Source organism: Sander lucioperca, chromosome 4, assembly GCF_008315115.2.
Source record: "Sander lucioperca isolate FBNREF2018 chromosome 4, SLUC_FBN_1.2, whole genome shotgun sequence".
Lineage (NCBI taxonomy): Eukaryota > Metazoa > Chordata > Actinopteri > Perciformes > Percidae > Sander > Sander lucioperca.
Window position 1 is genome coordinate 15,050,043 of NC_050176.1, and position 143,384 is coordinate 15,193,426.

At 41.1% G+C, this 143,384-nt stretch overlaps 8 protein-coding genes across 15 annotated transcripts in view; 3 read left to right on the forward strand and 5 right to left on the reverse strand.

Annotated features, from left to right (window-relative positions):
* Positions 1–269: 269 nt before the first annotated feature.
* On the reverse strand, positions 270–26,410 carry LOC116042700 (noelin-2-like). 3 transcript variants are annotated; one of them, XR_004897179.1, is made up of 9 exons: positions 22,907–23,463; positions 17,995–18,144; positions 15,396–15,551; positions 11,210–11,429; positions 8,945–9,051; positions 3,496–3,672; positions 3,228–3,401; positions 767–1,144; positions 270–728 (listed from the first exon to the last, which is right to left on the reverse strand). XR_004897179.1 is itself a non-coding variant. In XM_036000850.1 (8 exons), the coding sequence occupies exons 1-8, from the start codon at positions 26,145–26,147 to the stop codon at positions 824–826; spliced, it is 1,374 nt and encodes a 457-aa protein (XP_035856743.1). In that variant the 5' UTR covers positions 26,148–26,410; the 3' UTR covers positions 270–823. The 3 variants fall into 3 exon arrangements, 2 of the variants coding, with proteins under 2 accessions (XP_035856743.1, XP_031144867.1); XM_036000850.1 differs by lacking the exon at positions 22,907–23,463 and adding an exon at positions 26,079–26,410 and having other exon boundaries at positions 270–1,144; XM_031289007.2 differs by having other exon boundaries at positions 270–1,144.
* A 2,544-nt stretch (positions 26,411–28,954) lies between these two features.
* On the reverse strand, positions 28,955–82,563 carry LOC116042715 (collagen alpha-1(XI) chain-like). Of its 2 annotated transcripts, none has more exons than XM_031289031.2 (66): positions 82,356–82,563; positions 66,435–66,602; positions 66,229–66,320; positions 65,433–65,554; positions 62,646–62,808; positions 60,671–60,793; positions 57,443–57,562; positions 57,218–57,346; positions 57,037–57,084; positions 55,336–55,377; positions 55,067–55,129; positions 54,910–54,984; positions 54,200–54,283; positions 54,030–54,086; positions 53,068–53,121; positions 52,903–52,956; positions 52,754–52,807; positions 52,619–52,672; positions 52,486–52,539; positions 52,344–52,388; positions 49,751–49,804; positions 48,832–48,876; positions 48,695–48,748; positions 48,564–48,608; positions 48,435–48,488; positions 48,253–48,297; positions 47,720–47,773; positions 47,265–47,309; positions 46,909–47,070; positions 46,365–46,418; positions 46,200–46,253; positions 46,065–46,109; positions 43,575–43,628; positions 43,388–43,432; positions 43,254–43,307; positions 42,285–42,338; positions 41,573–41,626; positions 41,361–41,468; positions 40,632–40,721; positions 40,457–40,510; positions 39,993–40,100; positions 39,640–39,747; positions 39,484–39,537; positions 39,268–39,321; positions 38,477–38,584; positions 37,860–37,913; positions 37,688–37,741; positions 37,536–37,589; positions 37,381–37,434; positions 37,142–37,249; positions 36,927–36,980; positions 35,141–35,194; positions 34,965–35,018; positions 34,740–34,793; positions 34,548–34,655; positions 34,402–34,455; positions 33,514–33,567; positions 33,324–33,431; positions 32,790–32,843; positions 32,622–32,657; positions 32,457–32,510; positions 32,021–32,330; positions 31,670–31,782; positions 31,427–31,495; positions 30,016–30,249; positions 28,955–29,935 (listed from the first exon to the last, which is right to left on the reverse strand). In XM_031289031.2, the coding sequence occupies exons 2-66, from the start codon at positions 66,556–66,558 to the stop codon at positions 29,789–29,791; spliced, it is 5,094 nt and encodes a 1,697-aa protein (XP_031144891.1). In that variant the 5' UTR covers positions 66,559–66,602; positions 82,356–82,563; the 3' UTR covers positions 28,955–29,788. The 2 variants fall into 2 exon arrangements, with proteins under 2 accessions (XP_031144891.1, XP_031144890.1); XM_031289030.2 differs by lacking the exon at positions 82,356–82,563 and adding an exon at positions 79,634–80,048.
* Positions 82,284–88,951, forward strand: LOC116042716 (retinol dehydrogenase 8-like). Its single transcript, XM_031289032.2, has 6 exons — positions 82,284–82,541; positions 86,309–86,470; positions 86,580–86,759; positions 87,029–87,122; positions 88,267–88,450; positions 88,567–88,951. Exons 1-6 carry the CDS (start codon positions 82,436–82,438, stop codon positions 88,792–88,794), a joined length of 954 nt encoding a protein of 317 aa, XP_031144892.1. The 5' UTR covers positions 82,284–82,435; the 3' UTR covers positions 88,795–88,951.
* A 4,556-nt stretch (positions 88,952–93,507) lies between these two features.
* palb2 (partner and localizer of BRCA2) lies at positions 93,508–104,311 on the forward strand. The gene is made up of 13 exons (XM_031289029.2): positions 93,508–93,704; positions 94,040–94,148; positions 94,259–94,318; positions 94,434–94,614; positions 95,203–96,672; positions 97,478–98,973; positions 99,079–99,231; positions 99,779–99,861; positions 100,092–100,241; positions 100,851–100,967; positions 102,229–102,316; positions 102,471–102,655; positions 103,648–104,311. Exons 1-13 carry the CDS (start codon positions 93,682–93,684, stop codon positions 103,883–103,885), a joined length of 4,353 nt encoding a protein of 1,450 aa, XP_031144889.2. The 5' UTR covers positions 93,508–93,681; the 3' UTR covers positions 103,886–104,311.
* A 2,452-nt stretch (positions 104,312–106,763) lies between these two features.
* plk1 (polo-like kinase 1 (Drosophila)) lies at positions 106,764–115,172 on the reverse strand. Of its 2 annotated transcripts, none has more exons than XM_036000851.1 (11): positions 114,430–115,172; positions 113,838–114,006; positions 113,351–113,495; positions 112,698–112,791; positions 112,364–112,589; positions 112,188–112,227; positions 111,200–111,297; positions 110,990–111,067; positions 109,038–109,192; positions 108,681–108,863; positions 106,764–107,638 (listed from the first exon to the last, which is right to left on the reverse strand). In XM_036000851.1, exons 1-11 carry the CDS (start codon positions 114,790–114,792, stop codon positions 107,444–107,446), a joined length of 1,746 nt encoding a protein of 581 aa, XP_035856744.1. In that variant the 5' UTR covers positions 114,793–115,172; the 3' UTR covers positions 106,764–107,443. The 2 variants fall into 2 exon arrangements, with proteins under 2 accessions (XP_035856744.1, XP_031145352.1); XM_031289492.2 differs by having other exon boundaries at positions 112,188–112,230; positions 114,430–115,170.
* A 3,848-nt stretch (positions 115,173–119,020) lies between these two features.
* rasd3 (RASD family member 3) lies at positions 119,021–120,088 on the reverse strand. The gene has a single exon (XM_031289154.2). The coding sequence runs from the start codon at positions 120,006–120,008 to the stop codon at positions 119,373–119,375; it is 636 nt and encodes a 211-aa protein (XP_031145014.1). The 5' UTR covers positions 120,009–120,088; the 3' UTR covers positions 119,021–119,372.
* Positions 120,089–125,163: 5,075 nt separating this feature from the next.
* LOC116042699 (fascin-like) lies at positions 125,164–133,518 on the reverse strand. 2 transcript variants are annotated; one of them, XR_004897181.1, is made up of 6 exons: positions 132,587–133,518; positions 129,082–129,238; positions 128,799–128,920; positions 128,316–128,486; positions 126,409–126,669; positions 125,164–126,370 (listed from the first exon to the last, which is right to left on the reverse strand). XR_004897181.1 is itself a non-coding variant. In XM_031289006.2 (5 exons), the coding sequence occupies exons 1-5, from the start codon at positions 133,419–133,421 to the stop codon at positions 126,464–126,466; spliced, it is 1,491 nt and encodes a 496-aa protein (XP_031144866.1). In that variant the 5' UTR covers positions 133,422–133,518; the 3' UTR covers positions 125,164–126,463. The 2 variants fall into 2 exon arrangements, 1 of the variants encoding a protein (XP_031144866.1); XM_031289006.2 differs by having other exon boundaries at positions 125,164–126,669.
* Positions 133,519–142,418: 8,900 nt separating this feature from the next.
* The window catches only part of iqce (IQ motif containing E), a 17,191-nt gene continuing 16,225 nt past the window's right edge, over positions 142,419–143,384 (forward strand). For 2 of the 3 annotated variants that reach the window (XR_004897180.1, XM_031289005.2), the window contains exon 1: positions 142,420–142,858. Coding sequence is in view for 2 of the 3 variants with exons in the window: in XM_031289005.2 (XP_031144865.1) it covers positions 142,787–142,858 (72 nt within the window). In the remaining variant the exon portion in view is untranslated. Of the gene's footprint in view, positions 142,859–143,384 lie in introns of all 3 variants that reach the window. The other variant, XM_036000852.1, reaches the window with a different exon arrangement.

Here is a 143,384-nt window from a genome sequence, read left to right on the forward strand (position 1 = left end):
AAAGGCCTTCTGTATAGTTGGTCCAGTGGATTTTCCCTTCCTATTTTGAGGTTTGATTCCCTTTGTGTGATTTAAAAGTTACTGGCTCTTACATGTTATATTCTCTGTTTGAGCCAATGTTGTGTAAAAGGTCGTAAAAAAAAAAGAGAATCTAACCTACATTTTGTCCAGACAAACAGGTTTGTATTAAAAACGAGGTAAAAACTGATTTCAATGATTTCACCTCTATACTCTCTGTGCTCCAAAACAGATATGACAAAAGTCTTGGCAAAGTTTGACAGTAATGTTTATTGAATGAACAACCATGCTGACTGAACACGTCCACGATCACATCACAAACCCAGAATATCTCCATAAGGTCCGGTCGCCAGAGCTCGAGGTTTAAAGCCATATTTTATTTTTGCGGACAATTCAACCTCAACATCCAAAATAACTTCTTGAGACACAAGAGTAATGAAACGCAACAGAATAACAATGAGCTCAAAGTGTCTGACATCTTTCTATCAGCGTCCCTGTAGCAGGAGCAGTTAATTTTCTTCTTTGCCGTGATGAATGACTCGTCTGTGACCTTTATGCATGTGTTCGACAGCTGTGTTTTGTGTCTAGTTATTAGCTCAGTGAGCTCTCGCAGTCTAAAAGTCATTCAGATTCAGAGACGCAGACAGTACTCATTTTCCAACTGACTGTAAATGGCCATTATGTTTGTGAGTGCATGTGTATGTGTGTGTCGTAAGTTGCAGTGTCTTTAAAAGACCCATCGCCTCCAACTCTACAATATTTCCCTCTCTTTTTTTTTTTTTTTCACCATTTCCTACATGTCGATCTATCCGTCACTCCTGATGACGTGAAACAGTGTGACGTTGTAGAGCACCTGGTGTCCATTGTTCCAAGTGTACAGCGCTCTCTCCCTGGGGTTGTAGTCCATCATGCTGATGTGGGAGTACTGGTTGTGGAAGGGGATGTCGGTGTACTCGTACGTGGAGGAGTTGGTGTGGTAAGCAAAGTGTACCTTGGCCCCAGCCAGGTGGGAGTTGGTGACATACAAGGTGCCGCAGATCATGAAGGCCTCCCCTGCGCTGCGCTTAGGAAACCCTGTGTCCCAGCTCCGGAGGACTTCCAGCGAGCGAGAGTCCAGACGACTCACCTGCGTACAGGGAGGGATACAGTTCACTTCACTATAGTTTAAAAAGAAATCCATCAAAAACTGATTGCAAAGGTGAACTTCTGTTGTGCAACACAACAGAAGTTTTTGTAATCCTGTTTGTTGAATTGAAAGAGAAGAGGCTTTTTGTGTGTCCAGCTATTTGTTGCCTCCATTGATGGACAGTAACTAAGTGTACTTAATCACATAATGACAAATAACAATTCCAATATGTTATTTCCACAGCCTAGGAAAGTTCAACTATAATTTGTGAACATGACAAAGCCAGAAACCAGAGAAGTCTCAAACTTGTGATGTCATCAAGTATAAAGTCTGGAGCTGCTCCAGAGACAATGAATAGGAGAATGATTTTGTAGACCCACAGAATGTTTGATTTCTTTGTTATACCCAAATGAGCTTCATTCTATTGTGTTGTCATTTCTGAAACAGAAAATGTTCCCATATACTTCGAACATTCCCCTGGGTGCTCTCAGTGTCATCTATAACATCTTCCCCAAGTCATTGTCTATGGAGCAGTTCCAGACATATACTTGCTGACATCACAAATTTGAGTTTTAGCACTTTAGTTTTGGGATTTGAGAGAGTTGTTCATGTTTACTAATATTTTGGACTGTCTTAGACCATAGAAATAACATGTATGAATTTTAAAAATGGGTGTATAGTTCCCCTTTAACTACAATTATTTTTAAATGAAGCAGGCAGATATATTGGCTGATATTAGCTCACTGTGTATATATCTGTATCTGCATACATGCCAGCCTATAAGTTACAAGCTATTGCCAATGTGCAGAGATAGATATATAGAGATAGATAGAAAGATATTTGAAAAAATGCTTTCATTACATACTGTACAAAGATTTTTTGTCATTTGTTTATGTGAAAAACAGGCTTTAAAAGCTTGACAGATCTGCTGTGCCTAGTTACAGTTACTAAGCTATACGTGCATTTCCATCCATCTGTTTTATGCACATTTTAAATTTGCACATAAAAAATGTGGAAAGCCTGGAAATAAAAATATAAAAAGTCAAAATATCATAAACAAGTTTCATACTTAGCTTAGATGCCAAATGTGACAAAATGCAAACAGACCTAGTGAATGACTCATGATGTACATGACATGTACATGAACACGCAATTTAATTTCATCCTGCATTAACCCCCCCCCTTTCTTGTTCGCTAGGTATGAGCAGGGTAATAGAGAAAATTAGCTGTATACTGAATATTAAAGTGCTTATATTATGCAAATTTTCAGGTTCATAATTGTATTTAGAGGTTGTACCAGAATAGGTTTACATGGTTTAATTTTTAAAAAACACCATCTTTTTGTCATACTGCACATTGCTGCAGCTCCTCTTTTCTCCCTGTGTGTTGAGCTCTCTGTTTTAGCTACAGAGTGAGACATCTCACTTCTGTTCCATCTTTGTTGAGAGTCACGAGTGCACATGTGCAGTAGCTAGGTAAGCACTGCTAGCTAGACAGTTGCAGAGTATGAGGGAGTGCCACGCTAGCAGCTAGGCCAGCATTATAATGTGTTACAAAGTGATGCACATTCGTCACGGAAGTAAAGGCTGGACTACAATAGGGCTGTTTGGAGCAGTTTGTGAACAGTGTTTTCTGTTGGAGATGGTAAGTGCCTTTGGGGTGGACTTTGGGCTTTTTCACTTTGTAAACCTATAACATGCACAAAAATATATATAACACAATAAAGGAAAGGGAAAAAGCCAAAAGGCATAATATGAGCTCTTTAAAATCATGTTAGGTAAAACTGCAATACACTTGTTCTTCATTACAGTAAATTTCATTATTCAATGAGGCAATCTGTCTCAGCAGTTTTAATGGAATTTCAAAATCCGTGGGGGTTTATGACTTCTGAAAAGTAGCAGCAAACCTGCTGACAGCAGTAACTTCTGACTGGAACAAATACATCAGTGGGTTTAGATTTAGTTTTTAGTCATTTAATGTTCAATGTATTTTTTTCAGATAGAGTGAAAACATATCTTCTGTTTCTTTGCTTGTTATTTTGTTAAATTAATTGCAAGAGTGTAGGAACACACACAGCCCGTACCATAATGTTTCCAGCATTTGGGATGGAGGTGTATACGGCCCAGAGTCCCATCTCATCAGCCATGAGGTCGATGTCAGAGGATCCTCCCCAGCTGTAGGGGAAGGTGTTGTTGTAGCCGGCTCCACTCAGGCTGCGCAGGAGCAACACACTGCGAGAGCGGAAATGGTACTGAACCTGGAAACACAGACACGTGAATCTCTCACTCTGCTCATCTGATTATCAAACTGTTACTTCTCCCCCCATGTTTCCTTTCCAGCCAGTCTCCTACCAGGATGTTGCTCTGGTGTTTGTTGTAGTAGAGTGACCCGTTGTAAACCACATGGCCGGTTCCTGCCCAGGGGTGGGGCAACAGATGCTGCACAAAGTTCTGCCCCTTTGTGAAATCCCCCATGGTTCTGTACTCCAACACACGCCTGCCCTTATAGTAGCCATCCATCGACCACACCTGATGGAGGAAGAAAGAAAAACAGAAGGTTTACCTTTGAGCTTCTGTATGCAGGATGCAAAATGAACAAACACCAAGCATTAAATCCTGTTAAATCTACAGAGAGATCCATACTAGTGACCTGCCACGCTCACCAGTAACTTGATTGGATAAAGACATGGTTTGGCTGGTACTTAATCTGCACACCTTAAGCCAATGAAATCAGTGACAGCAAACCATAGACATTTAACTGACCGTACACTAAACACATTAACCGAACAGCGGTTGTCTAATCATAGCTTAACAACCGTAACTAGGAACAGCAGGTCTGTGAAGCTTTTGAAATCTCCACATGCAGAAGAGGCATGCATCGGGCTGTAGTGAGAGTTACTCGAAATACAAAAAGTTTAGAAGGTTGCGCTTTTATTTGTAAACCAAAAATACAACAAACAAAAGTGTATGTTTCGGACATTAAAGTAACCTAACCTGCAACGCTACTTCCAACCATCATTAGCCAACCACATTTGATGTTGGATTAGAAATATCATAACAGCGTAACGCTGAGAAAACAGAGCTGAAAATGCTCTTGTTAACATTGATAATTGTAGTGGATGAACATATCATTGTAACCCTGATCGCTGGAATGGCCACTGGGCCAACGCCAATACATGAGCACAGCCGTGATCCGTCAGCCCCAATGATCACCAACCCCCGCAAACTAGACCAGCAAGCCGCGGCGTTATATGCACCACTTATTAATGTCATGATTCATGAACATGATTCAACGACCAGTCAACATTAGGAACGACTTGACAATTCTGAGTCGGGACACCTCTAAAGTCCATATTTGTGAAAATCAACACTTTTTTCACATTTTTTTGACACATTTTTCTATGCTTTTTTCAACATTTTTAACCGTTTTTGTCTCTTTTTTAAACACTGTTATTGCCTTGTTTGACGCTTTTTTCAAAGCTTTATTCTGCTGTTTTCGCGGCCTTCAATGACTTTAGTCACTTTTTTCAATGTTATGGGGGCTTTTGTCACTCTTTTGTCAGTGTTTTTAAACATTTTTATTGTAATTTTAATTTAATTGAACCATCCATGTTATTTTTGTTGAAAGAAACCCAAATTTCTGATATAGAAAACTTTGAAAAGGGGTCGGGCTTAACCCGAGGATAACAGGAGTTAAAACGAGTCAGTATTCAAGCCCTTACAGAGTTAACAATAATTAGATAACACTTGCTGGCGTCCAAACCCATTAGAGATCCCTGGAGAAACAAACAGACAGAGAACGAGAGAAGACAAAGGGGAGAAAAAGAAACAAGATGGGGAAAAAAATTGAGCATTGACAGCATGGAGGATTAATTACCCAAAAGGGATGAGAGGTGAACTAGATGAAAGAAAAGAGCAGAGGCACTGGCAAGAGAGAGCATTATTGGTGAAAAAGATGATCTTAATTCCCTCTGCAAACAAAGAAAACTAGAGGGCAGAAAGAGGGAGCAGATGAAAAGGATAATTTCAGAAAATCTATCCTTGGATAGCTCAGTTGGTGGAGCACGCGCCCATATATAGAGGTTTGCTCCTCGACGTAGCGGGCCCGGGTTCAACTCCGACCTGCAGCCCTTTGCTGCGTGTCATTCCCCCCTCTCTTTCCCCTTTCATTTCTTCAGCTGTCCTGTCAATGAAGGCCTAAAAATGCCCAAAAAATAATCTTTAAAAAAAAGAAAATCTATCCCTCAATGGCAGCACCATTTTTTCTTTTAAATTACAGTTAATTTGTAGTTGCAATATTTAAAATGTACATTGAATTAGCGACAAAGGCAACTGATTGCAGTGATTCTGAGGGCCTTTGATTACAGTCTTTATCTGAGACTTAGCTTGAGGTTTGTAAAGACAAGGAAACGGACTGATTGCTCTCACTCTACCACTAACACTCTCTTCTCTCCTCTAAATACATCTCGTTCCAAACCTATTTTTCTCCCTGCTTCACCAGCTCATCTGATGAAGCTTTCTCTGTTTTAATTCCCTTTAAAACTGTGTTTCAAAGGAACTGGAGTCCCTTTGTTTTCTGGCAGCTGTTACCGTCTCGCATTTGAATGCACCATTTGCTTTATATAAACAAGCCCCAGACACTGATTACACAACGAATGGTGCGTGCTGTTTCTTTAACTTACTTAGTTTTACAGATTTTTGCACCATTTTCTTTTTGCGTGTTCCCATTTGGCCTACTCCCATACTTCCCTAGAGGATGGGTTTGGATATTTTCAAGTTTATCCTAACACAATACTCGCATGCTGTAAAGTGTTTTTTTCGTAGTGAAAGCATACTGTAAAAGATAGAGAACAAAATCTCTCGTTCTGTGCCAATATTTAGTCTTAAATTTAGCATGTTAAACAAATCAAGTGTGTATTGTAGTGTATTGTCTGTGTTATGTTGTCTGTTTTCTCTTACATTAGGTCACTTTCACACAAGATGGTCCAGAACAAAGACAAAAAAAAAAACGTTGTTGCTTTTTAGTTCTGGTCCAGTTTGTGTTCACATGTTTTGGTCATACTGCATCATCAGAGCTACATGGACCAACGTAGGGAAATCATATTACGATGACCTGCAGTACAGTAATGAACCTTATGTATTAATTTATGTTCTCTGGAGTCCATTAAGAAATAATCAATAATGAGCGTTATCGGTTGAGACCATAGACTGTCAAAATAGACTGCATCTTGACTGACACACAGGTAAAAACAGGTCGACAAAGAGGCATCCCTTTAGTGTTATATTATGAGGTTACTCACTTTACAATGCGGAACTGCTGAAATACACGAAGTAGGACACAAGCTCAACATACATCTGGTTTAACTCTTTTTTTTCACTCTCTGATATAACGGAGAAGAGGAATGATTACAGCGACCCTTTATAAAACCAAACCTGTCTTTAAAGTCTACTGCAACATGTCTTGACCTCCTTTTCCCCTCTTCCTCTCTGTTGATTTTTCCTTTTCATCGCCTCCCATGCTCCCTATACCATCCTGCTTGTCTGTTCCAACTGTTGCTCTTTTGATCAACCTTCTCCCGCTTCCCCCTTTACTCTCTTTGTTTCTTCTTCTGTCCACCCACTTTCACTTTATTTTCTCCCGTACCTGCTTAACACCTCTTCACCAACAGGCCCCATTCTCTCGCTTTGTTTCTCTGTCTTTCTCTCTCCTTCTTTTATGCTGTGTGTTCCTCTCATCTTCTCTGTCCCTCTCACACTATCAGCAGACACTCCATGACAGATCAGGGGATATCCACACCTTAGCAGCTGTTCTCAAATACAGCGACAGGTGTGTGCATATGTGTGTGTGTGTGTGTGTGTGTGTGTGTGTGTGTGTGTGTGTGTGTGTGCGTGCATGCGTGCGTGAGGGAGTGTGTAAAGTACAATGTGTGCGCACACATTCTCACACTGATGAGCTAATGAAGAATTCATAAATGCCAAACTGGGACCCTGTGCAGACATTGTAGTCATGGATACCAAAGGATGTATGAGAATGACTTTACTGACAGTGTGTGTGTGTGTGTGTGTGTGTGTGTGTGTGTGTGTGTGTGTGTGTGTGTGTGTGTGTGTGTGTGCCTGCGTGGCACCTGTTCCACATAGCTTTAACTGATAAGATACAGGTGGAAATTCACTAATGGATTTATATCAGGGGTGGCCAACCAGTTAGGTATAAAGAGCCACAAAAAAAACCGCACCATAGCAAAAAGCCACACAACACATGCACGTCCACACTACAACAGCAACAGTGTCTTCCAGATCTAATGACATGTCATAATACATAGCAGTTTTCATATTTTTTTTTTCTCACTTAGATTGACTCAGTGGGAAACCTGACAGTCTTTGTTATCCACAATCCTTTTCAGGTCTTGCTTGAACTCGGTTGTGGCCACTTGAAGCAACTCTCTCACTCATTTGTCACTAAAGGGGCTTTCAAACAGTCGGATTCAGCAGTGAAAGGGTTAACGAGGAAGGTGATCTGTGGCCGCTGTTTTTCCTCAGGTTGCAGAATCTGTCCTCAAAACTCTACTGCATTATTTTCCATTTTAAAATAATTGGCAAATGTATTGGCAGATGCATTCAAATGTGTTTTTTTTTTTTTACTTATCTGAAATACTGTATGTTTCAGAAAAGTTAAAAACAACAATCAACCAATGACACAGCCCCCAGCCACACAGTAAGAGCCTCACAGGAGCAGGCAAAGAGCCGCATACGGCTCAAGAGCCACAGGTTCGCCACCCCTGATTTATATGATTATATATGATATTTATTTTATTAAATACAATTTTAAAACAAAATACAATACATTTTTTGCCAGTTGGTAGGTGATGATGAGGAAGGAAGTGCATCCAAAACATTTGATTGGCTTCAAGGAAACTGAATTGCCCCTTGGGGACTAATAAAGTTATCTGAATCTGAATCTGAATCTGAATCTGAATCTGAATCTGAATCTTGGTAAGAAATAATAAATGTTAACATAACAGGTTTGTTTACCATAGAACTCCACAGGGTTTCTTTAAGCTTGAAGAAAAGCTAGATAAAAGTGATTTCAGCAGATTACAGCTTTTTATAATTTCACTTGCTCATTTATAATACAAATCCAGAAAGAATGTTTACTGCATTTGCCTAGCAAACAACATTAACAGACAAAGACAGAAAAAGCTTCCTATTCTTGGGACAGATATACAAACAGACACTGGGACCAGGAAGGAGCCCCAACACGTAACTGTTACAGTCACACTGGTAGCTGGGAAGCAGAAGGCAATAACTGGGATACTGCTGCTGTGTATAGCTCCTTCTCATCACAAGGGAGAAGCTCTAATAGGGAACAGGCAAGGGTCACCATGGCGATATAAATCACACCTGGCAACTGGGAGGCAGTAGCCTTAACAACTATCTTATTATACGCTCGCTGGACAGAGTGTGTGTGTGTGTGTGTGTGTGTGTGTGTGTGTGTGTGTGTGTGTGTGTGTGTGTGTGTGTGTGTGTGTGTGTGTGTGTGTGTGTGTATGTGTATGTGTGTGTGAAATGGGTGAAGCTTGTTGCGAGTGAAGACAAAGTGCACACAGGAGTCATGTTAGAAGTAAGGCAGAAAGATAGAAAAAATAAACAAAGGAAAATATAGAGCTTAGCTATGACCACATTAACAACACCTGCTTTACTTGTCATGTACACACACACACACACGCAGAGAGACAGACAGACACACACACACACACACACACACACACACACACACACACACACACACACACAGTACACCTACCCTGCTGTCAGAGCTAGGAATCATAGCATCAGTCATCCAGGAACCAAAGCGGGACCCCGAGGCTCTCACGGTGATCGGGCTACTAACTGCAGTCAGACGACCACAACCTGTAAACAGCAGATGGACATAAGATGTTTAAACTGAAATTAAGATTTAAAAAAATAATAAGCAAATAGCGAAGATTATGGAAGTAACAATAAGTGTTCATATTTTCTCAGTTTGGAGTGAGTGATGTTTGTTGTTTATTAGCAGCCATTGCCTGCCACCAGTCTCTATTCAATTTACCAACATTTTATGAAGTCTATTCAAATAAAATATGTTTGTGTCGCATGAACTGTGAAAGAAATGTGTTTCCTTAACACAAAATCCTAATGTAGAAAAGACATGACTGGAGAGAGGTGAAAGCTTTAGTTAAAGGGCAACTTTCAAGAAACACGTTTAAAAAGGAACGCTCAAAATTGGTATAGCAGACGACAAGAACATCCTGCCTGGTAAATGTCCACACATTACAAACAGCACTGCCCTCGTTCATAACCCTGGTTTTCTGTTAACAATTTCGAGGCTCAGGTCCAATCTGAGAAAATAACCCTGAAGCTCCCTCCAGAGCTAATAAATGGATTATACATACAACTATTTTTACAGGCTGAGTACTCCTCGTGAAAATAAACTCATATAATCTGTGGCGTGCCCCCTTTGAACCACTTGAACACCAGACATTTTATGTACTTGTGTAGCCCTGTACAAAATTCCTATAAGTTACAGAGTATAAAAGATCATTAACAGTGTAACACAAAAAAAAATAAGGTGTGCTGGTTAAAAGTATAAATATAATATGTAGAGTTTAATAAATAAGACTATTTACAGTTAAAGATAAATTCATATAAAAGTCTTTAAGTTTCATCTGCGAGAAAAGTAGAGAAGAAGAAGCTGTGTTTATCTGTGTAACCTAACCTGTTACCTGGCACATGTCAATCATTTAATTCCTGTTTTGCTTTTGGTTGTGTTAATACTTGAGCCAATCAGAGTAATATCACCGTGTAAGGGGCGGGACTAGTGGGACAGGTTTGTGTGAGGAGTAGTGAGCACGCATGAGGAGAGAGAACAGACGCTAATGATGAGAGAGCTAATGAAGGAGGCATCGTGGTGTGGGAAGCATTAATGTTTTGTTATGAAGGTCGACTACTCGTGGTCCTGACAAAAACTTTGGTGTGACCTGCAAGAGGTGAATATGATTGTGTATGCCTGTAATTTTGTGCTATATCGAACTGTTATAGTTAAGAGACTGGATGTATAACGTGGTTAGCGACATGCTAGCTAGCGGTAGCATTCTGTGCCAATGTGCTCATATGTTGTAGTTTTAGCATTGTGATATCTCTGAAGTTAAAGCAAAGCTAACGCTAACGCTAATTCAATAAGAGATAGTGTTTGATAATGTGGCTCAAATCAGATAATATGCTCTAAGGAGACGGACGTTGGTGAGAGAGAGAAAGAGAGAGAGACGGGTTTCCAACCGAAGGCCCTGCTGTTTCTGCCCTGCTGTTCTGCGTGCCCTGTTGCCTGCCCGTGACTTTTGGTGCTGTGTTTCTTCCTTTGCCATCACCATCGCCATTACCTGTCCCATTACCATCGCCATTACCATTGCCTTTGCTGTACGGACTAAACCTGGATTCGTGAGTACTAACATTCACATTCACGTGCTTTTTGTTTATGCTCAGTTCTGAGTGAAGCGGCCATTCCAGTTTTTAGGCCCCACCGCACACAAAGTGTCATCGAACAGGCCTGCAACGGGTGTGGACATTTTCAGAGGGAATAAATAATTATTTAATTTCAATATAACCACAGAAAGGTTTTTTCCTTTTGGGAAAGTGAAGCTTTATTGGCTTGTACGTTTTATTTTCACTTCTTTTTCCATACCCCTGTGATTTGTTTTATTTTATTCTAAGATACATTTTTTTTTATTTTTTTTTATATTTCATGTAGTAAATAAATACTTTTGAATATTTTTGCATCTAAAATACAGTTGTGGTGGTCATTATAAGAACAGCAAAGAGTATTACAAATATACATTTATTAAGTAACATACAAAACAAGTTGTATTTCCCTACAACGAGCCCAGGCCCAGTCTCATTGTATTAACCACTCCAGCTTTATTTTCTAACTACATGGGACCTGGGTTACACTTGACTTTCCTATATAAACCTAATGAGTTATTTTGAAGGCAGCCTAAGTAATACATTTGTTGTTGAGTTATTACTGTCCACGTACCGAGTTTGTTCATGCAGCTGTGCAGCCTGGTCTCCAACAGTAAAACCCTCTGCTGAAGCTCCTCATAGTCGTATGCTCCTATCTCTTCCTGAATGGCTGTCAGGATGAAAGACAGGTTGAGGAGCTCCAGTCGCAGGGTGGCCAGCGTCTGCAGGTCCAATCTGTACTGCTCCACCACTGACAGAAGGGGCCGGAGCTGAGACATCTGGCCCTTTAACTCCTGTGGCCGCATGAAAGACAGGACGGGAAATAAGCTAGAGAGAAGATGGGGTCCACACTACTGTGGGTAAATCTGATACAGGATCTATTTTTCGCTCTCTTTTTTGGTGAGGTAGCTCTAAGTAAAGCCACTGCTCCTTCACAGCTAGCTGAGGTAGCTTATGGTTAGGACGCCCTCTGAGTGCGACTTCTTCACTGCGGATGAAAAGACCCCAGAATAAATTCCTGGTGCTTTTCATTCAGCTAATTATGCTTCTTCCTGTTCTCGCGCCTCCATCCTGCAGCCTGTGACCCGGCAATCGATCTAGTGAGGAGAGAGGAGGCTTCCACAGGAACCACAGGTGTATTTTATGCAGACATCTATTTATTGTTTTACCAGAAAGCAACACCCCTTCAATGTGAATCTGTTCAGTAGGTCTTATCTGACAGTGAACATTTGGTCTGTTGTGGAAACAGCATTACTCTAAAATGAATGTTACTGCATCATTTAAATACAGTAGATGGACGAACTACTTGTGGAAACAGGAATAAAAGCACCTGAATCAGAAAAAGGTTTCAGGATCAGAAAAGATTTAATGCCACAGTTAGTTACAATGAAGAGGCATTTGCCACCAACGGTAGCTCTAATGATATTCATTATTCATACAATAAAAAAATTTATTTTAGATTAGTGTGTATAATCTGAATGATGAATGAATCATAAAAAATATTTTGCAACTTCTCAATCCTTTATCTCCTTTTTCTTCATCAGTTCATTTTATTTTTCTTCCACTTTTCCATTTAAAGAGCATTTTGGCTCATTCAGGAAAAAAGATACAGTCATACAGTCCGTTACAGCCGCACTGTCACAGTCATTATTGTCATACCAGACTTATTGTAGCTGTGGTCTTTTAAAGACGTTTCACAAGCTAATTGTTGTTATGGGGGAGGGAAGTGAGGAGCCACGTTAGCCAAATGGAAAGCGCCCCAAGAAAATGCTGGAGAGACGACACATCCCATCTGGCCTGGGAACGCCTCGCAATCCCACAGGAGGAGATAGAAGATGAGGCTGGAGGAAAGTACCATTGGGCTACTCTGCAGTTTGCTGGCACTGCGACCCAGATAAGCAGCAGAAAAATGGAGTGATGACTCTTTTTATTGCATTTTGGCCTCTGAGCTGAAGCTGAAGACAGCTTTTTCTATTACTGAAAATTTTCGGGCAAATCTTTGAGCCAGTGTTGATAGCAAAAACAGGACTTTAATGCAATCAGCTTGAGGGAAGACCAATATTTAGCTTAAGCGTTATATGTATGACCAGTGTTGTAATGTAACGAAGTACAAATACGTAGTTACTGTACTTAAGTACAATTTTCATGTATCTGTACTTTACGTCGTTATTTAAATTGAAAACTTTCACTTTTACTCCAGTACTTTTCCTAAGTAAAATGTATACTTTTACTCCACTACTCTACTACACTACCCTCACCGTCTTCGTTACTCGTCACTTACAAGAAATGTTTTTGTATGTTGGAGTGAACAAAAACTTAAAATTCAGTTTGTTTTTCTCTTTGTTGATGTCAGACTTTGAATATGATGTTTAAGAAGGTGTGGAAACCCTGAATATTATGCTTTGCTATAAGGAAGCCACAATAAAGTTCATTATCTTTCAAGTACTTTATACAAGACTGTGTATGACACATGAGTCTGTGTGGCAGCAAGGGGACAAAGGTTTTCTTCCTAATATACCCCTTTTATTTCTCTATTTTAGTCTCAACACTTTTCACCCTCAACCCGCCCCCAAAAAAACTGTTTGCTGTGTTTCGAGAGGAGTTTGATTTGATATGGGGGAAAAAAGAGAAGGATTAAGAGAAGTGTCAAAAGTGAAGACAAAAGCCTTATCATCACGTCAGAACATCTCACACCCCCGCACACAAACACAACAACACATCCAGGAAACAGGCTTGGCAGTCAGTCAAACACTTGATGTGTCTAATCCCTCAGCTGCTTTCTTCAAATGAGGACGTAAATACTTTCCCGACATCACTTCATAACATTTTCCGAAGCTTTTTTGGCATCAATTTTTCCATGTCATAATAGAATAGTGTGAAGATTCTGTGATTGCTTAGGTTGACCCTAAATTTGGCCACTTCATCCTCACTGACTGATACTGGCATCATTATTTGCATATAATTGTAAGTTCATTAATATGCCCTAAAATCAATCTTGAAAAAATTCTGAAAATGTCATGGCCTGTTAGATAAATATATATACCTGGCTAATTCCTCCCCTGCCATGTGTCTTCCTTCTTCTTAAATTCTCTCTAATCTCTTCCCTCCTGTTTCACTCTTTTATCTCTCCCCCTCTCTCTGCCTAACCTTTGCCTCCCCCTCTTACTTAACTTTGCTCATTCCTCTCATCCCTCCCTCCCACAGGGGAAAATGGTAATATGCAATAAGCCATCTTTCTCCTTCTATTTCCTTCTTCATCTCTCTCATACCCTCCATCTATCAGTCCGTCTTAATCTCTCTGTTTGACCTCCCTTTCTCCATCTACCCTGTTCCCTTCCCCCAAGGGATAAAAATACTGTTTAGTTATTGATTAAATTACTGTAGCTGCTCACATAAATATTTACCAGTTCTACCTCTGAGTGCAAAGGCAAAAGCTTATGACTGAGAAAACCCTTAAGGAGCAACAAGCGTACACACACACACACATAAAAACTTAAAAACAGACCCCAGAGCCTTGTGATGTTGTTAAGAAGATGCTCGGCAAAAGTTGAAAGGCCGAACGGATTTATGGGGAGGTGGAAATGCTCTTTCTCTAAAGGAAGTAAGGGGTAGTGTGTGTGTGTGTGTGTGTTTGTGGACCTCCTATGGAGCCTCTGTCTGGTTCATATAGCATCTCAAGCTTTTAAATATTGGATATATTATTCTATAATGTTAATGTTTTTTTTGTTTTGTGTTATGTTTAGCGTTTGGTATGTTGTTGGAATAGTTTGAGATTTTGAGAAATACGCTTACTCGCTATCTTGCTTCTTGAGGATTAAAGAACATGATGGACTCTTCAGAAGAGGTAATTATCTTCACTCGAGTCCGGGAAAGTCACCGGACGGCACAATCTTCTGAACATAGCGATATGAAATACAGACGGATTTGTGTGGAGCTGATAGTCTTAATTAGCTCTGTAGCAACTCATTTGGCAATGGCTTGATGTAACAGACGTTTATTAATATCAAAAAGTTACGCACTAAAGCTGCAGTGCCAGTGCAGCGTCACAAGGAGTCCTGACCTGCTAATGGCAGACATTACACCAGGAGTGTCACAGCTGATTTAACGGTTTAAATCATTCGTCCCTCATTCTCTATAGCTCTTGAGATAATCTTCTACTTGCCTGCTGGTTTGTTGTTGCCACAGCAGCATTGTGGCAGAAAACACACAGTGATGAGATTAGTACTCCTAATTTAAGAGATACAATACATTTAGATTTCCTTCATTAAAAGACAATACTGAACCAGCCAGGTTATCTTATCTTCTCTCCTGCAAATTTAAAACACAGACACCAAACTGAAAAAAGCTGTACGTTGTACATTAAGTCCCTTATGTAAATTAATATTAAAATGTGAGACTCATTCCAGACAGATTCTTTCTTTTTTTTTTTTGGACAGCTCGAAGTCTTAATGTGTGCAGTGAGGCTGCAGTTTTGCTGGCACCTTCTGTACAAAGCTGTGTGACACTTTTACACTGCAGACATGAAGCCAGTGAATTGACAGCTTGAAGACAAATTTTGTCCCTTTCATGAAAGATGCTTGCATGTTTGAGTGCAGGCAGGAAACTTCAGCTTGGCTTGCGTGAAATCAATGTTTTCACACCAAAGGTTATGTGTTCCCTACAGCGGCCATCTTACACTGTGTGTGTCTGGGTGTCTTACCGTGTGTGTGTCTGGCTGTCTGACTGTGTGTGTGTGTGTGTGTGTGTGTGTGTGTGTTTACCTGCAGGCCCTTAGCCGTCAGAGTGCGGGGGTTGGCGACGTAAGTGTGTAAACGTCCATCCACTCCTCTAAGCAGCGGCTCAGAGTCTCGGACATACTGCAGGTCTCTGGATGTCCGCAGGTCTACCACTTCCATGGACTGACTCACATTCTGAACCTGACACACACACACACACACACACACACACATGATGAGTGATTATTGTTAGTATCTTGCATCACCAAAAAAAGCTTATGACTGATTTTGGCTGTTGTTTGATTTCTGCCACCTGTTATTTGTTTCCATACACCTGTTGTTGTTCAATATGGCTGTCTGTTCATGTAATGGAATATTTAAAGGGTGGCTCCACCCAAATTGCAAAAAGACACATGTTCTTACGTATCTCTCGTGGCATCAAGTTGTGCAGATTGTATTATCTGCCCATGAGATATCCATCTGTGAGATTTCTGCTTCCGCCCCATTACAATAAAGATGAAAATGGAAATTCATGAGTGCTACGCAAACGTTGTATCTACCCAGAAACACTGTCCCAGTTTCTTTAGTTACTGTAATCCACAGATCACAGCAGGACTATATTTTCTTCAGATATTTCGTTTCAGTTTTAGATCATTTCTAACATTCTCTGTGTGTGTGTGTGTGTGTGTGTGTGTGTGTGTGTGTGTGTGTGTGTGTCTAAGAAGTGCTGTTTGACACGCTGTGAGTTTGATTACTGCGTGTCACTGTGACAATATTGACTTAATTATTTAATCAACAAGATTACAGTACGAGTCTACAGCCTACCTAGCTTCTCTGTGAGGCTGTACTTCATTACAGCAGTGCTTTGAGCTGCTAAGATTCTGATATTTAGCAGGTCCAATGGTAACAATGTTCACCATCTTAGTTTAGCCTGTTGCATTTCAAACATTTGCTAATTAGCACTAAACCCAAAGTACAACTGAGGCTGATGGGAATGTCATCAGATTTGCAGCTATTTGGTCATAAACCAAAGTATTACTACAAATTACTTTTTTGACATAATGGTGGAGCTGGGTGAAAATTGAAGAGACCATGAATCTTTGTTGCAAATTTCACAGCAATCCATCCAATAGTTAAAATATGTATCTATGGTAACCTATTGAGGAAAGAAGAAAAGTTAAGGTATTACCAAAGCCATTAGGGTTCATCCTCTGGGGAACACAAGTATCTCTTCAAAATGTCATGGTAATTTGATTCTGGAAAGACGCATTGTCCTGAATTATGATGAAATTTTGTAAAGCTGTGAGCACCACATGCAAAATTCCTTCCATCTTAATTTCAAAGGTGGAGGCGGCAGGAATATCAGGGACAGATGACTCATAAATGACAAATAAAACCAAAAGAAGTGTGATAAAATGTAGTTTTGGGGTTATGCGCAGTCTGTTTGGGTTGAACCGACACTTTAATATTCCAACCACCTTGGCTCATCAACATGATCCAAAGTCACACAGATCACATTTCTCTTTGAAGAAGCTTCTCATTAGATCCATTTAACACAGGATATTCTCACCTAGAGTCTGTTCTGCTCTAAAGAAACACACACACACCCACACTTCTTCTCCTTAACCACACTGAAATGCTATCAGATAGTTCAAATCTCTTTTTATATTGAATGGCACAACAAGCATAAAAAAGGAAATCCATAAAAAAAAATGACCCACATATCCAGAAGTGATATGCAAACAAACAAACAAACACTTACAAAAACCCACCCATACATCTAGCTAGGTAGGCTGGAGACAAGCGGATACATTTGAGCAAAACACACATAAACACACATGCATACACACACATTCACACTCCCAGCAGGATCTAGGTGTGACTTCCAGAGACATGCTGAGCTAATTAAGATTCATAAATACAGAAGCCTCCCAACAGGAGGCAAAGTTATTTCAGATAGTCTTCATCTTTTTTTTTTTCGTTTTTTGCGTGTGAGGGGAGTACAGGATGCAACACCAGCAGTGAATGAAAATAATCCTCCTATCCTTAGTGTGCTGTGGTTCACTTTTACTCTGGCGAGAATGCTGGATGTATATATCCTGATGTGTGAGCCTTGCAGTAGTGTATGCCTTGGGAAATGTTTTCTGGCCTGAGGTGTTCAATAATTCATCAACTTCTGTCACAAATCACTTTTATTTCTCTCTCAGGAAACACATATACATTGAGAGAAATATGCTTACGCAGCCAGATGCATATCCTCACATAAACACACATATCTATGAACACATATACATTCATGCCTACAAATACTCAAGAACTACACCCTGCAATATAGAACAGTGTTTCTTTTACACCAATCTGTCAGTGTTTCTTCTGAGTTTAATCTCTTTTGGCATCATGAATGACTGGGAGTCTTTAGAGAATACAGCTACTGATGTATCAGGGATACATCTGTCATTGAAACCTCAGTGTGTGTCTGTTCATGTGTGTTTCTGCAAGTGTCAAAACAAAGAGACAGTCCAGTGAATATTTAATTCCAGTACGCTGCCTTTGCCCTGTTCTGCATCGCAATGCTGACCACTGAACCATGCAGGGATGCATTCAAAGTCAACAGACAAACACAAACAAAAACACACGCACACACCTGTTCAGTCAGCAGGCGTAGTTGTCGACTCCGAGGGTCTCGTTTGCAGAGGTTTCGTGCCGGAGCGACCACCGTGCAAACACACCTGCCGTCAGGATCTGAAGCCGTGCTGTACACCTGCCAGCCCTCCTCTGAGCCCGGGTACAACCCCTGCACACAAACAAGCTCCACATTAATAGGGTCACTGCAGGAATACCATGGTAGCAATACATTCAACAGAGGAGAAGGTCAAGAAATTCAATTTAAATTATGGGATTTAATTGTTTTGTGTTTATTGTCAATAGGTGTTAAATAGATATTGACGTTATTTCTATTGAATAAAAAAAAAACCTTTTTCTAAATGCATTTCGGTCTGAGTTTTACATTCTACCTGATTTAAGTTTTAAATTATAAGACAACCTTATTGAAACTCATCTACAATTCTACCAGTAACCACTTGCGCATTTTCTTGTAACATGTTCTGTTATAGTGCTAAAACAATAAGTCAATGAATAGATCTGGAAAAATAGTTAACAATGTTGATGAGCGAATCATCGTTTAAGTCATTTGTCAAGCAAAAATAGCAATATGTCACTGGCTCCATTACTTGTTTAAAATATACCTTGTAGCTTGTAATTTCCACTGGTGATCACTTTCCGAAACTAATCCCCCCCCACCCCCGTTCTCTCAAACAAATTGGAGCTTGATCTAAAATGTGTCCCCTTCCATTGAGTCATTGTGACCAAAATAAGACAATGCACTCCGATATTATATACGTTCATCCAAAGTGAATCTACCATGTGCAAATACTACAAGCTCCATGAGCACTGGCAAAGGGTGTTATGGAACATTTTGCCCTGAATCACATCCCTTAGGATCAGCTTCCCTTCAGGCTGCACACAACTCACATATAGTATGTGTTCAAAAAGCACATACAGTCGCAGTATAGGAGTACAGTATATAGGAGACGTGCAGGAATCATTTTATAAATGTCTTTATTTTAATATGAGGGTGACTATGTAAAATACATAACAATTTAAAGGTGCTGTAGGTAGGATTGTGAAGATCCAGGACTTAGCCAAAGAATTTGAACATCGACAACTTCTCAGTCCCTCCCTCCCTTTCTGCTAAAGCCCAAACGGCCTCCTAAGCCCCTCCCCCCACAAGGGAGAATGAATGCGGGTGCATGAGCAGTGATTGACACGCAGTTAGACACCCCCCCCCCCGGCCCTGATTGGTGCATCTCAACAGGGAGCTTTTTGCAAATCGCACTACAGGCTGTAGGTGGTGCTGGGCTTCTTTACAGCCAATATACAGTAAAGTGAGTGCATAGAAGTTTTATTTTTTGGGTTATTTTGTGTTATCTGTTTTTTTGTGCAAAAGTGTTTTTCAAAAGGACCCAATGAGTCATACTACTGAAGCAGTTTCTTTTGTGCATTTTCTAACACACATTTGTTCAGCATCTCCACATGTTATTCAGGTCAGGCTTTTTTTAGAAGTGTGGACAAATATTTTCCTTTAAAAATGTTTCTGTCTAATTCTATCTTGCTGGTAAATCTCAGCAGGATTTCAGGAGCTCTTGAGTGGAAATATACTGTGATTTAAGTGTCCGCTAATGTTAAAAAGGAGAGTGCATGCTCTTTGCACTTCATTGTACTGAGTGCATCACAGACAGCTGTGTCTAAATTAGATATTTCGCGTTTGCAGCTAAAATCAGCTGTGACGTCTCCCACATGCCTGTGTCCAGGAAAGCTAGCAGCAGAACTGGACAGTTTCCATCCTCTGCATCCACAGCCGGCGCTGCTGTTCTCTCTGGCAGAAAGTCACCAGCTCCCCAGAGCTCCCAGAAATCTGAACAAAAAAATGATTTCTACCCTACTCACAGTCCATTCTAATGCACAACTTTGCTTCTATATTTTCTGGTACCGTTTCATTCACATATGAGATGCACATTTCATCAACATAGGCTACTGTATGTTTTCTTGTGACAACTGAATATAGGCAACTTTTTTAAGATTAACAATTTAAATTTTAATACAAAACATACAATTTGCAACATGAACATACCCCCCCCACCCCCTCTTCTTCATCACCACCCAGCCAGACAAAAATCAAGAAAAGATGACACCACAATATTCAAGACCATACAACAAAATAATAACAAAATAGACAAACCGTAAACCAAATGAACATATGTATAAATGACAACACCATAAATCATACACATCTCTCCCCAGCACAAAGGTTACTAGGAGCCCTCCAGAAAGCTCAGGTAATTTCCCCATTTTCAAGTGTAGACATCCAATCTGGCAAACCGTTTGTATGACATCTTTTCAAATGCCGCCATCTCATGCCCATCTCACGAGCACTCTTGAATTGACAGCACCCCTTCATTCCTCCATCCTCTCTGTCTGGCTTTCATCAAACTAGTTTGGACTCAACTTCTTATGTGCTTATCTGTTTGAAAGAGCTGAATTTGGGCAACTTAAAAAATGGACACTTTAATCTGGATTTATGAACCTAAAAAAAACAACTGGAGGATGTGTCAATAAGCTAACAAGTTGATAGAGTTGATAGAAACCAAAAACCGAGCTTAAAGAGAGTGAATATTTGACTTAATTCTACATATGTAAATGCAGTGGTATTTGAATTTCACAATGAAGTATTCAGTTGCAAGAATAGTGCAAATATTTTTTTATGTTCACAACATGCTTTAGTTCTAAAAAAAAAAAGTTACATAATGACGTGTTTCTTTTTTTAAATTGTTTTTGGGTTATTTGGGACCTCATTAGGTAGTGCTGAGGTGACAGCAATTGCTCCCTGAGGTCTAAACATTGGACCCAATTCACAACACATTACATTAGGGAACACGTGAAATCATCCTTTTGGTGAGATGTAACTAGGTCTTCAGTTTGACCTACTTTCAGCAGTGTTAACATTTAAGAACAATGTAAAGGCACGGCTGAGCTCAACCTGACATACACCAGTCTGTCACAGTAATCCGGCTGAGAAGCTGCCCTACAAACCCTAAAAAAGAATAATGACAGAGGAGGAAGCTGGGAGGATGGAGACACGAGTGGAGGTATGGGAGGGGGAGACGGAGGCCTGGAGGGAAACATCTGATAAATCAATCAGCTGGGTTTGGTGAGCTAACCTTGAAGTCCCATTTACAATGGAGCTGGTGGGAGTGGGGGGGTTTCAAACAGGAGGATGTGGATGGGATGAGAATATAAGCATTGTTTGTGCCTACTGCTCGATGTAATTAAATAGAGCAGGACATACGGCACCTCAGGGCTCATTTCACACAAGGGAAAAATGATAAAAATCTACTTAGGCAGCTCCGCTGATTGTGATCACTGCAAATACAGAGAGAGGGAGTAGAGAGCTAACAGAGCTAAAACCCTGCAAGAATTCAACAGATTGAGACAGAGGTAGAACAGCATACAATACTCAAAAGTGTAACAGCTTATTTTACACATAAGTCTAAATGTGTACCTGTTGTCATCGTCAACCAAGGGTACTTGTACCCAAGGGGGTAAAATATTTACCCAAAGTAGTTAGCTACCAGTATATTATGGATACACTTGGCCAAACCAACCTTAATAGATGAAAAATGCATGAAAAATTACTGTAACCATATCCACTTTTATATAATTTATAGTGTTAATAACCTCTAGTTTTGAACATGACAGGTGGTGCCAATGAATGAGTGTAGCTCCTCTGATACGGCTATGAGGTGACATCAGACAAAAAAAGGTAGAGAACTACTGATGAAGCTCACAATTTATTGTATACTACAATATATATATATATATATATATATATATATATATATATATATATATTCACGCTCGTCAAACTGATTTACAGTAACACAACAGCGTAAGATTTTTCCTGAGTAGTAAGTACCATCTGTTCTCAGCCAGTTCTTGTGTGTTTCTGTTTTTGTGTGTAGGTGTCTACTTGCATGAGACGGCATGCACTTTGCTGAACTTGCAAAGTACAGCCACATGGCAGCTGTGAGGTGCCTCTCCAGCCAGAAAGCTAAATCATGCAAAGCCCAAACACACACATCATGCAAAGCCCAAACACACACACACACACACACACACACACACACACACACACACACACACAACCCTGTATGTGCAGTGGTCCAGCATCTAGGTATCTAGGCTTGCCAGGACGTTGCTAGGGCAACAAATCGCTGGCTGTCCCACCCTTTCCCAGGAGAAATATCACCCCAGAAAGAGAGCCATTCTAATAGCCTTCCTTGTGTGTGTGTGTGTGTGTGTGTGTGTGTGTGTGTGTGTGTGTGTGTAGCAGTGGGTGGATACTGAACATGTGTTCTTTATGACTCAAACAGAAAATATGATTTATTTATTAGTGCTATTTATTCTTCATATTGTCAACACGTTGTGCTCTTTTTAATTTCAAATGTTTGTTCAAAATCTGTTTCTCCAAGCATCTTTTTTTTGGGTTCTTTTTCTTCTTTGCTCTTTTCTCTGCACCACTGAACAGATCAAATATCTGCTGCACGTAGGCTAAATGTTCCTAAATGTGTTAATCCCTAAATTTGACTCGTTTTCCGATTAGATTAGATGCAATTCAAAAGCAGCAATTTCACTAATCAAATGCAAAGCATGTCACATTAGAGAGCTTATGCAATTATACTGTATGTACAGAGAGTGGATGATGTGTTTATAACAGCTGATTGAAGCATGTGAGTGTACACTAAAAGAACTAAAGATAACTTCAGCTGCTGGTCCACTGAAAAATCTGCACTGTCAAACTGGCTGAGACATATTTTAGAGAAAGCGAAACATGAACTTCTGGTGACCAAAACAACAGATTTTTCTCATTGGAAAAATAACTAGTCATACAGTGTGTGTGTGTGTGTGTGTGTGTGTGTGTGTGTATACAGAATACATACACTGACGATCCGCTCATGTGTGCCCTCAGAGGAAATGACGGTTCCATTGAGTCCGACAAGCGACGGCAGGGTCTGGGACATCCAGTTAGTTACCATGGCCATGGTGCTGAGCACCGCGCCAATCTTCAACATAGGAACACTCATTCTGACACACACACATTCACGCACCACACACAAACAGAACCTGGCTGGCTTTCACACACAGTCCAAACTGTTAACAGCAGTCATGCTAAAAACAGCGGGTACACAACATGATGCTACAGGTAAAACGTTGTTTACACGCTCTAGAATCCAAAAACCCCTGCCGGGATTGTCCCACTGCTGAAGTCTCCGCTCCTACACTGCCACAGGTTAGGGAATAAATCCTGGATCACAAGCCACTCCAGATGCCTCCATGTGAAGATGCATCAAGTGCAAACATCCAACGCTCGGCTCAGGCTGCAAGAGATGCTCCTGGAAACAGCTGGTTAGGTCCTACTGATCTGTGTCTGTGTTTCCTGGACTCCTTCCTTTGCCTGGCAGTAAGACGCTGTGGCTGAGCCAGCGTTGCTCTCTCATTTATCCGTTAACTCTCTGCCTCTCCCTCCCTCCACCCTCCCTCTCTCTTTCCCTCTCTCAGACACACTCCATCTCTCCAGGCTCTCACTCATGCTCCCATCTATTTTCTCAACTTATTCATCAAATGAGCACATTCTCTTCTTGAACAATATTTCCTAAATGAACAAGCGGATAATATATAATATTATGTAAGGTAACAAAAAACGGCTACACATTTATCCTCCTCCTTGTTGTCTCCTTTTCTACCCATACTCATGTTCTCCTTATTTTCCTGTCCTCTATTCTTTCATCTTCATATTTACTGCAGTGAAAAAATACTTTCTTTTCTTCTCTGTCCAATGCTCTAAATTGACCTGTCCCGGTCTGTGTGTGTGTGTGTGTGTGTGTGTGTGTGTTCTTGTTTAACTATATTCATGGGGTCCAAAAACCGGGAGTCCAGTATACTTGTGGGGTCTGGACAGCTTTGTGGGGCCAAAATGCTGGACCCCACATGTTTAAAGGGCTGTTTGATGGTTAATACTTGTTTTTAGGATTAGGGTTAGAATTAGGTTATGGTTAGGATGAGGGTAAGGGTTAAGGTTAGGCATTTAGTTGTGATGGTTAAGGTTAGGGTAAGGGGCTAGGGAATGCACTATTTCAATGACGGGTCCCCACAAAGATAGTGAAACGCACTGTGTGTGTGTGTGTGTGTGTGTGTGTGTGCGTGTGTGTGCGTGTGTGTGTGTGTGTGTGTGTCATTGAGTGTTTGTATTTGTGCTTGATTTGAATTGCAAACTGATGCAACACTGCCCCCATGTGGCAGAGCGGTTCCATGTCCCAAGCTCAAACCTTGTATGCTTCACTCTAGATTTGATCAAACCTTGAGAGGTTTGGAAGTACAAGATGATCTACAAGATGTTCAGAGGATGTTTTATTTGATCAGTGTTGGCAGCGTTTCCATGGATGCAACAAACTCCCAAAATAAAACCCAGCCAATGTGTGAGTATTTTGTAATGTTTATACCGACCTTCCCAGGGACTGCATATTAAAAGGAGCTTGAAAATCTGCTGAAGTATGGCCCAATTCCACAAAATATGGAAATTAACTTAAAGCATGGTTAATACACCAGATAAGGAAATATAAATAGCTGTATATGCTTGATATGGGCTATGCATAAACAAATAATGCATATATTCCTTTTATCTGATAAAAAGTAATTCACAAAGAACAGAGAAATATACAGTACATAGTGATGTTACTTATGTTTAGGATCAAGTAGACCCCAGAGACCTCTCTTATATACAAACTCTAATAAAACTCCAATAACAGAAACTGAAATAGACTTATTGGGGATTTTTAAAGAGGTGGTGCTGCATAAAATCATTGTATTTAACCATGTTTTACAGCTACTGACACCTAACAGAAATAATGAATTATTTCTGTAGCATTTCTCTTAAAAGGAAATGTCATGAAGTACCAAGCTCATGACACAATGTTAAGTATGTTTTCCGAGTTGTTAAGTATGTGTTGAAGAGGGTTTGTGGCGTCCGTGCCCCCCTCTAGAACATTAGTGTTAATAGCTGATATGTGAGAGCGCTTCTCATGGTACTGTAACAAGACTACTACATATCTGCAACTCAACTACAAAAAGAACACGGCTGCTCTGTGGTGCACGCCTGGAGCAATTATGTGTCGACAATTTAACTAACCAACATTAAATGTTTTATCGTGCCTTTGTTCTAATCAGCAGTTACATGCTCCTGCTTCCTTGTCTCAGTAAATAACCCACAGGACACACATGGATTATACATAAAAAGCCCTTCGGCGAATACGCTGAAATAACATGAATATTTCAATCAGCAGCACTTACACAGTTGTCAAGAGATGGAGGGCCGCAATAGAGCCGAAATGACAACTGAACACTGTGAAACAAATAAAAAATAATAATAATAATAATAATAATAATAATAATAATATAATAATAATAATGTGTTTTTCATACAGCAAAAGAGCAAAGCAAGGTTGCAAAATACATCACAGAACCCAAACTAGAAAAGATAGATGGATAGAAGATAAAGATGATTGTGATTTCTCGGAGTGTAAAACCCAGAAAAATACATTCACATTAATGTGATTTTATGTGTAAGTGGAAGGAGGACTCTGAAGATGCTGGCAAATTTCAAAAGCAAATATTATGTTTATCTCCTTTTTATGCTGCCAATGCATAACGCATTTCATTTCTTTGGACACAGTGTAGAAAAAGGCTCAGAAAGACCCAGGGTGAACACAAATGGGAAATGTGCTATTTGGGAGATATAAATACATTCCCCATGCAAACAAATGCATGCTTTAAATATGGAAATTGAAAGAAGCAACAAAAAAGTGCTTTGCCAAAGTGTGTATTACTACCCTGAACTTTTTCAATATTTTGAAGTCCAGGACAAATTGTCAGAGTTAAAAATTATCCAATGACAAAAAAAGACTTAGATTTATCCTTCCATATGACAAGATTATAAACTAGCCTCCATCGACTTCATCCCTGGACATCTGATGTAAAGTTGGAAAACTGCAATCATTGTGGATTGTGATGTTTCCTTCACGGAGATTAAGAGTTGGAGTGGGGGCATCTTCTTACCTTACACGAGCAGACAGTTAACAGCAGCTTCAGCACCCAAAAGCCTTCAGGTGGACCCATCCCCTTCATTTTCTCTCCTTCAGGTCTCCTGAGTCTTGACCCAGGTTTGGCTCACCGCAGGCATAAAAACCAAAAGACACGCTGTGACCCTGCAGAGCACTTAGGAGAGACTCCAGCTTCTACTTAAGGTACCAGTGGGGACTGTACACCTTAGTTAGCCTCGGGGTTATGGGCTACTGTGGCTGGACTGGAAGTGAGTGAATCCCCTCTGGCTGTGGAAGAAGACTAAGTCCTGGTGTTGGCTGCATGCTGAAGAGAGCCACTCAGGCGCCAACTGGAGAGGACAAGAAGGTGAAAGAGGGGTGTAGGGGAGGAGGAGTTGAAGAAAAGGATGATTATCTGTTACGTCAACACAGGCAGTGGATATACAGTTAATGGATGTGTGGGTGCACTTGTGAGTGACAGATTGCATGTAACACTGTTGGTTTTGGCCTCATGAAGTTATGTTACAGAACTAGTGTGAAAAATAATGCCACTTTTGTTTGTGTGCTGTCCAATGTTGTACCATTAGATACGGCTGGGTATCATTGGAAAATGTCTTATTAAAGGTGAAACAGTTAGTAGTTGATAGTTTGATTAGTCAACTGGCAGAAATGAATTGGACTCTATAATTGTTTTTTTCAATTCTTTGGGGATTATAAACATCCTTTTTCTACAAAACCACCCGTATTTTACACAAGATGCCATTTTTTTCAAATGTTAACTTAAATGTTTTCTGAACACAGGCACTCATACAAGAACTTTATCTAACGTTAAAGTTAATAACAACTAGCAAAATTATGTTTTTAATGAAGAACTGTCTCATCAATTTGAGTATTTTACAACATTTGCCATATTACCAAAATGATGTAATATTACAGTCAATATCAGTATCAGAGTGGGCCTAAGTTAGTTCCGCTAGGTTAATGCTAGCATTCTTAGTTAGCTAGATTACATGCTAATCTTAAGAATGAACAGCATGGAACATTTAGCTTTTAACATTACATGTTAGCATTAATGTTTGATCCACTGTTGGCGCCTGGTTTAAGAGAAGAAAATCTTCAAAATTATTATTTTAACCTTCAAGGACCATAAATGTCCGAGCCACGTTTTCCCATCCAATATTTGTAGCAATAAAACTAATACAATTTTGGACCAAGCAAAAAAAGTATACATCTTGGGATGGACGGACTATCATAGCCACACACCGCTAACTTAACTATTAACGTTAGTGGTTTGAAACAAATAAGAAGATAAAACGTTAACCGTTTTTCTTGTCCATATCTGTGGATACTCATTTATCTTCAGTACACAAACTGAAAATGAATAAAACAGTGTTGAACCTTCCCTGGGTTGAAGCTCAAAGAGTATAAATTATGCACATTCCCATGGTTGCTCCCACTGATGCTCGCAGTTACCTATGATGTTACTGACTTTCATGTCACGCCATCTATATTTAATTGCTAAAAATGTGGCTAAACACTCCTGGTGATGTTCATCTGCTTCCTCTCATTAAAGTTTCAGCAGCATTGTTTTCAATGTTGTATGTACCGCAGATGTCGATAGACAGATAAGGGTCACCGCCAAAAAGAGTGAATAAGCAAAGACAGAAAAAAAGAGAGAATATGAATGATGTATCCTCAAGCTGTAGCCACAATGAATACTAGCACGCACGCATGCATGCCTGGCGCATGCACGCACACACACACATACACACACAAATTAATGAAAAAGCTGGTTTAATGCCAACCCATAGTCAGCTCCCTGCCAGAAAAATATGAATAATCTTTGACTCAAATTTGACATTTGAAAAGCAAGTACATAAGGTCTGTGGGCTGCTGCCCTAAACAAACTTATTTATGCCTTTATTTTAATTTAAACTCACCATTTCTGCACTTACAAAAAAACACTGGACTTGGTTCAAAATGTAGTTGCTGGACTTTTAACTAGAACTCCAATTAGAGCGTACATTTTATCATCCCTCCACTGGCTTCCAGATGTTTTAAAAATAAAATCTTTTAGTGAGGCATTAAATGGCTTGGCCCCAGTCTATTTTTCTGACCTTTCAGGATAAAGGTGCTTAAGCAGCCATTTGGTGCATTGTCATGTACTTTGTTTAATCAATATGCTTTATATGTGTTTATCAAGTACCCCATAACCATCTAAAAAATGTTATATGAATAGTAAAAACAATAGAAATGCAGATCTAACTAGTCAAGTCGACAGCCATAGTGGCTCTATGAGTCTGTACGTGGGCAAAGCTGCACTGGATCCGTTTTTACTATTCATCCTTAAGCGAACATGAAGGTTTGTACCAAATTTCAGGGCAATCTATCAAATAGTTTTCGAGACATTTTACTTACAACCACAAATATCAGCTAAACGAAAAGTCAGGGAAAGTCATTAGGTTAAAATTATCTCTGCACCATGAACATTTGTACCAAAGTTAATGAAGATCACCATGCAATAGCTGAAGAGACATTTAACTAAAACAATAAAAAAAATGTCAACCTCATATTTATGCTTAAGAAAAAGGGCATCACTTAAGGCTTCATCCCCTGGGGACCATGAATGTCTCTACCAAAAATCATAACAATCCTTCCAATAGTTGTTGAGCTATTTCAGTCAACTAGTGTACTGACTGAAGGACTGACATTGCCATCCCTAAAACTAGCTTTTAATTGACATGCATTATACCGTACGCAGTCATTAAGCACCATGTAACCATGGTAAGAGAAGTGCAGTCTGAATATTATATTTAAAAAAAAAAAACAGATCAAAGTGCAGAACTAAAAAACACTGGTTGGAGAACATCAATAAAACTAAATCTCACCATATTAACTTAAATGTACATTATGTACTTTTATTAAAATATGTTACTCAGTCACTTCCCCACACAACTATGCATAGAAAGACCTTGAGGCAATCATGTACCACAGTTTGTTTCTTATGTTGAAAAAATATAAAACACAGCTTCACAATATAAAAAAATGCACTGCCCCAGTTCCCTTTTACAAAGAAATGTACTCTGTTAGGAGCCACATACTAGCACTGTGATGAATTACACTCCAATATCCATCACATAACAGATAATTATAACAACAAAGTGGCAACAACAAACAAATACAACACAGCAAATTGAGGTTTGATGATATTACGGAACAACATGGTGGGTGAATGTTGCTCACATATGGTGTTTTTATATTTTTAAAGATGATTCACTGATCATAATGTTTTTAGACTTGTGTATGATTATGTATAGGTGGGAAATGAGTGCATAGATCAATACACATATTAACAGACAAGGATGAAACAGTGAGAGCACCACTCACTCCTTCCAAGAGGAATGATAAAATGAAAATGTGAAATGAAAAATAAAAGGTGTGTAACTGAGGATGTGGTTGTCAATACATTTATGCACTGCTCATGAAAACACAATATGCGAGTCAGTTGTGAGAATGTATGAGATGAATAAAATGAAATTAAGGAGAGCGAATGAATGTCTGTATCACAGATGAATGTGTAGTAGAAGGAACACTGTTGTAGGTAAATCAACTTATAAATATGTGGCACCAGGTAAGTCTTGAATGTAGTTTTCTCCCTGCATGTAAAAAGTGTCCATGGCTCTTTTTCCTATTAAATTACTCCTGTTGTAATCTTCCCCCACTTGGTTAACCGTTGTAGCAGACTGGGCCGACTTGAAAACCAAATTTCTGGTTCCCCTTCCCAAAATCAGCCACAGCCACATCGATGATGGGGAGCGTGTTGGACAGCGGAGCGTCAAATTCCAACACCGTCCTCTCTTGCCCCGAGCGCGTCTACAGCAGAGAAACACATCATATCGGATCAAAAAACAAATGTACGTGTTTACAATTGCATACATATCTGTGTTACTCACCTGACACCCGTCGTACAGCGCACTAATGTAATGTGTGTTCTCATGTGTCAGCTCCTCCCCGTTGGCGCCTCTGAAGCGCAGTGCGTGTTCGTGGCTGTAAGTGGCGGCGTGCAGCCAGGCGGCGGAGTTGAGGCAGTGGTAAGTAAAGGTCTGCTTGGCCGTCGCGCTCAACAGCTGCAGGAAGGTCAACTGGACCACGTGGACTGGAACGTCGTCCGACCCGGAGTAGGAAATCTGGGTTAGAACACCAGAATCACACACATAAAGTACACAGAAAGTTAGTTGTGTACCATGGGCACAACATTGATGACATCATCCCAAAATCATGGTTAACCAATACAGTCCCTCCAGAAAAACGCGATTATGCGATCGCATAATTCAATGCATAATCAGCAAAAGTCTGCATTTTTTCAAATATGCCGCACTTTTCGCCACGTAAATTTCCGTGCAAAATATGGGTCACATATATCTTAGCAGAAAGTTGAAAACTGTCGCATTGTCCATTTTCCCCTGTTGCCATGGGAACGTTATGAAGTGACGTAATTACGCAACGTGAACATCATCGAAAAGCTGCAAACCCTGCGATGAAGCCATGATGAAACCTCAGTTTTTGCAAGTTCCCGCAATTTCATCGCATAAAATTGCATAAATATCCCGCATATTTCATTGCATTTTTTAAGAAAACGTGCCGCATAATCAAGGATTTTTGCCCGCAACAATCACAAAAAAACTCTGCATTCTTCCGGAAGGACTGAACAATAAAGCAACACAATGTACCTGGAGTGCACCGGTTTATAATGCTGATGATGATGCTCATGACTAACTTTTTTAAGATAATTTTTATGGACTTTTTAGGATTTTTTTTAGATAGTACAGATAGACAGGAAAGGGAGAGAAGAGTGCGAGAGGATGACACAAATGACAGCAAAGAGTCAAGGAGTCGGCCTACATTGGTGGCAACATTTTAGCAATTGATCCTGAAGGGTACATGAATGCTTGTACCATATTAATCCAATCGTTGTTAAGATATTTCACAAAAAGACAAATATGCCGACCTGCGGCAGGAAAATCGGCATTAGAAAATTAGCTGAAGCTTGTTAACCAATCAGAAAACTTAACTCCCTGCAGCCGCTCCTGCACTTCTGGTCGGCTCATCCCTGATGTGATCTGATTGCTGCCGAATGTCTAACTTCAGTTGATCTGATGTGTTTTGTCTGCTTTCAATACCCACTTAATTAAATGCTGAGTGCCTTTCTATAGCCGACATGTGCTGCTGATCAGCATTCAACCACATATGCCCCACATTCGCAGCAGTGATTGCACTATTTCACATTTGAAGTCCTTTTCCATTAAGTCTTGTATAAACACACACTGACATGCATTGATATCATGTAAAAACATCAAACTATACCTGTTTTCCTTTCCTGAATTTACTATACCAGGTGCCGGACATCTCCCCTTTCCAGGCTGCCAACTTCACCTGATGGCAAACAAACCAAACACTGAGTCAATACACAGACAACGACAAAATAATGTTTTAACTTTTTCTGAGAAGTTATTCAGCTTCTGGCAAAGGCTCCTGTTAGCTCTGAGCAGTTTATCAAATGCTCAAAAAAATGCAAGTGAGTGTGTGTGTTTCTGCATGTGAACTAACCGACTGGAACTTCTTGTCAGGTTGCAGACACGTCTCTCCCTGTGCAGTGAAGTTACAAAACACTTTGAAGGAGTCTCTATGGCAACCCTGGTTGGGATCTATCCAGTACTCACCTGGAGAGAGAGAGAGAGAGAGAGAGAGAGAGAGAGAAAAAGGAAGAGGAGGGCAGAGGGGTCAAATAAACTCAACTACTGTCAACAACAAGAAAACCAAACAGAGGAAAATCCTACAGATAATATCAGATGGAGAAGCAGAAACGCAGACAGCTAGGAAGAAATACAGATAAAATGAGTTTAGACATGCAGGCAGACAGCTGTGACTAATGGCCAGAGACACAAACTGATAAAGTACCGTTGGGGAGATCTGGGTGGAGGAGCCAGAGCTCCTTGCAGGTGCGGGCGGGGCTGTGGTACGTCCCTTGTGGGTTACGCAGATCCTCCACCTCTACTTTCATAGAGGACAGAGACGCAAATACTTCTTCCATGCCTTGGCCCTCCTCCTTCATCTGAACGTCCTGCTCCGCCTGGTCCCTCTGCATCCATTCCTCCTCTCCTCCATCTATCGCCTCCTCCTCTTCAAGTGCAGCACCATCCACCAAGGTGTGGGTTCTCCTTCTCCGTCCTCGCTCTGGCAGAGGGGCTATGCCAGCTGCTGGCATTCCCTGAGGAGAAGGGAGGAGGGACACAGGAACAGCGCAGGAAAAACAGATGTTGTGTTTCTGTTAATTGTCAGTTAATGAGAGTTGCATGGTTGTTGGTTGCACTACATTTCTGTAAGCAGAACTCACTGGTGGCCCTGGAGGTCCTACAGGTCCAGTGTCTCCTCTGGGACCAATTGGACCCTAAATCCACACAGAGCAAAGGGATGACTTCAGGGTGGTAGAGAGGTATGCAGCTCCAACGTGATAGTACTGACTAATTTAATCCAATAAAACAATGCGCATCACAGTTACCTGATTTCCCTTGGAGCCCTTTGTACCAATAGCACCCTGTGAGAGAAGTAAAGAGTTAAAGCTAAAGACACACAGAGGGAAGATGAACAATGTCCCAGTAAACCTAATGATAACAATGGTGATGTATATTTTTTGGCATTTGCTGTCAGTATTATCTTGAATACTCACAGACAGACCCGTGGGGCCAGGGGGGCCGGGGGGACCATGTGGACCAAGTAGACCCTGATATTAAACACAAAAGAAACAAAACTGTTAAATAAAGAGAACAAGTAGATATGCTGGAGGTAACCACTACGAATGCATTGTTGTTTGTGATGACATCTAGAAAAAATATAGAATAATCGCCAGCTTTATATCCTTTGAAGATGGATCAACCTGTTGGGGCTCCCCGTGAAAAATAAAGTGCTCTATGAGTGAATGAGTTTACAATTTTTATCTTTCTCTGTCTTTGTTTAAGCAAATTCCAATCAATCATGTTGATTTGACAATAAAGTATTGAATCTGGATTATTACAGCAAGAATTATGGCTTATAAAAAATCATACTGAACCATGAGTGTAAAACCATGGCATGTATCAAACAGAATTTTACACACCTAACAATCTGTTATGGCGAGGCCCATGAACCTGCGTACAGATTGCCTACTTTGCCAGGTTGGTAATCCAGGCTTGTGTGTACAGTGTTTTGTGTATATTTTTAGCACCTCATCTCCTTTTGGACCCGTTAGGCCCTGGTTTCCTGGCAGTCCTCTGTCGCCCTTCTCTCCGATGTCTCCTGGTGGCCCTATCAGACCTATCAGACCGCCGTGGCCCTGCACAGATGTCACAAATGAGAACAGGCTCAAAGTCGAGTCAAGCTCGGAGTGAATGTTTGTGTGTGAAGTATGCACGCACCTTGTCTCCCTTCTTGCCATGGTCTCCCTTTAGTCCTAGTAATCCCGGTGGACCCTGACAAGATGAAGTTATGAGTCAAATGTACACGTTTTTATCACGATACGATATATTTATTCTTTGGACAACGATACAATATTTACTGATATCAAAAACAACTATCATCACTGAGCTCTTCCAGCCATTTAAATCAAAACTCTTTTTAGTGAAAAGAATAGATATAAAGTGTGAATTTCAAAATAAAGGCACATCTTAAAGATGACAATATGTACTGGGGGGTGGCAGTAGCTCAGCCCATAGGGAGTTTGGTTGGAAACCGGCGGGTCGCTGGTTCAAGTCCCAGTACGGAAAGAGGTACGGAGTGTGGACTGGTAGCTGGAGAGATGCCAGTTCACCTTGCTCAGGGCGCCTGTTCGGCAGTCACAGCCCACTCACTTGGACATCTCATGTAAAGGACCTGAGCGTGTGTGTGTGTACTTCAGGCCTGTGTGTAGTGTGTAATAACAACAGAGTGTCAATTGTAATTTTCCTTTCGGGAATCAATAAAGAGTATAAATTATGTATCTATATTTTCACTTTGTATCGATAATATTGGATCATTGAGGACTGAATCGATATATCGATCCAGATTGATGTATCGTTACACCCCTAGTCAAATGCAAGTTGAAATGAAGCAAGTGCGTATAAAACCTCATTCACGTATCACTCGGACAGAGAATATATGTGATGGTAAAGGGTCATCCTGCTTCACCTCCATCTATTTTAACAGCTAAGGATGTGATATCATTGTTTTGATCAAACTGTCAATACAATCTTTTTCTTTTCTCTTAATGTCATTTGGAATAGTATTCTTTACTCTGTCATGTTCTGAAATTTGATGAGTCATCTTACCATGGGACCTGGGGGTCCTGTCTGGCCAGGTGGTCCATTTAAACCCTGCTCACCCTGAGAGAGAGACACACAAACAGAAACAACTGAACCTCCATCTTTTTTTTACGCTCCACATCCACTGCTTCATTCTTCACCGTCTGACTTACTCCAGGGCCGGGGATCCCTCTTAAGCCTTGAGGGCCAGGCTTCCCAGGGTGTCCCTGGGCACCTACAGGCCCTGTCTTCCCTATGGGACCTTCCAAACCGGGTGCACCCTGAAACAGACGCAGAACAAGGTGACTTTCAGAAGCTGTCAGAATTCAGATGTTATTGTTCAAATAGTTGTTTTGAACTCTCACCTTTCCTCCTTTTAGACCAGCCTTTCCTTCCTTCCCTGGTTTTCCCAAGTGGCCCTGAAGAACATTTTAAAACATTTTAAGCTGAATCCGTAGCACAGATGCATTGTACACACACACACACACACACACACACACACACACACACACACACAGGGTTTAATATTATACTTAATCAAACAGGAAATAGAAAAGGAGGATTCTGGGTGAACACAAAAACACACAAACCCTTCGCCCAGGAGGTCCAGATGGTCCAGATTCTCCTGCCGCTCCTGGTGGCCCCTGAGAAATATAAAGAAACTATTATATACAGTCATTGCATTGGATGATGACAGCATCTTTCATGTTTTTTTTTTATGAATTAAAGAACATCATGGTGTGTGATGTAGAAGGGAGGAGCTCACAGAGTTCCCAGGGTCTCCTATGTCTCCTTTAGAACCGGGCAGACCATCCACACCCTGATGAGGAAAGAAAAATAGTGGGCAGGTGAAAACTACACTTCTTTTGCACGAGAAAGTAAAGTTGAAGATGTCTTTATGGCAACATGAAAGCTTTTATTGTGATGTTACAATTATGAGACATATTAAAGAGGAGTAATAAAACAGGCAGACAATGGGTTGTTTGATTTATTTTTAAAACAAATTCAAAAAGAAAACGTTTCAAAAGACCCATCGCAAAAAAGAAACATCCTGTCCTAAAGGGTTCTCTGTCTTAGCTGCCATGACTTTTCCATAAGTCTTGCCAAAATACAAAATACAAAATCATTACCTCCCAAAACAAATCAGGATTCTTTAACTACACTTTTCACTTCGGGGAGTTGAAATGCTAAATAATATTTATGCTTCAATTGCCAGAGGTAAAGGTACATGAGGAAGTTTGTATTCTCTTCAAATTATGCTTTTTGTGTGTTTTTTTAAAGAAAATGTTTTGGGCATTTTAAGCCTTTATTTTTTTATAGGACAGTTGAAGACATGAAAGGGGAGAGAGAAGGGGAATGACATGCAGCAAAGGGTCACAGGTCAGAGTTGAACCTGCGGCTGCTGCGTCAAGGAGTGAACCTCTATATATGGGCGCACGCTCTCATGTGAGCTACCCAGCCGGCCCTCTTAGAACTATGTTTCCTTTAATTTATGATTCTGTCTGTTGATCTTCGATTTGAATAGCTCTGATTTAAAAGTTTGGCTTATTTCACATTTCCTCCTCCATTTTTGTTGTAAGGGCTGTCAAAATAACGCATTAATTTCGATTAATTAATCTGAGAAAAAAATAACTTAATTTAATTAATTAATCCATTCCATATTGATGTTTGACCCGGAGCCGTTCTAGCCACCATTCGACTGTAAAATGAAGGAGGGAGACGAGAATGTGCTGCCTGGATCATTAACTGGAACATTTACTTGTAAAAATCTTCTTCCTGCCAACCCTGGCTACCGAAATCTGGTGCCACTGATATGTCTGCACTCATCTCTGGTGCTCTGAAGACGATACAGGCAACACAAACACCGCTGCACGTGACGCTAGTTAACACTATACTCGACAGCAGCTAACGTTAGCCTACCGCTAGCTAGTAGCTGGATTAAACACGGTTAAAATGCTGACAGCTAACACTAAACGGTGTAAAGTGTGACTGTGTTTTAGCCGTCGGAAAAACAACACAGACGGTGCGTTCAATGAAACTGGTAAACTACAGACTCGTGGTGCATCTGAAGTTCAACAGCAATTTACTAGTGAAATAAGTTATTGTTATTGTTATACATTATTATTAAATCATTTCATTTTGACCATATGGCCTTAGCAATAAACAAGCCGTTCTTTAATGTCACCAACTGTTGTTTAGTACCCTTTTTTTTTCTTTTCTTTTTTTACTTTCTTAAAAAGTATCGGTTCAGACACGGTTAATTATGTATGCGATTAATTTCGATTAATTAATTACAGAGTATGTAATTAATTAGATTAATTTTTTTAATCGACTGACAGCCCTAATATATATATATATATATATATATATATATATATATATATATATGTGTGTGTGTGTGTGTGTGTGTGTGTGTGTGTGTGCACATGGGGCGCACGCTCCACCAGGTGAGCTACCCACAATGTTTCTAAAACTGCCAAAATAATTGGAATTAAAGATGAAGAAGAAGAAAAAGGGAAAGAGCAAGATGAGTAGAAAGAGCAGGCACTCACATTGGGTCCAGCCTCTCCCTGCTGTCCGAGGTCCCCAGTGAGACCTGGAGGACCCTGAGGAGACAGAGTAGTAGTACAGCATTATATTGCATAGCATTAATGTGTTTTGAATCATGTTAGTAAAATATGTTAGTATAAAAACTGTATTTCCGTGTTGCATTGTGTTGTACAGTATATATAACAGTGCAGTATTTTTTGGTATGATTGTCTCTCACAGCGTTGCCCTTGGCTCCATCCTCCCCTGTTAGGCCCCTGGCTCCTGGAGGACCAGCTGCTCCTGGAAGCCCCGTATCTCCCTTCTCCCCCTGGTCTCCTTTTCCTCCCTGAAGTAGCAAAAGGAGCAGAGTGAGCGATTAAGAGGGCTGGAGCAGAGGCGAAGAGCAAGAGAAGCTTATCAGCTAAAGATGGTGGGAGATAGTTGGAAGACGTCTTCAATCGATCAAACAAAACTCACAAGCCTTCCTGGAACACCAACTGCTCCAGGGTCCCCTCCCTCGCCATCCTCCCCCTGAGGGAGAATGAATTGATGTGTAAGAAGAGACTATTTGTTGGGGACAAAACATCGTCATACAATATGTACGCAAAAAGTGTAACTTGCAATTTCTTTACCTTCTCTCCAACAACACCTGGCTGTCCTATCATCCCGAGTCGGCCAGTCGGCCCCTGCACAACACAAGTGAAATCACATTATTTCTCCAGAATTCAAAACAAGTGCTCGACTACTGTAAATGATGATGCATAAACATTACTGTGAGACTTACCTGTCCCCCAATAGGTCCTTGAGGACCAGAGGGGCCTTGTTGACCAGGTGGACCCTAAACCAAGGTATGTAATGAAGGAGAAATAATAACATCAGCTCATCCATTTGTGTAAATGAAGGAAAAATGTGATGTAAATAAGGGACACAGCTTTAAAAACAGGATAGAAGCTCACCATTAGCCCCCCATGTCCACTCTCACCCTTCTCTCCTGGCAGGCCGGGCATGCCCTGAGAGAAAACACACACACACACACACACACACACACACAGGATTAGAGGATTTAAGCGAAGAGCTCCAAGTTCAAACTGTCTATTCAGAAGACAGCATTTCCATAGTCTATATCCTTAACTTCCACTTCCGCCGGAAAATCTGCCGGATTTCACTTATTTAGGCACTTAGTTGGCATTTTAAACTCCGGTGGATTTATGAGGACTATGGTTAACCTTTTCTCAGATCTCTGCAGGGTAAATCCAGACAGCTAGCTAGACTATCTGTCCAATCTGAGTTTTCTGTTGCAGGACTAAAACAACTTACGTACACGTTCCACCAAAACAAGTTCCTTCCAAACCTATTTTGCAGCGGCACCGCAGCTTTTCTCCGGTGCTTAGCACCGCCCATGACGATTGTGATTGGTTTAAAGAAATGCCAATAAACCAGAGCACGTTTTCCTCCCATCCCCGAATGCTATGTGGAGTAGCCAGACTCTCCTCCAGCGCGCTTTGGAGGAGGGTCTGGCAAAGCGAGACTATCATTTCCATGATTCGCACCCTGACTGCTGTACAAATCTCACCTGTAATCCTATTGGTCCTCTAGAGCCCTTGAAGCCACGGAGTCCCTCATCTCCTTTGGGACCGTACATGCCCTGCTGGCCCCGGGGGCCCCGCAGTCCATCTATACCCTGGTACACAGAGGAGAGTGAGGAGTGAGTCCTTTTGACTTTTAAATGGTTCAAGGTCCTGTGAAAGGTTTTCTTCCTTTAATTCCACAAGGTAACAAAACACACCTAAGAGAACCTCTAAAGCTCACTGTATCCCATTTGTTAAATATGTACAAAAACCTAAGTTTAAAAACGAAAAGTTGTGGTTCTATTTCTTAGCCAAACATAGTGACTTCCTCGAGTCTCTGCAGGTTGCCTGGCTACCTCATGGTGACATATGCCCATGATGACATATATAAATAGGATTTCCAGGTGCTAGTATTCAAAGCTAAGCTAACTGTCTCCTGGCTGTTGCTTCGTATTTAACGGACAGACATTAGAGAGACATATTGATCCTATCTTCTAACTCGCAACAAGAAAGCAGATAAGCATAGCTGCTAAAACATTTTAATTATTCCTTTCATGGTTAATGCATTATGAGTCCAAGATAAATATTCAAAACAGAGTTAACAGAGTTATAAAAGCCAGACAGTGAGCATTAAACAGCATCTAACTAGGTCTTCTCAACATAAGAAATGTTAATTTGTGGGACTTTTGGGATTCACAAACTTCTCCCCATATTTGTGCTTCAGTGTGATTTGAGGTCTTTCAGTTTTCAAGACACTTAAAAGACAAACAGAATACAAAGAGAGGAGCAGACTCACCGGAAGTCCTGGCTGACCAATTACACCTTGAGTGCCAGCAGGGCCTGGGGGGCCCTATGGGAAAAGAGGGGGGGGAGGGAGGGAGAGAGAGAGAGAGAGAGAGAGAGAGAGAGAGAGAGAGAGAGAGAGAGAGAGAGAAACATTCAGACATGATTAGATCTACTCTGGTTATGGAGTACAGTCCATGTTGATGTACTTCTGCAGCTTCAGACTCACAGCTTCCCCTTTGTCTCCTTTGCTGCCTTTCTGCCCAGATTCTCCCTGCTCTCCCTGTGGACGTACAAACACACACAGAGGAGACACAATGTATCGTCACAGGACAAACACACACTCTCTCTTTGCCTCACTGACTCACAGACACACCCAGTTCACCTTATCCCCATCGTCTCCTGGAGGTCCTGCAGGGCCCATAGCCCCAAGCATCCCTATAGGTCCCTGATCTCCATCCTGACCAGCTGGTCCAATCGGACCCTTTTCTCCCTGGAACATTAATACATTCAACATGTGTTATTCTGCATACAAGCCAAATACACACACAGATACACACAGACAGACAGACACACACACACACTGATCTAAATGGAGATTTTCGTTCCATTAGTACTGATTATGAATTTTTACATCATGTGCTGAAAGTATAAAAGGGTGTCAATGCAAGTCTAAAGGGAAGACCTAATAAAATAACTACTAAATACAGCAATGCAGAAAAAAGGAGATGTCATTACAGGCTCGCCCTTCTCTCCCATTGGTCCAGGTCCTCCAATCGCTCCGGCCCGACCAGGCTGTCCGATGGCACCTGCTGGTCCCGGAGGGCCCCTCTCACCTGTCGACCCCTACAGACAAGACGTGTTGGTCTTTGAATGTCTTGGCAATTAAAAGTACTGAGGCAACGAAGGCGAAAAATGATGGAGGCATAACAACTGCTGGAATCATATATAATGCTTGATACTGCTTTCAATTATAATACGTGACGAAATAGTTGAAAAGATGTTGATTGACTATACTGAAATTGTGAATTTGGTCAGTGGAAATCAATTGATCATTGTGTCATTGGTCTTGTGTAAAGTTTTGCGCTGGAAACGAAAGAAAAAATGCAACTGAAGAAATATGCTTTCATTTCCCAAACCGATTCAGGGGACATCTTGAACATGAACTATAGTAACACAGAAAGAGATGTACTGTAACTCACTATGGCTCCTGGTGATCCAGTGGGTCCGGATCCTCCTTTCAGACCAGGAGGTCCCTGGATTGATCACACATCATTTTTACTATGTAGCTTGTATCATTTATGATATAAAGAAATCAAGTAATTTGTATAGAGTGTGGTGAATATGTATTTGTGTGCATCATTCTGTGTACGTTACCATATCTCCAGGGGCTCCTCTGCTCCCCCTGAACCCTTTCAGTCCTGTAGGGCCATTCTTCCCAAATGTCCCAGGTAAACCTGGATCGCCCTGAGACACAAAAACAACATAATACAATTAAAACACACACGAAGACTCTATTATGGCGTTTTTCCATTACATGGTACACATTCGACTCGCCTCGACTCTACTCACCTTTTTTGTTTTTCCATTATGAAAAAAAGTCCCTGGTACCTGCTAACAGGTACTTTTTTTAGTACCACCTCTGTCGAGGTTCAAAGCGAGCTGAAGCGATACCAAAAGGTGACGTGAAAACCTGCAGACTACTGATTGGTCGGAGAGAATCGTCGCCAATCACTGCGTCATCATTGCTAGCGACAGACAGGGGTGTCCTGAACAAACCCACCATTTTTAAATAGTTTAGCCAGCTGTGTTTTTTTTGCTGCCTCCAGCTTCTTTTGAAACAAAATGTGTCTTCTGGCTGTGGCAACAACAACACACCTTCGACGTTCTGTGTGTGTGTGTCGCGTTAGGTCACGACAGTTTCCTGCGGCAGCGCTATGACGACCAGCCACGCTCGCCTCACGTATGAGGCGGTACTAAATCTGCAATGGAAAATGGAGGACGGGGCACCATGGTCGAGTCGAGTCGAGCCGAGCCGGTACTAGCAGTGGGTAAGCGCCATTAGATGATGATGATGATGATGTGTGAGTGACTGTGTGGACCCACCTTTCCACCTTCCTTTCCAGCAACACCAGGTAAACCGTGCTCTCCAGGTACACCTGGTGTCCCTGGGTGACCCCGGTCCCCTGTTGGACCGGGTTCACCTGATTTTCCCTGAAACACACACAGGTGATTGGATCAATTACACCAATACAGACATGAAGCACAAGCCAGGAGGAATATTACGTAACAGAGCTGAGTCACATAGTTGAGCTCACCTGTGGCCCCACAACACCTGAGGGTCCTGGAGGTCCCGTCTTCCCTTGGAATCCCTGCAGTCAAAGAAAAATATTGGATAAAAGCGTCTGCTAAATGACATGTAATAATGTAATAAAAAAAGATGGGTAGAAAACATATTCTGGTTTGTGAGTGAGTGAGTGAGTGAGTGAGTGAGTGAGTGAGTGAGTGAGTGAGTGAGTGAGTGAGTGAGTGAGTGAGTGAGTGTGTGTGTGTGTGTGTGTGTGTGTGTGTGTGTGTGTGTGTGTGTGTGTGTGTGTGTGTGTGTGTGTGTGTGTGTGTGTGTGACCATTTCCCAAAGTGCAGTTTTGTTGAAAGTGTTTATTTTGAATATGTAAAGAACAGAAACAGCAGACAAGAAATAAAAACAAAACAAGTCGTAATAAGCAAATAACAAGACACTAAATTAATAATAATTACAACAAAAGAAATTGTGAATACTTGACGATCTGTTTACATATCCCAAAAATAGTGAGAAGTATAAACGTTATTTAATCCCACCCAATGTCCGCAAATCAGTGATTATAAAATCTACCCACTTCCCAATTGCTATTTACACATGTTCTCCCTCATACCCAAAATGAAATTTCAAATTCATTTATTTACAAAAAAAGAGGAACATAAATGATGGAAGAATACATTTCAGAAATTCAAAAACAAAAAATGACTTTCATGAAATCTGACTTCACTTACCGGCTCTCCTCTTTGACCTGGGTGACCTGGAAGTCCATCTTTCCCAGCAGGACCCTACACACACACACACACACACACACACACGCATGCACGCACACACACACACACACACACACACACACACACACACACACACACACACACACACACACACATTTGCAAAGACCAAGGTGAGAAATGAATGGGCGCTCAGGATATAAACTGCTAGCATTTTATTTATTGAGCGGTCGAATATTCACATACAACTGCAGGAACTGCCCCCTACAGGCCATTAGAGGCAGTTCATAGCAGCATATGATGAGGATTTCTTTGTATTGCTTTCTCAATCTGAATTTTCTTTTGATGATTTATTTTGATGACACCTGAAGCAGTATGAAATATTGGCACCATGCAGCCTGCACCACAACAAAATACCACATGCCATCTGAGCCCCGATATAAAAGAGAAACTGGACTGAAACAAATCAGATACTGTCTCTGTTTGCCAAAGGTTTGGGACTTTTTGTATTTTTGGAAGATTGGGTTTTCACTGTGAAGGCTTGAAGATGAAAATTCTTGTTGTTGTTTTCTTCTGTATGTAACGTTGAGACTTAAGACTGACCTGTACAGTACGTGGTTTGTTGTTGTTGTTATCTTCACTAAAACATTAAACTAAAATGAATTAAAAAGAATTGATAAGAAACAATAAAACTGTTTTGGAAAAAAGGAGCAACAGAGATTTTAGCAATGGGAAAGAAGTATACCTACTGTGTGTAGCTGAGAAATTATCCTTTGTGTTTATTTGTCAGTATACTATACAAATGTAGTGTTTTATATTTATGTGATTTGTCCCCCCTAAAAAGAGAAGATTGGGTGGAGTGGAGTGGTGAAGTAACTCTTTATCCTGATAAACAATTACAAATACAGATTATGACTAATGAATCCATTTTAAATTTGTATGTGTGTGTCTGTGTGTTATCTCACAACTCACGCTTGATCCTTTAGGTCCTGACTCTCCATTCCTTCCTTGCGGCCCTTGAGGCCCCTTAAAAAAACATAACCAGCCATTATAACAGGCGATCAATCAACTAATAACATACAGTATATTAACAGTGTTTTTCTTACCATTTCTCCAGGAGATCCTGAAGGCCCATCCTGTCCTGAGACGCCCTATGGAAATATAAGAGTGAAGAGTAACATGTAAGCAGTGACAGATAGAAACTGGTGAAGCACAGCTAATAGTGCTGGTGTATTCACCCATTAACAATGACCGACAGAGTGTTACTATTGGCTGAGAGGAGAGTCAGCTGACCTTTTCTCCTGATTTCCCTGTAGGCCCTCTTGCGCCTCTGCCACCTCGTGCACCCTGCCAAAAAAAAACATGTGTGAGACTAAACCCAAGACAGCCATGAACTTTGACTGACCTGAGACAGGTGTGGTTTAAACCAGTAAACCTTCAGTTCAGTAGGTAGTGACCAACTATACAGTGAACGTCCAGGGACTGATTCGGTTAATGGTTCAGTAAACAAGAGTGATGACTCAGAGATCTGCAACATTGTGATTTTAAGGTGACAATGGTGAAGGCTAACATCAACAACATCTCAGGTATATTGTCAAGTTTTAAAACTGTTTAAAGAATAGATGTTTTTAGGCCACATGGGGCAGCAGAAACAAGCTGCAAACACAACACTGACTACGTTTACATGCACATAAGATTCAGTTTTTTGCCCTTTTTCCGAAAAAGACGATATTCCGACTAAGCTGTTTACATGGCTTAGATTCCCGTTTACATGCAGCCATGCAAAATATGATTTTTTTCAAAGTTTTCCACCAGTGGCGGACTTGTTGGACCGTGCGAACATACTCAGTGACGCATCATCACCTTTTAAGTTAAAGGGATAGTTTGGATCTTTTGAAGTGGGGTTGTATGAGGTAATTATCCAAAGTCAGTGTGTTATCTTCAGTAGATGGCAGCTGGCATGCCCCCAGTTTGGAGAAGCAGGCAGGAGTACCAACAAGGGAGCTTAGCTGTACTGCTATGGACGGGGCCACACAGCAAAAATGTAATTTAAAAAAAGGCCTGCCTAAAAAAATCAATATCAGTTTAAGTGTAGGCTATATTTAGAATATTTTAACCGCTTTACAATGCCGCCAGACAGCCCTTTATGAGGGGGAACTGAAGCTGTTATATCGCTCTCTTCAAAACCACCAGACTTCTTTGACAAAAACAGTACTTTAACCTTACACAACACGGGAGTTGCTCATCTACCACTGCCTCAATCAGTTAGTTTGTTTGTTAGTTTTGTTAGTTCATACTCTTTTAAAACACCAAAATTACACATTAAAACTAACTAACTAACCAACCAAATGAGGCAGCGGTAGAACAGCAACTGTCGTGTTCTGCTAGGTAAAATTCTGGAAACAGGAAGTGCGCAGGTCGTAAGAGGACAGAGAGTTTACCACAGTCCACAAGAGGGCCAAGATAAACAATGGTCTGTTATAACTTCTGGGCAAGGGCCTCTGATGACAAACGTGCTGTCAGATGACGTACTATGCTGAGCAATTAAGTGCATCCCCAATGTATAAAGTACTGCGTGCTTTTAGAATGTCTTTAGCTATACTCTGCAGCGTGAACTCATTAAGTTAAGTAAGTCGTACATAGAGAAATCCACAACAACAGTTTCTGTTTTCAGAGTCTGGTAGCTTTAAGGACAGCATAGAGGATATACCGGCTTCAGTTTCTCGTCATAAATGGCTGTCTGATGTCAAGGTTTAGGTGGCTAAAATAAGTTTTGCTATAAGCAGTACAGCTTAGCTTCCTTGTCAGAATGCCTGTCTGCTTCTCCAAACTGGAGAGGTGCAGACCGCCATCTACTCTACTGTAGCTAATACACTGACTATGGATAAGTACCTCATACAAACCCACTGTAAAAGATCCAAACTATTCCTTTAAGATGGCAAACTTGTTGGCAAATGTCCATTTACACATCCAACAGACATGGAGCAACATTGGCATTCATTAGGAGTCATGTTTCTGACCACCTGACAAATGTTAGTCTAAAATTCACTCTCTTTTAGCTCTGTTTTTGGTCTCCAACAACTCTTGAGGGAAATGTCTGGTTCTTTAGCTGCTAATGCTCCACTGTGTTCACTAGCTAGTTGCTAACTGAGTCTGTCTGCCATTTGGTGCTGGACAGGAAGTGTACAATTGTTTTTTCAGCTTTTTAGCTGAAAACAGCAGCCTGCTGTAGCCAAAAACAATGTTATGAGAGTTGTGAGAGTGAACCAAAAGTGTAGTAATGCTACTCCATTTTCTCCATGTATGTTCATACCTAATCTGCTGTACTGTATTTAAACACTATGTCATCTAAACCAAGATACAGTAAAATGACACTTAAAATGTAACAACATATACAACATCCCATTGATCTTTAGTCCAATGTCAAAGCCTCATGGGAGCTGTAGTTGAATGCTAATAATTTTTTTTACAAGGGGTTTAAATTGTACTTGCCAGTGCAGTGTCAGTGCAATGTAACTCACAATATGGACAGAAATACCAATTAAAGTGAGCCTCTACAAAAAAAACTTGAGTTACAAAAGCAAATGGAAGAGAGGATAGCTAGAAGAGGGGGCATGACTTTATCGCTCTATTTTTAGACATCTGACTCACCTGATTTTCAAAGTGCATTCTGGAAATTGTATAAAGAGCTGAACTTGCTGTAAAATTATTTTGGCATGTGGCCTGCTTTTTGAAAATAGCTCACTTTCTGTGCTAGGGAATGTTTTGAGACACAGCACTCACATTCGGACCCCTCTGGCCTGCGGCTCCTGGCTGTCCTGGAGGACCCTGGGTAACACCACAAAAGACAGGACATTATTGGAAAAAAAGTCAGATTTCCTGACGCAATATCATCCTGATGTTAAACCCTCTACTCACTTTCTTCCCTTTCTCTCCTGCAGCTCCCATTGGACCAGGAAATCCATCAGAGCCCTGAACAGGAGGAGGAAGATGCACACATTTAGTTTGTATACATTATATCTACTATATCTGTAACTTGTTTAGATTAATTTAATCGATCATTGATTATTTCATTTATTTTACCTTGGGCCCTAGTCGCCCTGGATATCCTGGCAGCCCAGGAACTCCCAGTTTCCCCTAAAAAGAGAGAGACAGCGTGACTCTTAAAGCTATAGTCCGTAGTTTCTGTCGCTCTCATGAGGAATTCTAAGTAATGACAACAAATCTGTCGGCGCATCCACATGATACAAGCCTTACGTGATCACGCACGTGCCCCTACCCCTCCCCCACGCAGTTGCTAGTAGCCAAGGAGGACATGGAGGATTAAAAAAACATGATGGACTCTTCAGAAGAGGTAATAATCTTCACTCAAGCTTCTGCGTGGTAAAGTCCCCGGACAACACAATCTTCTGAACATAGTCATACTGAGAAATACAGAGAGAGTCGTGTGGAGCTGATTCTTGAGTCTTAATTAGCCTTGTAGCAACTCATTTGGCAATGGCTTGAATGTAACGGACGTTCATTAATATCAAAAAGTTACGCACTAAAGCTTTAAGTTGTCTTGTACAGTTTTGTTGTACATGTTCAGTTAAGCATACATTTATTGTATTAATTTTGAGCTCTGTACCTTCTCTCCAGAAGTACCAGAAGGGCCAGCTTCTCCTTGAGGACCCATCTGTCCTTTGGGCCCCTCAGGCCCATCTTCTCCTCGTGCACCTATAGCTCCGTTTTCTCCATCGTCCCCCTTTGCTCCCATCTCCCCTTTGGCTCCTGGGAAACCATCCTCTCCCTGCAGACAGAATGATTTGGAGGAGACAGAAAGACAGACAGAAAATCCAGTTTAACAGACAACATAAAATCCCAGATGGTAGTGAAAAACACTTGCATGCATACTGTAGCTGTTCTGTGAGGGTAATATGTTATTTTCAGACAACAAAACATCATGAACGGACACAGACTGAACCACTTTTCTGTCTCTCTCACCTTTTCGCCTTTGCTTCCCTTTAATCCTCTGATTCCATCTGCTCCCTGTCAAACAGGAGAGAACAAAACAAACAGGAAGCCAACAAGAAAACATTATATTTTATCACAGGCTGTTCATGACAACTTCACGAGGTGGCAAGCATATCAAATTGCTACCATGCTTTCCATTAAACCTGACTGTTGACAGTGAAAACCAACACCTGCTTAATCCTTTGGTTAGATGATGGCCAGGTGGTTAGGTCTTCCAAAAAAGTTAACCTTTTTAGAACTACAAAATACAGCCTTATTTCATCCGGACAAACATGTTGTTCTTTTTATTTATTGAATGGGGTTTCAAAAGACTTCCTCAACCAATAGAAGACCATCAGGTGATGTTAAAGCCAGAGGATCAGTAAAACTGTACTGTGTGTGGTTTTTACACAATAGCAGGAATATTTTGCATTTGCATTTCCTACCTTGACTCCTCGTTGTCCAGGGTATCCAACAGGCCCCTGCACTCCTGAAGGACCCTACAAATGAACACACACACACACACACACACGCACACGCACGCACACACACACACACACACACACACACACACACACACACACACACACACACACACACACACACACACACACACACACACACACACACACACACACACACACGGAACAGTTCGACATTTTGGGAAATACCGTTATTAGTTTTCTTGCTTCGAGTTAGATGAGAGGATTGACACAGCTCTGATATCTGTCCGTTAAATAAGATGCTACAGCCAGCAGCCAGCTAGCTTAGCATAGCACAAAGTCTGGAAAGAGGGAAAAACAGCTGGCCTGGCTCTGTCAGAAGGTTACAAAATCTGGCTACTGGCACCTCTAAAACTCACTAATTAACATGTTATAACTTGTTTCTTTAATCCTTCTTGTTAACTTTGACAACAGCAACACAACACGCATGCATTGTACACAAACACAGATACTGTACATGCATACAACAGACTTACCGGCAGTCCTTTTTCACCTGGAGTACCTTCTCTTCCAGGGTGACCCTGTTGACAAGAGGGCATGTTAATATATGTAGTTAGGCATGTAGTTGTGATGTTAAGGTTAGGATTAGGGACCAGGGAATGCGTTGTGTCAATAGGAGACCTCAGATGCACATGAGTACAAACATGCATGTACTTACTGAGGGCCCATCGTTTCCAGGTAAGCCCTGCATCCCTTTCTTCCCTTGAGGCCCCTGTAAAACAAAGATCAGTCAATCAATTCCAACTCCTTCACCCCAAAGTTAAAAATCCTAATAAAAGTGTCTTACCTTCTCTCCTGGCAGCCCTACTAACCCCTGAGGACCAGGGAAACCCTGTAGGAGAGATAGAGTATTAGTGTTTCTGTGTATGCATTTAGGCAACTGAGTTATTTTTGTGAGTATTTGTTCTCTGCTTATACCACAATGCCAGGGTTGCCTTGCTGTCCAGATGCTCCGATGTCTCCTAGGGCTCCCTGTTACATACAGGAAATGATGTCATGGGAAGTAGTTTGTTTTCAGGCTCTCCTGTCTTTACTACTATCTATATTATACTCACTATGTTTCCCTTTGAACCTTGAACCCCGTCAATTCCTCGAATACCCTGTGAGGAGAGAAAGGAAGGGTTAATACTTCTGCGTCCTTAAGTGAAAGCACAGGAGCTTTTTTATTACAAAATAATAGGACACTGGAGGAGAATGTATGTTTTTTTTTAAAAAGCAGACCGTGAGCTGCCAACTCTATACTGCAAAAAATGAATTCCCCTGTATAGGGTTTATTTTCTGGATGTACCCTCCATTCCTAAAAACCTAAAAACTGTCTAAAGAAAAGATACAAGGAGGGTGCATTGCCTTGTATCATTAACATATTTTCACCAGAGACTTGTGACATGAACATCCTGGGGCAATAACTAAATGAAACTGAAAATGATCAGCCACCCTGATGGTTTTTGCGATACTACCTCCCTGCTTGAAGTGTTTGAAGCTTAATTAACCAACTCCAAGCAAAAATATGTATTTTATCCAAATGAAAAAGTGGTTCCTCGATGTGCTCAGATGTAAGTCAGTTTCTTACAAGTGCTAACTAGTGTTTCCACAAATGCAAATTACAAAGAAACTGCTTGGGGTGTTTGGAGATGTTGTATTTGGCAGGAAGACAGTCATTTTATCAGATGAGATAAGATTTACATAACATCATGTAAACAAATGAAGAACCAAAGTAACATCATGATTAGGCATTACAATGTGGCATCGTCTGATAGTGACACTACGGTTGAATTTATGTTAGTAATGAGAAGAGCCTTATTTTCCCTGTATAGATAAACACAGAGGCTAGAGAGCAGGATAATTACTGGTATCTTATGCCTTTTAATGTTACAAACGGTAACGTGTATATGTGTGTGTGTGTGTGTGTGTGTGTGTGTGTGTGTGTGTGTGTGTGTGTGTGCAGAAGTAAAAAAGTGTACATTTCCCACTCACAGGCTGGCCTGGGGGACCAGAACGACCTCTGGGTCCAGTCAGACCTCTTGAACCCTGAAAAACAACATCACAGTGACATATAATGAGATTTCATTAGTAGATCTATAAGAGTAAGAACAGTTTTGGAAAGTCTGAATGCTTTGGATGGTCCTCACTTCTTCAACATAGGGTTGCGTAAGGATCAAGACTTGGTTTTAGGGTTAAGGTAAGGAAATAGGGAATCGTTTATGTTAATATACAAGTACAGTGCATGGGAATCTATCTGTGTGTAATACTGTAACAAGCATCATTAAGCAGACATGTAAGTATGGGAGACATGGGATTTCTTTTGTTTTATTTAATCCATACACTGTACCTTCTTTAGGGGTTTCATAGAATAAAAATTAAGTCTCAAAGATTTAAGAAATCTTAGTTATAATGACAGTACTATGAGAGTGTTGTTGATCTTCTCATCTAACTCTGTGCAAGAAAGCAAAGAAGCATATTTCCTTAAATCAGGGTAACCCCAGGATCCTCCAACTTAAATTCAAGGCTTTTTAAGACCTTTTTAATACCATTTGAAATTAAATTCAATGCCAACTTCATACCCATTCCAACAGAAGTATGAGGGGAAAATGTAAAATCTGTATACATTTTAAATCCTAGAAAATAATGATGTAAACTACTTGAATTAAATAAAACATTTTATTTAAATTATCAGTCATATTTAATCCAATAAAATAAGATAGATTACACTGTATAATGAGCAATACTTTTGGTACTTTAAGTATATTTTGCTAATACTTTTGTACTTTAACTTAAGGGAGATGTTGAATGCAGGACTTGTAACTGACAAGTAATTTGTAACTCTACATCACAGTTCTTTTCTACTTTTACTGCGATACATGATCTGAGTAAGTCTTCCACCTCTGGAAATCACCACCAACAGTTGTGCATGAAAACCTGCAGCAGTGAAAACACACAGCTCAGTTCAGCGTTAACTTGCAGCTCTGCTACAGTAGCAGATAACCGTTAACGTTACCTGCCGGTCACTTTGTCTCTAAATAGTCCTCTCACACTGAAGTCCTGCACGGATCAACAGATGTTAGAGTCCGACACTCGCTCTGTTTGTTATAAGACGCACACCGAGCAGATTAATGCGCTCACAGATCCAATATTTGCAGTTGTTACAGCTCTGTGTTTGGCTAGCTAATACGCCATTAGCTTGTTAGCTTGAGCTTTGTCTGAAGGCGCCGAGCGGCCAGCCAGGCTCCAACACACACCGACATATTCCGCACATCCTCCGCTCAGTTTAACCACTAACCGCCTGGTACCGGTCAGAGAGACGTGTTTACTTTGTGTCTCGGTCCTCCGGTGCGTCCAGCGACGGGCTCCGGTCAGTTTTTAATTAGCCTCATTTAGTAACAGTTAATTTTGTTACGGTATGAACTTAATCCTAGGAAAGGCAAAAAAATACAAGACCTTTGTAACAAAATCCAAGACTTTGCATAACAAATTCAAGGCTTTTAAGGCCTTAATTTGAGATTATCAAAATTAAGACTTTTTCAATGCTTTTAAGACCCCGCGGGTACCCTGTTAAATGTTAAACTATTCAGGCAAGAGTTGGACTTTGGCATGTTTAAGTTTAAGCAAGGGAATACACTATGTAAATGAGGGTCCTCATATGTATAAATACACAGTGTGGGGGTCTGTGTCTGTGTGGTAGAATAACAGCCATAATTAAATATATACGTAATAGAGATGCACCAATTACAACTTTCTAGGCCGATTCCAATTTCCGATTTTCTTTGAGTTAGGCCAGCCGATACCGATTTTAGCCGATTCCCATTTCATTTTTTCTAACCACAGCACACACAAATATTTATTTTCTATCTTTACTTTAATAGAACATTTTGCACAGAACATAGAACATTTTTTGAATAGATAATGGATCACTATAAAATAGAACTATATAAATTACTCCTGGTGTGGGAAATTAACACACATCTAAAGTGCAATGTTAGAACCATTTCCTTCTTTTCACATCCAATATCCAACTAAAAAAACATGATTTTGGTTTTTGGTGTCGTCCCTCCACGCCCTACTTTTTCCTTGCAGGTGTTGCATATTGCAAACTTGTTATGTTCTGCACACACGCTGAAGAATTTCCAAACAGCTGACATGTTGCAGGTTAATTCACGAGGTTCCCTACATGTGCGAAAATAGGGCACACACGCGCTTCACACCGCGAGCGGGTATGTGCGACACACGGCGGAAAAAGTTGAGAGAAAGGAAAAAGAGACTGTGCTGTTGCGTCCGTGCGTCCTTGAGAACTGTAACTCGTATAACTTATGTTGTCAGTTAATTGTAGCATTGACCGGCATTAAATCGGCATATGTCGGACTGACCTGCCGGTCGCCGGTCATGGCCGAACACATGAAAAACGGCCAATTGCGGTCACCGGCCGGTCTATGGGTGCATCTCTAATACGTAATTGTGTTTAAGACTAATGTCGCATTATGTAAAAATGTAGTGGATTTAAACAAGTCATTGATTGTATAGTACAGTAGTAGTAGTGTATATGTGTGTTTTCTGATTGTGTGTAAACACTTACAGCGTCACCTGGTTGTCCTCTTGGCCCAGTTGGCCCCTCAGAGCCCTGTGAAAAAACACAAACATAAGTATATCTTGTAAATACATACTGTAAACACAAACGTGCATAAACATGAATACCCACAACCACAGTGACCTCTCACCTTTTCACCTGGCTCTCCGGAAAGACCTACAGGGCCCGGCTTACCCCTCTCCCCCTGAGAAAACACACGCATGGAAGTCGGCAATCAGCATTGTCAAATATCTGCTTATCACTCATTCAGTCAGATAACTTACGTTATGCCCTTTGTTTCCAGGGAGACCTGGTAAGCCATCAAACCCTCTATCCCCCTGAGAAAAAGAGATGTATTAGTTCATATTTTAAGAAGTCAGTAAGTCAACAGCGTGACCGTGACATTAGATTTTTTTCACCTTTGCTCCAGCTTCTCCTATTGCACCACGGCCCCCATCTGAACCTGCTCGACCCTTAAAGACACACACAAACAAGTTAAACATGCAAGACTCGTCCCTGTCAACAGAAGATATTTAATCAGAAAAGACTGCAGTCTTTTTAGTCTCACCTTTTTCCCAACTCGTCCGTTCTGACCTGGCATACCTCCATGCCCTGGAGGACCCTAGGGGTAAAAGGTGGGACGAGAGCAGTTGAGCTGGTTCTCAAATGAGTTCAAGTGTTATGAAAAGGAGTGAGGTGCTGAGTTTGTTGCCATGACAACCAGCTAACTCACCTGTGGCCCCGCATCTCCATTGTTCCCTTTCAGCCCAGAGGGACCTGGTGCACCCTGGGGAGAAGAAAGTTTACAATCAGTTGTCTGTTTGGGTGCGTGTGCGCACATGTGTGTGTGTGTGTGTGTGTGTGTGTGTGTGTGTGTGTGTGTGTGTGTGTGTGTACTGTATGAATCTACGTAATATTGGAATTTTGGAACCACAGGAACTTTATCCAAAAATTCGCGACGAGACGAAACGGTTTTAGAACGTCGCAGGGAAAAGATGCAGCGGTCTGAACCGGCCCGTCTCAGCTCGACTCAAGCCAGCTGATGGTTTCGCTGCGACTCAGCTGTTCAAGTCGCAGAGGCTGGTTTTAGAACGTAAGGGACGTCACCTGTTTCAGAACGCTGCAGACCGGCTCGTTGCAAGAGGTAGCAAGTTTCAACTCGTCTCGTCGCGAATCTTTGGTCTGAACTGGGCTAAACATGCAACTATGTTATGGGTTCTGCTTTTGTTCCCACTGTACTCCTTCTGCTTTGGGTGTGAGTTCCTGAAACTACATTTTGGCACTAATCAGGAGGTGAGCGCAACAGGTTGTTTGCAAACACCGCAATTAATAAAGAAGGACTTGTGTTTAACTAAGCACTGCAAAGAAGTGTGTTAAAACCATTGATATACTGATTCACAATATCCGACGTGTGTTTTGCTGCCTTGTTATGCATTTGTCAGTTTTAACTGTGGATTGCTTTAACTGTGTTGAGGGAGCACACCAGTTGAATTATTTTTCCCAGTAATGTTCAGGTTGCGTAGGTATTTTATTTATAAAATCTATTAATGTTTCTTGTATTTTTTCCACTAAATAGCAGTGTGGCATGACCAAACGCTACATTGCATTATTGTAATTGCAGTCCATTCAACAGCAACCTGCAGCTTTCCATCTTCTGAATTAGGAGAAAATCAAGCAGCTGCATTTCTCACTCACCAGTGGTCCAGGTCTTCCCCTGAGGCCGAGTGGCCCTGGAGGGCCCTTCATAGCCAGCTAGAAAAGGAGGAAGACGGAGTCAGACAACAACAACACACACAAACGCACAGCAGTAGTTATACATGAACTCTGTGTGTGATGTAACAGTAATAATTCAGAAGGTTGTGTACCTTGGTCTGCTGCAGGATGGCCTGAGCCTGCGCCTCCTGTGCAGAAACCACAGTACCTGCCTTTGGATGACCACCTGACTGGAACTGCACACACACACACACACACACACACACACACACACACACACACACACACACACACACAATGCTATGCTTTTAAGTCAAACTCAGTACACCTCCCAGTGGCCAATACATAGCATTACTATTCAAGTTTTGCATAAAAAGGTGCAGAAGAGTGAATTAATGGTACGAGGGGACTTTGAATGGTTTGTACAAAATGATGTGAATCACATGTTATGACCCTCACAGTCACCAGATGTCAACCCAAATAAACAACCAATTAAGTTTAAAGTTTAAAACTTAAAACTTAATTTTAAGTTTAGAAAAATTAAGTGCTTTCTGACTACAGCTGACTGATTTGACACAACAATTGGACCAAATTAATATATCCAAAAACATTTTGAAAAGCTGAATTTAAATGTTTGGTTTAAAATGTGATTGATGTTATATGTGGGTTCTCAAAAGTTAAGTGAGGGCGGCCAGGTGATGTATCTACAGTATCCTGAGGCAGCCCATTTCTCAGTTATGACATTCAAACATTCCCATTTGCCCCAGGGCCCCATTAAGGGTTAAGAGGACCAAATAACTGCCATAGCGACATCACTGCAGCCTGTAAGGCCTCAGGCAACACTAAAGTATCTTCATGTTACCGGTATAAGCATGATGTTTCCTGGGGGCCCCGGTATTCCATCAGCTCCGTTAAGGCCTGGCCGCCCTGGAGGGCCCTGAGAGGAGACAGAGGAAGACAGTTATGGAGACGCACCAAAATGTGGTGGACTTACACAGCAAACAGAGGACAGTCCTCACCAGATCCCCGGGGTCTCCTCGAGGTCCTACTGGCCCTGTGACTCCAGCAGGCCCTGGCTCTCCCTGCACAGATACGAAAAACACAAAAAGCTAGCTGAGTTAGATGGAATTATATACATTATTATATATTTAATTGCAAGCTTCCATTTCCATATTAAAAGTCACTGCAGTTAAACTTGTGTCCATCTTTTCACATGCAACACAGGTGTCTTACCTGAATATTGAAAAATGTGTTTAAAGTTACATATCATTCAACAAAATGCACTAACCTCAGGTCCTGGTGGCCCGTGTGGTCCAGTAACCTGCGTTCCCTGCAGAAATTTCACAGAAATTAACTTTTTTCTCTGATGATTGAGGCCATTACTAATATTTGAGAGTTCAGACTCAATAAAAAATGGGACCAAGATATGTACAGAATGGAACATTTTACTCGTATATACTGTACATTTTTTTATAGTACATTTTTGTCATAGTTTGAATTGCACTAGTGACATTTTGATGGATATGACAATCGATTCCTTCCTTACTTTCTCTAAAAAAAATCCATTGAGAAATTGTTTATGGATAAAAAAAAAAAGCTAATTAAACAGCTGGAAAAAAAAGTACAGCGCAAAAATCAAACAAAGCAATAAAATATCCTGATTTATAACACTGACCACAATGCCCTAAAACAACCAGAGACATTAAAGGACAATTCCGGCGCAAAACCAACCTAGGGGTTAATAACAGATGTGTACCCACTCTGTCGTTCTCTGGGACATGTTTTCATGCTAATCGAATGTGTTTGTAGCTTGAACGAAGCTAGCGCAGACCGCTGGTTAGCTTACAACGCTAGTATTCGGGGCACAGGGAAAGTAAAAACAAATCGCTATTTATACCACTAAAAAGGCTCAAAATATCACCAAACTTCAACGGTAACATAGTGAGGGTCCCTAAATGTTAACTGAAGCATTGAGAACTTTGTAAGTGTACCGACAGTTTATTGAACGAAGAGCTGCGGGAGCTCCATGAAAGGGCTACAAGAGAGAGAGAGCCGCAACACAGCCTCGTACTTCAGGAAACTGGTGGTGTACCTGCGGACATTGTGAAGCTATGGCCACCGAACAGGAGTATCTGTGTTGCACGGAGTGGGACCTGTTGCGTCGCAACACCCAAGAGATGCAGTGTTTTGTACAGTCTGAAGATTCCCCCTCTCTGATGAACAGGGAAACTTTTTTCCATGTCCCGAAAATAAATTGGAGAAGGCGACCCAGACAGGAGGGACAAGATGGACAGTTATCCACTGAGTAAGTAAACTAGACAAGTTATGTTTTACATCGGTGAGATTATTTCAGATATATTGTGCAAATTGCTTTTGATTTTAGTTGGCATCGCCAGCTGTAAGTCATGACTGGTTTCCCGAAGTACGAGGCTCTGTTGCGGCATAGCTCTCTCTCTCTCGTAGCCCTTTCACGGAGCTTCCGCAGCTCTTCGTTCAATAAACTGTCGGTACACTTACAAAGTTCTCAACGCTTCGGTTAACATGTAGGGACCCTCACTATGCTACCGGTGAAGTTTGGTGATATTTTGAGGCTTTTTAGTGGTATAAATAGCGATTTGTTTTTACTTTCCCTGTGCCCCGAATACTACTAGCTTCGTTCAAGCTACAATCAATTAGCATGAAAACATGTCCCAGAGAACGACAGAGTGGGTACACCTCCGTTATTAACCCCTAGGTTCATTTTGCGCCGGGATTGTCCTTTAAGGGATAGTAACCACGGTAATTTCTGACGGTAGAAAAACAAGAATTCCACCAAGCATTTAATGCCTTTCTTTGAGTACTTAACCGTTTTTGATACTCAATGCTGTAGATACTTTTAAGTCGGTTTTCAAAACATTTTAAGGACAATATCAAGCCCTGTGTGCCCTCTGTTTGTGTGTGTGTGTGTGTGTGTGTGTGTGTGTGTGTGTGTGTGTGTGTGTTTTCTCACCGCTCCCAAAATGCTCGGCTCTCCTTTTTGTCCTTTCTCTGGTATATCCTAATGAGAGGAGATGGAAGAACAACTTAAATGTAGATGAATAAGGCACCGAGGGGTTGTTTTCTACTCTCTACACAGGATTCCTTTATGTGCAACTGCACAAACTCTTGGTGTGTGATGGTTTGGCTGGTACCTGTGCGTTAAGAGAGTACTCCCGTTCTCTCTCGGCCGGTCCGTAGCGCTCATCATATTCTTCCTGGTATTCATACTCGTTCACATGGTAGTAATCTGTTGTGTTGTCATAGTCTTCGTACTCTACGATCTGTCCAAGAAATATACACAGAGACACATAATGAGGGACAAAAAGGAAATAAAAACACACACAGGCACAAAGCCAACCTCATGTTTAGAGTCTCACCTCGTACTCAGTGACATTAGGACCTACAGTCACCGTGGAAACAGAGATGTCTTCATAGAGGTCGCTGTAGTCAAACTCCTCAAACTCCTCCACCACATGTTTCTTGGGTAATCTCTCCACCTGAAGACCATAAAAGAATCAAAACAGAGATGATGCATGATATAGGCATGTGTAACATTTTGTTTATACATTTACAAGACACTCATTCTGTATTGAAATACATTAATAGAATTGATTTAAAGAACAGAAATGTAAGTTTTAGGACATAGAGGGTGCCTGTTAAGATATTAGATTCCTCTAGTGGTCCTGTCTGGTTGACTGCTCTGTTACATGAAAGATATAATGAAAAAGCCAAGAAATACATGGCACTGCTACAGTTCAGTCTTTTTTATTTTAGCCCCTTCAGGATAGCATAACAGCTTAATCAGCGTGTCATTAGAATACACAAAAGTGTCTAAATTCCATGTTTTCCATTGGCTTCTTCCTGCTGATTGCATTTCTGGTGGTGTTACAATAAAACTACTGAACACAATAAACCAGGAACCCTGGAGTGTTTTGAGTTGTAAGAGGATAAATCAAACAGCAGCACTGGAAGAGGATTTGAAACCTTTCCCAGGAGTGTTGAACATTGGCACAAAGAACCTGGCAAAGTATCCTGGAACACAAAACCGTGTTCCGTGTTGTAATATGAGGAGCGAAGGATAAAGAGAAAGAGTGAAATGAAGTAAGAAAGAGAGGGTGAGAGCTCGGTCCGTGTACTTCGTGGCCAACGGATTTTCGTTTTGAAAGGAAAAAAACAAAAACGAAAAACGGCCAGTTTCCCAATTACCATTAGTAAATAGGAAAACAAAAAACGGAAAACAACCCATTATTCGTTTTTTGTTTTGATATTAAAAAACGGAAAACGAAAAACAATCTCGTTATCCGATTGTCTTTGATGTATTTGTAGATGGAACTCGGAAATTAAAATACGTGTGTATAAGTCGTATTCCTTAATTTTGCATTGGTATTTTTTTCGCGACCCGGAAGTTACTCCCGCCACGCCAAGACCCGCCCTTCAATAGCATTTATTGGCCAGTACCGCCTGTAAGATCCGTTCTGTGCATGCGCATAATTACGTAGTAGAAAACTAACAATGTCCCTGTGCGATTTGTAACTGTCGGTACACGATCCGTTCTGCCTGCACGATAGACTGTATATAAGTAACATGTGTCAACACTTTACGACCAAACATTACAACTTTTTTATTAAATCTTTTTTTATTAAATCTTTATTATACAATAGTCATAGCTACAAACATTCGAAACTTGTCACTGATCCAAAACCGTGTAGCGACATCGTTGTTGTGTTGTTTACGTTAATGTTTTTACCTAATACTTCGTCTTGACTAATAACCATAGACTGTCTATTATTAATGCGATGAAGTGTAAACGTACATAAGTGTCCTTTTGAAGATGGGATGACAGCTCTCCCAGCCACCACTGCTGTATACCACTATAGTAGCTACATGCTAACGGCAGTAAACACTATAGTAGCTACATGCTAACGGTCATCTTAGCTGGCAATGTTGTTAAATTCTCCCCATTTCCGGGTCACATTCCTGCTGAAACATGTCCGATTGTGTAGTGTTTGGTCCGCGATTTTTGACGTTAGAAAGTGCTGCTTCGTTCCACTACAATCTAACGTTAGCATACTCATAGCTAACTATTGTAGCTGCATGCTAACGCGACATAGCGGAGCATATATAGCTAGCTATGTACGTATGTAGCAGGACTTTGTACCGTAAAAAATCACCAATAAAGGCTTCTAAACCAAATACTAAACAAATACAAATACAGTAAAGTGACCGGAATTAGGGGTGAATAGTCCAGCATTGAGCTACATAATAGTTTGCTAGGAGTTAGCTGGTCTCTCACAGAGATCTCATTTGTAGCCCTGTTTTTACCTGATACTTTCATAAAAGTACAAACACAGTGAGAGGTATACACATGCTTAAACTTTATTTAAAACATGGTTAACCTGAAGCAGGACGGAGTCATGACTTATAACACCAAAGCAAGGCTTCTAGCTCAGGCTAGCTAGCGTTAGCAAATTACCTTCAAAGTTGCAAAGAAATGACGAAACGTAAAATTTGAAGCCTTTATTTAATTTGCTACATGGTGTTGTACTGGATGGCCGGACGACCCTCCGTATATCATTAACAGATACTTTAGGCAACTCCAGCAAACACCTTGTAAACTTCATCTTTGCCATCATAACGGTCTACTGTCACTGTCTAATGTTTTCTTCCGGTAACCGGGAATGTCCAAACTTCCTTATGCCAATGCGTGCATAGAGCTGTGAAGTTTGCCGGTGTTTGCGCAAGCGTAGAACTGATCAGGCAGTGCACAGAACGCATTTTACAGGCGGTACGGATAGGGTACTGACAGGAATAAGATTTATACACAGATTTTAATTTCCCAGTTCCATCTACAAATATATCAAAGAAAATCGGATAACGAGATTGTTTTTCGTTTTCCGTTTTTTAATATCAAAACAAAAAACGAATAATGGGTTGTTTTCCGTTTTTTATTTTCCTATTTACTAATGGTAATTGGGAAACTGGCCATTTTTCGTTTTTGTTTTTTTCCTTTCAAAACGAAAATCCGTTGGCCACCAAGTACACGGACCGAGCTCAGTGGACACTAGTGGCTTTTTATGATTTATTACTTTATTTCGAAATGGAAGTATGGCACCGACAGCAAGGAAATAAACAGCTGGAGGCGGCTGAGTGATGCTTCTCAAAATGAAACTAGGGGTAAGATATTTGAGTGCTAACTCTCCGTGCAGCGAATATTTCTTCACAGCCCATAGTGATCTTTTAATTTATGTTACCCGGATTTTCCAGTGCGAATATATTACTGAAAATGATTAAACCATTCATCCTTTTGTCATATCTGCCTTCTAAACTGTCCATAAATACCTGTAATAGTTTCTCCTCTTACAAATGAAACCTCGGGGGCTCCTAAGCTTTCAAAACGACAGTCTGGATTTACAACATTGAACACCTGAGATGCCTCACACCGTCTGTTATGTGTGGAATGGACCAGGTAGACTGAAAGACTTTGTTGGGGTCCCATTGCTTTTTGTACGTTCATGCTGACATGTGGTTCAACTCTCTCTCTCTCTCTCTCTCTCTCTCTCTCTCTCTCTCTGCCTTCTGTGATAGGCTGTAAGAAGGTGGCTTACCTCCACGGCCTCAGCTAATATGCTGTTGTAGGACAAAGGTGCGTCACAGTCTGGGATATAATCCTGACAGTACGTCTCTGCTGCCCTGGGGTCAGCGACGATCAGCAGCTGCTGGATGTCTCCCTGTGTCACAATAACACACACAAACAAATGAGCAAATTTGTGACTCTACGTTAGTGAAACCATATTAGAAATGCACATTATGTCACTGCTCCTCACTGTGAGGAGCAGTGACATAATGTGCATTCCTAATATGTCATTAATTACACGACTGACATGTCATGAGCATCTGTTTCCCATGTCTGTGACACTGAATGTGTTCATTTAGTCAGATCAAAGTGACATAGCGGGCTGCTTTTATCGTTGCTCTGCAGTTAATCGTCTCCAGAGCTTCGGTCTCAAGTGGTGCTAGCGCAATAAGTCCACAGACAGATCTTTCTCTCACTCTATTTCACCCATCCACACACATGGAAGGGAGTCCAAACCAAACATGGCCCGGGAGGAGTTCAGTTAAACAGATGGACCACCTGACATTGCACCGAAAACAAGGGTCAAGGTTCACACTTGAGATCTGCCAAAATTACCTCACACTGCCGAAGACACAACAGAAACAGAACTCATAAAAGTCTACAAAGACTTTACACAGCAACAGATTTGGAGTTCCCCCCCAGTGCTTCTTGTGAATAATCAGCAGCATTTTGTGATCTTAAGCAGGACTGTGTTAATGTCTGCAATAACTACTCATGAGCTAGGAGAATAATTCATATTATAGAGCATATGTAAGTATTTAACACAACATAACACAACATTTATATGATCTGCAGCTTTGTAAAGTTGAAGCACTCAAGGTTTGGAGCAGAGGTAAAGGTGCAGTGCATCCTCACAGCCACTAGAGGGCAGTGTAAGGAGATAAGCATTTATGTTTATTATTCATCATTTGTCATCATTTCATTGATAAACTGAACAAGCAGCAACCAGCAGAGACACGTTCTTACCACATACAAGGAACTTCTTGTGTGTTCTCATTCTTTGTATTTTTTACCAAAGCCAAATGAGTTTACACTTACAGTTTTTTTCGATTGCTAGACAACAGTGGGCACAACTGGAGTAACGTGCAAAACTCTAACTACAGTCTGCACAGCAGCAGTTCATGTGGACCAAACTCGAGTTTGTTTTTCATTGCTTGAACACAGTTTTCAAAACTCTACACACTTATCCCATGGCTCTAACCACAACCTGCACAACACTGTGGATTTACAGCACTTTGTTCAAATGCTAACACACTGCTGTCAAAACTCGTTCGTTGTGCAGCTGATGTGAACTGTTTAGCTCAGGTGTCTGTTGGTAATGCATACTGTAGTTAGAGATTTGCACGTGGCTTGAGTTGTGACCACTGTCGTTTAGCAATCGAAAAAAACTGTAACAAGGGGTAACTACCAGTTTTTTCAACCTGGACCCCATTTCCCCATGCATTTGTGTCAAATAGGCTGATGTGACCAAAAATCGTTGAAATTGGTCCTGTATTGAGCGAGATCGCAGTGACAAGCCGGCGTGAACCAAGATGCAATGTAACCTAATGGGGCAATTGTGCAACTTTGATTTTTGTCCACTAAAAGTGTTTTTTTTTGTTGTTGTTGCTACTGACAGGCTCAGAATGTTACTAAAAGTGTCTAAAACCATTATCGATCTCACAAGATGACTTCTTGTCCGTAGACGAGCAGCCATCCAATCATCCACATTGTCGAAATCATTTAAATATTGAGCCACGGCATTGAAAATATTTTAGATAACAGAAGCCTATCATTTCTGTAGCCTACTCGCTCAATACAGGACCCATTTCAAAGACTTCTGGTCACATCAGTCTATTAAACACAAGTGCATGGGGAAATGGGGTCCAGGTTGAAAAAAAACGTAGTTACCCATTAACAAGGTGTGTCAGTTTCACCTCCATTCACACAGACGTAAATGCACACACCTCAAACACGTCTTCGTCCAGCAGTCGTGTTCCAAACACAGTGACCCCTTCAGTGCTGACGTGGGGATCCTGACCTCTGAGCAGGTCCAGGGTGTCCAGTTTGACACAGTCCAGGTAGAGAGTCACTGACTGACCCTCCACACTGTATGCTACTCTGTGCCACCTGGCAGGAAGGAGACAGAAGAAATTCACGTATTGTCCAAATGTTTATGTCTTTTCTGAGAAGGTTTTGTGTCTAAGGTTTATATCAAAATCTGATTGCAAGGCAGATGGAGGGCCCGTCAGCGAGCGCCTGGTGACCGGGTTTGCCACAGAGCCCGGCCGGGCACAGCCCGAAAAAGCTACGTGGCACCTCTCTCTCCATCCCATGAGCCAACCACCTGTGGGAGGAACCGCTGGGGTCAGGTGCACTGCCACATGGGTGGCGGTGAAGGTCAGGGGCCTCGACGGACCAGACCCGGGCGGCAGAGGCTGGCTCTGGGGACGTGGAATGTCACCTCTCTGTGGGGAAGGGAGCCGGAACTTGTGTGGGAGGTGGATCGCTACCAGTTGGATCTGGTGGGGCTTACCGGAACCATACTATAGCTGGAACCATACTCCTGGATAGGGGTTGGACTCTTTTCTTCTCCGGAGTTGCCCAGGGTGTGAGGCGCCGGGCGGGTGTGGGGATACTCACAAGCCCCCGACTGAGCGCCACTACGTTGGAGTTTACCCCGGTGGACAAGAGGGTCGCCTCCCTAAGCCTGCGGGTTGTGGGGGGGAAAACTCTGACTGTAGTTGTTTGTGCATATGTACCAAACAAGAGTTTGGAGTATTTGGCCTTCTTGGAGACCTTGAATGGAGTCCTGTATGGGGCTCCAGTGGGGGACTCCATAGTTCTGCTGTGGGACTTCAACACGCACGTGGGCAATGATGGCGATACACGCAGAGCCGTGATTGGGAGGAATGGCCTCCCTGATCTAAACCAGAGTGGTTGTCTGTTGTTGGACTTCTGTGCTAGTCCTGGATTGTCTATAACAAACACCATGTTCGAACATAGGGATGCTCATAAGTGTACCTGGTACCAGAGCACCCTAGGCCAAAGGTCAATGATCGATTTTGTAATCGTTTCATCTGATCTGAGGCCGTATGTTTTGGACACTCGGGTGAAGAGAGGGGCGGAGCTGTCAACCGATCACCATCTGGTGGTGAGTTGGGTCAGGGGGTGGGGGAAGACTCTGGACAGACCTGGTAAGCCCAAACAGGTAGTGTGGGTAAATTGGGAACGTCTGGACAGACTTTCAACTCACACCTCCGGCGGAGCTTTTCGTGCATCCCTGTGGAGGCTGGGGGCATTGAACCTGAGTGGACAATGTTCATTGCTGAAGCTGCGGTGGGGAGCTGTGGTCTTAGGTGCCTCAAGGGGCGGTAACCCTCGAACACCATGGTGGATACCGGTGGTCAGGGAAGGTGTCCGACTGAAGAAGGAGTCTTTCCGGGATATGTTATCCCAGAGGACTCCGGAGGCAGTTGCAAGGTACCGAAGGGCCCGAAGGGCTGCAGCCTCTGCCGTGAAAGAGGCAAAGCAGCGGGTGTGGGAAAAGTTTGGAGAAGACATGGAGAAGGACTTTCGGTCGGCACCAAGGTGCTTCTGGAAAACCGTTCGCCACCTCAGGAGGGGGAAGCGGGGAACCATCCAAGCTGTGTACAGTAAGGATGGGACGCTGTTGACCTCAACTGAGGAGGTAATAGGGCGGTGGAAGGAGCACTTTGAGGAACTCCTAAATCCAGCTAATACACCCTCTATGGTAGAGGCAGTGCTGGAGGATGATGGGGGATTGTTGTCAATTTCCCTGGTGGAAGTCGCTGAGGTAGTTAAACAACTCCACAGTGGCAAAGCCCCAGGGATTGATGAGATCCGTCCAGAAATGCTTAAAGCTCTGGGTGTGGAGGGGTTGTCTTGGTTGACACACCTCACTTCAACATTGCGTGGAAGTCTGGGACGGTGCCTAAGGAGTGACAGACCGGGGTGGTGGTTCCCCTGTTCAAAAAGGGGGACCAGAGGGTGTGTGCCAATTACAGGGGTATCACACTTCTCAGCCTCCCCGGTAAAGTCTACTCCAAGGTGCTGGAAAGGAGGGTTCGGCCGATAGTCGAACCTCAGGTTGAAGAGGAACAATGCGGACTCCGTCCTGGTCGTGGAACAACGGATCATATCTTCACTCTCGCAAGGATCCTGGAGGGAGCCTGGGAGTATGCCCAACCGGTCTACATGTGCTTTGTGGATCTGGAGAAGGCGTATGACCGGGTCCCCCTATGGTCATGAAGGCTGGGTCATGACCGAAAGAACAAGATCCAGGGTACAAGCGGCCAAAATGGGTTTCCTCAGGAGGGTGGCTGGCGTCTCCCTTAGAGATAGGGTGAGAAGCACAGTCATCTGTGAGGAGCTCGGAGTAGAGCCGCTGCTCCTTCGCGTCGAAAGGAGGCAGTTGAGGTGGTTCGGGCATCTGGTAAGGATGCCCCCTGGGCGCCTCCCTAGGGAGGTGTTCCAGGCACGTCCAGCTGGGTGGAGGCCTCGGGGACTAGGTGGAGGGATTATATCTCCAACCTGGCCTGGGAACGCCTCGGGATCCCCCTGTCGGAGCTGGTTAATGTGGCTCGGGAAAGGGAAGTTTGGGGTCCCCTGCTGGAGCTGCTACCCCCGCGACCCGATACCAGATAAGCGGACGAAGATGGATGGATGGATGGATGATTGCAAGGCAAACACAAAAGTGTGTGTATGGGTGCATGTGTGTGTGTAGTACCCACTTGCCATCCGCCAGGTTGATCTTTCTAAAGGTGGGGTAAAGTTCTGGAGGTGGCTGACCTTCATGGTTCTCATAAAGGAAGACAGGAGAACGGCCGACCTCCACACCCAGCTGCTGCGTGCCCTGAGAGAGAAGGAAAGAGGGATGATTGGATTAAATGATAGGATGGGAAAAAGGGGCTTGTTTACATGTGTATTTACATTTTACTCCCCCCCCCCCCCAGGTATATTTCTTTCTGTATTTATTGTAATATAATATTTCATATTAAAGTTCAATATGTTTGTTTGTTTATGTGTGCACCAACCACCAAGGCAAATTCCTCGTAAGTGTAACTTACTTTGGCAATAAACCCTTTTCTGGTGTCAGTAAATGGGATATGGAATTTACATAATATTTACATAGAAATGCAATATTAATATGCACTCTCAATTAAGATTAAGCTAAGTTATAGTTTTAACCAGCTTTTGGCAAGTCTTTAACAACATTTACTGTAGCAAAACTGGCAAAACATATTCCCATTTTGAGGACAACCTGTGATACCGATCCCAGTAGGAGTCCTGCAGAGTGCATGGTTGTTAGGGGTTTTGCTCGAGGTCAGTCTACCATGTTAGTATGGTGAATACATTTGCTGAATCATCTGATTAAAGGAAGAGGTTCCCTTTTGTATAACAAAATTCATGGTCGACACAGCCAAAAGAATGAACATGACGAGTGACAGAAGAGCAGAGTAGTTAACCATTCGGCATGAAGCGAAAGTATTTATTTCAACATCCTGACGTAGCGTGCATGATGCGTACCTGCGAGTTGTACAGGGAAAGGAGAAAGACCTGTGAGCCTTTCACAGCTCTGACTGTGGTCATCACTGAGAAATTCACAGGGAATGGTGAATCTGGAGGGAATGCACACTCACAAATTAGGGCGCAGGCTCTCAATGACCAATTGAACATTCATACCCATACCCGGTTATTTACTGCATCAAACAAGCCCCACAGAATTATGTTACCAGGGAAGAGTTGATTAGTGGGCGCGCTCAGTTGAATCTTCTTGTCGATCTTAAAGGAGAGGTCCGTCTCCTCTTGTCCCTGTCTGCTGGTGCACAGTCCTGACTCCAACGACACACCCTCCATGTCCTCCGACAGCTCCAGGATCTTCAGGACATCAATGGGATCTGCTGCAAAGAGACAAAAACAACAGTATGGCTGAGAAGATTGGTGGGTTCAATCTGCTGTTGCACAGAGCACTTCATTCAATGTTTACTGCCCTTTCAGACCCGAAAGTGATCTGCACAGGTCACTTAAGAATCACACATTGGTAAGCAGTGATTTGCTCTGCTTCCTTAAATTCATTTTGTTATTACAGTTGGATAAGACAAAAGTTATTTGTAAGTTAGGGGCCTTCTTGAAACAATTTCAACCTTTGTTCAAGCAATCTATGTTGTACTTCACTCGTTATTGGTAACCTACTTTGCTCACTGATTTAAAACAGTGGTGAAATTGCTGACCAAAACTATGTTTGAGAACTCCTGTTATACTTGTTTTTGAAGCTGCACCAATCAATAGTGTTTCATTAATAATGGATCAAACACTTGATCAAACCTTCTTATATGAACCTCTTTTCCAGCCAAGCAGACAGACATTTTCAGCAACTAAGCTCTGATAAACACACTATGCATTTCCTACCCAGCACCAAACGGCAGACTAAGTAACTGACTAGCTGATGAATATAAAAAACATGGATTTTCCTCAGCATTGGTGTAAATACACAAACTGATAACGTCTTGTAAATGTACACAACTGTTTTGTGTGATGTTACCTATAATACAAATGATGCTATCTTGTAAACAAACTAATTAAATACTTTATCAGTCAGGTCATGTGCTCTTTGACTGTCTCTCTTTTTCTAGGACGCACATTTGTTGCAGAAGCTTGGTGTAATCACATGATAACGCCCATCTTGGCACTGACTCATGCAACAGACATCACACAACAAAGACTTATACCAGAGGTCTATAAAGAGTGCGTGTGTTGTGACGATGATTAAGCCCGAGAACACACACAGAAACACAAAAAGCAAAAGAGACATTTGCAATCTCTAAAGGCATTTCCAAAGATGTGGCCAGAGTTGTAGCTTGAGCAGAATCATATGCACAAACGCATTCTTTTGAACACTGTCGACACAATGGTCATAGAGATCTGTGAGATGGACTAAAGCAGAAAAAGATGGGATGTAAAAGATGAGACCGGGGGGGAGAGGAGAGACACGAGAGAAATGTGCAACATATTGAAAGTGAAAAGGGAGAGATGGGGGTAAAGGGGGAAAATAGAAGACATAATAGGTGGTAGGAGAGGAGGGCATGCCTATACTGGTGTAGCTTCTTTTCACACGTATTTCTGGGGCTTACGTAAACCCTACATCTGCTTTGCACCTTTCAACACACACACACACACACACACACACACACACACACACACACACACACACGCATGCATATGAGGTTGGCATAATGTCTGAGTCTGAGTGCCAGATGCATTTGTTGACCATTTCTTTTTGTTTGTCTGTCTGCTTGTCCATCTGTCTGTGTGCCAGCCTGCCGGCATTTTGTCAGCTTGTAATTCTGTCTTTAGTGTGCAGGGCATCATACTATTTACTGATACAGCTAAGACTGCACTATTAAAACTTCCAGTGACTTTTGTTGCTTTATGAGCTGAAAAACGTCTGTAAAAAGTTAACATTTAGGAGATTTTTTTTGTTTCAGGGATTAATGCTCTGTAATGCTCACTGTAGCTTCAACACAAAACACACTTGAGTGAACAGAAAGTGGTACAGGCGCAGTGACGGAGGCAGGCCAGCTGTTTCTCAATGCATCCAGTTTTTATGCTATTCTAAGCTAATCAGCTGTAGCTTTATATTTACCATACAGATATGAATGTGGTGTCAATCATTCTATGGGGTTTATTTTGTCTATTAATAAAAGACTAAACATCTAATTGGCGCCTGGGTACCTCACCTGGTAGAGGATGCGCCCATACTGTATATAGAGGTTTACTCCTCGACGCAGCGGCTGCAGGTTTCGACTCCGATCTGGGATCCTTTGCTGCATATCATTCCCCCTCTCTCTCCCCTTTCATGTCTTCAGCTGTCCTATAAAAATAAAGGCCTATGGGACTGGTTTATTAATTTAAGGGGCTACCGGAGTAGTTTTGGGATCTTTAGTCAAAACAGACTTGACCCTCCCTTCGCCAGCAATACATTTTTCTATGACCCTCCAAAATGATTAGGAAAAGAGGCAGGACCCTCCCCAACAATTTATTAATGCCTTCTATACTGGTTTGCGCTTGGCAAAGATGTACAGATAGCCTCTGTTTTTTTACAACCACGACATACACAACTTAACCTCTGCTTTCTCATCTTACACATCACACTCCAGTGTTATGGTGGATTTCAGGAGATTTTTTTTTTTTCAGGAGAAGTTACTCCTCTAGTAAACTAGTATTCACATGAAATAAAATAATAAAACATTGAGACCATTCAGCAAAGCACACTGGGTAATAACAAATGCAACACATGAGCTGGTTGCTATGGACTCGTCACTAGGCTTCCTCCTCAGTCATTGTATATTTTAGCATATAGGTAAAGCTGCCGAAGCTGAACATTATCCAAAACTCCATTTTTCAGAAGAGCATCAATTGGGGAGCTTGCATCCTACCACTCCTTCCTTTCACAAATAATCACCGGGACCGAAAGGATATTTGAGTCGGGTATGGCTGCAGCCTGGAGACCTCCCGTCTCATGCCCTCCCGGCTGCAAATTTTTTGACTTTTCAAAAAAAGCTTGCGTCTGGTCCACTATGTTTTCGTACTTTGGTGTTTTGGATGTTTTTGAACTAAACATTACAGCAATCATGCTAATGAATAGGCCTACAATTATTTTTTCAGCAGATGTCTTAGTTACAACACGATGGAGCTAGCAAAGCAGTTCTGTGTTTATATGTGCGGGCGGGATTTATTCAGTTTGGGAAATCCCACGGTGGCTGACTAAACAGGGAGGGACCCATCTCCTAGCGATGGATAGAGGCGGGGATTCTGTGTGGTTTTGCTGCTCTTTGATTGGTCCAATAAACTGTTAGTCATATCCCACCAGGAACTCATATCATTCTTCACATCTAACTCTCAGCGAGACGATGAATAAACGGTCAAACTATTCCTTCAAAATTCTTCCACCCATTTTATTTTCAGTATCAGAAGTCTTTTCCTATAAACAGATTTTAACTGAGCACCATAAACCATGTGCATGTTGCTAAAAAGTGACCCGGTACCTTTGTAGGATTGTAGTTACAGTGTACAGTATATTAAAGTACATAAAGGTTTTATTTTAAATTTTTAGCATGCCTGGCAGCTAACACGCTTTTCTTAAAGCCATAAATAGGCTACAAGGTAGCTCCTGGTGTTCAGACACGTTAAAGCCATGGTTATATTTAAGGTGCTCCTGAAACTCATAAGCATTGTGTACAAGAAGAGGGGTTTCAGTCATACATACCAAGAAATGATCTGACATCTGAATGCAGCAGAGGACAAGACGAGACATGGAAACTCTCTGCTCTTACTCGATATGCACTTAAACACATCAGGCAATGCTTCCCTATGCTGTTGATTCATATTATGTACAAACACAACACAACATCCACATAGAAAAACAGTGGGCATGTGCATGCACACGCACACACACGCACACACACACACACACACACACACACACACACACACACACACAGTACATACACTGGGCTGTACATACACAAGGGGTGTTCTGGTCTCCATCACTTGCTGCAGTTATCCCGAGGCTCCAAACTGTGGTGTGAGGGGCACCGTGATCAACATGCACACACATGCAGAGCATGTCAGCCTCAACATGAAGCAGAGCAACCGTAGTTTGAACACAAAGAACAAGACTGAACTCTTAAACTACATAGATAGATTGAACCATCCGAACACAATGGAGATGATTTATGGATTTAGGCTCACAACAATGACAAACTACATTTAAAAAATGTAGATAGATAGATAGCTAGATAGATAGATAGATAGATAGATTAAAAACATAAGTGGTCAGACAGGTTTTAAACAAAGTGACAGTTTAGCAAAATTTATTTAGAAGGGAAAACTGAGGTGAACTTTGACCTACCATACTTGTGGTAGGTAATTAATAGTGAAATCTTGGGTTTTCTCACTTTAAAGTGCCCATATTATGGAAAAAAAAAAAAAACACTTTTTCTGGGATTTGGGGTGTTATTTTGTGTCTCTGGTGCTTCCACACGCATACAAACTTGAAAAAAAAACCATCCATGCTATTTTGAGTGAGATACGGGTTTCTGAATGTAACCTGCCTTCAGTCTCCGGGTGAGCTGTTCAAAATCTGCAGGATTTTCTACGTCACTAGCCGAAACGAGGGGGCTTAACCATGCTAGCCCCCTCGTTCTCAATGGCAAAACACTGCTACAACACACACAAGTTCACCATAATCTACAAAATAACTACTTACATGTCCCTCTTCTGCAGGTATTCCACGCAAAGTTGGAAGTGCGCCTTCATTTAGAAGAAGTCTCCCAGCTAATCCTGCCTTGTACTGACTGCAGTTAGAGAAACAGCTAGCTAGCAATTGTGAGCCTTAGTGTGCAGTACAACAAAAATATGGTGTTTTTTGATAATTAAACCATGTAAACCTATTCTGGTACAACCTCAAAATACAATTATGAACCTGAAAATGAGCATAATATGAGCACTTTAAGTTTTGCATCCAAATACACTGGCTTAGAGAATCAGACTACTCTGTTTGCTTGTTTACAGCCTTTATGTTATTCTGCCCACTTGTCTTTCTCTACAGTAAGTTATGTAACTGATTACAGAAACACTGAAGTCTATGATGACAATGACAAAAAAACTATTGGATGGATGGATGGATGGATGGATGGAGGGAGTGTTACAAGTGATGATGTTACAAAGACATGTTACAAAAGGCTGACAAAAAAGTAAAGCAGTAAAGCAGTGAAGTGGAGGACACGGTCTTTTATCTGAAATCCATCTCGGTTTAAGGTTCCACATTTATCCATGCAGGATACACAAGTAAGTAGAGCAGACTCACAGACACAAACAACACACCGACACACAAACAAGTTAACGGGCACCGTATTAAAAAAGACTGGATTTGCTGGAAACCAGATGTGTGTCTATGTGTGTGTGTTTGAATAAAGACTGGGTAAGTCCTTTCTGTACACATGTGCTGTATGTGTGCGTTTGTGAGAGTGAAAGAATGCAATAACATGCTTTTTGCAGAAACAAGAACTAATGTTTGGTCGAGCCACACACACACACACACACACACACACACACACACGCGCGGTTTTCAGATCCCCCACTGAGGATTTGCCCCAGGAGTCAGTCCAGACCTCTTTACTCTCTCTAGTTTTCCTCAAACGTCTCTCTCAAACATCTGACATGGCTCTCCACAGAGACTATACCAGGAGAATGATAAAAAGACAGAGAAGAAAACCAGAGAGAACAATAGACAGAGAAAGAGTGCAGATGGAAGAATAGGATGGAGGGACCATATGTTTTCTTTCCTCCCAGTTCAGCTGGCACTCATCAAAGAAACACACTATAGTCTCTCCTGCTGTCGGATACCCACACATAGACACAACAGTTTATGCATACAGTACACAGACACACACACACTTAGATGAATCCTTAATATCAGTAACAGAGAGAGAGAATAAGAAACTAGCTGAAGGACAGACATGTGCTGCTTATCTCCTTCTAGGAATATGTGGCACTCATGTTGAAATCACACAACATCTCAAGTCCCAACATATCCTCGTAATCTTCTCTCCTCTTCATCCAACAGTCACTCTTCCTCTCAAACACAGATCAAAGACTGCATCAATATTTGTCAGTCACGGGGCTCCAACTCTTCTTGGACAGCTACACATTGCTTTTTGTGGCCCTGTGCTCTATTATTGTTGGATGTTGCATCAGACAGTGACTTTGATTTTGGAGAACAAAGAGTGAGCTTACTTTCAAACATAAGACAAATTTATAGCACGGACCTACTGTGTCAAGAGTGCAAAGTGATAAAGAATACATTACATATAGTTACTGTAATTATCTTGGCAATATTTGTTTACCAAAAAACTTACTCTTATAATGTCAGTATATCATCTGTATTTTAATTATTTTTTTTTTTTGAACATTTTTGTGTACCGCATGACATGTTATAGCAGAGATCTTCAACAGGGGGTCCGGGACCCATAGAGGGTCCTCAGAGTCACTGGAGGAGGGCCTCCAAATTATTGTCAATTTTTGAAAGTTTTTTTCAAAAATTAAAATGTCTAAACCTAATTCCCACATATTATTAGCAAATATAAATCTCCACTGGTGATAGGCTTACTGGCCTATAGGTAGTCATTAAGATAGCCATACAGTTCATCCTAAAGATTCAATGTGACACATAAAAGATGATTTATTAAATCATGCCAACAATTCATATTTTAATAGCTTAGTGTTCTATGCACAGTGCACTAAAAAGGTATGTGTTAAGGCTTGAGGCTGCCCTACATGTATTGTAGGCCCAGTTTAATATGCAACTTCATTTTATACAATATATGTAGTAGGGGGTCCCTGCTCCGTCTCTCTCTCTCAGTTAAGGGGTCCTTGGTTTAAAAAACGTTGAAGACCCCTGTGTTATAGCAACACCTATGTGAGAATGCTGTTCATTGACTTTAGTTCAGCATTCAACACCATCATCCCCTCCAAACTGATCACCACACTCAGTGAACTGGGCATCAATACCTCCCTCTGTAACTGGATTCTGGAGGTGCAGGTCTTTCCGCACCCATACCAGCAGGTTCAGAGGAAGCTTCTTTCCTGCGGCTGTCACCCTTCTGAACTCTATCTCTGCATCCCGGTGATAATTACTTAATTAATAATTCACTACCCTACCCCACCCATACTGTTCTACTTATTTATTTACAGATGTACATATTGTAATTACACCTATACATAGCCATATTCTACTGCTCTTCATACTATGCATTCTGCACATACACTTATTCTTACTATTCTTATGTTACCACACTGCACATAGCTGTACATACTGTACATATCTGTCTATATGGTTCATACAAAATATCAATATTTATTCTGTTTTTCTTATTATATATTCTGTTAATACAATATATATATATATATATATATATATATATATATATATATATATATATATATATATATATATATATATATATTATTCTTACTACTAGTATAATGTCACTGCTACTACATTGCACATATCTGTACATGTTGTTCATACATTGTTCATATTACATAGCCATATTTATTCTGCTCTTATAACACTGCAATATATTTCTTGTCCTGCCTATGCACCACCTGTCTATACTTGAATATCGCATTGCACTTTTCTGCTTTTTTTTTGCACTTCTGGTTGGACGCAAACTGCATTTCGCTGTCTTTGTACTTCTCTACTACTACTCTGCACAATGACAATAAAGTTGAATCTAAAAAAATCTATAGCTTGGAAGCCAAGCGTGCATCAAATTGGCTTTGTGTGACACATATCCTCCGTCAAGTCAAGTGTATTACGTGCAGAGATGGTTGAAACATCTGAAACAAAATAAAAGCTTTAACTGACTGTGAGTTCGGCATTAAGCAAAAGATAATCATATGCTGGAAAGACGCATCGCAAAGACACATGAAAAAATATTTCCCTGGCATAGCAGTATAGGATATTTAACCATCATCACATCACCAGTGATGAAATAACTGTTTCTGGACACTGAATAAGAGTGTTTTATTGAAACAAGCAAAGGAATAACCAAAGTACAAACTACACACCCATTTACATGAGCTGTCCAGTTAAATGTTCTGTATATGAAATGACTCCTGCTTCCCTTCTACCTGATATTTTCAGTGGCTGCCTATGCATGACAAATTGAAGAAAAAAGGTCTGTCAATCTGTTTTATGGACTATTGGTAAACAGATCACAACATCTATGATTTAACAGCTTTTGTACATAGTTAAATCATTTCAGTCTCATACTTACATACTGACAGTGTTTAACATATGCTCCAACCATTGTATTCCCACTGCCAGATCTTCTTTTTGCTTTAAACAAATTGATATGGCTTTCTGATCCCACTTGGAAAGGCTCAACAGAGACTTTACACCAAAGTCAACTGTGTTTGCTATAAACTAGGACAAATCTGACTTCAATTATAGCAGGGTACAATATAGAAAATGGTTTGATAAATGGCACTAAGAAATGTCAAAAGAGTTAAAACAAAACTACTACAAAAAACACTACAAACATCTGTTTGTTCTTGGTTGTATTGCTTGCCTTAATTTTATTTAAAAAATTTTGTAGAGGAATTATCATGTTTAGTTGTTTTTTTTCTTCTTCTATTTTATATAAGGGGAGAACTCTGAATAAGCCTATTAGGCTTCTTTCCGCTCATGCACTGTAATTGCTTGTTTTTGTATGCACTTTATATCCTTGTGCAAATGAACTAAACTAAAACTAAACAGCCATGCTAGCAGCTCTGTGTGGCTGAACTGAATGCTAAAGTCAGCATGCTAACATGCTCACAAACGTTTAGATACATTTAGACAATGATAGTTTACCATGTTCACCATCTTAGTTTAGTGGGATAGCATGCTTACGTTTGCTCTTTGGCACTAAACCCAAAGTACAGCTGAGGCTGATGGGAATGTTTTGCAGGTATTAAGTATTAGACACATCAATTTCTTGATCTGATGCTGTTTTCCCCTCCTAGATATTGCTGTTAAATTTTATAGACTTTAAAGAGAGTTGTGTCTATTATAAAGATGCTCTACCATTAATTTCATGTGAAAGAAAAATAATGTTGAACAAAATGTACTCCATAACTCACAGCACACTCATACTACATTTTCCATCCAAAAACATTTGGCACCCTAAAATTACACACTCTGGACTAAAACATTATATTCACTGAAACATAAATGTTAAAGCATTACGTCATCAAGTGGCTGCTGCTCTGACCCTCCTGCGTTGATTTGAATGGGAATGTCCGTTCTACTACCATTCTATTTCCATGATCTACACTGTCCCCAGGACAAAAGTGAAATTATCAGTGACAGGAAGTATGGCAGTAAAGAGGAAATGGTCATTCCATATTGGGGAGAAATCTGCCAGAAATGGTAAAGCAAGAGCTCAGCATTTTACTTACTACATTACCAGCAATGTCAACATCTTTGTTTAGTGTGTTAACATGCTAACGTTTGCTAATCAACACTAAACATTAAACAACTAAAGTACAGCTGAAGCTGAATGAAAATTCAGGTTCTCTTCAAGATGAATTGTAATATATTTGGTGATCCCTTAACTTTCAATCTAGTGCCATCATCAGATCAAAATGTTATTTTGTCCAATATTTTGGTTCATAAATACCGGTATCTGCAAACTAATTCTGTCGGGCTCGGGCCTTGTCGGGCCAAACTTTTAAGGCCCAATTACAGCTCTAGTGCCTCTGGCCACATCCCATTCAGAGTCACAGCAGGTGTTTCCCATCATCTGCCAAATCAAGAACACTTGCTGTAACATCAATGATTGGGGTTTGGCAAGAACAGCACCATTTTTTAACATTTTCATCCTATGCAGACACATGCAGCAACTGATCTTTTTAACCTTTAGTCTTTCAATGTTGTGCCAGGGTAAAAAGCTATCAAGTTGTGGATTCCAGGCAATGAAATGTAAGAAAAACACACTGAAAAGGTGAGGCAGGTATCTCTTACTTAGTAATGTGTGTCTGCTTGGCTGAGAGTCTCATAGAGTACAGATCTTAAACCAAGTCTGATTTTCTCACCAAACAGAACACTGATATTACTTTTTTATTCCATTATCTAAACATCACACCATTTTCAGCAATTAGCTCAAAATCTAGCAGGAAGGCTTTAAATTAAACATACTTGGATATAGCTGTGTTACACTGGCAACCAGATGATTTTACTGAATACTTTGAAAGCAATAAATAGCAAGGGTCAGATTTAAAGCTGGTAGTGAACCAGGTATGACCCTGAAACACCTTAGGCCAGACTGTGACATTCTTGACCGTAACTTGACCACATTGCTCATAACTATGATCATAATTTACACCCAATCTGCTGACAGCCAGGTGTGTGATTGCATTTGACAATTGCATTAGGCAAAAAAAACAGAGAGTGACATGTTACTGAAGACAGTTTAATTATAGGTGTTACGGACGAGTTTGTCCAGTAGCTGAAGAGGAAAGTGAGACATTATACTGCGTGTATGTGTGTAGGGGTGTAAATCGCAAGTTTTATAACGATACAATATTATATGGATTCTTTGGACAAGGATACGATATTTGCTGAGTCTGTCATGATACGATTTCAATTTGATTCAATTCAGGGGCCTGCGATCGATATGCAACTCAAAAAAAGCTAGTAAAAATACCATTTGACAATTTTATTACTGAGCTCTTCCGGACATTTAAATTAAAAACAAATTATTCTTTTTAATAAAAAGGACAAATATAAAGTGGTAATTAAAATAAAGAGGCGTGTTACAAATGATGTGTATCACTTTGCATCGATAATATTGGATCGTGGATCACTGAATCGATACATCTATCCAGACCGATGAATCGTTACACCCCTATATGTGTGTAGGACTTTGTTTTTCTGTGTTTCACTTTACCAGATGGGTTATTTACGAATAAATTCCTAAAGGATGTGTTCTCTGCTCGCCAGGTGGGTGATGCTACACCCCGACCGAGTTTGACCCTAGATGACCCTAAAGGTCAGGAGGTCACACACTTGAGTAATGACCTTTACAGACAGAGTGAGGTTTGACCCAGCATGTGGGCTAATCATTCTGTAAAAAAGCCTAACAACCTCTGTCTTCACTTAGTTTTTTAATACATCACTGAGACATGATCGCATAAACTAGAATAAAGTAGCCAGTACAAAGGCAGGTTGGTTGTCGGGACATAACAAATATTTTCAGCTATCTCTCTCAGAAGCTCTTCAGATGCAGCATGTCGAGGCACCATGGTGGGGTTTTTGCCAAGTCACCTGTTCGCTGACTCTTTCACAGTGAATCGCTGATGTAATCCTAAATAGAGCGGGTGCATGCTGACTTGCAAATAAAACAGCCATTAAATGAGGAAAACAACAGATGTGATGAAGTTAAAATGAAGGGTTTTTTTAAGCTTTTCCTTGGTTTTCCTGAGTGCTTAGACAGGTTGAGAACTGTGTTTTGGATCTGTAAAGCCCATGAGGACATTATATGCGACAACCTAAACTCAAGGTTCATTAAGTAGCTGTTCTAGAACTTTCGATTACATCCCATGTTATTTATTCATTCATTCATCTCATCTTGAGTTGTTGTTGTGAGTTTTGCCAACTGCTGTTTCCGAGATCCAGAATTCACTTTGAAGCTCAACTTTTAAAGTAGTAGTAAGTAGTTTTAAAATTGTTTTAACATTTTTGGGAAATCTGCTTATTCGCTTTCTTGCCAAGAGTTTGTCTTTCCTAGATGCCTAGCAACCTCCAAGACAAGGAATTTACTGCCCCTGGCCAAGAAATAGTCCGATATGTATCATCATGTGACACCGCAAAGTGTTGTTGTTAGTGTTGGTTTTTTTAAATGCATTAAACAAACAAAATATAGTGTTAATTAATGTGCTTTCAAGTGCTAATTAGTGATTTTGTTGCCTTTGTACAGAGTCAGCTAGCTGTCTCCTAGATTTAAATCTTTTTGCTAAGATAAGCTAAGCTAAGCTAATCAGCTTCTGGCTCTGGCTCAAGCTTTCTATTTACTGTACAAACATGTGTGTATGATCTTCTGATTTAACTCTCGGTAAGAAAGCAGTAGGCGTATTTCCCAAAATGTCAAACTATTCCTTTAAGCTTACATGGACAATAAGTGCTCGGGACAAAATGGAAATAAAAACATCTACAATTCCATGACAACTTACAACATTCCATCTGCTGATGTAGTATGATCGAATGCTCCAGAATAGCTACCAAATACTGTAGACTAAATGCGATGAAACTGTTATTTCAACTATTGTTTCCAAGGTCAAGAACGAACTTTGAAGCTTAATGTGATGTTCTTGTCTTGAAACTTGACTTGACATTTCAATGAATATCACAAAGTTTAAATGGAAATATAAAATACAAAATATTTGGAAGTCGATTTAATATTTAGGAATTACCTGACTCATCTGACCTGTCCTGATCCATTAGGCCTAACTCATCTGTCATCTGCTATAACAGACAAAAAGTACTTTACTTTCTCTAGTTTTGAAATGTTCTGTAGTTTGCATGGTCTCTTTAAGAACAGCAAAGTCCATAACACTTTGCTACTCAAACACATTGATGGCACACACTTGCATGTATGCTGATATAACCATGAGTGACACCAGGCTCCAAAAGCCCCAGAAGAACAAAGTCCTCCTCATATGTTTCCAGTGCAGCTCGAGTGGCTGCTGTAAGCAAGAGTCCCCAGTACAGTTCAGCACAGCTCACTTTAATTTTCCTCAGTCTGTTCCCCATTACCTAGTTCAAAATCCTGTATGCTGGTGTATGAGAGCACAGACTGATGCAGGTATGGCAGAACAAGTCTAGACATATAGGCCTATGCCTTTCGACTGTCTAGCAAATGTGCAGTGGGCTCAAGGAGCCCAGAAATATGGTGGTTCAGTTCAATAAGCTTTATGTCTGCCTGACCTGGCATTACAAAAGTATCTGTCAAAAAGTAATTTGTTCTGAAAGTTGAGTGGAAAATGACTAGAAGACGTTTTTTTGGGGGGAGAGGGGGTGTGTTTTGGGAATTGACCTATCCCTGACAAACCAAGATCACATAGACAATCAAATATTTGTCTAGATCCACAAATGAAAGTTGTACAAATTATGTTAAGGAAGGGTTAAGGATGACACTTAAACGACGATGAGCTCATCAGGGGCCGGAAGGCAGGTGGTGACAACTGATGTGACACAAAGAGAGGAAGAAAGGAAAGGACTTCAACTTTTTTACAGGCTAAAATACAATTAGGTAAAATTGAACTCAGGGAGCTAATTATTTGCACAAAGATAAACAAGTAAACAGTCATTAATATGTCAGCCTACCTGCCATTGAGGTGTAAAACACCGAGACAAGCAGCAACAGCAGCCATGTCTCGCGCACTGGACTCCATCGATCCATCATATTGCATTTGAAGATATCGATACGGCGGCCAATAATTCCCTCGTGCGTCCCCTGCGCTCCGCGAGACACCTGAAGTCAGAGAAACTTTTGGCTTTGCGCGCGAGAGGAACTGCTTCCTCGCGCCCGTGCGTCTCAACACGCACTTTACCAGCTGGCAATTAAGAGCGCGCATGCATTAAGGCTGATTTAATTGATGAAAAAATATATTCAGCAGCGCTTGTTCTCCGGTCTTTACTGTTTTTCTTCTGGACGGACGGATGAAGAGGGGAGACCAGCGGGGGGGAAAAAATCCTTAATCTCACAAGGTCTTTTTCCTTGTTCACCCACTTTCCCCACTTTCTCTCCTCTCCTCCCCCCTCCCCTCGCACCCTCTCTCCTCCGGGGTGACCCCTCCCTCCCCAGAGACTCCTGGTTAACGGCTCGTGGGGCTGTACAGAAACATAATTACTGCGCGTGTCATTATTCGCATCATTATTGTCTGAGTGATTTAAGGGACTATGTGGTGTCTATCTCTATTTCTCTTTTGCGCGTGTGCGCACGTTGGCACGCACGCACCCGCACGTACACGTTACACACAAATATGCTTGGGCACGTGCAATAAGTTTTAATGTTTAAAAAAAAAACTGCTAGCAAAGTTTCTTTCGATAGGACCAAATATAAAACTTCCAACATGAACGAAAAAAAAAATATATATATATATATTTTCTTAATGTTCTATTACTCTCTACACACACACACACACACACACACACACACACACACAAAGCATGCTAGGACAGGACATCGGTGCTGCCCAACTAATAAAAAAAAATGCTGCTGCAGATTCCAAATTCCAGTGCCTGTCTGTCTTTGCCCACCCCACACTTTCTTCCAACACACATACACCATATTCTTTCTATAGGCACAATTAAAAAGACAAAATGTGCTTCCTGCCTTTTAATCCAGGGGTTATTCATTCTTTTTTTCTGATGTCAAAAGAAACAAGCAGCTCATGGGGAGGTATCAGAAACATTTTATAGGGAGAAGTTTATAGGGTTTTTCACAGTCTATGGGTGAAAAAGGCTGACAGGATCAGAGCTCAGTGCATGCATCCACATGCACACGTGCACATGAATACCTACGTATATGAGCCTCAGGTCTCCCCTGTCCTGCTTCAGCATCCATTTAGACATGTTTTTATTTAGATCACTTGTAGGCTAAAATATGACTCTTAGAAGACTTAGAAGGATAGTATGACTATGAGCAGGTGATTCAGGACCAAATATAATTGTGTAATCAAATCCAAAAATATTTATTTAGTACAGTAGCTTATTTTATAGGCTACATTAAAATATAACAAAATGCACTTGATATTCTAACAAATTAAGCTTTAAGAATGAAATCTGTCAAGGAGTGTCTAAAATGACAAAAACAACAAAACATTTCAGCAGAAAAAGAAATGTGCCAAAAATCTGTCTTATCAATAACAGTTTTGGCACATTCTACTGTGTATTGACAACTGACACACTATGATATGTGCACATGAAGCAGAGGGCTAGATTAAAGGTGTAGGTATTAAAGTCACCTGACACTGTAGTTTCATGTGAGTAGGAATTATTCATCTTGCAGCAGCATTTTCTTGTCTTTTGTGAAGGTGAGAGGAAAAGAATAAGTGCTTTCCAGCCTGTTACTAATGATCAGATAAACTTGTGTTTTTGTAAAATAAAAACACAGATACTTTAAATGTGATGTACAATAATCATTACTAGTTAATGTTTTGGTAACAGTGCTGTTTTGGTAACAGAAGTAAATTGCACACACACACACACACACACACACACACACACACACACACACACACACACACAGACTTTTTTTTGTAAAGAGAAAAGAGAAAAAAATAGATTCCAGGAATATTTCCAAACGCTCTTCGTCCTGCTTCAAGTGGGTTGTCTTAAGACTGGCAGCAACGCTCAGGTGTTGAAAGTGTGTGTGTGTGTGTGTGTGTGTGTGTGTGTGTGTGTGTGTGTGTGCGCGCGTCCGTGTGCGTGTGTGTGTGTGTGTGTGTGTGTGTGTGTGTGTGCGCGCGTCCGTGTGCGTGTGTGTGTGTGTGTGTGTGTGTGTGTGTGTGTGTGTGTGTGTGCGTGCAAAAGAGAGGGAGACATGCAGAGAAATGTTGTACTTGTGTGTGTATCTTTTGTTTCATCTATTATTATATAACTCACTCTGCCAAAAAAAACATCTTCTGGCATCATCATGTATAATGTAGCCAGATTTGTGTTGGCTTTGAATAACAGAAGTCTTTCCATTGATAGAGTTAGACAGACATGAAGAATAATCATATTGACCACTGGGGGGTGCTGCATCTCTTTGCTGAGCAGAAGCTGACTGTTACATATCGATATGTGACTTTAAATGGGTGCTTATCAATTTGTTCTTCACACTGTTGGTCAGACAAGTCTGACAGGCAGAGGGTTTATTAAGTTTCAGATAATGCCATGGCAATATTTTTCCATCATGGACTAAAATAAAGAAGTTGGACATGACTCCCACAGGACAGACCGGGGCAAGCAAGCGTTTACTGGACAGATAATCTCACTGTTGTTGTACTCTGTCCATGTGACTCTCTCTCTGTCTCTCTAATCCTCTTACACTTGCTCTCACCTTAAATCGCCACTCAGCCTGCAGAGCTGCTGGTCTGCTGGTGTCTCAGGGTGACAACGGAGCAGAGAGGCAGGGGAGCCATGGTGAGTCCCGGGCAGAAAGTGGTGCTGATCACCGGCTGCTCCTCCGGTATCGGTCTGAGGATGGCTGTGATGCTGGCCAAGGATGAACAGAAGCGCTATCACGGTAGGTGCACTGTGTGTGTGTGTGTGTGTGTGTGTGTGTGTGTGTGTGTGTGTGTTAGAAAGAGAGAGAGAACATTCAATTGCAATTTGCTTTAGCACATCATGTAAATAGGCTACATTTGTGTTGCCAAAGCATAACAAGAAAGAATAGACAAGACAAGAACGACAATTCAATAATAAACAAACAACTACTACCTACCAATAACCTTATTTGCATGGTAAATGTTACATCACTTGTTAAACCCTTTATATTTGCTATCACTCCTCTACTTCGTCTGCACTGTAAGGATGCTTACGTAATGAGTGTAGTGCACATAAGAGTGTTACATAGTCCACACGATTATGAAGACTGAAGTCACTGTTTCTACAGAGGAGTGATTTCCATCTAAAGAGATGCTGCATGCTGTTTGCAGCGGTTTAAATATAAAAAAAAAATTCAATCTGAACCACATGAGAGTAAATGAGGATCCAATTTAGAATCAATAACAAAACTGTCTGATCCTAGAAAATGAATGGGAATAAATTGATAACTGGATACAATGGAGCAAATTCCAGGCTGTGTTCATTACTGAAACCTGAAGAGGAAACTCTGCATCCTTCACTATTTCATCTCCCCGCAGGGAGGTCAGAGGTCACGGTCAACTTTCTGTGGTCCAGATACAAAAAAAAGATTTATCTTTTGATTTAACCCACTTTCTCTTTTATTTTTAAACCTAATTTGTCTAATTGCTGGCGGTCCACTTAAAGGACCATACCAATGTTTTTTTCCATGTGTCAGCCTATCAGTAAAAACTAAAAAATAATGTATACTTTACATTATACTTTTAAAAATGTGAATAAATTGTTTCTATTGTTCCAGTTAACCATTGGTTTCCATTTCATTTTCATACCGTATTAAAGTTTATTAGTGAGTTATATTATCATTATAAGGTAAAGCAGTGCAGACTTTTTAAAATCAATCTGCATTTACAGTACACTGCATTACCATGCAATGACTTTGTAAAATTGACAAAACAAATCATGCAGCCTCACAAGACACAACTTCTCTGATCACAACTAAACCTTTTCTACGTTCAGACTGCAGACAAATCTAATTTGTTTCTCAACAACTTAAGCATAGGCACAATTAGGCTCTTGGATACATGAGTGACGCAAAACACACTTTGAAATACGATTTGAGCAGCCAAAGCCGCCGGACTGAGACGCATCTGTAGAAATCCGATTGGAATCACATTTCAAACCACCTCTAAATGTGGTTTGATTTGCAAAAATCGCACTCATGTGTTTTTTTTGCTGTCCAGACTTTCTAAAATCAATCTGTATACAGTCTGGATATGACAAAAAACGGATTTGAACTAAACAAGGCCAAATGTCTTACTCTTATGCATGTAACAGCAGAAAATAACTAAAGCCCCACTACAGCCTTGGTTAGGCTAATTATGGCTCGGCTCGCTGAGCTCCATTGTGGATGACAGGCTGGCGAGGGCTATTCCCCAACGCAGTGCTGATATGTAAACTGACTGTTGTAACAGGAGCACAGATGGGCTATAATAGGGCTACTTAAGGTTATTTTTACTACAATTACTATCTTTAGCAATACTTTTCCCATTGTTGTGTTATTTCACTTATTCAAAAAGAGAATTCAGTTAGAAAAAATAAACGGGGTGTACAGTATGTGAACACAGTTTCCTTTGTGCCTGTGTATGTGTGTACTTTACCCTCCATTCTCACCTATCATCGCATGTCTCTGACAATATTCTCCCAGTTCTTCATGACCATTACTCCTTTCTTTCCGTTCACTGCTATGACAGGAAACATACAAAAGTCAGGATCACTCAGGATGGAAATGCACACAGACAGAACGTGTTGATGCTGCACAATCATTCATAAAAACATTTTGTACTTTACACACATATGAAGACACTGGAGTCTACTCATCAACATTTATTTATGTGTGCGTCTTGTGTGAACCTAAATGCAGCCTGAGGCAAAGAAAAACTCAGTTTGACTCTCCAGATAGTGATATTGTCTTGTTTAAACCTCATTTACCTGGGCAGGTTGCCTAATCACATGCCTATTTACAGCAGCAGCCTGAAGGTGTAGTGCTGTGGGAGTGTTACATCCATTCACAAACTCACACTTGGAAGCTACCCATGGAAATTAAAGGATCATAATCATACGCAGGGCTATTGGCAAACAGCAATGACTAAAAGAATCATGCCTGCACACAGGTCAAAATGGCATGACAAAGATCTAATTGAGATTGAAATATTTAAATCAACTTGCGGTTTAAAGTCAGTGTGGAGGTGCTACTCTTTTTTTTTTTTTTTTTTTTTTTATTAAAGCTGCCAATATAAAAACCACAAAGAAGTTGTGGCTAGGGCTGCACAATTAATCGCAAATTTATCGAAATCGCAATATGTACTAGTATGTACTAATATCCAAATTGCAGGGGGGCGCAATATTTGTTATATGTGTCAAACCATTCTAAAATTCTAAAATAAAAAGTATTGTGATGCTGCAGAGACATCCCGGTCTACAAATTGTATCCTACAGACTAAAGAAAAAATCTTTGTTTGGTACAGATCCTCGCAAAAGAAATCACACTTCAATCATTTTTTATATATATATATATATATATATATATATATATATATATATTTTTTTTTTTTTTTCAATGAAAATGAGAATAATGATGCAAAAATGATCATTCCCTCCAATATCGTGAATCATATCGCAATCGCAATATCAGTCAAAATAATCGCAATTAGATATTTTCCTAATATCGTGCAGCCCTAGTTGTGGCATAGCAGAAAAGGTGTGCATGTGTCCTATCTACTCAACAATTTCTATTGTTCATGAAATCTCATGACCATACAGACTTACATTTAACACACCTTAGAGTCCATAGCCATGTTAATGGCTCGGTGAGGTTGCACTTAGGCACAGCAGTGCTTTGAACTACAAGCTGAGCTGGCAATGACAATCCTAACATGCTGATGTTTAACAGGTATGTTGTTTACAATGTTCACATCCTAGTTAAGTGTTAGCACGGTAACATTTTATTAGTATTAACATTAAACAATAAAGTACAGCCGAGGCTGATGAAAATGTCATTAGTTTGGCAAGTCATAAACCAAAGTATTAATAAAGGTAAGAGGATCACAAAGGTCAGTGGGCTTCATCCCCCAGGGAACATGAATGTTGAAACTAAATTTCATGGCAGTCCATCCAAACGTTGTTGAGATATTTCAGTCTTGACCCCTAGCGTGGCTACAGTATATATAGAGAGATTAAAAACACATTTTGTTTATAACTGTTAACTGATAATTTTTTTAAACTAAAAGTAAAAGTATGAACACCTCAGCATCCTAAAACAACAGTTCTGACCGTGTGCCATTGGCTAAGGATCATGGAATATGTTGTTAAATTGTCATAAACAAATTGTATCTATCTATCTTTCTATAAGGAGGTCTACAAATAATACAGTAGATACCCATACAGGTTAGAGTGTGAAAATAAAACCACATGAACATGTTTTGGAAAGAGTTACTAAAGAAATACATTAAAACCAAGTGAGTTACATATACTAGAGGAACAGACTGGGGGGCTTTGTCTCTATGAACCTTTATTCAACTCCATTCACATGGCTGATAAGTACTGCAAAGCATTTTTTCAAAACTCAAGACTATTCAATACATACATTAAAAGAAATCTCTTCTGCGCTCCTCTCAATCTCTTTGTTTTCCCTCTTTTCCACCTGTTCAGTCATAGCAACGATGCGTGACCTGAAACGTAAAGATAAGCTGGTGGAAGCTGCCGGGGATGCATACGGGAAAACTCTTTCTCTGGCTGTACTGGACGTCTGCAACGATGAGTCCGTCAAACAGTGTTTTGATGGCATCAAAGATCGACACGTGGATGTCCTCAGTGAGTAAAATGCATCCTTATCGTGTTGCACTGGTACGCTGTCCCAAAGTGATGTTCATACTCAACTTCTTCCTTGTCCTCTTTGATTCCTTCTTCATCTCCTGACCAGTCAATAACGCAGGTATCGGCCTAGTGGGTCCAATAGAGAGCATCCCCATCGAAGAGATGAAGAAGGTGTTTGAGACCAATTTCTTTGGGGTGATCCGCATGATCAAGGAGGTGATGCCTGACATGAAGAAGAGGAAAGGAGGACACATCATCGTGGTCAGCAGTGTGATGGGACTGCAAGGTTAGCAGACGGTATGGTAGGAGAAGGGAGGTGAGGCGGGGTAGGGCGTCAAACGCTAACAGGGAGAAATGACAGTTTGTCAGCTTCAGTTTGATGTATGTATGGGTTGATGACGGACGAATGGAAGAGTGGGTGGAAAGCTGAAGGAAGACTAATGGAGTTTAAGTACTGCTGTATGTCAGTACGAAACAGTGAACAAGAAGAACTGATCTATTAAACTGTGCATGTTGTCTCAAAGTGAAATGTAAGCATTTACTGTGTTTCTATAGGTGTGGTGTTTAATGACGTGTATGCAGCTTCCAAGTTTGCTATGGAGGGCTTCTGTGAGAGTTTGGCTGTTCAGCTCTTGAAGTTTAATGTCACGTGAGTGCCCCTGATGCTACTTCCGTCATTACTAACAAACCACATAGACACAGAGTCTGACATTTAACAACAGGCTTTAATCGTGTGTTGCCTCCTCCTTTTATCTAGGCCTGAAAATCATGATTGAACCATTTCATGAACCAGTTTGCTAATTAGCACTAAACTCAAAGTACAGCTGAGGTTGATGACAATGTCATTAGTATGTATGTGGTCATAATTAGTATTGTACAATAAGTATTGGACACATTTAAATTTGCATTAAAATTTTGGCCTGATGATGGCGCTGGATAAAACGTTAAATGCTTTTCTGTTACGCATTTTTATTTAGTAAATTATATTAAACTATAAATCGTTTACCAGCCACTATTAAAGGTGCCGTAAGTAGGATTGTGAAGATCCAGGCCAAAGAATTTGAACATCGACAACTTCTCAGTCCCTCCCCCCTTTCTGCTAAAGCCCAAACGGTCTCCTAAACCACTCCCCCCACAAGGGAGAATGAATGCATGTGCATGAGCAGTGATTGACACGCAGATAGACACCCCCCCACGGCCCTGATTGTTGCATCTGAACAGGGAGCGGTGGATTTTTGCAAATCACACTACAGGCTGTAGGTGGTGCCAGAGGAGCCAGATTTTTTTTAAATTACCTGCTTCATGTAGTTCTACTCGAACATAGGGTCAGTTTAAGCAAATATGACAGAAAGTTAGTTTTATAAGTCTTACCTACTGCATCTTTAACCAACAACTTTTTCAGCAAGTGAAAACAAAATGAGTCTGATTATCAGCCTCCCACTGGTTCTGACAATGTGATGCAGAATATACAACTAAAACCTCAAAAATATTGTGTTTACTTTCTTTACTTTAGTCGGACAGTCCAACGCTGTTATAAATCCTAAATACTTTGTGTCCAAATTCATTGCAAAGTCAATTTGTTTTAATTTAGGAAGACTACGTCCAAATGTTGAAGGGATTAATAAATTATTGAAATTGTTGTTGATTAATATTCATTTGCGATATTAATCAATTAATGATTTCAGCACTAGTGTTACCCATTTGCCACTGAGCTCTTCCTCAATCTAACAACGCTCTTTTGTTGAGTTCCAGTCTTCTTATGTTCCCCCTCTGTTGCGTGTCTCTCTCCTTAGATTGTCGCTGATCGAGCCGGGCCCGGTGCGCACAGAATTTGAGACAAAGATGATTGAGGAAGTGAAGCAGAAGGAGTGTCCTGGAGCTGATCCTGATACGGTGCATTACTTCAAGAATGTCTATCTTCCTTCTTCTATTGACATTTTTGAGACACTGGGACAAACGCCAGATGACATCGCCAGGGTAAGTTCACATGCAGTCTGAGTGACTTAGCTTCCCAGTGACACATCTGCAATTAATCCTGCAGGTCTGACTGGATATCTCTCTGTCTTTTTTGTCCATCCTCTCACGCTCTGCAGTGTACCAAGAAAGTGATTGAAGCAAGCAGACCACGCTTCCGTAATCTGACCAACCCCCTGTACACTCCCATCGTAGCGCTGAAATACGCTGATGAAACTGGAGGCCTGTCTGTCCATGCCTTCTACCACATGCTCTTTAACCTGGGACCTCTAATGCACATCAGCATGACTGTCATGAAGTATCTCACCTGTGGATGTCTGAGGAGCAGGACCGTTTCACCAAACTAGAAACTTATATCTTATACACAAATGTGGAACACCTTGAGGATGTAGACCACAAGCTACCTCGGCTTAAAAACAGCTTCAAAGAGATAATCTTCTGTGAGCTGCCATATTTCCCTGTGTTTATATACAGTTACATGTTTTGTAATGAACAGTCATTTCTATATTCTCTTTTCTGTATAAGATTGTAGCTTATGGATGTGTAGATACCACACCTGACTCCAGTTGAGTTAAAATACAACAACCGTTTTAGAAATAGTTTTAGCCTGCCCAGAGTGCCAAATGTGTAGGGTTTGCCCTTATGAGACAACATACTGTAGCCTGATTTCATTATTTTATCCCAACCGATCCCAAACAACTTCACATTTCAGTCTTATACTCTAATTGGTTCTGAAAGATGAGTCTACACCTTGTGTATTTGTAGCCAATGTATTTGCATCTATGTACTTACTTTTTGAATTCTGTCAATGTATTAAAGGTCCAATGTGTAGGAATTTCTCCCATCTAGCGTTGAGATTATATATCGCAATCAACTCTCTCGCACCACACAGTTCAAAGTACGTATTACAGCTACAGTAGCCTTCACTCTTTTTTTCTGATGACGCCGGTCTCTTGCTCTTTTCAATATCCTTTTTCTTTTTCTGGGCGAAGAAGAAGACTCCTGTTCTTGAAATTTGGATTTTGAATACGTGTGATCCTCCATGTTTCCTTCTTCAAACTTGCCGGGGCCGTGAAGCTACGATACCCATTAGCAGCATTAGCAGCACCTGTGAGTTTATCATGTGACAGCGAAAACGCGAAAGGCGGAGCAGTATGTCCTGTCCCTTACCGGCTAACGTATTTCAAGATGGCGCATGAATATGGAGCGTCTACCCCAAGCATGGATGTATTAAGAGAACTGGATACAGTGTTCGGCGGGAAGCCCCGTACGTTCCAATGAGAGTGCTCAAAAGCGCGTAAAGCAAACATGGAGCTTGGCTCTTCCGCATTGTTGGCCCATAACCAAGGGGGTAAGCCTCTCCTCGGACCGCGAACCCCCTATGGCGCCATTTTAATGCTACAAAGCCATCACCTCCCGTTAGCATTCCATTGACTGCCATTCATTTTGACGCCACTTTGACAGCGAATAACTTTACATCTGAAGCGTTTAAAGACTCTATTTGTCCATTGTTTATTTCTAAAGAAACACGACAATGTATAAAAGGCTCCATTACCTTGTACCTCACGTTATGGCTCCGTAGCAGACGTTTTTGTAAAAATAGGATTGTGTCATAACCACGCGACTTACTGTCGGATAGTAGAGGAATTACCATATAGTACAGGAGAAGCGCGCAGGCAGTTTCGTCTCACATTAGCTGTTTAAGTGTAATTACTAATGTTAACTAGCATTTTAGTTAGCAATAATTAGCCTGTGCCTATGTTATCTCCTTACATATACCTACGCTCTCCGTCTCTGCAAGATTGGGAATGATTGAGATTTCTCTTGGCACAGCTAGCAGAAGACTTGCAACTTTCAGACACATTGCTCACGGCACATTTACGTCGTCTCTCTCAGTTGGAGGCTGCGCAGTAACCCTAGCCATCACCAGAAAAGTGCTTCTGTTGGCCTTCACTGGTCTCCGCCCAGAGCAACGGGATCTGTTGGTCCATTCTTATATACAGTCTATGGTCTACCCCAAGCCCCCAGGAAGAGCGCCAAGTCTAAAAGCCACCATGGGCTTAGCGGATAACGGTGGTACTGCACCCCATGGCCCAGAAAGACTTTTCACATAGACTTTGCATGGCGAAAGAAACGTCTATATTTCAGCGGATAATTTGTTTCTGGGTATATCAACTTACCAGCCCGAACACTGAAAGGGTCCTTTTTTAAAACGTCACGTTTTTAACATTTTTAACATTCACTAGAAGCAAATCCAGAATTATTAAATTTGTCATGATGAACGCGCATAGTGGACGCAAGCAGCGCCGCGGGACTGCGCCCGCCCGCTCACATGACTGTTCTCCCGAGCTCATGTAGCTAGCTGTAATAATGGATATAGCTAATGGTTGTAATTCACCATGTGTTCTATTAATACGTCCATGGTATTATCTTATGAAGTTATGATACATCTGAGGGATGTATGTAGCTATGCTGTAAAGCCTGTTAGCTACGTGGATGTAACGTCATTAGCGTTTCCCAAACTGGCGGGCTATCGGCTAGCTAGCTAGTTGCTAACATCAGGGGTAGCTAGCATGGCTGTATTAAGATCTATACATAGATAGTTATATGCCTACATAACGTTACTATAGACATAGTGATTACATCGCCTTGGTTCTCTCTTATGATACATCCGAGGGCTGTATGCTGTAAAGCTTGTAACGTGGATGAGAGCTGAAGCCATGGAGGAGCTCTGTTCACGAAACTGCAGGCTAACTGCTAGCGCTAGTTATTAGCTAGCTAGCTAGTAGCACAACATAATTATTAAATCTCCTTGGTTGTCTAGCTAAATACATCTATCGTTTATTTAGCTAAGCATGTAAACGATCGGAAACAACGAAAACACAATGTTTAACGTTAGTGAATATTTTAGACAATGAAAACGGCGAGTTCATGAGTTCGCCACTTGTACGAGACACGAGAGAGGAGCTCATGAACGCGCATGTTGCTACCGGTTGCTACGACAACACAAACAAATTGCTGCTAGTGTGCATGCCCATCGTGAGCCAACCAGCGTTATGGGCCAACAATGCGGAAGAGCCGAGCTCCATGTTTGCTTTACGCGCTTTTGAGCACTCTCATTGGAACGTACGGGGCTTCCCGCCGAACACTGTATCCAGTTCTCTTAATACACAAGTTCACGCGCCAAATCCGCCGGAAGTGGTTTGCGCAGCGTCTGCCGGTGTAAATACAGCGATTTCGATGCTAGCTTGGGAACACGGTTCTACTACTTTGACTGGAGATGGCGTTACTCTCCCCCACCCGAATTAACACAGTCAACAACAAGAGGCAAACTCCATACCCAGTGAAAGTCACCGTTTCTCGGTTATTGGACGACCGGGGCTCCGCGGAGCTCCGGAGCTGGCTGGCTGCCAGCTGCCGGCATAACTTTCGTATATTTACAGTTTGAATTTCGTCATGCCACTTATAGAACATCTACCCCAAGCTAACTATGGTGTCCGATTTCAATTTAATGCATTTTTGTGAACATTAGGAGTTTCGTTTCAGAGGTCTAAGAGGAGGCTAGCTAGCTCTCATTGATAGAGCTCCATCCAGCCGCAGGCTCTATCAATGAGACTCGCGGACAAGAGGCGTTTATTTCCCCGATCGTTTGTTTAAATAACAACACACATATCCATTATAAGATTAACTGGAAACTGCAGTAAGAGATTGCGGGCGTAACAAGCTCGCTGACCGCGCTATCACTCACACACAGCGGCCATTTAGCAGGAAGAGTTAATTAATTGTTATATCCTCTTTGTCACTGCGATAATCAGTGCTTTGTTGGCACAACGGAGCTAGCTATCAAAACAAACCCAGCCCGCCAGAATGGAAGTGGATTGCATCGACGGGAGGATGTAGAGCGGAAACGGCTCAAAAACTTGTGTATACTTGCATGGTCTACAATTACAATTTCAATTTAAGTTATGCCATTAATTGACTAATTAGATTCACCCAAACTGCATTGTTTCGATTTCATAAGGGGATTCAGAAAAAACAAACGTTTGCATTTACACATCTCTATTCTAATCTATTTAACTAATATAATTTGCAACATAGTCACCTGCAAATATGTCACAGACACCTAAAGATGAGCATCTGGTCTGTGAGGTTTTCTTGACTATGCTTTCCACATATGTCCCCATTCTTTATCTGTGTGATTTTTAGACAGCTCAGATTAGCAAAGTTTGACTAGGTTTTTTTCTTTCTAAATGAAGTGTAAATATTTGACTGACTCGTGAATACATTGTTATTCAATTTTGTTAATACGTTATTGGGTTTCCTCTTCCTGAAACTAAATAAAAACAGACATAATAAATAAATAAAATTACTGTATAATCTTTGTACGTACAACGTACATAGTTGTACTTAGTGATGTGAATGGTTACTTCAAGGAAACCCCTCACTTTATACTTTTCTGCTTCCTATTTTAAGGGAACAGGCTGGTGTTTTTCTGTTGCATTAATACTTAGCTAAAGTTATATTAGTGCCAACTGACGTTATGTTCCAAAAAATAGCGTAACCTTTTTTGTATCTAATTTTGTAATAGTAAACTAACACTAGGTAATTTTAGCATGTTATGGGTCGGACTCTAAATTTATGTGACAAGTTTAACGGGTATAGAGTTATATCCGCTTGAAAAGGTGAATTGTCAAATATCTGGCTTACGTGCAGTTTTTTCAGTTTTAGTGTTCAGACACTAATTAGTGTCACAAATTATTTTCCAAAAACTGAGTGTCCAAATGATGAGGGTCTTATTTGAGTAGCACTTAGGGTAGCACAGGTGGTTTAGCAGGTTCATAATTAATTAAGGACACTGTATGGGGAATTTGTGACACTAAACTGCACGTATACCCAAATATCTTCCATTATAAATAGCAATTTCAAAAATGTTGGTATTTTAAACCACTTTACGTACTGTACGTTTTCACTAAGGAGTTATTTAATGTGTGCTATATGATTTTGTAGTGAATACGAAACTAAACTTTCAGTTCATTATACGTTAGCTTAACTTAGCTAGCTAAACATTTCTCATTCCCCATTACCTGCTTCCTTCCTACCAGAGTCTTATGTCTGTCTATGGAGTCACCGCACCGGATTGATCGAGTCATCAACGCTCCACTGCTCAAGTCTGTAGGAGGCAGTCGCGGGAAATTGGAACTAAATCGATAACCGATAACCAAAATAAACTTTCAATGGACACACCGGCGGCGCCACTGTAAGTCTCCCCCACGAATTAGCTAACCATTTTAATATACGTTTATGGGCAAGTTGTCATTTCAACGAACTAGGTGCATTTGTATGTAGACAACTTTGCTGTCAACTCTTTACGTTAATATGTGTGTGTGCTTTTGGCTAGCATAACGAAAATAACGCTAAGTTCGAACTGTAAGTTAACGTTATTAAGCTACCGTTAGCTCTCTAGCTATGTTAAGCTAACGTTTTTTAACAAATAACTTCACATGGAACGTAAGATGCACCACCTAAACCAATGTCATATTAGACGTGCTATAGCTACATTTAACTTGTAGTCGTGTATGTGTGTTTTGTAAGCGTGTCCTGGATGTTAGGGCCGAGTGAGCAGATTGCAGAACAGCGTAAAGATAACATGCACTGTGAGGAGCAGCTAAGGACCACACTACACTGTGATGATAAGGAAAAGGTAACGTTACTGTACATGTGTCTGTACCCTTAATCTATAAGTGCCACAATTAACTTTTAATTCTGTGTCTTCTGACTGCTGCTGACATATTAACATTTTACCCCACTCAGCTTCGTAGGAAGTTGGCACTGTTACAGAGGGAGTACCTCAGGACAGCTGAGAGGCTACAGGTAAGAGTCTCTCACTTTACTGTTATAAGCCCAGTGTAAAAATTCTCTGTCTCACACACACACACACACACACACACACACACACACACACACACACACGTTGATCTGCTCACAGCGTGCTGAGCGTTTGGACGCAGTGCGGAGACATGTGGGGAGCAGGATCAGTCAGCAGGACCACCAGAACCAGAGAGACCCAGAGGTGCCATCCAACCCCTGTCCCCACCCATCTTCATTGATACTGAACACCACCAAAGGGACAGCCCCGAGCGTAGCTCAGTGCCAGAGACACACTGGAGGTGAGTCCGTCCTAATTAGCTGCTAGTACAGGTAGGAAATATCTTCCACATTAGATAGGAATGTATGCTGTAAAAGTTTTGAAAGTGAAAAAGTGAAACAGGGAATAGATTTGTCAAAAGTGTAGCTGGTTATATATGTATGTGTAATAGACTATATTGAATCATTCAAATTTACATGCAATCCAGATATAACTATTTTAGTCATACTAAAGGCTTACTGTTTTTGTTAGTGTGCTTGTAAGCAGCTAGAAAATGTCTAGGAAGATTGTGTAAAAAGGGGAGGGAGATATTGGCAGATAAGGTTGAAGGGAGGAGGCAAGAGTAGTTCCTTCTAATTCACTTAAAAATAATCTCTTGTCATGGTGCCTAATTTGATCAATGTGCACCTGTATGTATACATGTGTTTGTCGATTTTTCTACTCTGTCTTATGCAGTTTTGAAACATGAATTACTCCCATGCCTATCCATCCCAAAACAAAACTTCTTATAATATGGCTGATATTACACAGTCTTTTTGAGAAGCAGACCATGGTTTGCTTGTAATAACAGTGCAAGTAAGAATTCACAAATGTTCTGATGTTTTACCAGGTCCAGCAAATTCGGAAAGCTCTAATGCTGCTTGCCCACAAACCCCAGATCCCAGCCATGACACAGCTAAAGGTCACAGATCGACTCCCGCCCTGCGCCTCAGGTCTCAGCGCAGCCGCCTGCGCTGGGAAAGAAGGAGTGCTGGCAGGAGCACAGAAGACAACAGGGAGGAAGGACGGAGCCAGAGTGAAAGGATGGAGACTGTTAGAACAGAAGGAAGTGGAGAGAGAGTAAAAATGGAGGGAACAGAGGTGGTGAATGAAAGTGAAGAGCTATTTTCTGGTACAGACTCTGAATCTCCATCTCTGCTGCTTACACACTGGAACTCTAGTGGTCAAACTGAAACAGGAGATATTGCGGGTAAAGAGATACAAGGCCGACAAAGGGAAAAAGAGACTGAGTTGAGAGCGGAAGGGAAAATAGAATCGGAGTCAACCTCTTTATTGCTCACATGTTGGAACCCTGCTATACACACTGAAGGAACGGAACAAGATGTCACACAAAATGGAAGAAATAAGGAGACAGAGGAAGGAGAGGAAAATAGGAATACTAGAGGGCAGAGGGATGTAAGGCTATGTGAAGACAGCAGTAATAAAGACACTGAAAAAAATGCAGCAGAGGAAATAGAAAGTGAAAAAAATCATGATAATACTGCGGAAATAAAAGAAGAAAAAAGGGAGTTGATTGAAGGAGAGCATGATGTAAAGGGTGTGGGTCTCCTGGACTCCTGTACCCTGGTGGAAGGACTACTTTTCCCAGCGGAGTACTACGTTCGAACCACAAGACGTATGACATTTTCACAGAGCCAGCCTGACATGCAGGCCGTTATACTTTCCCAGCTCAGCGTTGGACGACATCGCCGCGGCAGAGGATTGAACAGGCGCACACGCCTGAACGACGCTGAACGATCAGGTCAACACACTGGGACCGGTTTGTCCTCACCGGCGACTGCACCTGTAGATCCCCGCATGGAATCCCAGTCTGCTGACACATCTGCTGAGCTGAACAGTCAGAGCTCCAGTGAGATTTCAGATCAAATCTCAGCTTCACGTCATCAGGTCGACATTGATTCTTGTCTTTCTCCTACGGTCACCACTGCTCGTCCAGCAAGAGGCAGGAGGAAGAGAAGGGGTAGGGGCAGAGGGAGGCCTCAGACCCCGCGATGCTCTGTAGACACGCATCGACTAGGCCTTGGACAAACCTCCCACAATCCCCAGCCAACCAGCTCCCCGCTCTCTTCCTTCTCGTCTCTCCGTGCAGCTGATGGACCAAAGCCCCGCCTCACTCTGGGAGAAGCTGTTCCGATGCAGGACGACCCCCAGTCTGTGTCTATCCTCAGCACAGCCACACAGCCTTCCTCTGGAGTTGATGGAGCTCAGGTCAGCTCTGCCTCTGGACATCTGGTGAAGGTCTTTCCCATCTTTCTAAAGAGCAGCGACGCGACTAACGGATCCACACAGACGAGTAGAAGTAAGACTTGTATTATGACTATATCTGTGTGTGTCAGTGATAGAGAATGAGGTCTACAGGTTTGTCTTGCTGAGATTAGAATATTGATTTACCGTAATTACAGGTTTGGATACAGTAAAATGTTATTTTATAAAGATGATTTAAAGGCTGGTGTAATCTTCATTACCCCTGCTGGGGGGGGGGGGCTAATGCCCGGATAACCCGGATAACCACTGTTGTGGTGCTGGCTGACATATTGTCATATAGAGTATGTCATTGAAATCATCACAGCGAGCATATTCTCTCTACTCGTCAATTCAAATCAACTTTATTGTCATCGTTACTTGCAAAACAAATCATAGTCTTTCAAGGTAGTGCAATCTGCTGGGGCTGCAATTAACGATTATTTTCACTATCAATTAATATGCCCTTTTTTTTTTTTTGATTTCTTGATTAAATGGTTTGTCTGTGAAATGTGAAAAATGTCCATCACAGTTTCCAAGAGTCATTACTCACATTACTATGTGAATTACTCAAAACGATTAACTGATGATCAAAATAGTTGCACATTCATTTTCTGTTTTTTTGACTAATCAATTAATTAACTTATCAGTGCAGCTCTAAAACCTACTTTTACAAGACATTACATTGTATAACCACACATGTCTATTAAAATATGTGTTGTGTATGTGTCCCATAACCTCCAAATAAAAGTGTCTAGGAGACAAAGGTAGAAATTACATAATAAATAGAGAAATAAATGGATAAAAGACAACTCTGAAACTGTTGCCTCCTATTAAATTATCCTTCACTTTGTGTCCTGCAGGTGCAGCAAGCTTGCAATCTCTCCTCTTGCCCTCCTCTTCACCTGCCCAAACTTCTCTGTTTCCTCTCCCCTGTCTGTCCCCCGGCCCGCTGGTCAACAAGCTGATGAACTTTGACATTATGCAAGATTTCCATCTCCCCGATGACCAGTTTGCTTCCCTAAAGCTGCACAAGCTCCGCCAAGTCGCTGTGGATTCCGGAGTTGAATATTTTACATCGCCTTCTCACAACTCGCGCAGGAGCAACCGGCGCTCGGACACCCAGAGCAGCAGTGACACAATGATGCCTCTTCCACTCTCGCTCAGCCTCACGCCCACAATTGCCAACTCACCCCACCCCACTGAACCAAAACAAGCTGCTACACGGCCTGTAGACTTCCAGAACTTGTCAATAGAGCACAAGCATGAAGATAAATTGACAAGCCAGTCCATAACTGAGGGGTCAGCCGAGCAAGATATTATGAAAATCCCTGGAGAGCAGCAGACTGAAAACCTTTACCCAGACTGTCAGACTCGCACCACCTCAACAGAATCTGTGTCTGTGGTTCAGGATTGTGCTGCTGACTGCGTCGATCAATATGTAGAGCAAAATACTGCCATTCTGAATACACATAGCCAGAGTAGCGTCTCAGCCAGCAACACACACAGAACTGTTGACCACCCTGTCAATCCACAGCCTCACATCAACTTTGCAGACAGACCTGCAGGCAAAGTGAATGATTACGTCATCGGGCGCTCAGATGAACATCAAATAAAAGAGTCTTTCGTCATTTCATCAGAGGAACAAACTGTGTGTCCTGGTGTAGTCCATCCTTTGGAGGATCAGAGGTCTACAAACCACCACACAGAAAACAAAGCCATCATCGAGACTCTTTCCTTAGATTGCCCTATACAGAAAACCCCTGAGGAACCTTCTAACAGCTGCACTGCTGTACAGTTTTGTAAGAACAGTGAAGCTCCAGGGGAGTCTCCTGTGCCGCATCTGAATGCTGCCAAAGATTCAGATGAAACCACCACAAGTCCTCCCAGAGACAGACTGGTGGAAAATAAAAATCCAGACTCTACAAGAGTGCACGCTCAGCTCCTGTTGAGCCCTCCTCTGGCATCAGAACCCTGCCCCTTCATAACCCCACACCTGCCCTCCTCTGCTCCCCCCTACAGCCCCACACTACCATCCCTAGGACTCACCCCCCACCCCCCTCTGACCTCCTCTCCCACTGCCCCACCTCTCACCCTGGCTCCCCGCCTTAGCCCGTCCACCCAAGCCCTGTCCCCTCCAGCTCTCTGTCCTTGTCCATCCCTCCTCTCTAGCCAGCCCACCACCTCCCCCGCCGGTCAGATCCAGGCTTCATCCGTGCCGTTATGTGCAGATGATCAGAGGGTTGAACCGCCTACGACAGTTTCCAGCATCCAGCCACAGGGCTCCAGTGGGCAGGTGGGCCTGAGAACAGAGGAGACCGCGGAGGAACACATGATGAGATGCACACACACGCTGAAGGTAAAAGGTTGTAAAATGGCTGCAACGTGCAGTTTTGAATTAAAGTCGGCAATTATTTGCAGAGGAAATGTGTGTATCTGCAGCTGTGCGTATGTGTGTGTTCAGGCCCCAGCAGGCGGCTATCTGGTGGATGCATGCTGTCTGCCCGGATCCTCAGGCCATTTGTGTGTCGTAGCAGCCGGAAAGTGGGCCGTGTGTCTCTGGAGTCAGACTTCCGCTTCTGATTGGAGTTTAACACACACCTGGGCCTTCAATGAGGTGAGTGTGGTTGTGTGTGTGACTGCGTAGGGAGCTCCGTGCACTAGCGCCACAAAGGGAAGCCAAACACCGTTCATATAAACACAACAAAGATGTCACAGATCTGGATTTAAATAAGCAAAAAAAATCTCTTTAAGACAAACTAATAAGCGATAAATAAAAAAAATATATATATATTTTAAAATAAATAGGGAGGAAGTCTGTTTAAAGGCACTAAATTAGGACAAGAGGTGGCCAGGTTAGCTCAGTTGGTAGAGCAGGCGCACATATATAGAGGCGTATGCCTCGACGCAGAAGGTCCAGGGTTCGAGTCCGACCTGTGACAATTTCTTGCATGTCTTTACCCTCTCTCTTCCCCTTTCATGTATAGCTGTCCTATCCATTAAAGGCGGAAATGCCCAAAAAAATATTTTTAAAAAAAGGACAAGAGTTCGCATTTCCTGTTTTAAGGACGAAATGTGACACTTTCTAATATGGCACACATTAATTCGGTCAAACTTACAAAGAATTCTTTATGTGGATGGTTAATTTCTCTGTTTGTTTACAGCCAGTGATCAATGTGTTTCCTGTCCCGGATGCTGCTGGGCTGATCTGTGTGACTCTGGGTCAGTTGGAAATCAGAGAAGTGAGGTAAAAAAATCAAACACTCAGTCATACTTTCTGGCATGTATTTAAATTAAAATTTACATGTTTGGCTAATTGTCTGGACAAGTATTAAGCCTAGTGCTAATCCAAGGGCATTTTTCATCTGGACATCTGAAAATGTGTTTATTAATTGTGTAATAACCAGCTGTTTCCACAGGCAGCTGGTTCAGGGTTCATCTTAAATGTAACTGTGTGTCGGTCGTCCGTGTGCACAGGATGCTGTCGTGCTCCAGCCTCTTGCAGGTGCTGCTCTGTGAGGGCGTCGTCCAGACTGTTGTGGGTGTGTCTAAGTCCAGAGTTGTTACCTCCTCCCACTCAGCATCTGGTTCCACCCTGCAGGTGTTTACGCTGTCAGACAGTGGCAGGTAAAGGCCTTTTTACAGTCGCCGCAGCCGACCTGTCGCGCACCAATGTGACGTCAAAATGACGTAGATCTCGCTGGCGCGCCAGCATTTTAAGTGCGTGACCAGAGGTCGTGCACCACTGTGTTTTTTATCAGCGGCGCACGACAAAGCAGAAACAGGAAGCATGGACGAGTTTGAGGGCAACCGGCCGCCAGGACTCTCAGAGTGACTGCAAGTCTCTCTTGTAAACTTACTGGGTTAAGATGAGCTCTTTTATGGTGAATGAAAGGCTTGATCCGACGAAGTAGCTCATCGAATCAAATCGAAACATTGACGTTAATGCTGCTGCCAGTTCTGCCGTTGTTTACCTTTTTCTTCTAGTCCGTAGAAATAGCAAAGTCGGTAGCCTTTCCTGAGTTGCGCCACCTCTGTTCAGGAGGAGACGGCAACTAGTGTCGCGACCATCACGCGCGAGTATAAACAGTTACGGCGCTCCCATGACGTCACACTGGCGCGAGACAGGTCGGCTGCGGCGAGTATACCGCACGTTTAACACAGAGTTGGCGTATTTGTTCTATCTCAGTTATTTCATCATTGCACAGATATCTCAGTGTCTCATCTCTCTCTCAGCACACAGAACTCTCAGACTCTCTTGTGTCCGGGCGTTTGTGTTGGGGCCCTCGCTCCAGTGGACGGACTTTCAGATGCTCTGATCGGCACAGATGAGGGCGGAAACCTCTTCGTCTGGTAAGGAAGATTGTAACGGAGAAGCCATTGCCATACTAATTGTTACCACGCAGCAAAAGGTCCTTAAAGCAGCCATATTATGCTCATTTTCAGGTTCATACTTGTATTTTAAGGTTGTACCAGAATAGGGTTACATGGTTTAATTTTCAAAAAACACCATATTTTTGTTGTACTGCAACGCTCTCTCTCACTGCTGCAGATCCTCTTTTCAGCTGGTGAGACCTCATTTCTTCTTCTTCTTCTGTACTATCTTTGATTGCACTGCACATGCTCAGTAGCTCAGATGTAGATCATGTCAGCTAGCTAGCTCCATAGACAGTAAAAGAAAGGCTGTTTCTACAACTTCAGTCAGTTACAAGGCAGGATTAGCTGGGAGACTTCTAAATGAGGGTGCACATGTAAGTAGTTCTTTTGTAGATTATGGTGAACTTGTGTGTGTTGTAGCAGTGCTTTGCTAGGTAGCATGCTAGCTAATGGTTGCGTTTAGCCTGCTCGTTTCGGCTTGTGACATCACAAGCCGTGCCGATTTTGAACAGCTCACCCAGAGACTGAAGGCAGGACACATTCAGAAACCGTATCTCACTCTAAACAGCATGGATGGATTTTTTTCAAAGTTTGTATGTGTGTGGAAGCACCAGAGACACAACATAACAACCCAAATCCTAGAAAAAGTGATTTTTTCATAATATGGGCACTTTAAAATATTTTATGACATTTAGCTGTTGTTCCTACGTGGGTGTACTGCCATTGTTGTTAGTTGCTTGGGCTAAAGCATGTACCAGACGGATGTAAACGTTAAATGTGGTCCCTTGGTTTAAATTGATTGAGTTGCCAATACTTACACACAATAAAATATGCAACAAAAGAAAAGGCTATACACTAAAAAAAGAACCAATACAAAATTAGGTTGAGATACTGTGAGCAACGAAAAATGGGAATTTGTCATTTGAACATTCAAATGTTTTAAATGATTAACTGCAAAACTTACTTATCTTAAAATTGTTTAGCAATTAAAGCTGCTTTTTGAGAGATCTGAATAAGGTATTTAATACAAATGCTGATCACGTTTTCAACTCTCTTCAACTGCGTTTAAATAACCAAATTAGCTGGATGAGAATTAACGGAATTAATTTAAATGTTGAGAACATATAAACACGTTTCCTCTTTGAGAGAAATAATACTGATCGTTAGAATAGCATCCAGATTTGGCTCTCACATGCACTTCTGCTGTTTACAGTTGAATGTATTTTCTGTGACACAGGAATTTAAAGACTGGACAGCAGCTGCGGAGAATTATCCTCGGAGATGGTTTATCACACACTTCCTGTCTCAGAGGATACTCTTACAGTGTAAGTCTATGTGCTTTGCATGCAAAGGGGAGCTGGCTGTTGTCGTGAAATTGCCTGTACCACCATAACTGTCTCACTCTTCAGATGATTTTACTCGTGTGTGTGTGTGTGTGTGTGTGTGTGTGTGTGTGTGTGTGTGTGTGTTGGTGCACAGGGAGTGTTGTTTGTCCTGCTGCAGCATCAGTTGCTCAGCTCTCTGGAGGAAGAAGCCAAAGATCAAATGTGTTCAAAAGAGGAAAGGAAGAAGACCGCCCTGTTCTCTTTGGTCGCCGTTAACCCTCTGAGTGGAAAATCTGCCTTGGCTACTCGGCTGCATCCACCCAAAGCCTGGTCTGGCAGGTGAGATGTTTCTGTGTCTCTGTATTAGAGATACCGATACCAGTATCAGAAAAGCCTCCGATACCGCCTATAACGCTGGTATCGGTATCAGCAAGTACTGGAGTTTATGCACCGATCCAATACCTAATTTAGCCCAGAAGAAAATCGACTTTAAAGTGCTCATATTATGCTCATTTTCAGGTTCATAATTGTATTTAGAGGTTGTACCAGAATAGGTTTATGTGGTTTAATTGTCAGAAAACACCATATTTTTATTGTAGTGCACATTGCTGCAGCTCCTCTTTTCACCCTGTGTGTTGAGCTCTCTGTTTTAGCTACAGAGTGAGACATCTTACTTCTGTTCCATCTTTGTTGGGAGTCGCACATGCGCAGTAAGTACTGCTAGCTTGTCAGTTGCAGAGTATTCAGGGAGTGCCATGCTAGCAGCTAGGCCAGCATTATAATGTGTTACAAAGTGATGCACGTTTGTCACGGAAGTAAAGGCTGGACTACAATAGAGCTGTTTGGAGCAGTTTGTGAACAGTGTTTTCTGTTGGAGATGGTAAGTCCCTTTGGGGTGGACTTTGGGCTTTTTCACTTTGTACACCTGTAACGTGCACAAAAAGATATATAACACAATAAAGGAAAGGGAAAAGGCCAAAAAGCATAATATGAGCACTTTAAAATAGTTTGTTTATGTTCTTTTTCCGTTATGACTCGCTGTCAAACTGGATAATAAAAGAAAGTTCATTGTTTGTGAGTGTTCATGTTTCACAAAGAGTTTATCAACAATGATAGCAACCATATCACATCCATACAGGGATAGTAGTATACAGCTGTTAAAACATAATAAAATATATGTATCTTTTAACACGCTAGTATCGGATCAGTACTCGGTATCGGCCGATACACAAGTTCAGGTATCAGTAAGCAAAAAATGGTATCGAATCATTTCTACTCCGTACATATACATCCATGTAACTACCACTCCCATGTGCCTCTGTGTTCTGCAGGCTGTGTGAAGCTGATGTTCACAGCTCCAGCGTGGTTGGCCTGAGTCAGAGTGGCTGCGTGTGTGTGTGGGACCTCGGGCAGCGGGCAACCTCCAGGATGGTGTGGGCTCCTGAGAGCGAAGGCTGGCAGCTGGCTCGATGGGGCGGTGGAGGTACGTTGGTGACTGGACATCACAACGGAGACGTTACTCTACACTGTTACAGTACGAGTCAGGCTTCACTCTGCCATCAACATTAAAGAAACTCTGATTACTTTTATCAAATCAGAATGGCATTTTGTCATTACATGAATGTTTACATAAAGATTTTAATATTCTAGGCCATCATATTGCTAAGATTAAACAATATACTGTAAACTCAAAAAGTCATGGTCTTTATAACGTAACATAACCTCAGCGAGACTGAACTGTTAAAGGTGGAGTGCTTCTAAATTGAACCTCCTCCAGCCTTTCTACACTAATGTTTTTAGAGTGCCAGTATCACACGCTGAACCTCATTGTGTGAGAATGTTTTACACCTTTGTGTTTTATTACTGCTGCTGTTTTGACTGTTCTTTACTGTGGTTACTTGAATACATAGTTATATTTCTTATATTTAAAGAAAAAGAAGTGTTGCCAAAGTTTGTTTTCATAATTTACATTAAACATTTGTGATTTCTGTTGTATTTGTGTCTACTTTTATATTGCTAAAGTTGACCAAAACCGTCTTAGACATGCTGTATTTATTTATTTATTTATTTTAATTATTGGGCATTTCTGCCTTTATTGGATAGGAAAGCTGAGATATGAGAGGGGGGAAGACATGCAGGAAAACCTTCACAGGTCGGACTCGAACCGAGGAATAAACCTCTGCATATGTGCGCCTGCTCTACCAACTGAGCTAACTGGCCACAGACATGCTGTATTTATATTTTTAGAAGATGGACAGTTAGGAAATGCTGTTTCTTAGTTGTCAAAAGTGTAAACAATCCCGTCCAAATAATAATAATTATTATTATTATTATTATTATTATTATTACATGAACAGACAGTGTAGGTCTGTGTGATTGTTGTTCATGGCAAAGATTACAAGTTTGATCAAAGCAAACAGCTATTTATCCTGCCAGCATTGGCCTAAGTAAGGAAGTAAATCCCTTTCTCACATGTTTAATTTCTATATATATATGTATGTGTGTGTGTATATATATGAGCATCACCTAAATACAGACGTATAGTTAGTTTTTGTATTTACAATTTGTAACCCACAGTTCTCAACACTGAGTTCACTTTTCAAAACTTCAGTCAGCGTAGCAACAGTCTGTGGACTACTAAAAAAAAATCAGCTTTTACACAAAATGCATACATACAATGGTCATGAAAATTCATAAATTTATCAATGTTGGCTTATACAAAAAAAAGGATCGATAATAATAATTCACATTTGAATGCTACCTGTAATTAGGTCATAGATGTATGAGTGACAAAGTATTCTCGTATTTTTATAAAGTTAAAACCAGTTCGTCCTGAGACAAGCATGGAGTGTTTTAGTTGCATTATTGCATTCTGGATGTTGATTAATTGTGTGTTGAGAAAAAGGTAATTTAGAGGATCGAGAAATGTATGTAACTTATTTTCAAATACCGTAAATTAAGCTGTAATGGCTCTTTGTGTCAGCCAGGAGGCGCCAAATGATTCCTCCACATGAGAGATCTTCAACAGGGGGTCCTCAGAGTTACTGCAGGGGGGGTCACCAAATTATTGTTACCTTTTTGAAAGTTAAAATAAAATGTCTTAAAGACTCTGAACACCCACACGTGTTTTCAGTTATTCTGGCTGATTAGACTCTTTTCATGTTGAAGGTGGGCTGGAGCTTTGATTGGAACTTATTAGGGCACAAATTATTTCTACCAATAAGGATGACAAAGGTGTCATTTGTCCCGCCCTAACAGGTGCAACAACACTAACAGTGGACACAAGATGTCAATCACTCAGTCTAACCACACCCACGCAGTCCTGGAAAAGGTCCAATCAGCCACATTAACTATGAACACCTGTGTGGGTGTTCAGGGCCTTTAACGTAAATCCAACATATTATGAGCAAATAAAAATCAGCATATTTGTGAAAAAAACAATTGATAGGCTACCTTAGTGACTACCTTTAGTCACTAAGGTAGCCATCCACAGATAGTTAATCCTAGAATTCACTGTGCCACATGTTTAAAACATGATTTATAAAATCATGCCAACAATTATTTTAAAAGCTTAGTATTATATCCACTAAAAAGGTATGTATAAAAGATTTAGGATGCTCACACGTTTTTGTAGCCCCAGTTTAATATGCAACTTAATTTTATACATAATATATATATACGTAATATATGTAGGGGTCCTTGGCTGATCTGTCTCCCTCAGTTAAGGGGTCCTTGACTTAAAAAACAAACATTGAAGACCCCTGCTCTACATGGTTCAGAGTGTCCTGACATTAATGAAGATAGCTTGGCGCTTGTATAATGACTGTACAGCAAACAATCATCTCCTACTAAAACATAATTTTGTAAAATTCTCTCCGTGTCTCCATAGTCAAACTCCTGAGGTTGTTCATCTAGAGTTTGTGTAAAATGGCGGGGACATATAAAGGGCAATAGACATGATATATATTCTCAAAATTAAAAAAGAAAGTGGTGTAGAGAATCCAGAGATCACAGTACTTTGCACCAATACTAAAATGGCTATTTTTTGTGGAAAGCTTGTTTTCTGAAGGAAAAAAAAAAAAAAAAAAAACTTTAAAAAGTTCTTGGTTTTACTACTTATTAGCCATGCAGATAAGATTTACTTTCCTAGTCATGGCTGGCCTATAATCGAGAAATATACTTTTGAGACAGAAATAGGCTATAAAATCTTTTACACTGACGAGATGAGACATTTTTTCCCACAGGTTTGCCTAGCTGCTATAGATCAAATTTACCTTTTTAATGACTTCTTTGGTCAAGCATTGTTTCCTTGGTCAAGAACAAACTTTTAATCTCAAATGTATTGTATGTGTAGTGTAATGTCTTGTTTGTCTGCAGATAACAGATACAATATTTGCATTATGAGCATTGAACCACAAATGTGGGCACAACAAACTACAGTAATTTGTCAAGTTCAAGAGAGTCTTTATTTAAACTTGGGTAAAATTAAACCATCTTTACATCAAGTATGCATATTCAGCAGTATGTACAAGCTTGCACGTCCTGTTGAAAAAGACAAGACATCTAAAATAGATTTATAAAAAAGGAGTAAAAACACAGGAAGAATGTGCATGATGAAGACGTATAAACATGGTCCATTTCTCTACATACAGACGATAAAAACAGACAAAACTAGAGAAGTAGACCAGAGAAGTGTTTTCCCCCCATCCACAGAGCCAGTCTGTCTCAATCGCCACCACACATTTGTCCGCTCAGCTTTAGGTTTAAGATAACGCTTGATACATGAACAAACAAACAAACAATCTGGGAAGAAGGTTTCAACTTCAAGAGGATTTGAACACCTGACATCCATCTTTTTCCTCCTAGTCTCATTTAAACATACAGGGTCAACTCGTCTGCAGCCATTTTAAGATTATGTCGGCACAAACGCGTTTGTCAAGATTAAGGTTCATCAAGAAAGTTAACTAACAGTTTCTGTTAACAGCATGAAAAAAAGGATAAAAATGCAAACTTGAAAATGCAGGATAATTTAAGGGTCTGTTCCGTCCTCCGAGCAGCTGGCAGACAGGAAGAGGTGAGGCGGTGATTAAAGACAAGACGGTGATTGAAGGTGTGGCGTAGGGTGGTCTAAGTTGCGGCGGTGGAAGGCTTGCTGTCCAGCAGTTTCTCCACCATGAGCTTGGCGTAGCGAATGCGGCTGGCCAGCTCCTTACTGCAGCCGAACTCCTCCAGCAGAGACAGCTTGTACGTGCGGAACTCTCGCTTCTCGTCGATGTAGGTCACGGCGCCCATCAGCGGACACAGGATCAGCTTGGTGTGGTCCTGGTAGAGAGGGGTCAATGAAAACAGGTTCAGAATGCGTGGGCAAAATTCAGCTAATGTAGGACGTTTTAAGGCCCGGAGACACAGAACCGATAATCGGCCGTTGGACAGTCTGGCGAGGTCAGTGACTCAAGTCTGTTCCGTGCCGTCGTCCGTCCGAGGGGCAGTCGTCCTTCTTTTTGGCCGATTTGACATGTATAAATCGGCGGGGCGGGCACTGCCGGCAGTCGGACACCAATGACCCATCTGATTGGTAGAGTGCTAACCCGGAAACGGGGAGCGGAATGAGCGTGACTAGAGTCTCTCAAAATCTGACGAAAATCTTTTAAACTGACCTTTGTTGATCTGAACTGAAGACAGATTCAGCAACTGCATGGCCTATTTCTCGCTTAAAATGTTTTCAGAAACACGTTTCGGTGAACTATTTTGGTACAATATAAGATCGCTATGACAGTCTGCCTTTGAATTTCCGGAGAAACAAGACCCACGTTTTCATTTATGGGCGACAATACAGATTAGCGCCGCCTGCTGTTATGGAGACGTATTACGTCTCGTCTCTTCGGTGTGTTCGGAGGCATTTCTTTGACCAACTCAGGGAGACTGATCAGTCCAACTGCCTTTTCTGCCGACGGTCGGCCGTCTGGTGTGTAAGCAGCTTTATATGTATTTTTAAAAAAAAAAAAAAAAAAAAAATTTAAAAAAAAAAACTGGTGGGAGAAGATTAGGGCTGGGTACTGTGACTTCGATACCGGTTCCTAAACAATACTTCTTTTTCGATGCCAATTTTATAAAAACAAGGAGTTTTTCCTGCCTGCCTCTACGACGTGCAACGTTAGACAGCCAATCACAAGCATTATTAGTTCTTGGTAGAAGCATGCTGCGTGCTTATTGGCTCACCGACGCGGATAAGATTTACTCCTCGGGTATTGAAGTTGGGCATTGAATGACGAGGCATTTTTCGATACTTTAAAAGGCAATGCGGCCACCTAAAAAGCATTGAATTGGGTAGCGAGCCGTAGAGGAGATGTAGTGTGCATCTAACCTGGAAGAAGTTGATCTGAACGGCGCCGTTGGTGAGGTGCAGGACGATGGCGCTCTTGGTCCTGAACCAGAGGGAGAGGTAGGGCAGCCGCGCCAGCTCGTCCCCATCCCGCCGAGCCATGTTGGCGCCGGCCTTCAGCAGGTGCTCGCTCATGTAGTTGCGGAAATATTTCAGCAATGTTATCTAGAACGGGGAAAAAGAGGACAAGTACGTAAGAATCCCCATCATGATCATCAAGTGTGATGTGGCGTTAAAGAAAAGGAAGTGGACGGACTGCGTGACTTGGAAAGCATTATCTCTACAAATTACAAAATGTCGTCCAAGGTTTGGGAAGTAAATGTAAAGTGGACTACTGACCTTCTTGTTGAGAGCGGTAGGGTAGGAGCGCACGCTGAGGTAGGATTCAGCGGCCGCCTTGTCAATGTACTGCAGACTGTCTCCGTCAGCGTACATGATCAGTCGCGTGTAGTCGTTGAACAGCACGCCCACGCTGTTGTCACAGAGCTGGTAACCTGGAAATACACATTTGAAACTTGATTTTAAAAAAAGAAACTTAAAATTACATTTGTTTTTTTGAAGAATTTTTAACGGTTAAAAATGAAACTCGCCAGCGCTCTCTGTAACTAACTACGTAATGCCACCGCTGTTTCTAAACTACCTAAAACCAGGGTTCATACACATTTTAACCAATACTTTTTTGGCAAATTTCCATGACTATGTATTCCTGAAAATGTCAGTCGACATTATACAATAAGAATACAAATCTGTGTTAAAGTTTACCCTCAGAGGTTTAACAATAAAATGAAGGACAATGTATGTGGTTCATAGTGGGAGTCGTAATATCTCGCCCCGAATAGAACGTTGAGGTTAAGACAACGTGAAAATACATTTATTAATCACATATTATGCAGTGTTAAAAAAAAATCCATGACTTTTCCAAACCTTTCTACGTCTTTTTATGTTTCCAAAATCTTTCCAGGCCTGGAATTAGCATTTTTCAAATTCCATAACTTTTTCAAAACATATGAACCCTGTAAAACATACATTTGGCACTTCACTACAGCCATTTCCTGTTACTTAACAACCTTTCTTAAATGGCACAGTTTGACATTTCATAGCAGGACACTGATGGCTGCATTCCATTTTGGTGTGTAGGTTTCAGGGCCCTGGTATTGTACACGCTGGCTCACTTAAAAACGGAACAGAGCCACCGTTAATGATACCAGTTACACCTGTGCTGTTCCTGCCATTCCAAGACAAAATGTCAGCAGTGAACAGGGTTTCTGCAGGTTTCAACACGTCAAATTTAAGACCTTTATGAATGAAACTGAAGGCCTATATCACGACATAAAGGCACAACGAAATACAGAGTCACAAAAGTACTTGCAAAGTAAATAAAATCATTAAAATTCAATAAAAGCGACACTGAATAATAATGATCTGCACATATACAGCAAAATATATATGGACTAGCGAAAGAAAGAACACCACGGGGTGAAAAAAATGTCAATACGCGGTAGCGTTACATGGACGTAGGAAAATTTAAGACCCTTTTAAAATTATTTAAAGTGCTCATATTATGCTCATTTTCAGGTTCATAATTGTATTTGGAGGTTGTACCGGAATAGGTTTACATGGTTTAATTGTCAGAAAACACCATATATTTGTTGTACTGCACATTGCTGCAGCTCCTCTTTTCACCCTGTGTGTTGAGCTCTCTGTTTTAGCTACAGAGTGAGACATCCCACTTCTGTTCCATCTTTGTTGGGAGTTGCACATGCGCAGTAGCTAGGTAAGGACTGCTAGCCAGCCAGAAGCAGAGGATGAGGGCGTGCCACGCTAGCAGCTAGGCGAGCATTATAATGTGTTACGGAAGTAAAGGCTGGACTACAATAGAGCTGTTTGGAGCAGTTTGTGAACAGTGTTTTCTGTTGGAGATGGTAAGTCCCTTTGGGGTGGACTTTGGGCTTTTTCACTTTGTAAACCTATAAACATGCACAAAAAAGATATAACACAATAAAGGAAAGGGAAAAAGCCAAAAAGCATAATGAGCTCTTTAAGACCTAAAACAATACTTTTACGAATTTGACTTTAACGCCTAAAATTTTGAAATGTTACACTTTTTAGACCCCGTGGAAACCCTGTGAGACGGTCCGTTACCTACATTTGACAGTAAACATTATAAATAGCCAAATTAGTTTTTGTAATGTCCATAAGAACAAAAATTGTTGAATCGGACATAAGGTTAAAAAAAAAAAAAAAAAAAAAAAACGTCGAGCTGGCAGATGGACGTGGGAACCAATCCTTACCTAGTCCATATTTGTCAGAGTAGTCGACCCATTTGCTGATCCAGAAGATGGGAATACATGCAGGATCCTCTGCCTCTTCTAGAAAAACAAATTGAACAAAAAGATATTTGTTTACAATGTTGACACAGACAAAGATTATTCAAACGTCTAAAATGTGCTACACTGATACGAAAAAGGATTCGTCGACTAAACTGAAGACTCTGCACTCACCTTGGCAGATGACCGCCTTCTCAGAGGGCTTGGCAGCAATGATGCTGTTGAGCTGATGCAGCATGTCTTTCAGATGGTTTTCTGATGGCTCAGGCTCCCTACACAGAATACACAAGTCACAACAGTTATTACATCAAAAGGATTCAAGTAAGTTGTGAGCACTCCTGTCTAGGGCTGGGCGACACGGAGAAAATCAAATAGAATCAATCAAATTATATCAAATTTATATATAATCATCAGTAATGTGGATTTAATGACTGCGTGGGTAAAGGTAAATATTAGAACAGCTTAGGGCTGGGCAATATAACGATATCGTGATATGAGACTAGATATCGTCTTAGATTTTGGATATCGTAATATGACATAAGTATTGTCTTTTCCTGGTTTTAAAGGCTGCATTACAGTAAAGTGATGTACTTTTCTGAACCTACCAGACTGTTCTGGCTGTTCTATTATTTGCCTTTTCCCCATTTAAGACATTATGTCCACATTACTGATGATTATTATATCTAAAATATAAGTGTGAAGATATTTTGTTAAAGCACCAATTGTCAACCCTAGAATATCACCGCAATATCGACATTCAGGTATTTGGTCAAGAATATCGCAATATGTGATTTTCTCCCCATCGCCCAGCCCTAGAACAGCTAGCTAAGAGTCTGGTAGGTTCACAAAATGACACCATTTTACTGTAATGCAGCTTGTAAAACCAGGAAAGAGACAACACTTTTTGCAAGTAAACACTGAATGAAGAAAAAACAAAAACGGGAAAAGTATTATGGGAAATTTCACAGTTTAAAAGGTGTTTTCACTGTTGATTTGTTTAACCGTTTCACGGTTTAAATGTAATAGCTGTAACATCTTTCCAAAAGCCAATGAGTAATCCTGATTTAAATATTGACCAAAATAATGGCGATCAGGATTTTTCCCCATAATTGAGCAGCCCTACTTCCATCTCAAACATTGTACAAACATCTGTCCTAATCACCTTTGCACAGGCTCGTCCTTCGTGTCCCCCTTCTCGGTCCCTGCTGGAAAGAGAAACAAAGTCATTAACACTATATCCTGTGCAGCCAAACCATTTCAGAACTGTTTAAATAATGTGTAGACAAAAAGGCTTCTTTGGTAAGAAGTAGTCAAGTCTTTAACTGCTGGGACCATTACCTTTGTTGTTGATAGCAGTCAGTGGGCGCCTCTGGTTGAGCTCCATAGCTGTGGAGGGGGCAATGGAGAACCGCGGGGGCACAGTGAGACACGTAGTGGGCAGACGTGTGGGGATGTAGCCAGACGTAAAATACTCGTCCACTTGTAGCTCAGCGATGGTAGGCCGTTGGGTGGGATCAGCCTGCAGCATCCGCTTGATGAGCGCCGACGCCAACGGGTTGATGTGCTGCAGAGTGTTGTAAATTCAGATTATGAAATTGAATGTGTAAAAAGCTCTATCTATCTATCTATCATATTTTGAAGGAACATTGTGTGCTACATTAGTCAGGCTTACCCAGGGGATGGTGTAGTTGTTCTTCTTAATGCGGTTGTAGGTCTCCTTCAGACAGGAGGTCTCAAATGGGGGCTTACCCACCAACAAAGTGTACCTGAGGGGATACAGACATGGAGGACATTGATCCGACTATGCTGAATCATGTAGAACTATTGCAATGCGTGTCCAACGTTTGTCCTGTGGTATAGCTGGTTGTAGCTCTCCCAAGAATAGGGCTGGGTACCAAACTCAATACTTTTAAAGGTACCGATCAAATTGCCGCTAAAGTATCGAGCACGGAAAAACGCCTCGTCGTTCAATACCAACTTTCAATACCTACGGTGTAAATCTCATCAGCGTCACTGAGCCAATAAGCATGCTTCTACTAAGATCTAATAATGCTTGTGATTGGCTCGCGTACTAGGAGCTGAAAAATAAAGATTTGTGCCATCATGAGTAATTTCTTCAAATTAAAATTTCATAAAATTGTTATTGAAAAAGGAACCGTTCAAGAACAGGTATCCAAGTCACGATATCCAAATATCGAAATGACTTACAGAAGGCCAGTAATGCAACTCAACTGGATTTATAGTGACGTTTTGCATTTATAGCTAAAAGAAACAACTGTAAAACAGTTAAGTGTCTACCAGGTGTGCTTGTGTGTTCAGACTTACAGTATGCACCCAAGCGACCAGACGTCCACTTCGTAGCTGTGGCCTTTCTTACAAAGCACTTCGGGTGCAATGTAGTTGGGCGTCCCACACAAGGTCTTCTTCCTCTCGCCATCAAACTCGATCTTAGTGGCTAAACCAAAGTCCCCTAGAAAAGAGACAGACAAGCTTTGGTAAATCAGCGGAGTAAAAAAAAAAAAAAAAAAGTCTTTATGTGTGAACATCAAGGACATAAATGTTTTTAATGTGCCATTTTCCCTATTAAAAACGTATTTGCGTTTTGGTCCTTGGAAATTTCCCCACCAGTCAATGGAAACCACTCATCCAGGAAGTATGCCATATTCCCGTGAGGGCTGGGCCCTAACCATTTATGACTGGACCATCAGGTTTGTTTGTGAGTCTTGATAAATGTTACTGCTATGTATTACCCTTCTCAGGTATGGCAAGAGGATTGGAGTCAAATCATATGCAATTTAACGGAGCAAATTACCTATCTTGACCTCCATGTCATCATTAAGGAAGATGTTGCCCAGTTTCAGGTCTCTGTGGATGACTCTGTTGCTGTGCAGGTACTGGACACCCTTGAGCAGTTGGGTCATGTAGTAGCGAGCTTCTGGCTCAGTCACAGCCTTACGACGCTTGTGCAGCTCCAACAAGGACTGAAATGGAAAAAGAAAAATGGATTAGGCGAAGAAAACTAATGAAACACTTAAGACCAAGTTAGTCTAACTCATTTTCTTGCTGCAAGACTTGACATGGCCACCATGGCAATAATGCAGTGTTAAGGAGGAGTGTTGACTGGACAAGTCAATTCAAAGCAAATATTTAGGAAATGACCATGGCAGCACAAAAAAAGGGGGAAAAGGTCAGCAACGATTAAGGATTTTTGTATACCAACTGGTAAAACGTTACGTTTAAGGACTTTAACCGACCAGTTCAAAACTCCCTTGGCTTTTCTTGCAATTTAAGATACCTCTACTTGGACTGGTAACGTTAGGACAACGGAAGAGACCGCCGTGATGACCGTTGGTCCTGAGAAGTGTGTTCACTAGAGAACGCATGCATTTTCTCATGACACTCACCCTTCTCCTGCAGATTTCCAGAACAACAAAGACAAAGTCATCGTCTTCGAAAAACCCGTGGAAACCCACGACGTTCGCGTGGTTGAGACTCTTGTGAATGGCAATTTCGGAGGTCATCTTCTCCCTCTGGTGCTGCTTCAGAATGAGAGACTTGGGCACGATTTTACCAGCGAAAACCTGCTTCGTCTCCATATCTGTAATTTCGTAGCATTTGGCGAAACCACCTTTTCCGAGGAATCTTCCCCTCGCGTATCTCCTCGAGGTGCGTGGGTCAACCAGAACATCTGGGATTTCTTTAAGAGGAGCTGATTTTGGGTCGACATGTGCCGACGGATTCGCCGGCTTCGCGATACCTGCACTCATTTTGTGCTCTTTAAAAGAAACGTTTAAAACTCTTCAGCAGTCGAGGTATCGATAATTTCTGCAAGGGTCAAACTATTGTTAACCCTACCTTAACCGACGTTAGTTTAGCCCTGGAAGCTAGCTTGCTGCCATACACTTGTGAATTCAAATCAAAACTAACGTTAACCACCTTTGAACGCGAACGTTATTCAAACATTTGATTTAACGATAAAAAATGTAGTGCATGCGAATCTCAAGATTAAAAAAACCTGAGGCAGACATGAAACTAATCGCCAAACTAGTCCCTCGGTGACTGCAGCGTTACTCCGTCCTGCCTTTTGACAACAGTCTCTGGTACAAATTTAAAATGCTGCCTCGGTCGTTACAGCGCTCTCTGATTGGTCCGCTCGATTTGAATTCCAAGGCGGTGCAGCAAAGCATTGTGGGAAGATCAGTGCAAAAATAGCCAATCACTGAACGAGAAAGCCATATTCTGCGATGTGATTGGCTGAATGTCGGTTGCTGGTCGCTCATCGTTTCTGAAACAGAGTACTGACGGGAAATGTAGTCGGAGTGGGATTTAAAAACAGTTGTCGAGAACAAATTAATGTTGGTTTACGTGGTCATTTAATGTTTGAAGAGAAAATGTTTTTGAATTATTTACTTAACTAAAAGTAAATTCCTCAATGTTGCTATAACAAAAACGTCCACATTTAACATTTAACTTAAGTAAAACATTGTATTACAAAATGTAGGCTAAGTGACTATCAAAAGTGAAAGCAAGCTACTCTTTCTGAAGAGTACTGTGCTATCTAGCTTAGCCTACTGGTTATGGTGGACTGCAACTAAGTAAATTTGGTCAAGTGCTCTACGTCAGTACAATTTTAGGTATACTTTACTATTTCCATTATATGCTAGTACTTTAGGTTACTCCCTATGGTACCACTATATTTCAGTAGGAAGTATTGTGTTTTTACTCATTTATTTGACAGCTAAGTACCATTTACTTTTCAGATTATAATTCTATATACTGTATAAAACCTGTAAAATGATGAGTTTATAAAATGTCAATCTACCCAACAGCAGTAGGCTATATAGAGTAGTTACATTATGGACCTCAACAACTACAACAATAAAAATGCTGCTAACTTGCATCACACCAGTGTGATCCTCTGATCCAAACATATCAGCCAATATGTAATAATATATCACGGCCAGTCTCAATCTGCCACTAGAGTTTTATGTTTGAGAAGAAGGCTACATTTTGCTGATCTGTACTTTTACTTAATTTGACTTTTAAATACAGGGCTTTTACTGGGATTTGAATACTTTACATTGTGCCATATGTGGTATAGGTAATTTAACTTAAATAAAATATAGCCTACTTATTCCACAACCACTGGTTTTAAAAAAAAATACAGTCGAAAAGATCAAATATGAGGCTTAGGTATTGATTTGTTTTCTTGTCAGTAAGGGGCAGCATTTCACAAACTACATGTGAAGGGTGCACGGTTACACCCAAAGAAGGCTACTGCGCCTACTCCTATCTAAGATATCTATTAACTCACTGGTATTACCATGCCTTGTGGTGAGTTCTATTCCTACTCCAATTACCATCATTATTTTCAGTAGCAGCCTACTACTACTCTACATTCTGCAATTGAAAATAATCATTATCGTAGCGTCATACCTAGGTTAGAGCAGACTGTAACTGCTGAGGAGACTCAGGTCCTTTGTGGTGCAGGGGCCTCTACTGAGGACCTTGTATGACTCTGTGGTTGCATCCACAATTTTCTATGGAGTGGTCTGCATTGCGGTGGCAGATAGGAAAAGACCTGGCAGGCTGATCAGGAAGACTGGGTCTGTTCTCAGATGCCCCCTTGACACTGGAGGTGGTGGGAGACAGGAGGATAGTGGCTAAATGATCTTCCATGGAGAACTCATCCCAGATCCCACCCATGCAGGACACTCTGAAGGCACTGAGCAGCTCCTTCGGTGACAGGCTGCTGCACCTGCGCTGCGTGAAGCAGAAATACCGCAGGTCTTTCCTTCCTGTCAGACTTTACAATCAGCACTGCTCCCAGTTGACCACATGGACAAAACACACACACACCAGGACTGATAAACTGTGCAATAATGTGACTATGTGCAATACTGTAAATACAACTATTTATTCTCTTTCTTATACAGATTTATTGTTTATCTTTAGTGTCTTTTTTGTAGTTTTCTATACTATCCATTGCTGCTGTAACAATGTGAATTTCCCCCTTCGTGGGATTAATAAGAGATTTTAGTGGCCGGTTAGCTCATTTGGTAGAGCAGGCACACACGTGTAGAGGTTTATTCCTCGTCACAGAAGGTCCAGGGTTTGAGTCCGACCTGTGACAGTTTCCTGCATGTCTTCCCCCTCTCTCTCCCCTTTCATGTCTGAGCTGTCCTATCATTAAAACCGTAAATGCCCATAAAAAGAACCTTTTGAAAAAAATCATAATAAACTAGCAAACAGGGTGCCCATACAGAAAGCTTATGAATGTAAGTTCTGCTGAAACCTGTGCTGATCAAATATCATGCACTGTATATATTTAATTCAATTGCACTTCTATTTTTGTTAATTGTATGTCTTATTTTTTTACTTAATGTGTGACCTTTATGATCTTTTAAAAAATAATATTCCTGTTTCCCTATTTTTTTTTATTTAAGTGACTGAGAAAACTGCAAAAACTCCACATGCTTGTATTATGAACCTCTGCAAATTGCAGTTGTGATGTTATTTTAATTTTTTTTTACTACAGCACTTATACAGTACCAGACTCATTCTTTTTATTTACATCACTCCATTTGGTGAAAGATGTGGTTGCACTCAAACAATATATTTTAAATGTGTAATCCTGCAGCAACATCATTGGCATTTAAAAAATCAAAACCAAAACAGATCTAGTGTGTCCTCTTTCATCAGCAGCTATATTAATATCTTCTTCCTTATTGATGTGTTATATCTATTTTCAGTAGTAGGTAAAGATAAGAGGAGAATAAGTGGATGAGGAGAGCTGAATGAAATGACCATGAGATCCGTGGGCTTGTTTATCCTCTTTGTTCCACTTGAAGGTGTGTGTGTGTGTGTGTGTGTGTGTGTGTGGGTGTGTTTTGCATCCAAAACAGCACGATGTGGCTTCATGCAAAGAGAGGAGATATTTTTGTTCATGAAGCGCTGACTGATCTAAATATTTCCTCTATGCATCCGCTGATGTGAACAATGGCAGCTGATGTTCATCATCACGACAATGATGAAGAAAGAATAAGAAAGAAAAAACCTCATGCTGTGGATATTTATCTAATTACCCACAATGACAATTTAAAAATGTGCTTTCTAATAAAACTAAAAAAATACAAATTTTCTTTGCAGATTTTAAAGCATATCTGCAGTAGCCTATCTGCCGTGTTATTCATGTTATTTTACGGTTATACATCTACCTTTTATATCTCACAGCATACCGCAAATCCTACAGCTTGGAGCAGGGATGAATTCTTGTGTGATTTCCTTATACCTTAACAACTTTCTCATTACCAAATACATCTCTGAAATCAGAAAAAACTTGGTCTGTCCTTCATGTGGAGTGGTGAAAGTATTTGACTAAATGTTATGTCTTTATATACGTAGCCTATAAAATCAAAGTTGAATGTTGATATACGTCCTTGAAGATAGGCCTATGAGTGAAGGGGGACAGGGGGATAACAGGATTTATTTTATATCTTTCAAAAGGGACAAAATCATAAGGCTCCTGGCTACAGTGGTGGAAGATCATTTATCCAAGTACTGTACTTAAGTACAACTTAAGATACTTGTACTACTTGAATATTTCTATTATGCTTCTACTTCACTACATCTCCGAAGCAAATATTGTACTTGTACACTACATTTGCTATGGTTACTAGTTAGGGTAGGGTACTTTGAAGTTCATACTAAAAATATGATGCCAAGTACATTATATTAAGCAGTTCATTAGCTTTACTTTAACCAGCTACAATATAAAAAGCTGCAAATACAGTAAGGTATCCATATTGATAATCCAAATATATAGGCTATGTCACACTGATAAGGGTCGTTTTGCATAATAACCACTTTTACTTTTTAAACGTATAGGCTACATTTTGCTGCCAATGGGCCTACTTTTTCTTAAGTAAAATTGTAAATAAAAAACCTATTTTATATACTTTTATTTTAGTAAAATATCTCACACTCTTTCATTGGACAAAGTCAACTTAGTTTAAGTGTAGTTAGAAGATTGAGGTGTGGTGGATTGAGAATGTATAAAACAGTAGACAAAAATCACAACAAATATTTTATTAACATAAGAATTTTTTTTAAATGTGCACAACATTGTGAATCTTTTAACACGAATAAAGTGCATATCCCGTATCAGGGGTCCCATAAATCATTTTGACTACCATTACTGTCGAGAGCTTCAGAGACAGTAAAGTTCCATGTAGTTCATATTGGACCTTCCTTCCAACTTTCCACCTCTGGACAGCCCAAAGTAGAGCAGACTGTGATGACCAGCAACACCTGAGCACGAGTCCATCATCGTCCGGAGGAAATGTTCTTATGACAGGACACAGCTGTTGTTCTTCTTCAGTGGTGGTCGTTTCTTAACTGCTCGTCTGGGCAAAGTGTCTCTGCGCCTCCACGCCGCAGGGCTCACTCGGTGCGGCAGGTTCACCTGTTGCAGCAGCGCGCGAAACACTCCGACCGTGTTAACACCGGTGCGCGCGGACGCCTCCACGAAGTCGGCGTCCCACTCATTCTCCACTGTGGCCATAACATCAGCCGCCAGCAGCACGCGACCCTCGGTGTCTTTCAGATCTGCCTTGCTGCCAACCACGGTGATTGGCGCGCTCTTGCCGCCCCGTAGCCGCAGAATCTCGTCGCGGAGCCGCTTCACCTCCTCGAGGGAGCCGGGGTCGTCCACTGCGTACACCAGGGCGAACGCGTCACTGTGTCGGATGCTGAGCTCCCGCATGGCCGGGAAGGAGTAGCTACCGCTGGTGTCCAAGATCTCCAGGCGCATCTTCCCAGACCCAGCAGGGTCGTACTCCAGCACGTGAAGCTCCTCGACTGTGCGCGTGTACTTGTGCTCGAAGCTGTCGTGGAGGAAACGGCGGATGAGCGCGCTCTTACCGACCCTCGCGGCCCCAAGGAACACCAACCGGACCGTGTTGGGACGACCCGACAGAGACATGATCTGATGTGTTTGACAGGTAACTACTGGCGGCGAACTTAACCCTGAGTCCTCCGCTGGTGCAGCTGCTGGGTATTTATAGGTTGACCGCCGCTGCTCTCCACCAATAAGATCCCACCCCCCCTCCTCTCTCTCTCTCTCTCTCTCTCTCTCTCTCTCTCTCTCTCTCTCTCTCTCTCTCTCTCTCTCTCTCTCTCTCTCTCTCTCTGTAAAGAAGGATACAGGCTGTTACAGCACTCTTTTTACTGGTACGTCAACAATCACCAGTCATATAAGATAGACTCACACAAGATTGCTCTTCATGGTCCATTATCACCACATGGTTTTGTTATTGTGTTCCTAGGAACTCACAGCCTGAAGTCTGGCAGTCATAAAGAGATGCACACCCAACCAAGATGCAGCCATGTATAGTCCAACCTGTGCAGTCATATTACTGTAACACCATGGTATGAGTCATGAAAGGTTTCTCTAAAAACACATATTCTATATATATATATATATATATATATATATATATATATATATACACACACACACACACACACACACACACACACACACACACACACACACACACATATGTGCTGCTCACTTCCTGTTATTAAAACACTGGAAATACATTTGAGTATAGTGTTAGTATGGTTTTGGTCTGAATTTTTAATCACTCAGAAATCAAAGTAAATAATTTCCGCAGCCTGATGATTACCGCCTGAGTTGACCACCTACATGGATTTCTTGAGAAGCACATAGTGGTGTGGTAAAGTCAAACAGATTGATAGCACACCAGATGGGTAGCAATAGTGGGATTATGAAGAACCATTATCAATAGGGTTGTAGAGATAACCTCCTCATGGATTTCTCCTGAAGCGTATCATTATTATCACATACAGAACAAAACCCTCCCTCTCTGTCTCTTGCTGACTCAGGCTGTCTGGCTGGACGTGGCTATCGGTGGGTAAACAGATACTGTGATAATTTGTCAGTGTGTGCATTTGGGTTTGTTCATTAGTTTGTTCTGTTTGTTATCGCTGCCCTTGAAGAAGGTCAGTACCTGTTTAATATAAGGGAGCAAATAAGACAGAAAAAAGAAATGAAATAGAACCAACCTTTGGACAAACTAAGCCGAGCCACTGCGATTGCAGCAGCAGTTTCACTGGATGCAAACGTCAGGCTGTCTGTGGGATTTTAAGGTCTTTTGGCATGATTTTGCAGCATTTCTGGCTTTTTTTTTGCAAAAGCAACCACTTGCTTGCTCCACAATGCATCTGTTTCTCTGCAGGTGAATTCTCAACAATACTGTCAGGAGTGTTAATAAAATATTACATGTACAAAACAAGGTCAAAAGCATGGGGACACCTTAACATTGTACCCACATGTGATTGTTGAACATCTTATTCCAAAATGGGCATTCATCTGCTGCTATAACAGCCTCCACTCGTCTGGTTTCAGGCTTTCCACAAGATTTTGGAACCTGGCTGCAAGGATTTGCTCCCATTAAACCACAGAAGCGTTCCTAAGGTGGGCCAATGATGTCGGGTGATACAGCTCTGGCCACAGTTGGCGTTCAAGTTCATCCCAAATGTGTTGGATGGCCTCTGTGCAGGACACTGACAGTTAAGTTATTCCACAACAAACTGATAAAACAATTTCTTCATTTTCCCTGGCTTTGCCATGTTGAAACAGAAGAGGGAATTCACCAAACAAAGGTGCGAGTTCCATAAAGTTGGACACTAATATAATTGTATATTATGTCCATAAAATTTCCCTTAACTGTAACTTGCCTAAACTTTGAGAAACAGTGGTGTCCACATACATTTGGCCATATAGTGCACTTAGTGACTTAACTTCATCAACACTAGATGGCACCAGGAGATTCTTTAGGACATTACCTGACAGTCAGGTTAGGACAGTTAAGAAGGGATGTATACACTGGAAAATTACTGTTAGACTCACAAACTCAGGAAAACAAAGAAACTACAAATGAAGTGTCCAACATATTTAGAATGTTTAGTTTAGTTTCCTATAGAATCCCCATTAGCTGTGCCCTTAAACACAGCTTTTCCTGCGGTCCAGAATGTGTTTTATGAGTTACTGCCTTATAAAAATATCAACTTTTCAGTTTATCTGAAAAATACAAAAGCATCACCTTTTGGAGATGCATACATGGTTTTCTCACAGCCATAATATTCTTCTGCCTCATGAACAGTTTTACCAAGCAGAGATTGAAAAAGCTATTTGTCTAACCCTGACTGTCACTCAGGACTCTCCTCTCGCATGCATAAATGTAGGGCAGACTAAATCTAAATCTCATGGTAAGCCATAACTTTTTTGCTGCACATCTTCTCTTTTCATCTTCAACTTTATTCCTTTCCTGCTTTGTCTTCACCTCTGCTTATTTTCCTGTCCTTCTTCCACTCAGGTGCCATATTAGCTGTTTCTGGCAGACAGATTTGTCAAGACCCTGCCATGTGTTTTCTCTTACATATTACAGCACACAAACACAGACTGACTGAAAGGGCAATGGGAGTATTATTGCGTTAGTGTGAGAAGCTCCAATTCGTTTAGGGACTATCACATGTGCTTATCTTGAGGTTGTGTATCCTGAGGTTTTTATTATACACTCACTCAGTGTCTGAAGTGTCTTTAGAAACTATATCTGGAGTTATTGACTATGAGTATAACAAGGTTTATTAGGGTTATTGATCTATGTATGTCTGTTACATCTCCAAAATATTCATCCTCCTCAAACCCAATCCCTGCCATTAACTGTTACCATGGAAACATGCGGAGATCTCGCAGTGTAGAGTGAAGGATGCTTGTTGGTTTGTTCCTGTCTCTTCTGTCTGTATCAGAACACACATGTAAAGGTTGGCCCGCATTAGAATGACTGTGTGTTTTCTTATTAAGAAGGAGGACAGCTGAGTTTCCTCTGCAGAAGGACGGGGAAAGTGGAGTAGGTTACCTCCCTCTACTCTACCCTCGCCTTCCTTTCTCTTGTACAGTTTTAGCTCAGTGAAATCTCAAGAGGACATGATGCAGGCTCTTTCTTCCTTCTCCCACACACAAAAGCATTCTGCAAAAATGATGTCAATGGAATTTCTTATCAGAAAAAGATGATTGCTACATTGGATAAACTGTGAAAAGTCACTAAATTGAAGCCAAGATGGCCCATTTTTAAAGAAACATGACACCCAGTGCAACAGTGTGGCTTAAATTATGGAGCAATGGATCTCTATGGAGCTTTAGATACACAGACATTCTTAATAGAATCAATTCCTCATTGGTTTTGGATTTTTCATTTTGTTTAATGTATCAAATATTACCAAAGTTAGCCTTTAAACAATATGAATCTGTGATTTGAGTTTAGACTTTTACTCTTGACTCCAGCTAGTTAAGGCCAGACGGATTTTCAAGGGGACAGAAAGCACCTCTGCAGCCTGAACAACAATTAAACCTCTGTTTTCTTGGCTTTTAAGTATCTGCTCAACCAAAATACAAACATGAGTTGGTTTACAGCCACGTTAGCAGCTCTGTGACGCTGCTGAGCTGAATGCTAACGTCAGCACGCTAACATGTCAATGCTAACATCCTGATGTTTAGCAAGTAGCAAATAATGTACCATGTTGACCATCTTAGTTTAGGCGGCGCTAGATGAAAAGTTAGATGATCACCAAAGTTATTAGCCTGGTCCTACCAGACTCTCGTACATTTCATTTGTACAGACAGTCTGGCCTCTCTCCATTGACAAGTGTTAACTTTCTTGAAGGCAGGTACTCTGTTGAAGTTTAAAACTATTGGATCTGCCCAGAGCCACTCTGGTAGCTTGGCTCTGCCCTCCTACGTACTGTCTGGTAGGACCAGGCTAACAAGAGGGGAGACGACAACAACTATCGGCTTAGCATCACTAGCGTTCGCCTTAGCCAACTCCTTCACCACTAACGGAGCTAGCTGGAAAATCAAACTTTTCCCGAACCCCGTGGGTAGGAGGGCCACAACATCATGGCCACCAACAAAACTCAGCAAAGATTGTTCTTGCTCGGGCTTTAACTTCTGGATATTCGGCAGCGTTGCCATTACGGACCACATCTTTCTCTGCCACCATTACGCAACTCCAACTCAAACTAGCGCACGTCACAACCTCAACTTCATCATTCTCAGCCACTCCCTCTGTTCGCTGATTGGACCGGTTAAGATTTGACCGGAGAAAACCCAACAATATACCGCAAACCCAGACGGAGTACTGAAGGAAAATGAAAATTGAGCGGAAGAACGTAGGAGGGCGGAGCCAGGCTACAAAGTTATTACAGTTAATCCTGAAGTGGAACAACATGGCATTCTGAACAAAACGTAAATCCAGGGGAGTCCATCCAATTCTATTAACTAAACCCACAAACGTCATGCTGGAGCTGGAAAAAAGTGGATCATCAAAGTCAGGAGGCTTCACTTTTTGGGCATTATGGATATCTCTTCAACATTTTGTGCCAGACCATCATGACGTTGAGATGTTTTAGTCTCAACTAGGGCTTTTTTGCAATTTGTGCAATTCTAGAAGTAATGCGATTCGATAGTATTGAGTATTGTGATTTTCTTTTCTTTCTTTAACGAATAGCCTACAAAAGTTGAATAATACACATCTAGAGACAATACATCATGAGACATTTCTAAAAACCAATTGTTTTCTAAGAAGAATGCACATCACATGTCAGTCAGTCAGTCTGACATTTATTTTATTGGTAAATAAGTACATAACCATTTTCTTCTTTTTCTGCTTTCGCTCTGTTTTGCTGGAAACAGATATGATGTAGTCACCGTCAGCGGTACCGTATAAAAAAAAATATGAAGGTGAATCATTGATAAAAAAAATAAATAAAATATATCATTCCTGGGGAAAACAATCGGTTGTAAAAAATCGTAGCAAAAAAAAAGCACGTACATACAATTTGTTCGATTTATTTCCCACTCCTAGTCTCAACCACAAAGTAAATGACTGACATTGCCATTGCTAGACCCATGATGCTAGCTAAAATGGATAATATACTGTTAACAGCTCAGAGACTATTTCTTTAGTAGAAAGTAGATCCAATGAAAACTGTTGACAGCAAGGTCTGTGGAATAGCCATTGATTAGAAAATGAAATAAATCAAAGGAGAAGGTCCACTGTTAAGAGGGAAATGTTTATTTATTTTTCACTCCGTTCAGCTCAAATGTAAGAACATGAAAAAGACTGAAATGCTCTATGGAAGGCACAGCCACAATAATTGCCAGAGAGACTCTTTCATTGTGTTTACACACCAAAACCCAATCTAAGACAGACATTTCATTGTAACAAACATGTGCTATTAAGTTCTTGCAGTTGGACATTATTGTGCAGATTTTGAGTCATAGTTGGAATTAATATATCTATGACTGCATATTTGTATGTATTTATGTGCATTTGAGTGTGCAGCAGTAACTAGTTTTTATACTCACCGCCACTGATGATCATTCTAACTAATAAGGCCCCTTCAGTAGATGAGTGAATCTCAAAGCTCCTTTCATTTGTTTCCTCCTGAAGTGTAATTGAGAACCTTACACTTATTAGAGGAGTGGATTAAAGGGAAACCTTTGACTACCCACTACTTTCTGATTATGCATCTGTCTATATACATATTGTCTGCCTGCACATCTCAAGAGTGAGAAAGGAATTCTAGAGAGGTGCAGCAAGTAGCATATAGGCGAAGACCATGTTAGATCTGCATGCCACATATCATTTCTTTCTTTCTTTACACCCTCACCGCAAGTTAGCACTTCCATGGTTACTATGTTTTTGAAGCATTCGGTGACAAAGAAAGCCTTATTTACAGCGAAACATGTAAATCAGTAACATTCCTTTATCTGATGCATGTTGTGCTTTATAGTTGAAAGGGAGCAGGAGATGAAAGCAGCGCAACAAAGCCAGCAGGACATTTAACAGGAGAAGGTTAGATATTGTAAGTAATTAGTTATAGTTTGTTTACACCAGTAGTTACCACATATAGGCACAACTAATCAAAGTAGTGTCCTGACATTTATCAGGTACAGCTTGTGTAAATGTGACTGGAAGTGAAACAGATAATGTGCAACCAGACTATGATTCATTCATTAAACAACAAATCATCGTACATCCAAATCTCCAGTAAAAAGCCCAGTAGGAAGAGATAATGACAAAGAAGAAAAAGAATACAAAAGAAAACACCTGTAGTGCTTTGGTGCCATGACTTCCAGTTTATCATCTTCAATTTCCATCATGCATCCATCCATCCAGACAAATTCACAATTACACACACACACACACACACACACACACACACACACACACACACACACACACACACACACACACATACACACATATATATGCAAAAACAGCTACCTACAGTATCTATTAATAGTTTGAAGCATTGTGTCAGATAGTGGAGAAGTCCGGCTGTGCTTTCTCAGTATTCCCAGCGGGTGGCGCTGTCCAGGGAGTCGACGCTGGCCTTTAGCCCTCCAGCATGGTCTCCTTTAAGGTACTTCCCCCCCAGAGCACGGATGGCCATCTTGTTGAGGTCACAGAACTCAAACAGAAACTGGACAGGTGTGGAGCTGCTGCACCCTACCGCTGTGTCGTCTCCAACACACCAATACTTCCCCTGGGAGTCTGGACAAACAACACACACTTAATAAAGCCTGACTCTCTCTCACACACATACACACACACACACACACACACACACACACACACACAGGACAAACTGACATGTTTACATATTCAAATAATTAAGTTGATCACTGCATTTAATATTACACTTGTAGTTATGTTATGGGTGATGCGGAAAAAAAACCTTTCTCATAATTTTCATTTAAATGTTGCCTCATTTTGCTTGTTATTTACATTATAATATCACCATATCATCATGGAGAGGAGCCATTGTTCAGCCCTAAGTAGGTGTGATGGTTGAAATGATAACATTTTTAAATGAAGGATGGTTGTTGAGCCATATAGCTATAACACAATTCCCATTAGATGTTTTAACTATTGACTCTTGACTTTCTTTCTCTCCATCACAGTAGAGTTAAACAGGGCTGTGGTGAGCCCACACCGAGACAAGAGCAAATAGGGACATTGTGCAATCTGATCCAGTTTCTTTGCATTAAAAAAAGGCTTCATACATTCTCAAGTTTCAGATGTCTTGAGTTACCCACAAATTAAAGAAGTAAAGAATAAAGATGACTACATGCTCACTGTAATGGAAAGCATGCAAGAATATGATATACTGTACTGATGTGAAATTAAACCTTTCAAAATACAGTACATTCATCTAAGTCACTATGTGTAGGATTTGATCATTTTAGACCAGGGGTTCAACAAGTAGCTTGTGAGCTACCGTCAGCTCGCGAGCACGTTTCCAGTAGTTCCACAAAATTACGTCTGTATTTAAAGTGAGGTAGCTAACTCTGTGGGCCATAGAAGGGTAAAGTGGTAATGTTTTCTTGGACACTGATGGGAATATTTTCAGTGATGTAGCTAACTATGTGGGCCATAAAAAGTGTAAAATAGTCATGAACCTTGATGTGAAGTGAAGATTTTTCCTAAGATTTGGGTATTGCAATTTCATAGGTGTACAAACAGTAGCTTCATTTTTTTTAAAGTAGCCCTCAGATGAAGAAAGGTTGGAGACCCCTGTTTTAGACTTTAGGGACCCCCCCATTGGTAGGAAAGAAAAGACGCAGTGACAGACATGCTGATGAGTGATGAATATGCTCAAGGCAAAACTTAAACGACTCCAGTTTTTGGTCGGAATGTCTCAAAACTTCCTGTATTCACATACATTTTTCCACACATTATTATAAGCTGCGCCAATAAATATTTTTATATTAGCAATGGATCAAAGTACTTTGTGTGCTATGAGAGTGGTCACACGTTTTGACAGACACACACAGGATTATCACCCGACTCCGAGGTTCCTCTCAACTACGTTGAGTATTTTAGCGTCTTTCAGCCATTTGTTTTGGTTTTACAGCCCACAACTTTTTTTTTAGCGATAAACCCACTGTATACAACCTGCCCAGAATCAATAGACTGCTGCAAATAGCTACTAGCTGGTAAACATAGTTAGTTTCTACAATCAAAAACATCTACCATCACAATGCTACAACATGCTACACTCACATATTTTCTACCAGGGCTTTTTACACTTATTGGGATTTAGGTTTTGGAAAATGTCCAGCAGTCACGTGAATGTATACTTGTAGTAAATAGGTTAAACATGCAGTAACACTAGAACAGTTCTATAAACTGCCCACCTTTAAGGGAGTAAGCTCCGTTGTGGAACTCCATCTGGAAAACGTCGTATGATGCGCGGTTGGAGTCCAGGGTCGCCATTCCAGCTTTACGAGCCCCGATGAAACCGTGCTCCCCACGAAGGACGATGATTGGACGGTTGATCAGCTTCATCAGGAACTGTTCAGCTTCCCCTAAAGAGACATCAGAGTTGTGTCAAACTGATCTGGGCCTTGTTTCTCAAAAGCATCTTGAAGCTACTTGAAGGTTCTTTTGGGAAACAGAGTCCCTGGTTTGTTATTTCTCCTCTTTAGGGATGGAGAGAGTGCTACGATATCCTAGCTGAGAAGAATTACTGACACTTGAAATACGGAATCCTTTAGAAATATCTTTAAATAACTTAAAGTAATATTAATTGTTCAATGCACTCAAAAATGTACATGTACTTGAAAACTACTTTGTTACATTATGGAGAGCAGTTCAGAAACATCAGAAACGTCACTGACCTGCGCTGTCAACAGTAGCAGCTAGCTGCCCGTTCCTCTTAGCGATCACATATTTATTGTTAGCTGCACGCACACACACACGACCGTCACGCCACTCCAGTTCAAAGTAACTGTTGGCCGACCTGTCACAGACACACACACACACACACACACACACACACACACGTTATCAAACTTGATAGTGAGTAGACTTTGAGGGATGTGCATGTGTGAACTAAAGTGTGTGATATTGAACCTGGTGCAGAGAGTGCATGTGTGTGTGTGTGTGTGTGTGTGTGGTTACTTGGTGGAGGCAGTGCACTGCAGGCCCCCAGATGCTGTCAGAGTCCAGTATTTTCCAGCAGCGGTTCTGAAGGCACACTTCCTGTCCTCGCGGCTCATCTCCAACTGGAAGACTTCCTGGTCCCCTTCCTCGTCCTGATTGGCTGACAAGTCCATGCCTAGAAAAGTGGAGCAGTCTGTTGTCAGATTTCATTCATGAACAGATGAATGATGTTAAAGGTGTGGCCACACAGGTCTGTTATAATATGACACCCAGGCAGGGGATGTGTCAGTCCTGAAAGAGACTAGGGGAGGGGAGTGATGGTGAAAATGATAGCTGAACAGCAAAAAAGCAAGCTTTTCCAAATCAGAAGAAATGAGGGTTGCAATTATCAGTGCCAATGCCAAAAATGTCTTGTGACTGCATTCTGGTCTATAAGGATACTGTGGACAAATTAAAATATCTGCTTCTCCCATGGTGAATACCTAATATACTTATTAGCACCATGCAGTAAACACTTCTAGTGTTCTTACATAACTGAGACCAACTGATGCAAGGTCTCAAAACATAACTGTGACTAAGTCTCAGTCTGAGACTCAGTTAGTCAGTTACTGTATGTCACTGAGGCTAGGTCTCAGTTATGTAGGAAAACTATAGTAAAGAACTATTAATTAATTTTTAGCCACTTTTAGCGGAACAAGCTTTTAACACATTATCTACAGTGGCCGACAGGGGCAAACTCCCTGCAACTTAAGAAAACACACGCAAATAGACAAAACAAGCAAATTAAGAAAACAACTTCATTAATTTGACAACATGTGCAGCATTCAGCAAACGCGCTGCAAATATACACAACACAACCAAATACGCTCTGCAAATAAAAAACGATGCAAAAAGAAAAGCACACAAACCCCGAAAAAAGTGTAAAAGGGAATATTAAGTCTATGTTTAAGCCATATTACACAAGAGGGTTTCATTTCGAGGTCCGAAAGGCGCATTACTGAAGTATAGGCCTCCTCAGTATAATATTGTGATTATACAACAACGGTTACCAACAAAATAAGTGATCAATCTGTATTCATATTGTGGAGCAATTCGCTCTTGAAATACAAAAAACAGACAGGATTTCTAGTCCCTCCCTGTTTAGTAAACCAGCCAATTTACCGTCAAACTGAATAACTCCCGCCCGCACATATAAACACAAAACTGCTTTGCTAACTCCAACATGTTGTAAGTAAGACATCTGCTGAAAAAGTTATTGTATTCATTAGCATGATTGTCATACTGTTTAGTTCAAAAACATCCAAAACACCAAAGTACGAAGACATAGCGGACCAGACGTGAGCTTTTATTTTGAAAAGTCGAAGCTCTGGGACAGCACCAGCCGGGAGGGCATGAGACGGGAGCACAGACTGTATATTATTAATATATTATGTTATTAATAATAATAATAATAATAATAATAATTTAATATACAGTCTATGGAGTTCTCCAGGCTGCAGCCATACCCGACTCTAATAAAAAAGGCAGAGCGCTCTCTCCCCGTGAGGTCGAAAATCCAGCTGTTCCACTTAGCTGCTCCCTCTAGAGGCCTGGAGAACTTCCGTTGTGTAATCTGGATGCTGCGTTTTTTTGTTGCATTTGTTTTCGGGGTTTGTGTGCTTTTCTTTTTGCATCATTTTTTATTTGCAGTGCGTTTATGTATTTGGTTGTGTTGTGTGTATTTGCAGCGCGTTTATGTATTTGGTTGTGTTGTGTGTATTTGCAGCGCGTTTATATATTTGGTTGTGTTGTATTTGCAGCGCGTTTATGTATTTGGTTGTGTTGTGTGTATTTGCAGTGCGTTTATGTATTTGGTTGTGTTGTATTTGCAGCGCGTTTATGTATTTGGTTGTGTTGTGTGTATTTGCAGCGCATTTATCTATTTGGTTGTGTTGTGTGTATTTGCAGTGCGTTTATGTATTTGGTTGTGTTGTGTGTATGTATTTGCAGTGCGTTTATGTATTTGGTTGTGTTGTGTGTATTTGCAGTGCGTTTATGTATTTGGTTGTGTTGTGTGTATTTGCAGTGCGTTTATGTATTTGGTTGTGTTGTGTGTATTTGCAGCACGTTTGCTGAATGCTGCTCATGTGTTGTCAAATTAATGAAGATGTTTTCTTAATTTGCTTGTGTTTTGTCTATTTGCGTGTGTTTTCTTAAGTTGCAGGGCGTTTGCCCCTGTCTGCCACCGTAATTATCACCTTATAAAGTTGATATGGTGGGCATGTTGGCAAACAGTTGTCTGTACATACATAAAGCAGATATGCAGAAACATTAGCATTCATTTGGAATCATGTTTCTGGTCAACTGACGAACCTCAGTTCAATATTCACTCTCTTAAAGCTCTATTTTGTTTGAAATATTCTTTATATCTAAAGATAGCGCATTACACACTGCGGCAATAGTATGAAACAGCTGTGAATCTCTCCGCCATAGAAGAGTTCAGAACAAAAAGTGCTTGCTCTTCATGAAGAGACAAAGGGTCCGCTGGCTAACAAAATGTCTGTGCATGCCCATACTGAGCATACGGTCCCATTTGGAGTTATTGGACTACAGATGCAGAAGCAAAGGTGGTCCTTTAACAAATAATGCCTCATTCAAACACAACTATCTTTCTTCTTCTGCAATCCATCTCTCCTGGTACACACACACACACACACACACACACGCACGCACGCACACACACACACACACACACAAAAACTAACAACAACAAAATTAACCGATTAGTTGTTTGACCTATAAATGTTTAAGAAACATTTAAGAAGCTGGAATCAGAGAATTTTGAATTTTCCCCCCTTAAAAAAAAAATACTCAAACCGTGTAATCAATTATCAAAATTGTTGGCGATTAATTTGATAGTTGACAACTAATCGATTAATCTTTGCACTTCTAACAGTGACTGCATGTGGATAAACTGCTGTCAATGATCAGTCAGAGTTAGATGGCAGCACATCAGAGTGAGACAGAGTGGCAACAAGACAAAGAGGTTGCATGTGGCATGTGGATCCACATTCAGGACTGTCTGAGTCACACCTTCCTCTGTTTTCTCTGCCTCTCCTCCATTTTTTTCCCTTTTGTCTCTAAACAAATACCTCCTTGTTTTCTGTCTTTATTCCCAGTCTATTCCGAGATAAAGAATGATGGATAACTGTAGACTGAAGCAGCCACAATGCAGGGGTAGAATTACTGCAGAAAAATGTTAAGCTAGGCAGAGGCTGGCCAAGAAGGAGGGAGGGAAGAAGGAGGGGGTGGGGGGGTTTGGGGGCCTGGGTGGAGAGAGAGAAAGCGAGAGCATGATAATGAAAAACACATGGTGTGAGGAAAATGAAGTAACAGGAGTCTCTCATTCTCATTCTCTCGTGCTCTCTCTGTCAAAGACAAAATGCAACAGCTGCATCTGGTGTGTGCCCAGTTATGCAGTGACTTCATCTGTACAGTAAAACGTGTTTCTTCTTTCTGGCTCTGTGTGTCTGCAGAGCCTCACCTTGCCTTGTGGAGACGTTTCTCTCGTTGCCCGCAGTCAGCACGACCTGCGCGTGGCTGCGCTCTAGGCCAAACAGCTCATCCTTCCCAACCCGGGTGCTTTTCCCAGACTTCATTGTACCGGTTGGGCCCGCGGGTGCCAGGTAGCGGCCGTTGCAGTCGCGGAATGCCACTTTTCCGGAGCGGAACTCCAGCATGTAGCCGGTGTCCTTGTCCGTCTTTGTGGACAGGCTGCCATCATTGCGGAGGAAGCGGTTGTCAGAAGTCTCGAGGTGGTAGCGCTGGTCCCGGTAGACCAGTGTTACAAGCGAGTCCACCCCCCATGGGACATCCCGGTCGATTGACACCTCCTGCCGCTCTCCGTGCGCACTCAGGTGGGCGAAGCGTTTGCGCGCAAAGCTGTACAGGTTGACCTGCGGGTGCACAGCCAGGTGGACGCTCCATCTCTCTGCCGGTGTGGCAGTTTGCGCAAAGCAGGTGATTCGATCCTCGCTGCCGCAGAGGTACCGGCCATAGGGCTCGGACTGCAGAGACCACCGCCCGTCCTCGTGCGCGGTGATGACGAAGCGGCAGTCCTGGCTGCCGCGCGTCTCGCTGTCCGCGGTAACGTTGCCGTCTTTGTCCGTGGCGAGGTAGCGGCCCAGGTGGGAGCGGAGGAACACGGCGCTGCCGTCCTCCCCGGTCTGCTCCAGGGTCCAGGTCTGCTTCTTCTTCAGGCTGCTGGCCGAAGCGTTGATTTTGAAGCCGAAGGTCTCCGCAGTCAGATACTTCCCCTCGCTGTTGATGAGCCCCAAAGGGATTTGTAGCAGGTCCCCGTCGGCGCCGTTTGAGGACATGGTTGCCTTGTGTCAAGAGGAGAAAAGAAAAGAGGTGCTCTTGTTTAAAGAGACGGGCAGACAGACTGAGAGAGAGGGGGAGAGTGAGTGTGGGGGTGTCAGAGGGAGGGACAGAGACAGAGAGGGAGAGAGAGGGAGGGACAGAGAGAGAGAGAGAGAGAGAGAGAGAGAGAGAGAGAGAGAGAGAGAGAGAGAGAGAGAGAGAGAGAGAGAGAGAGAGCTGCTCTGCTGACTGATGATGATGAGTGTCCCCTGACTGCCTCGCTGGAGCTGCACGAGTGGGAGTTTTTCTAACAGTAGGAATACGCGCCCCAGATACAGGCAGAGGAGCTGGAGAGAGATTACTGCAATTTTGGCAGTGGTGGAATGTAACTAAGTACATTTACTCAAGTACTGTACTTAAGTACAAATTTGAGTTAGACCTACTTGCACTTTACTTGAGTCTTTTCTTTTCCTGCCACTTTCTACTTCTACTCCGCTACATTTCAGAGAAAAATATTGTAGTTTTCACTACACTACATTCATCTGACAGCTTTAGTTAGCCTACAAATTACTTTACAGATTAAGATTTTTGCACACAAAACATAAAAAAATGATGTTTTATTATAAATTCAACTACCCAAAATGTGAGGATTTTTTTTTTTTGCATTGAGTAGGTCTACTTTTATTTTTAATACTTAAAGTACATTTTCCTGATTATACTTTTACTTAAGTAACATTTTCAATGCATGACTTTTACTTGTAATAGAGTATTTTTACAGTATATTTGTACTTTTACTTAAGTAAAGGATCTGAATACTTATACACATAGGCTATGGTGGCTTGGCTATGCCAAGGTTATGGTTAGGGTATAGGTGAGTGAGTGTGAGCGTCCGGGTGCTTGGGGTTTGTGTTGTTACGTGATGTGCCGTTCTGTGTAATGTGGTCACGACTCTGTGAAATGTTGATGTAATATATTACTATACAATGTATTTGCTGCATTATTGTGTAACTCACACTATGTAGTTCTTTTTAAAAATTATATTTGGATTATTTTTCTAGAAAGGCTTGACCATGGACTAGGGTTGCAAATTAGCCAATTGGCTAGAAACCTTTTATGCAACACATCTACACATATTGTTATGGCTTTGACTATGATAATTATGTATGTAATAATGTGCGCTGCATTGTCCCTGACAAATAAACTAATAATACAAATGAAAATAGGCCTACTACAGCTTATTCAGTCTCATCCAAACGATTACTATTACTAATAGCCAAACACCCATGTTTCCCCCTACTTTCCCTCCCTCTAATTGAGATCTGCTCACCCTCGGTTCCACATGGATAGAGCCATTCACCCACTGACAGAACAGTGTTTGTCTTCAGGGCTGCGTGTGTGAACTGGGTTATGAAGACATGAGGTAAAGTTTGAGAACAAGATGATCTATAGCCTATATGTGACCAGAAGTAGGCCTATATGTTCACTTTTAGTCTGTGGTGGAATAAGTATTCAAATACTCAGCCTTTACACTATAAAAAAAATATTCAAGTATATATAGGCCTAACTATGCTACAAGTACAAGTACTGCATTCAAAACCTTACCTAAGTAAAGGTACAGGACAATACATTTAACAATGTATTGTATAAACTAAACCATATCTGTTTTTATGTACAATTTTCATCTGAAAGGTAACTAGTAACTAAAGCTGTCAGATACATGTAAGGGAGTAAAAAGTACCCTATTTCCTTCTGTATAAAGAAGCATAAAATGGAAATAGTCAAGCAAAGTACACATAGGCTAGTTCAAAATTATAAAAAGTACAGTACTCGAGTAAACTTCAACCACTGCTTTGACTTTTGAGTACTTTTGGTCTATGGTTGTTTGTTTTTCTTCCTGGTTTGGACTAGACCTCCCAGTTACAATTAAGGGGAATTTTGCTGTAATGCTACAGCATGTGATGATTTAATTAACATTGTGCTACCAGCTTTGTGTCCAACAGTTTGAGGATGACCCTTAACTTTTTCAACGTGACAATGCCCTCACAAACAAAGCCAGGTCCATGCAGGAATAGTTTCTGAATGTGGTGTGCACAGACCCCAACCCAATCCAACACCTTTGGTTGAATGAGGAGCGATAAAAACACACCAAACTACTCAAGCTCTTACCTCTTTCTCTGTCCTCTCTCTGCCTTTAATTGCCCCTGGTGACATCTTGTCATGGTAACGTATGTGTGCTGTGGTGACACGGTATGTCTGTTATAACGTTCACACACACACACACACACACACACACACACACACACACACACACACACACACACACACACACACACACACACACACACACACACACACACACACACACACAAACTATAGTTCTGCGTTGCATTTTAAGTTTTTAGATTTTAGTTTTGGCAGGAAAACATGGAAATAAGATGTTCACAGCAAAATTAAAAGTGTGGGTTTCTGTTATGAGCGTCAGTTGTTTGCTGACCTTGTTCCACCCGTTTCCATCCGCCGGTCTGGTCAGCCCTGCCTGCCTCTTCCGTCCTCCTCCCCTGGGCTCTGGCATGACTCCTGCCTGCACATCCACCTTTATTTATACTGGAGAGGGTGTTACCAGGTGTGCTTATCTTCTCCCCACACCTAATACCATAATATAAGCTGGCTAATGCAAAGCCCCATGAGAAGCTTATTTACCCAGTCAAGCCTTTTGAGACATTTTGTTTGTTTTCTTCTCCTGCGGCAGTCAGGAGAAACTATGAATCGGATTATGTTAATGTGCTGTTTTAACCATGTATTAAAATATCTGATAAGAGTGTTCTGTACAGGGGTCTTTTACAAAGTTATATTCTTCAGTGGAATAATATTAGCAGAGAGGTGGACTGTTGTGTCCTGGAATTTTGATCCGCCTCACCTACAAACCAATTACTTTTATATTCTTTAGTGTAGAGGGCCAGAAGTCCTTTGTACAACTAAAATAACTTACTGACTGCTGAAAATAATTAAAGGGAGGATGACACACTTCTCCTGCTTTCCAATAGTGGAAATTCCCCACTAAATGTAAAAGACAGGAAGGTTCGTGAGTATAGTTCACAGCAAGCAAATTTGCACAAGTTTGCATGTGTACTGTATGTTTTCATGTCAATATTTCTGCAAATGACTGTCCTGCAAAGCCCATGGCATATGTGGAGCGTGTATGTTGTGCCTCTGTGTTTTTTTTGTGCATGTAGTGTCCATTAACTGAAAATGAATCAATGACAATTTTGATATGTGATTTAGCTTATGAAGTACAAATGATAAACTTTGCCAGAGAGAGCGTTCTACATTACAAGGTTTCTAGTTTTATTTTTATTTACTTTTGTTTTTTTTAAACATTTGCCTCTTGCTGCTATTATGACATAATGGCTCTGCAAGTCACAGTTTATACAGTGATTTGACAGAATGAATTCACTGTGAGTTTAAATCCTGAATGAAAGAGTTGAGAGAAAAGAAAAGCTGCATGTTTGTTTGTCAGTGTATGGATAAATCATATGTAGAAGAGCTATGACTAAAGAATGAGGATCAAGAGAGCATGAAAAGTACAGAATAAAAAAAACAATAAAAACATTTTTTTGTCAATTAAACATACACTAATCATTTTGGGAGAGGAGAATAGTGAGTGTGGAGGTGGGGCAGTTGAAAATAAGCATGGCCTAGGCCTGGGCTGTTTGATGCTGGAGAGCGTTTAGCCCAGAGCCGTATATTAGAGAGAGTGTGGCCAACTAGGGAATCGAATGTTCTGAGCTATCCCGTTATGCGATTGGTTCCGATGTGGTCACGTATTTCGTGGACTCCATGTTGGATATCAACATCCATCTGATTCCCATTGACATAGTGCAGGGAATAGTGGAACATTTTTATAAATTATTTTAAAAAATGGCATAAATCACAGAAAAAATGCCCTACTGTTGCGCGTTTGGCTGCAATGAAAGACAGCGAAGCGGCAAAAGATTTCACAAGTTCCCCCGTGAACCAAAAAGGCGAAAAGTATGGGAGCTGAAGGTGAAAAGAGCAAACTGGAGGGAAGTGACTACTCATTATTGTGTGAGGTAAATGTCAGTTTCTCTCTTCGACTTATGATAACGAATTACATAGAACAAATATAGTAATACCATCGTTAATGTGCACCATGCTGTCAAAAAAGTTCTAACACTGCTTTAGAAATGAATGAAGTTTGAAGTTAGCCAAGTCTTATGCTAGCATTAGTTTTTTCGCTAGCACTCCATGTACCTAAATGCTTAGAAATGGTTGTGATCTTGCCATAGCCATGACTTGAATTTAAGCTAGTCTGACTTCAATTGTCATCTGTAACTCAGATGTAATGTACTGTGACCACGCAGGCATGTCATTTATGTTGATTTAGATCACCAAATATTATTAATACATAACTTTGCCTTGGTTACTACTAAGTTATTATTGCTAGTGTGATAACGTTATGGTCCTGTCCTACCGCGATTAACAACTGACCAAAACACATTTTTACCCGTATGCTGTCGGTCGCATTATCATTGTCTTATCGTGTATTTTGTCAAAAGACTGTGAGTAACTTTGTTAAGAGTTCAGTTGCTAGTCAGGACTCACAGACTGAAGAGAAAAAGAAAGGTAAACACTGGTCAGAGACTTATTAGGTGACGTGGTCACTCACTACAGTGGGTATTTTTTAGAGGCCCATTTACGATATAGAAAGTATATACACTGGAATATTTCCGTAAGGGTCTTTTACATATTGACAAACGTTGATAATAACATGTATATGCCTGTTTATGGTGAAAATAAGCAATTTATTTCAAGATAGCATATTCGCCCCATAGGGTTACACTGTAGAGTCATCTGACGATAGTATCCAATATGGTGCCCATGATTTGAGCATAGACAGTATATAAACTGGACCAACAGATCCCGTTGCTCTGGACGGAGACCAGTGAAGGATATTAGAAGCACTTTTCCGGTGATGGCTGAGCGTTACTGTGCAGCCTCCAACCATTGACATATATAAGAATGGACCAACCATAGACTGTATATAAGAAGGGCACTTAGAAGCACTTTTCCGGTGATGGCTAGGGTTACTGCGCAGCCTCCAACTGAGCTCGAAGACGTAAATGTGACGTGAGCAACGTGTCTGAAAGTTGGAAGGTAATGGAGCCTTTTATACATTGTCGTGTTTCTTTAGAAATAAACAATGGACAAATAGTCTTTAAACGCTTCAGATGTAAAGTTATTCGCTGTCAAAGTGGCGCCAAAATGAATGGCAGTCAATGGAATGCTAACGGGAGGTGATGGCTTTGTAGCATTAAAATGGCGCCATAGGAGGTTCGCGGTCCGAGGAGAAGCTTACCCCCTTGCCTCCAACTGAGAGAGACGACGTAAATGTGACGTGAGCAACGTGTCTGAAAGTTGTAAGTCTTCTGGTAGCTGTGCCAAGAGAAATCTCAATCATTCCCAATCTTACAGAGACGGAGAGCGTAGGTATATGTAAGGAGATAACATAGGCACAGGCTAATTATTGATAACTAAAATGCTAGTTAACATTAGTAATTAAACTTAAACAGCTAATGTAAGTTGAAACTGCCTGTAATTCCTCTACTGTGCGACAGTAAGTCGCGTGGTTATGACACAATCGTTAGCCTATTTTTACAAAAACTGCTACGGAGCCATAACGTGAGATACAAGGTAATGGAGCCTTTTATACATTGTCGTGTTTCTTTAGAAATAAACAATGGACAAATAGAGTCTTTAAACGCTTCAGATGTAAAGTTATTCCCTGTCAAAGTGACGTCAAAAGTAATAGCAGTCAATTGAATGCTAACGGCGGGTGATGGCTTGTTAGCATCAAAATGGTGCCATAGGAGCTACGCGTTGCGGGGAGATGCTTACCCCCTTGGATTTGAGTTGGCCAAACTCTCTCTAATATACAGCTCTGGTTTAGCCCAGACCACATCGCCCCCATCTGGGCGTTCAGAGAACAACAGCAAGAACATGGATCTGCATGGTATATGACAAAAAACAACCTTCTTTTCATTATTATCAAACCTGAAAACAAACTGAGACTAAATATATTGCATGTTGCAGCCTTAGAAATGTGTATGGTCATTCCTCAGGTTCCTCGCATTTACAGTTAAAGAGACTTTTCCTCACCAGCTTCAGAGGAGAGTCCTTGTCCCAATGCACCTTTCCACTGCTATTGAGCAAGTCACTGTCCTCTGGACTGGAATTGGTCACTGCTACATGGGTAGGTCCAATGGAGAAAGTTAATTTCCCCACAGGGATTTATATATATATATATATATATATATATATATATATATATAAATATAACTTAACATCCTCTGGATCATCAATCATTCTCTCATCATAAACCACGGCTCTATTCAAGTGTCCCAATAAGCCAGAATGCTCAATACCACCACCCTGAAACCACCTTCTCCTACTCTTAGTCATGTTAGTTTACAGTGTTGAAAGTTGATCTAGTTTATTCAGGGACACTGATATCTGTATTTGATAGATGTAGTCAAGTCATTAGATATTAATCATATACCTTATATTATATTAAATGGGCTAAAACGGTACAAATTCAGGAATCGTCTTTCAAAACTCCACTAAAATTTGATTCCACATCAGCATTTTTCTAAATGTATGTATTTGGTTTAAATGACCAAAATCATTACTTCGTCTATGATTAAAGTTACAGATCCATGTACTAAATCCCTGCTGGTGTGGCCTTCCAGGTTCTCTGGCCTCCGGGCAGCATCCAGTGCAGTTTGACGCTCACTAGGTGGCAGACATGCTACCGCTGCATGCAACATTTTAAACACACCACATACAATGTACACACACACACACACACACACACACGCACACACACACACACACACACACACACACACACACACACACACACACACACACACACACACACAAAGGCTCTCTTCTATATAGACAGATGTAACACTGCGTAAAAGCAGCAACCGATGGAGGATTTTGTCTGTGCTGTGATTGTGGTTGTTTGCTTGTTTGATTTGTCAAAGTTAGGTTAGTAACAAAGAAATACAGAAACAACATCCACACAATACAACTTAACACTCACTGCACAGCGGTTTTCCCACATTAGGTGTTGATTTTGCAGTAACAACTGGAGACAGGAGCGTTGATTGGAGTGTTGTCTGCTCACTCATACAGCTGATGTGCTGACTATTCTTCAGTAGGTGTAGACCTCTATAAAACACAACAAGGACAGCTATGGTGTGCGTGATAATGACAAGTTCATTTTGATTAAAAAGCTATCTGATTAAATCATGTTTGTTCACTGTTTTATTACCATCATCTCTGCAGACATGGTCAAACTAGGTGATGGGTTTGGTTCTAAAGACTGAGACTAGTAAAGCCGTGGTTCACTCTGGACACAGCCTGTGTTTTAAATTACACGTCCAGTGAATGGCAAGGCCACAGCTGCAGCATAAAGTGTGCCGGTTTGTTAACTCACAGATTCAGGAGGTAGTCTTGTCGACTCTTCTGGGCTCACAAAAAACATTTTGTTGAACCCGTTGAACCTCTTTTGGAAGAAACCCGACAACTGCACTGTGTGTCTTAGATGAAATCTGCAATGGGTTAGTTTGCCCTGAACAAAAGTATGCTGGTCTGCCTGGCTGTGTGGCTCTGGGGGTCCACCACCTGTCTAAACAGTATGCATGAGAATATGATACAAAAATAAGAGGCCAGTGTGTTCGCTACAGAGTTTGAGAGAAGAGAGAGAGAGTCTGAAGAACAATGCAAAATGAGAGAATGGCAGTTTATATTTGGAGAGTGAAAGAAGTTCACATGTCTGTTCTTCCACATACAGTATACTGCACATGTCTAAATGCATCCAGCATTTTGTGGCTCATTCCTACTCTTAGCCGTTGTATTATGCTGCTATTTCTTGCCTTAAGAGGAAGATGGAGTAATGGAGAAAGTGGTGAATAAGGAAAAATTCAGCATGGAAATGGCAGGTTACAAAGCAAGATCCTGGAAGTAGAAATTAATGAGAACTGAAGATCCACATATAGAAGAAGATAATTAGTAGGACGGAAGGAAGAACAGTGAATGTCCAGACGAAAAGAGAAAAGAAACACAGGAGGAAAAAATTTACTCAAAAGCAAAGATTTTGACTGCTGGAAATTTGATTGCATACCCAAGTTTTGCTAAAAAAAAAAAAAAAAGACACGACTATTACAACTATTACAATATGTTGTATAATATGCTGCATTTCAGTATGTTTTAAAATATATTTAGACGTAGACTTGTTTATGCAAAAATATAAAACAAGCAAAAAGTTTTAAAGCTACTGCGAGGATACTGTCTTTATTTTGGTAAATAAGTTATCTATGTATAAAAACTACACATTATAGATTTTGTTTTACATATTTTTAATATTCAAACAAGTTCTGTATGTAAAATGTTATATACTGTACAACATGGAAGTCCCATGTTGATTTGCTGTGGTCAGAAGCTAACAAGCTGAACAGGGAACACTGGATCAGTCTCAAAAGTCTCCTTTACCTACTCTTTTCCTTTCCAGTCTCCTTCTGTCATGCTACTGGAGGAAAACTCTTTTAGTCCCGCCTTGTAGCCCCTCTCCACCAATGGGCAATGTGAGGAAATGAGTCAAAAGCAAGGAGGGATGGGAAAACTACTGACACGCAGCCCTAGGCTGTGGTTTCCAGTATTAGCTCTGTCAAGCTAAACAAAGCTGAAAATGTACAACCGGTTTACATTTTCAAAATAAGCCACTTGTTGAAAAACGTGTTGCCATTTTCTTAAAATATTACAATTATTTGCCCTATAATAAATACGTACGGTGAAATATCTAAAGTAAGTTATAAATATATCGTACTAAAAATTATTTTATACAAATTTGCCATATTTTATCCTGTTCATCCTATTATTTTGAAGGCACATTCACGTGGTTTTTGGCATGACTCTTGACTTTTCTAGCTAAATTGACGCAGTTCATTAACAACTGCCTGGTTGCTAGACGACTCAATCTGCAACACTGATGTGAAAACAGTAACCTCTACATGGAAATAAAATATTTTAACGGGTTTCTGGAAGATATAGCTAGTCAACAGTGTCTATCAGCGCAAAACCGGCTCATTACCTGGAAAAACCGCAGTGTTGTCGACAAACATCCAAGTTGTAGTTTAACGTTAGCTAAGGTCTCTTTTGTTGCTCCATGTTTTTACTACTAACGTTAGCAAGAGAAGCAACCACAGTGCGCTTTTTGACTCGGAAAAAATGAGAGGATTAACGTTCACACGGAGAAAGTCAAGTTTTCCAACTTAACGTGACTGTTCGCTTACCAGCAATGTTTAGTACAACTGCTAAGATGTCTCTGGAGGCGAGTGATATTCAAACGGATGAAGACTGTGAGGAGCTGGTGAGTCCTTAGCTCCGGTTAGGTCAAGATTACAACTGACTTTTTCCCTAAGTCTGTAAATTAGTGTTTTTAGTCAACATTGCGTACTTACTAATTGAAGTGATGTCTAATTGTAATGCCTTGTTGTTGATTGTTTGTTTCTTTAGGACTTTTAAAGACATATATAGATGACAGTTCATTCACTATTTCGCAGGAAAAGAGCAAACATTAGAGATAAATAAAAAAAGAAAAAGACTACGTAAATAGAATATTTTGTGCAACAGAAATTGTTTTTGTCTTCCGTTTTATCTGTTTAATTATACATCCAAATACTAAGGTTGGGAACCACTTCTGATGGCTTATAAAGGTTGATTTGACACACAAACCATACATTTTAAGCAGAAACCTGCATTTTTATTTATATATCATGGATTCGTGTTCTCTCTCTCTCTGTCTCTCTCTCTCTCTCTCTCTCTCTCTCTCTCTCTCTCTCTCTCTCTCTCTCTCTCTCTCTCTCTCTCTCTCTCTCTCTCTCTCTCTCTCTATC

What these genes read in the sequence shown, in the direction of transcription:
- rasd3 (XM_031289154.2), bottom strand. Translation starts at nt 120,008, where the DNA reads ATGTCTCTGTCGGGTCGTCCCAACACGGTCCGGTTGGTGTTCCTTGGG.
- plk1 (XM_031289492.2), bottom strand. Translation starts at nt 114,792, where the DNA reads ATGAGTGCAGGTATCGCGAAGCCGGCGAATCCGTCGGCACATGTCGAC. An exon ending in TGGAAATCTGCAGGAGAAGG is followed by an intron (nt 114,007 to 114,429) that starts GTGAGTGTCATG and finishes TTTCCATTTCAG; the next exon opens with TCCTTGTTGGAGCTGCACAA. An exon ending in ACAACTACACCATCCCCTGG is followed by an intron (nt 112,590 to 112,697) that starts GTAAGCCTGACT and finishes AACACTCTGCAG; the next exon opens with CACATCAACCCGTTGGCGTC.
- palb2 (XM_031289029.2), top strand. Translation starts at nt 93,682, where the DNA reads ATGGACACACCGGCGGCGCCACT. An exon ending in ACACCTGGGCCTTCAATGAG is followed by an intron (nt 99,232 to 99,778) that starts GTGAGTGTGGTT and finishes GTTTGTTTACAG; the next exon opens with CCAGTGATCAATGTGTTTCC. An exon ending in CCCAAAGCCTGGTCTGGCAG is followed by an intron (nt 102,656 to 103,647) that starts GTGAGATGTTTC and finishes TGTGTTCTGCAG; the next exon opens with GCTGTGTGAAGCTGATGTTC.
- LOC116042716 (XM_031289032.2), top strand. Translation starts at nt 82,436, where the DNA reads ATGGTGAGTCCCGGGCAGAAAGTGGTGCTGATCACCGGCTGCTCCTCC. An exon ending in TGAACAGAAGCGCTATCACG is followed by an intron (nt 82,542 to 86,308) that starts GTAGGTGCACTG and finishes CCACCTGTTCAG; the next exon opens with TCATAGCAACGATGCGTGAC. An exon ending in CAGTGTGATGGGACTGCAAG is followed by an intron (nt 86,760 to 87,028) that starts GTTAGCAGACGG and finishes GTGTTTCTATAG; the next exon opens with GTGTGGTGTTTAATGACGTG.
- LOC116042700 (XM_031289007.2), bottom strand. Translation starts at nt 23,050, where the DNA reads ATGAGTGTTCCTATGTTGAAGATTGGCGCGGTGCTCAGCACCATGGCC. An exon ending in TTCCTAGCTCTGACAGCAGG is followed by an intron (nt 3,673 to 8,944) that starts GTAGGTGTACTG and finishes TTCCTCCATCAG; the next exon opens with GTGTGGTCGATGGATGGCTA. An exon ending in AACACCAGAGCAACATCCTG is followed by an intron (nt 3,402 to 3,495) that starts GTAGGAGACTGG and finishes CTGTGTTTCCAG; the next exon opens with GTTCAGTACCATTTCCGCTC.
- LOC116042715 (XM_031289030.2), bottom strand. Translation starts at nt 79,712, where the DNA reads ATGATGGATCGATGGAGTCCAGTGCGCGAGACATGGCTGCTGTTGCTG. An exon ending in GAGGAGACCCCGGGGATCTG is followed by an intron (nt 54,985 to 55,066) that starts GTGAGGACTGTC and finishes GTCTCCTCTCAG; the next exon opens with GGCCCTCCAGGGCGGCCAGG. An exon ending in ATGGAGATGCGGGGCCACAG is followed by an intron (nt 52,957 to 53,067) that starts GTGAGTTAGCTG and finishes TTTTACCCCTAG; the next exon opens with GGTCCTCCAGGGCATGGAGG.
- LOC116042699 (XM_031289006.2), bottom strand. Translation starts at nt 133,421, where the DNA reads ATGTCCTCAAACGGCGCCGACGGGGACCTGCTACAAATCCCTTTGGGG. An exon ending in TGCTACTGTTGACAGCGCAG is followed by an intron (nt 128,487 to 128,798) that starts GTCAGTGACGTT and finishes ATGTCTCTTTAG; the next exon opens with GGGAAGCTGAACAGTTCCTG. An exon ending in CGGAGCTTACTCCCTTAAAG is followed by an intron (nt 126,670 to 128,315) that starts GTGGGCAGTTTA and finishes TTGTTTGTCCAG; the next exon opens with ACTCCCAGGGGAAGTATTGG.